This window comes from Ixodes scapularis, unplaced genomic scaffold (genome assembly GCF_016920785.2).
Source record: "Ixodes scapularis isolate PalLabHiFi unplaced genomic scaffold, ASM1692078v2 PGA_scaffold39__5_contigs__length_11793443, whole genome shotgun sequence".
Taxonomy (NCBI): domain Eukaryota; kingdom Metazoa; phylum Arthropoda; class Arachnida; order Ixodida; family Ixodidae; genus Ixodes; species Ixodes scapularis.
Genome location: NW_024609867.1, coordinates 1152342 through 1280807, shown reverse-complemented (window position 1 = coordinate 1280807; position 128466 = coordinate 1152342). Strand labels below are relative to the sequence as shown.

At 47.6% G+C, this 128466-nt stretch overlaps 1 protein-coding gene and 3 pseudogenes across 1 annotated transcript; 2 read left to right on the top strand and 2 right to left on the bottom strand.

Moving 5' to 3' along the window:
- Positions 1-18568: 18568 nt before the first annotated feature.
- On the bottom strand, positions 18569-74607 carry LOC121047906 (annotated as a pseudogene).
- A 6092-nt stretch (positions 74608-80699) lies between these two features.
- LOC115316989 lies at positions 80700-81840 on the top strand (annotated as a pseudogene).
- A 130-nt stretch (positions 81841-81970) lies between these two features.
- Positions 81971-100077, bottom strand: LOC115316988 (annotated as a pseudogene).
- Positions 100078-105928: 5851 nt separating this feature from the next.
- LOC115330970 lies at positions 105929-107128 on the top strand. Its single transcript, XM_029993000.3, has one exon. It carries the CDS (start codon positions 105929-105931, stop codon positions 107126-107128), a length of 1200 nt encoding a protein of 399 aa, XP_029848860.3.
- The last annotated feature ends 21338 nt before the right edge of the window (positions 107129-128466 follow it).

Here is a 128466-nt window from a genome sequence, read left to right as displayed (position 1 = left end):
TTACGGTAGAACTATGCAGAATTGAGCTCAAAGTATAAGAGGTGTTCACTGGGTGCCATATTTGTGGCTGCTGTCTAGAGCGCATGCTCAGAGCGAGCCATAGAGATCATACATACGAACGAGCCCACAATAATAGGGTGCTAAGACCGGCAACCTTGATGGTGCGGAATGCACGTTACAAAAGAACTGTGGAAGCTCGCCATCATCACGCGCTCAGCAGTCGTGCACACAATTATGGCCACCAGTGAATACTTCCTATAGGAGGTATTCACTGGACGCCATATTTGAGGGCGATGTTTAGAGCGCATGCCCAGAACGAGCTCAGATTAATAGCCTGCTAAGACCGGCAACCTTGATGGTGCTAAATGCACGCTCCAAAAGGACTGCGGAAGCTCGCCGTCAGCACGCGCTCAGCAGCCACGCACACAGATATGGCCGCCAGTGAATGCTCCCTATAGACGCTTTACACACGCGCCAAATTACAGCCGCCATTGCTGACCTTCTCTTGTCTTACCGAGATGCCTAGCAACTGAAACGGTAGTTGACGATCCTCTACAAAGGCCGGCGCTTTAGAAAAGGCCACAGTTGAATCTAATATGGCAATAACGTGGCCTGCCATGGCAATGATGAGGTGAAATAAACGGAGTAAGAGGAAACAAAAACTGAAGGTCACCTATGGCGGCGTCCATGCACAGCTGCTGCAAAGCGTCTATAGGTGCACGCCAATCGACAGACAACCTAAAGAATGCGCAGAACAGGTGCTGTTAAGGCAGCAAGGAATCGCGCCGTCACTTGTTGAGATGGAGGAATAACAGCACATGCTTGCATTCGGACAAAATTCGGAGGTAAACAGTTGCACCCAAGGCGCGCAAAAAGAAGACGAGTTTGTTTGTTTTCGCAAACTTATCAGGGTTAAGGGACTGAAGCGCCAGATGTTCACGTAACTTACTCTAAAAATACATTCGAACCTATAAACCCAAGTGCTTTCAGGCATTTTGGTTCCATCACAGGTCAGAAATTGCCCAATGCACAGGTCAGAAATAGCCCAATGCACAGGTCAGAAATAGCCCAATACTAGCCAAATAGCCAACTACCATTCTTTCCCGCCAACTGCAAATAAAACTAGCCCAATTTGGCTATGTAAATCTTCTTAGAGTTTAAGAATTTAAGAAAACAAGATTGTTTTAGTTTTGTCAGACAGGCTCCGAATCGTCAACATGCGTATTTTTAGCTAAATGGGATAGTTTCAAGCAGGAGGCAGAAAACCTAGCAATCGAGAGATCCACAGTTATTGCCAGTGAGAACAAGCAAGAGCAACGTGATTTGTTTCGAAATGTAGTAAAGTTACACGGGCTTTATCGTCTAAACCGAGGTGTACTCGCAACCCCAGCGCGGCGCTCGCCCTCCCGCGGACGAACGGAGAACCAGAGGAGCGAGGACGGCAGCGGTGGCGGCGGCGCAAAAATGGTGGCAGGGGCTGTCGGCCTTGATGCGTGAAGCCGTTGTAACGAAAAAAGTGAGCGCGTTAAAATAGGAATTCTTGTGCTCCGCTTTCCAACCGCGTTGCACAAAGGACCGAGATCTCCAATTTTACTAGGGACTTTTCGCGTATCGCATACGCTGCGGATTTCTGGTCTTGTGCATGGCCGCCAGCTCAATCTGTGCTCAACGTGACGGAAAACGCTTTCGCTATAATGAAGACCTCTATAGCACGGTCTACGAAAAGTCTATTCTTTGCCATAAGTAGGAGAAAACTCGTCGAGCAACGGTATGTCGAGCAATACAAATCGGGAATGGGTTCGCGTTTTAAGGCCGTTACAAGGAACATGACCATTTATTCCAAGCACTTTAAAAATACAGAATACCCGTACTTGCTTTCAGGTAATTACAAGGCAAATAAAGAAATCCTCGAAGTATTTTAAGCGCGTCTGTGCTAGCGAGCCGTTCGTGACTAGGGTGACCACCTTCCTGCTAGCAAAATGCGGGACACGTGGGGCAGGGCAGGGGGGAGTAGAGGAAATATATTAACACGCACGCTACGAACCGAGGCTCCGTTAACATATTTAATATCATCTGCTGTTTATACACCTGCTCATTGTATTAAAGAAATTAAGCTCAAATAAGTTTCCCTCCCAGTGATACATTTCTATGATAAATATGTTATCAAACGTGTTGAAAGTTGAAAACAAACATGGACTGCAGCAGATCTCAATTCATCAGATAAAAATAAGAAACAGTAAATTTTTTTTTTCGTGCTATTGTTTCCTGTCAAGGCTCAAACTTATCAACATGGTCCTACACAATTTTTTAACATTCTGTTATTTTTTGATCGCTGTGAGTTGCAGGCATTTTGCATTGTGTAACTATCTCCCCCTCAAAAAAAAAAAAAAAAAAAAAAAAAAAAAAACGCAGCAACTGTTTGGTGTTTACACAGCTATTAAAAATAATCACAACGCTTTATATATAAACTTTTGGCGAGCCATTTCTTTTTACAATATTTTGCAACAATGGCGCATGCTCCTCGGGCGTCCTGCAAAAACAAAGGTCGCTTCCCGCAATGCTTGGATACAAAATAGGGAGTTTTAGAATAACGTACTCAATTTTAGTGCACGCAAGCGCTAAATTTAGCGCTTGTATTAGCGCACGCGACGCGAGAGAGTTTTAGAATAGCGTTTCTCCGCCGCGACGCAAAAGCCCAAACATCTGGCGCTTGCGACGCCACCAAGATACAGTAAAAAAATTTATTTCACACACGAAATGATGTAACTTTAGAAAAAAAAACTATTTTTTGGTCCAGAGTAGCATTTTAATTTGTTTAAACATGAGAACGCGACGCGAGCGGTTGACCGGTCGTGTCCGCTTGCGTCGCCTCGGCAAGAGGGGTCTCGTGTACTGACCTTCGCACATCGTTCCTTCGCCGTGAAATGTTCGCGCGTCGCAAGCATCAAGTTGCCGGTGATCGCTGCCAAACCGAGTACAATGTCGTCCCGTATTGAAAATCGCAGTCGCGAGGATGCCGCCGACGTCGCACTCACGACGCCGCCAAAGCAGCCGCCAACATAATCCTGGAAGCCGCCATTTTTTTTAACTGTGCTCGTCTTGGATTGAGCTAACTTCTCATCACGAATCCTCCTTGGAGAAGCGCAAGGACTCTTTGCGTACGCACGCTATTTCCGAGAAATAGCGCGCGCTAAAATTGCGCACGCAAAGCGCAAAACCTGGTTTGCGTTCGGAGCATGCGCAGTGGCGACGACGCTATTCTTTGCGCACGCAAAGCTTTAGCGTGCGCTATTCTAAAACTCCCTAATGGCGTACCATTGCAATTCACTCAATTACCAGCAACCTCCGCGTATCCTCTTGCCCCGTTTTTCGGCAGACCCAGAAGTTGCAGAGAGAGTTTTACGACAGTATAAAATGCGGGACATTTTGAAGATTTGGGAATTTCTCGCGGGACGTGGGACACGAGCTTTCAATGCGGGACAGTCCCGCGAGTCTCGGGACGGGTGGTCGCCCTATTCGTGACGAGAACTTAGAACGCGCAGTTTTGGCCAGAGGGACCGCAATGTTGCAAATAACACGGTACAAAAAATGTACGGTATATTAAAATATTTATTTTTGATAGAGCGATAAATAAAACTGCAATAAGGTGAGCTGGCGGGCTAGTTGGTCGTTCATCATTAGTAAAATAGCGCAAAACAACAAGGAAGAAAGGGCGAGATAGACAGGAAGAGCGCTCTTCCTGTCTATCTCGCCCTTACTTCCTTGTTGTTTTGCGCTATTTTACTAACGATAAATAAAACCCCTAAACACGCCGATTATGTTAATAGGCAGGTTTTGCATAGCGTACGATACCCGTAAAACTTCAGTTGGACGTACAGCGCACTGACGTTCAACCGGCGCTACCAACTTTCACGAGCGGCTTGATAGCCGAGTTGTGCAACTTATTAAAATGACCGTAAAAAAAAAAAAAAAAAAAAAAAAAAACTAATTGGGGTTTTCTTGGCTCTATTTGCAAAACCTCGGTGGTTTTTTTTTTTCGGTACTCTTTGATGCGTACTTTAGATGTTTAATATGTTATATTGCGCAGTCATCAAGCCTGACGTAAAAGTTGGGGCCGTCAGTTTGACGTCAGTGGGCTTCATGGCGAACTGAAGTTTTGGAGTGTCGTATATGTAACAGGGAGTGTAAGGACTACACCATTTTTTTTTAAGAGTGATGAGCACTGCAACGCTCCTAACGCGCACTGAAAATTGTGTTTCAAAGGCGCAGCGCGAGCTTGCGGTTGTAATGCTACACCGCACGGTAGTTTGAGGTGACAAACTTTCTATCATTTTTTTTTGTTACGTTTGATTACGTGTTGCAATACACTAAAACCGAGACGGTGAGCAGCGAGTTGTGAGGCTGTGACGCGAAGACACCGATACTGTGAACGCTGCTCTTCCGAACCTTGACGATCAAAGTTCGCGGCTCTCTTTTTAGAGCACTAATGGCCAGGCAAAGCGCAAACATATCTTCATCAGCCTCAAAAATATTCTGTTACAAACGGTAACACGGCCCGTGCCTAAAACGCGCTCGCTCACCTTCGCAATTTGAGGTTTCTGCAACTTTTAAATAAGAGCGTGCTCGTTTTCCTAACGTGCATCGGCATCTCCGTCCCCTGCAACATGATCCCTCCCTAACCGCTTCGCATTTGTAGACAAATAAATCATTTTTAGCGCGCTGAACAGCGTCAGCGATCATGCGCGCGGGATATCCTGGAAAATCTATCTGCGTCTCTTCCGCCATCTTCGAACTACAGCGCAGCCACCTATCGGGCGTTGGAGTTGCGAATACCATATAGCATCTTCGATCAACTCGCACCGGAATCGCCCTGAAACCAGCACAGTGCACAGCGCTCCTCGGTCGTGCAGCGCGATGTCGGTGCAACATCGAGGACAAACTGCGCCGCGCCGGTGCACCGCGGCCACCGCGGCGAGCTCCGCCTTGCGTCACTTCGCGTTTTGTTCGTTTATTTTGTGTAGGTCAGCGCACGGTGCCCGTCCGCTGTCAATTTCTTTTATTTTTTTTACTCGCGGATTTGACGGTCCCACAGAAATAAACATCGTGGACGTGATTGTCGATAGGGTCACGAAGCGTGTGACAATTCCACATGTATTCATCATTATTAGTTCAAGAAAACGAAACACCAGATAATAGCCGTACCTCGCTGTCATCGAAACGCCTCGCGCCGCTTTCCACGAAGTTCGTGCTTTTCGGGCGCTCCTTGCCACAGCAGCAATCGCCAGTAATCGCGGCGATGGTGAGAAGCTCGTCGTCTCGCCGTCAGAAGACCCGAGGAAATCATCTAGTGCAGCTGCAAGGCGTGTTCGTTTTTGCAAGATCGCCATCTCGATAGTCTGCGCGTCTGCTACTCCCGCCATCTTCTCGATTCCCGCTCCTGGCCGCAATGCCTGATGGGACTGCACCCCGGCGCACCGCCGATTTTCTTGGAGCGCGTTGGGGCAACGAAAAGCCGCACCGGGAGGGTGCGCTTCGTTGATCGAGGATGTACGGTGCGCACGGGTGCACTTGATCGAAGATGAAGGGGCGCACCTCAGTGCCCCGGTGCGCACCGGTGCGGATGATCGAGGATACTAATAGTAAAAGCTCAGCTCCAGAAAAAATTTGGGGGACGCTAAAAGGAGCTGTGCAACGATATTCAGTTGGAATGTTTTTCACTATACACGAGCTTACTGGCACTAGTGGGACTCGAGGATACTCGCACGCAACGCCACTGGTTAAGAAACTCTTTTGTTGCGGTGAAATTGCAAGGACAAAAGCAACTTTTTTCGTTCAACCTCTCCTTTGCAAAATTTGATGACGTAACGTGGGGATCGCAGAACACCCAAGTGACGATATTTGAATGCGGTTCATAGATTGGATTCGAGCCCTGCGTGGGCACTCGATTTGGGCTCGTGATAATTACTAGCTCGAGAAACATTCGGGTAGTCGCCCGCGTCCAATCGCTGCAACGACGACAATTCGCAACTCCAACGCCCTATAGGTGGCGGGGCGGTAGTTCCAAGATGTCGGAAGAGACGGGGATAGATTCTCCAGGATATCCCGTGCGCCTGCTCGCGCTGACGCTGTTCAGCGGGCTAAAAATACTTTATTTGTCCACAAATGCGAAGCGGTTAGGGAGGGATCATATTGCAGGTGACGGAAATGCTGATGCACGTTAGGAAAACGAGCATGCTGATATTTAGAAGTTGCAGAAACCTCAAATTGCGAAGCTTTGTGGTGAGCGAGCGTGTTTTAGGCACCGGCCACGTTACTGTTTGTGGCAGAATATTTTTGAGGGTGATGAAAATATCTTTGCGCTTTGCCTGGCCATTAGTGCTCTAAAAGGAGAGCCGCGAACGGTGACCGTCAAGCTTCGGAAGAGCAGCGTTCACTGTATTGGTGTCTTCGCGTCACAGCCTCACAACTCGCTGCTCACCGTCTCGATTTTAGTGTATTGCAACACGTAATCAAACTGCTCTATGGTTATTGACAAAAAGTTTGTTACCGCAGGCTATAGCCTGCGGTAACAAAATGGTACACCGCACGGTATACCGTGTGGTGCATTATTACAACCGCAAGCTCACGCTGCGCCTTTGAAACACTATTTTCAGTGCGCTCCAGGAGCGTTGCCGTGCTCATCACTTTAAAGAAAAAAATGTTGTCGCTTTTACGCCCCTTGTCACATATTCGACACCTCAAAACTTCAGGTCACCGTGCAGCCCACTGACGTCAAACTGACGGCCCCAACTTTTACGAGAGGTTTGACGACGGCGAAATGCAAGATATTAAACAACTAAAGTACGCATCAAAAAGTACAGAAAAAAGAAAAGAAAAAAAGAAACACCGAGGTTCTGCAGTAGGGCAAAAAAAAAAGCCGATTACTTTTTTTTTTTTTTTTTTTTGCGGTCATTTACACTTACTTAAGCTATTTTAATAAGTTGCACAAGTCGGCTTTCAAGCCGCTCGTGAAAGTTGGTAGCGCCGGTTGAACGTCAGTGCGCTGTACGTCCAACTGAAGATTAGGGGTGTCGTACGCTATGCGAAAACTGCCTATTAACATAATCGGCGTGTTTAGAGGTTTTATTTATTGTTCTATCAAAAATAAATATTTTAATTTACCGTACATTTTTTTGTACCGTGTTATTTGCAACATTGCGGTCCCTCTGGCCAAAACTGCGCGTTCTAAGCTCTTGTCGCGAGCGGTTGGCTAACGCAGACGCACTTAAAATGCTTCGAGCATTTCTTTATTTGCTTTGTAATTACCTGAAAGCCAGTACGGGTATTCTGTTTTTTTAAAGTGCTTGGAATAAATAGTCATGTCCCTTGTAATGGCCTTAAAACACGAACCCATTCCCGATTTGTGTTGCTCGACATACCGTTGCGCGACGAGTCTTCTCCTACTTATGGCAAAGAATAGACTTTTCGTAGACCGTACTATAGAGTTCTTCATCATTAGCGGGAGCGTCTTCCGTCAAGTTGAGCACGGATTGAGCTGGCGGCCATGCACAAGACGAGAAATCCGCAGCGTATGCGATACACGAAAAGTCCCTAATGAAATTAGACATCCAGGTCCTTCGTGCAACGCTGTTGCAAGGCGGAGCACAAGAATTCCTTTTTTAGCGGGCTCACTTCTGTTCGTTAAAACGGCTTCGCGCATCAAGGCCGACAGTCCCTGCCAACGTTTCCGTGCCGCCGCCGCCGCTGCCGTCCCCGCTCCTCTGGTTCTCCGTTCGTCCGCGGGAGGGCGAGCGGCGCGCTGGAGTTGCGAATAGCCGAGCCATAACAATGTCTGGAACTCAGCGCGTGTCCTGCGCTTTGCCAACCCCAGCGCGTGGCTATGATCAACATTGGCGGCATATAATCGGCTCCAGAACGCGTGGCCGCTTGTTCTGGCTGCGAGTTGAGGGGGTGAACGCTGCTCGTTTTTCTTTAATTTTTTTCTGGGACTTCTATTGCGTGAAGTGAAAGACGAACGCGTGTTTCATAGGTCATTAACGTCAGGGATCTGTTCTAAGCGGTATTTTCGCAAAGTACAAAAATTGTTGCATCGCCCCTTTAAAGGAGCTATGCAACAATTTTTGTAATTTTAAAATTAAAGACTTGGGCGTCAATCCCAGCGGCGTCGCATCGGGGGACACGGTGCCAATACCGAGCCAAATGATGAGCAGACTCCAGGTGTATCCGATACCGCGAAGCCTTAACCCCATACACGACACGGGGAGACGCGCGGCGCGGGCGGGAACCATTGTGGACAGCTACGCGCAGGACGAGAGAGCCGTGTACGTAGATGCGGCGGAATACCAGGACCGAGGAAAGGCCTACACGGCGGTGGTGGTGAACGCATCGAATGGAGCGACCAGAGCTGCAGCCAGCACCCGAGTTCGCAACTCGCGTCAGGTGGAAGAAGTGGCCATAGCTCTAGCTGTGGCTGACCCAGGCTGCGACACGGTGATCAGTGATTCCAGGACAGCAGCGCAAAGGGTAGGGTGTGTGGTGCGGCGGCTCGCATTTGCGAGCGGCCACAACGACAGGACGTGATCGTGATGGTGCAGTGGTGATCAAGTGGATCCCGGCCCACATGGGCAGTGAAGTGTCGGTGAACGGTAATCCCAACCACAACGAGACGGCCAACGTCGCAGCGCGAGTTCTCACCAACCGGGCGGCGACAAACGGGACAGTCTCACGTGGTGGAGAGTGGTTTAGTACGAAGGACCGCATGACTACGTATAACAAAATTGTGAAGTGGTATAGGTTAGGAAGGAGAGTAGTACCTCCCCCTCATTCCGAGCTAACACGTGAGGAGGCTGTGACTTTTAGACAATTACAGACAGGGTCGCTATTAACACCGGTGCTAGCTAAACACATATATCCCGGACTTTACGCGGAAGACACGTGTGGACTTTGCAAGAAGGCGAGGGCCACCGCGTCGCACCTGTTGTGGGACTGTGAACTCAACCCAAGAGAGGCAAGCGAGAAGACAACGATTCCCCCGCAGTTCGAAGACGCGGCGCGGAGCTGTGAATTAGAGGTTCAGCGTAGGGCCGTCCGGCTGATCACAACCGCTCTAGATAGGCAACGAGCAAGGGATGATGGGGGGAGGTGAGGGAGCTCGCGGAGGTCCGATGGGCTCTCCCTCTCGGCCCCGGATAGAAAAGGGGCGCGCCCGGGGTCGAGGGCTGGTGGAGGGGAAATAGCCGAGGGGGTCGTACCGCGTGGCGCGTAGTCACCACCACCTGCGTGTGGAGGGGCTACCGCCAACTGCTGGTTTTAAACAAAAGTTGTTCACCACCAGCGTTCAGCCCCTCAACTCGCAGCCAGAACAAGCGGCCACGTGATCTGGAGCCGATTATATGCCGCCAGTGTTGATCATAGCCACGCGCTGGGGTTGGCAAAGCGCAGGACACGCGCTGAGTTCCAGACATTGCTATGGCTCGGCTGTTGTCGTCGTTGCAGCGATTGCATACGGGTCACAACCCGAATGCTTCTCCAGCTAGCAATTGTCACGAGCCCAAGTCGAGTGCCCACGCAATGCTCGGGTCCAATCTATGAACCGCTTTCAAATATCGTCACTTGGGTGTACTGCGATCTCGAGTTACATCATCAAATTTTGCAAAGGAGAGATTGAAAGAAAATGATCGATTTTGTCCTTGAAATTACACCGCAACAAAGGAGTTTCTCGGCCAATGGCGTTGCGTGTGAGTATCCTTGAGTCCCAGGTGTGCCAGTAAGCTCGTGTAGAGAGAAAAACATTCCAATTGAATATCATTGCACAGCTTCTTTAAGCTTCGCCTTTCAGAGTGGAACGCGAAAGCGTTATCGGGTCCCGTTCTTACAGCCTTCTCATACAAACCCATGCATGCTCGTTGCCAAGACATGCAAGCGTGTGCGCGTGATCTCAATGCAACGCGCGCAGCCACGTTTAATGTAACGTGAAACGTCACACGTGACCCGACACGTGGCGGTGCGCGTTGTTTTATGGGATTTACGTGCTAAATTTGGGGGAGACATTTTTCGCTCAATTTTGCGGGAAATTTTTAACGCCAAATTTAGCGGATAAATCCCATAATGCATCGCGCGCAGCCACGTGAGACGTCACACGTGGCTGCGCGCGTTGCATTTTGGAATTTTGTACCACCGACGCCGACCCCGGATTTTTTTGTGACAGGAGCTCCTACATGCTATGGCAGCAATAGACAGTTTTAGTATAGCGTTGCTGGCTCTTACGTACTATCATGATCAATATGAGTGCGAACACCGCTCCGCGTGGCCCGCGGTACTATCAGTGTCCCCTGGCGATTGCTCTTTAAAGTATGAGTGCACCTTGCGGTCGAGACATCGTCTCTAGCGATCGCCTCACCACTGTGCACTTCCGGGTCGACTGCTAGCGAAAAACGATCGGCAAAACCGCGAAACTGTTTAGCAATGACGAACAGCATTTTTCGCTAGCAATGTGCGCAGGAGAAATAACATGTATAAGTATCTTCTTGATTAAGATGATTTAGTAGATTATTAACATGACTTCGATAACAATACCCGATACTTCGCCGACGCCTTTAAGCATGCATCGTATTGCTATCGGAGGTATCAAAACTATAAACTGAGGCTGCCTATTATTTACTCCGCGTGAGTTTTGTGAGAGAAAAGGACCACCAATGCGCAGAGGCAAGAAGAAGTTAGTGTGGTGCGAGCTGGGGTGATACCCATCATAATGAAAAACAGCGGGAAAAAAAAAAGAAAAAAGCGACGAGGACGTTGAAGAAACGTGGGACGTCCTCGTCTTTTTTTTTTTTCGCGCTGTTTTTTTATGATGAAGAGTATCACCCACGCTTGCACCGCTCTAACCTCTTGCCTGTGCGCATTGGTGGTCCTTTGTTCTCGCAAAACTCACGCGGAGTAAATAATGGATAGTCTTACTTGATTGTTTTGATATATCCAATAACAATATGATGCATGCTTAAAGGCGTCGGCGAAGTATTGGGTATTCTTTTCGGAGTCATGGGAATAATCTACTAAAACTTCCTAATCAAAACGACGACCCAGAAATGTTTATAAAAGTTATTGTTGCTGGTGCACATTGCTCGCGACAAATGCTCTTCGTCAACGGTGAACACTTTCTCGTTTTCGCCGACCGGTTTTCGCTTGCAGACGACCCGGAAGTGCAGAGTGGTTAGGCGACCGCTAGAGACGATAAGTCTCCAGCTCAAGGTGCACCTATACTTCAAAGAGCAATCGTCGGGCCTATACAGGAACTCTACGGGTGGCCAAGCCGGAACGGTGTTCGCACTCATATAGATTGTGATATTACGCACTACGCAATAGTATAGCGTACACTAAAAACGACCTGCTCGTACCGATTTTAGTCGTGCGCTACGTAAACGACTGAACATCTCGCATTAACTTTTAGAGCGCAGCTCTTAGGGGCCCGTTCCCGGCTTGAGGGGCGTCGCCGTCGCCGTCGGCGTAACCAAGGTCATCCCAAGGTCACGTGACCCCAAGGTCAAGTGACCCCTCCCAAGGTCATCTCAAGGTCACGTGACCCCTCGAGGTCACGTGACCCCTCCCAAGGTCACGTGACCCCAAGACCCCACGTGACCCTTTGAAGGTCACGTGACCCCCAAGGTCACGTGACCCCTCTGAGGTCACGTGACCGCCCCCAAGGTCATCTCAAGGTCACGTGACCCCAAGGTCCCCACGAGACCCCCAGGTCACGTGACCCCTCTGAGTTCACGTGACCCCTCTGAGGTCACGTGACCCCCTGAGGTCATGTGGGGGTCACCTTGGGGGTCACGTGACCTTGAGGTGACCCCCATGTGACACCCAAGGTCACGTGACCCCCAGGTCACGCCTCCCCAAGGTCACGTGACCCCCCCTCCCCGAAGTTACGTGACACCCCCCCCCCCCGCGAGGTCACGTGACCCCCCCGGAGCATATTAAAGAATGAGGGGAGGAGGAGGAGAAGGAGGAGGGGTCTACCCTCCCCTCAGTACCCTTCACTCCTCCTCAAGAGCTGCGCTCCAATTCGGCTTTACAGGGGTTTGTAAACGGCTTTCACTTTTTAGAGCGCAGCTCTTAGGGGCCCGTTTCCGGCTTGAGCGGCGTCGGCGTCGGCGTCGCCGTCGCCGTCGCCGTCGGCGTCGGCGTAACCGCGCGGTGCATCATGGGAAATGTCCCATAATGCACCGCGCGAGCCCCCCACCGGGGTCACGTGACTTCGTGGGGGCACGTGACCCCCCTGAGGTCACGTGACCCCCCGAAGTCACGTGACTCCCCTGAGGTCACGTGACCCCCTCCTCGAGGTCACGTGACTCCCCTGAGGTCACGTGACCCCCTCCTCGAGGTCACGTGACCCCCGAGGTCACGTGACCCCCCGATGACGTCATCGACACCGATGACGTCACCGGCATCCACATCGTCATCGTCATCATCACTGATGACGTCATGACGATGACGATGTGGATGCCGGTGACGTCATCAGTGATGATGACGATGACGATGTGGATGCCGGTGACGTCATCAGTGATGATGACGATGACGATGTGGATGCCGGTGACGTCATCAGTGATGATGGCGATGACGATGTGGATGCCGGTGACGTCATCAGTGATGATGACGATGTGGATGCCGGTGACGTTACCGACATCCACATCGTCATCGTCATCATCACTGATGACGTCATCAGTGACGTCACTGATGTCGTCACCGGCATCCGCATCGTCATCGTCATCATCACTGATGACGTCGTCAGCGACGTCACTGATGACGTCACCGACATTCGCATCGTCATCGTCATCATCACTGGTGAAGTCATCAGTGACGTCACTAATGACGTCATCGGTACCCGCATCGTCATCGTCACTGATGACATCATCAGTGACGTCAGTGATGACATCATCGGCGTTGGGGGTCACGTGACCCCCAAGGTCACGTGACCCCCCAAGGTCACGTGACCCCCCCTGGTTAGTCTAACCCCCCCCCCAGCGCCCTTCCCTACTCCTCCTCAAGAGCTGCGCTCTAATTCGGCGTTACAGGGAGTTGTAAGCGGCTTTCACTTTTTTTACTAAAGTTACCAGAGCCGCAGAATTCCGCGTGCTTATAGGACCACCATATGCTCCTCAAGAGAAATATTTAAAATGAAAACGTTTTCAATAATTTTATTTCAAATTAAACTAGGCCGCACCAGCCTGGTCAAGCGCGCTTTTCTACGGGATACGGAGGCTACGAGTGCGAGTTCGTAGCCAAATCCGTCAATCGTCCCGTCGAAAGGGCACCTTTTATCGATGCTATCGCGGGAAGAAATCTATGACTTACTAATGTCCAGTGCCTAGCCACAACTTCGGCGATTTTTCGAAGAGTCGTTCGTCCGTCGGAGATGAACTACGCGAAGACGCTTAGCGTTGAACAGATCGCATCGTTCACGCACATTGCGAGCGGTAAACATTTTCACTATGCACTCCTTGAGCTGCACGGCGCCCTGATTCGACCGCGGTAGGTCCCGGAAAGAATTTCCCAGCCAAACACCACGTAATATCACGTAACACTGAACTTCGCGAACACCACGTCGCCCTTGCTTCGCCAGTCGAGGTAACCGCCATCTTGAAACTGGTGCTGTCGCTGTGCCCTAGATCTCTCGAGAGCTTCCTACAAAGCCCGCTAGCCGGGAACGCAAAGTTCCCAGCGTTGCGTGTGTACGCCATACGTTAGCCCTTCTATCGCGTTCTGCGCATGCCCATTCTCGATCCGCAATTTCTTTGCGTATGCAAAGCTTTAGTGTATGATCTATTAAAACTGTCTAATACAAAACAGAGAAGTACCGAGGAGCCCTAGCTTGTTCCTTGCGGAAGCGCTTTCTGCTTGGTGAACAACCTACGCGGAGGGCACTTGATGGTGAGCGACGTCATGCATTAGCAAAAGAAATGGGAGAGATAAACCAAGGAGGCTCTACACTGATTGAGCCAACACAATTATGAATTCATTTCAGAAGTTTTATGCAGATATGATTGGAAAATTAATACCTGTAAGTAATGAGTCTTACGTCAAACAGATCATCTGTTAGCATATATGGCAAAGCTTAGCTAGTAATACAGAAAGTTGATTAAGGGCCCCATACCTCTAAATGAGTAACAGCTGCTGTTGACTCGCTGCCAAATGGTAAAACATCTGAACCTGACGGACCTAGTGGAGAATTTTACAAACAGTTTAGATATCAAATATACCCAGTACTGCCGGACATTTTTCAGGAGGTCCAGGTTCAAAAACTTCTCCCCCCCTCCAATTATTGTGGACTTGTTTCTCTAGTGCTGAGAGAAAAAGCCACGAAAATGCTTAAAACATAGAAAATCATAGACTAACATCCCTTTGTAATGTAGATTGTACAAATTTACGTGAAAAATTACAGTTCATAATTGAAAGCCTAATAGGTGAACATAAAAAAATGCGGTATGCGGGGCAGAGCTATCCAAACAAATATTCATGTTACACGTTCCATTCTAAAGTGCATATCTGGCATGGACGAACAGAGCACTTGCGCAAATAAATCTCGCTAAACCCTTCAAAAGGGTCAGCCATTCATTCTCATATCCTGCTTCTGCAGGATATTAGCGTAGGGAATCCGCTTTTAGACGGAGTCCAACTTTGCTCTGCGCAAACTTCAACCAAACTGATATTAAATAACCTGCTTTCAAACAAAAATGACCACAAAATCCTCGGTTAGGCAGGGATGCCCACTGTCCCCGCTACTTTTTGCACAACACTTATCATGCTTAAAAGTGAAAGTGTTCAGGTACATTCCCTGGGTAACGTAGACGCGAAAATTTGTGGCGTACGCGGATGAGGTTGCATTTTTCTGTACCGGCAAGGATAGTGTTGAGGAAGCAACGACATTAACAGAGGGCTGCTGCGCGGTAACAGGAGCATCTGTAAACGGCTTAAAAAGCAATGGCTCCTGGTATTGTTCCTGCGCGACGAAGCCATCTGCCTTCGCATAGGATGGAATTGCGGCCTAGTAACATATATGGGTGCGCCACTATCACAAATCCTCAGTAGTGCGTATTATAGGTCATCAGTGGGAACCGCATTGAAGAAAAAAGCAGATGCGTGGAAACAAAAAGACATCGATATTCAAAAGGGCAAGAGTCTGCAACATACTCCTAGTCTCAAAGCTTATGTATGTGCTGTAGGTGTTTCATTGTGCTCAAACGAACGTACAGAATTTCATTGAATTTTTCAGCTTTTATGTAGTTCTCGACACGGGAACCACAAAAACAAAATAACATTTTCCTCCCACTTGAAGTTGGAGGATTGGGATTAACTTACCTATCCGTCCGCCACTTAGTGTCACGTTGTTGTTGTTTTTTTTACTTCTTAAGAATGTAAAGCATATTTTTTTTTCTAAAAACTGTACTGAAATTGCAACTCGTTGAAAGCCCAAACTATTTAGTTGTTTCTATGGGCCCAACTTTGCACGGTAGGCCTAGAGGCTTTTCAAAAGAGGTGGTTGATGCATTCGACTTTCTTAAGACACACTTTTTATTACTATATTTGTTTAGTGTACCGAAACAAAAACTTTGTCAGCAAGTGTCACAGAATGCACTTTCCATATACCAGTTTATCCTACTGGTATTCGCACTCTTGACCCCGTCAGTGGTGCCTTCAAAAGAGTTAAGAAACTTGGAACGCGTTCATCAACAAATACATTTTTCTTTAAATCACATACCTCCACATTACCTGTCAAAACTTCCATTCAAAAACTTAATGTTTGTACTTTGGACCGTAAATTGTCGACTATATAACATGCCAGAAAAAATTTAACATTGTTTTATATATTGCATTTTTCTTGAGGTATGTACTCCAACAGACGCTACAGAAAGGTGAACAGAACAGCGCACAAAAAGACGACAGAGAAAAGAAACAGGCATAACACACAGCGCTTGTGAGTGTGTTGTGCCCGTTCTTTTTCTCGGTCCTTGTCGTTGTGGAGCCCCACCCCTGCCCGTTTCGATCTGGATGAGCATCGTACCGGCATGCGGTAGTGTATCACTACTGCATGGTGCACGTTAAAGAGCCCAGGCTAGCGGTTGTACTGCACTGGCTAAATTGCTCATCTACAGCGTGTGACTCGCCGCAACTTTAATGGCTGACCAACTACACGCTGTATAAATATCCCCACAACCCCAATTATTACTCGTCGTTGTGTACGCTGTTCTGTTCACCATGTCCACCATACCAACTCGCCCAACTTAAACACTTCTGCTACAAAGAGGCCTCTATCTCACAGATTATAGCCTCCGCTTTGTTCCGTTCTCAGAAAACAAAATTATTCCGTATGGTATGTTCGTGCTAACAGGACTTAATAGCTTATGGAGACGTAGACTGATTAACCGACACGCTCAAAAGCCTCGTACGACGAAATCTTCGTTTTTGGAACAAGTGGCGAAAGTTAGGCGCGTCTATGCTTCCGAATTCATCCAATCAGACTGGTTCTTCGCATTTAATCGATTTTTATGCCTCCCCGATTTCTGAACAAGGGTCATTCTATTTATGTGCGAGTAGAGTATAGTATTAATGACAACTTCAATTATGCCTCAGCACTAATCGTATAATCTGCATCGTCAGCAGAAATCGTGCGCACGACACCTAGTGTATATCCGACGTGTGAGTTTGTAAATAAGATCATCTTTGTGTTTGTCTGTTTGTGTACGATTGAATGAATGTTTCGATGAATGTCTTTCCCTGCCTATCACTCTCACATATGAAAGATAAAGAAGTAAGGAAAAAAAATGAAAGCCGTTTGCAAATCCCTGTAACGCCGAATCGGAGCGCAGCTCTTGAGGAGGAGTAGGGAAGGGAACTGAAGGGGGGTCACGTTACCTGCGGGTAGTCACGTGACCCCGGGGGGGTCACGTCATCTCGGGGAAGGGGGGGTCACGTGACCTCGGGGGGGGGGGGGGGGGGGGGGTCACGTGATCTGGAGGGTTACGTGACCTGGCGGGTCACGTGACCTCGGGGGGAGGGGGGGTCCCCCCCCCCCCCCCCCCCCCCCGAGCGCCGACGCCGACGCCGCTCAGGCTGGAAACGGGCCCCTAAGAGCTGCGCTCTAAAAACGTTGTGACGTTGCTCACGGGTAACGCCTCCGCTTCACACCCAGCGGGCCCGGCTTTGATTCCAGCCGCCGGCGGGCTATTTTTTTCTAGGATTTGGTAACATCCACGACGGACGCCCTACATCGCCCACCACAACATCAAGAACCAAAACTACATCAGTAACTGAAACATCAAAAACGGGCATCATCCCCAGGAGTGGCAAGATCCCATGACAGCTATCGCTGTAAATGCTAGCTCTGATTTGAGACTGCATCCGAAGTCGCCATGTTTGAACCACTCAAACGTATTTCGTGAACACTCTATTGTCTAACGGCGTTGAGCCTGTAATAAGTAGTATCCAAACATGCACGAGATAAAGGTCATAGGTAGAAAAAATCTTTTGACCGCGGTACCTTTTAAGAGCTTGTAGGTACGGCGCTTTGCTCGCGTTCGGAATCGACGAACACGTACGTGATGAGCTGTGCTCAGCCTGCGACCTTCAGAACCCAGCATTTTGTAAGCAAAGAGCTTCTGGCCGGTGTGGTCTTCAGCGTTCACGAAGGTGGCGGGTGCTTAGCTCGCTTTTCGAAGCGACGAAGAAGCCTCTAAACGCAGCAAGCTGCGTTGTGACTTCTAGGGTGTAGTACGTACAACCATTCGTTTTGTCCCTTTTATCTTATAAGTCATTTCAATGTCCAAACTGCCTCAAAATGCGCTCAATACAGTCAAAACGGTAATACTGAAGAGTTTTACTTGTAAAAAATAAAAGAGACGCGTTCAGGAGAATATCTAAGGGCTGTGCGACCTTTATTAAGTCTGCATAACGAACATACAAAAGAATCAATACTCTTGCGCATTCCTGATACTCAAGCTTGACTAGCGAAATTTGCCCATTGAGTGACGAGTGGGTGAATACCCTTAAAGTTCATCTCCCTAAATATTGTTTATTCGCTTTTTATTTTAGTAAAGTAGACGGACCTTTGACGTAACATTCTGTAATATTTATCAAAATATAATACAATTTTTAGGTTCACGTATAATCATTCCTAAATGCACATATGACAGTATTTCTATAGAATGCTTTCTTCAATGTTTCATGACACTGAACTATATCATTCTTCAGCAATCGAAATATTAATCGGGTATTCCGCTTTTACCTCGTAGTAATTGTTATATTATATTCTGCGACGTAATCTTTAGTTCAGCGAAAAGTATCGCGCATTGCAATAAACGCGCGATCGTATGTCAAGCAATTCTCGCGCAGAGGGTTCACTTACGGAATTTGAAATTCGTCGGCGGACATTTTACACAAATTGCGCCCATGATATTATGCAGGGTCGTTTCTAACTAATCAATGGCGCGAAAGAAGACGGGGACGCCTTCGGACGATCAATGTCATGTATTGCACACTGCGCCCCGATCCCGCGTCCCGAGTGCACCAGCTTGGATTACAGCATTCCTGGGAGTATGTCCCCTCGGCCGACGAACGAGCTCTCGAAGAACATGTAATCCTGAAATAGAGGAGGTAGCCACCGTCAAATCCACGCCGAGAACGCTCATACGGAAAAAACATGCGTACACACCATGAGTGAGTTCCTCAAAATGAATGCGTTACTGAGATTGGTTACCGTCCTGCAAAGGTAACGAAGTACCGTTGTCGTTGCTTCGGAAAAGTCAGATATTGCAACACTCGTGGCTGTGTTCCGGGATTTCAGCAGATAAGGACTCTAAGGAGAAGCTGTGGACTGTTGCCTGTGAACATCTGGACTGTTTTCTTATCCAAACAAGAAGTGGGACGGCATGCGTCAGTAACACGTCAATTGTGCTTCATGGAGAATAATTTCAGTTTTTGCATGAACGGATAACGACTGGCTAGCTGTACGTGTTGCTGCTTTGCGTATGTGTATATACTTTGTTTTTTTCGGAGTAAACATTGTTGAAAGGCCGCGCTTGTCCTGGCGATGAAGGCGAGTGAGTTGTCTTGTTGTCTTGTTTACTTCGTGTTTCTCTTTTTTTGCGCTATTTTATAAGTTTAACTAAGGAACGTTGCTTTTTGCGTTATTTTGGATTTCAAGATTTTGCAGCGAGAAGCCACAGTCACGAACTTCGACAGCAGTTCAACTTTCAAGGAGAAATTTGAAAGTATTTTTATCCTTCGTTGGTCATATTTATAGACTGCCGCGTGGTCTCGATGGTGCGTTCACACCTTAAAGGGAACAAAAACGTGAAACATTTTTGTCCAAAGTATTTCGTTGACTATATTGTAAAGTGGTAACAAATATACTTTAGTCGTTAGACGCTTCGTATTCTGAGAAGTACGTCAGTACGTTAGTGAACGAAGTAACGTGCTGCCAGTAACGTCGACACCTGCAGCCCACCACTTCCAACACTGCCGTTGCGTTGCATCGGGCGCTGCCTGTACAGACGCCTCAGCTCGTGACAATCTTCTTTCTACGCATGCGCCTCGCCCACACTTGATGAAGGCAAACGCGAACTCGTTTGCAAGCAGTGTGTTGGTTTATTCGCCAGGGGATCGAACCGTGTCGCCACCGTGCGGCCAAATTTGTAAACATCCACAAGGGAATGCTTTCAATTTCAGCAGACGTCACCGCGGCGTTGTCTGCTGCGGTTTCGACGACGTCTCAACGCAAGGGACAACTCAACCACCAGGACCCCCTTTTCCCCCGACCGGTGTTGCCAGATTGGGCTATATATAATCAAATTGGCCTACATGTTTTTCTAATTGGCGTCGAAATTTCGTGGTTGGCTATGTGGCTATTTTGGGCTATTTCTAAGAATGCGGCGAACTTTTATCGAACCTCATGTTCGACGTCGAACTTTGAGGTTCGACTAGTTGATTTTCGAACTTCTAACCAGTTTCGAAAAAAAAATTGGTTCTGTTTTGGCTGTTCGAGAGGAAAGAGAGGAAGAAGAAAGGCTTCAAACTTCTACAAACCTCGGGGTTTTCACTACGTGTAGTGAAGCAATGCTTGCAGAGTTCAAGCGCAGTGAACCAAACCGAACAGATCGCACTATTACCACAGGCCCGGTAGCACGTCTTCTACCCGGACGCATATGGCTCTGCCCGGGCGAATGACTACCTTCCAGTCGTCGCCCACCCCAAGAAAGGACAACACAATCAGATATAGCTAAACTGGAATGGGGGACACTCATATTTTATACAAAGAAAAATAGACGGGTGGGTTATCGGTAAGAACCTTGGATATTGGAGGTTCTGGTTCGAAACTCCCAGTGTTCTGACTGTCCTGCTTCTGCATTCTGTTCTTTTACTGTATGATCATATCTTCTGTGCTTCACAATAAAGCCGTCTTTGTTTGTTTTGTATTTCTGAAAACCTACAAATAAGGGTCAGTGTTGTAAAAATTTTCAAACTTACAAAGTTTTTTGTTTTTTTTTTTTAAATTTACAAGTGATTTTAAGCCTTTTTTTACAATTTTTCACATACGAACAAAACATTTTACATTCTCCTTTTCAACCCTGAGATGCGCCACATTTTGTGTACGTTAGCTACGTTCGATTTATATACATCTCCAGCACCGACGCAAAAAAGTGTAGGGCGGTGCACTTCAGGTCGTGTCTAAATTAGCGGAAGTATACTGCCCTACACTTTTTTGCAGTGGTGCAATGCAGGAGGTGCAAGCAAATCGAACGCAGCTAACGTACACAAAATGTGGCGCATCTCAGGGTTGAAAAGGAGAATGCAAAATGTTTTGTTCGTATGTGAAAAATTGTAAAAAAAAGGCTTAAAATCACTGTTTTTAGTTTTGGCGATATTTTTTTTTACGGCTTGGCTATATTAGGGCTATGGACCGTTCCATTAGGGTCATAGCAGAGTGGGCCAAAAGAGAAAAAAATGCCCTCCCCTTCTCTCCCGGATGTCGTCTGCTCCGTCGAGTGGGCAGTACCTAGCATCCGGCTTGCGTACAAACTCTGTTTAAAATCGCGTCATTTTGGAAATTTCAAGAGCAGATGCGCAGATTTTGGTATGCCATTTATCGTGTATTACTATGCTAGATAAAAACGACTAACAAAGTCCAATTGCGCTGTTATCTGCGTCCAAATAAAAAAAAAAAGCGAAAACTGTGTCAGACTGGCCGGTCTCTCCGGCGAAAAGTGAATCCGGTGGCTGAACCTTTTTTACTATACAAAGTTCGTACTGGTGTAGGTCTTTAGCGACCATGAGTGGATGTCTGAAATAATAAATTAAAACGTGCTCTCCTGCCGCGATACACGCAGTAGTTGAGGGTAGTACTGCCGGCTGACTCAACTGCTATTTAAGTAACGGAAAAAAGATGTCAGTTGATCATTGACCGAAGTACAACAACAGAGAGCTCTAGGCTGATTTTGGAGTAGCCATAACTATTCTAAGAACGCGAACCACTTCACAACGGCAGCCACGAGCGAGAGTTCGATGTTCCGTATAGCCCGCCGATACAGCCCAAAGATGGAGAATGGCAACCTCCCGTTTTGTCGTCTGCTAGCGGAGTCGGGCGCGTGCCCTCTCTCTCGTTTTACCCCGCCGAACCCGCTGAATTTCCCGGATGTAGGGAGAGGGCGCTGCTGTCGAACAAAATGGTGCCGCCCAGAGAGCGCTAAATGAAATGGTCTACACCTACCAGTCGTTTGGCGAGTTTTTGGTGGGACCATCTGGCAATACTGCCCCGGACACGGGTTAAGCCACGCACAGCCAGGCGTGGGTGGGTGAACCCACATGGTTTGGGTTCGTAGTGACGCCACTCACCAAGCACCTAACACCTAAATTGTTAGATGCTTGACGTTATTCAAGTGATATCGCCCATCTCGGTGGCGATAACACAGTAATTTTCAGAAAGCAGAAGCACTAACCTCTGCACAATATATATTTTTTCGCGAAAGCAAAGAGGTTTGCAAAACAAAAGGCCTAGAACCAACGATACGACAACCGACAGTAGCAATGCTGCGCCAATATGCGGCTTGGGACTTCTCCTTTTGTTGCTTTTTCACGCTAGTGAAACGATACAACTTTTTTAGAATAAAAAATATTCAACATAAGTAGCGCAGTTTACCCGGAAACATGCGTCCGTCGTGGAGATCCATATTTCCCAACTTGTGCCTAGAGCAGATAACGCATCCACACAATCAGTTGTTTAAATATCGCCCCTATGCTCGCATCACGATTCGATCTTCACAGAAGCACAGTATAGTACTGCCCCGTTTTCCGCTGAAATTGTTTTCTCAACGATGTTATTCGAGAAAATAAACGTAAAAAGTCTACAGCGTCTCGCGCGTTAACGTGAAGAGCCATGGTACGCCCATAGTTCTGTTCACACTGCAATGATGATGATAGCGCAACATTAGCGCTACCTGTATACACGCTTGAAAGAAAGGCTCCTGTGCGCTGCCATGTTGAGCGATGCTTGTGCCGCGTAACGTTTCCGCCATGCTGGGGTACGCCAGGGCCACGTCACTGGGGTGCGCGATGACAAGATGACTGCGTCTGGTGTATCGTCGACGGCCAGCGTTAGCGACACACTTACTGTTTCGGAACGCAGGAGGAGACATCCACACAGAATGGTAGCAACAAATATTGTAGGGCGGAGCCTCTTTAAGGGTTCATAACGATCGCAGCTTTTGTTCCAGCACGTCGTGGGAGCCGGAGGTGCCGCAAGCGCAGCCATCGTTGATGCAACGGCCATGCGGCTTCTCGCGCAGTCTGATGAGCGCTTTGACACTTTAGATATCTTTTTGTAATTGTTTGTTTCGTTACTGGTCTAGGTATTTTTTTTAATTGTTTGTGCTCGTTCGCGGTTCAAGACAACACCTGCATGTTTTACAAGTTTTTTTTTTTTTTTTTTAACGCTTAGTGGTGTATGCTTCAGCAAGAGACGCTTGGCAACATTGTACGGCAAGCCGCGAGCGTTTTGGCTGGAGAATAGGTCCGCCTCACCTCGGCGCGCGGTTCGAGGTTAACCCGGATTCGCAGTTTCAAACATGTTTAGAGTAGACGCCGTTGGACGATGATCACCTCTGCGGGAAGCACTTTAGGGTAAATTCTCGGAGACGCGTTGCCGCACTATTCATTTGTCTCGTTCCAACATGAACGCGGGAGAACTGTCAAGTGGTGCGGACAAACCGGACAGCGTTCAGTACGTCTTCACGTTAAAACGACCGTCCGCACGTTTAAAGGAGTGTCTGCACGTTGAAGCGACAAGGGCCCGTAGACGTCGTCAAGGCTATACGCGTCGTCGACACGGTAATTGAGATTCGAAGTAATTGTAGGCCTTTTAAGATTTGTAGACTGGAAGCACGTCTGGGAAAACAATAGGTGCAAGGTTACGTTGACTATTCTAATCGGTGGCAATTTCCTATTTGTTATGCTTGATTCCCATAATCCGATTGGGCTCGCAATTTTTTGATTCCGACATGCAAGTTCGTCTGTTCGTTCCGCACGTCGTGCATTTGTTTACCCTCCATATGAACCCTCGTGCTCACGTTTCCCCTCCCCCTTCCTATTGATCTCAATCAACCAATGGCAGCACGCGCTTGTCTGGCTCCTCATCGCGCATTGCGCGGCCTTAACACTGCTCTTTGACTAGCGTGAGTCTCCGTGCGTTCTCATGCGCCAAAGACGCGCTTTGAAACCCTTGTTCTCCCGATATACGCCTCTTATGAGCCTGAGTGGCGTCGCAACTGAAATTAGCAAGCAGAATTTCATCGCGTGAATCAGGCTTTAGCTTTCATTCTGCTGCGTCCATGCGGAATAGATCGCGCTTCAATCGTCTTTTTTTTTTTTTTTTGCGCCGCTTTTTGCAACGTAATGAGCTTTGTCCTTCTCTAAAGTAACCAAGTAAATAAAACAATAATTCATTGCGAGGAAGATGAAGAATCAACAGGACAATGTCGCATGCTATTTTTTTTTATTATTATGGCTACGGCGGTCTTTTTGCCCATACCCCATAGCGCATGTGCGACGCCGCTAGGAGCGCGCCGGTTTGTTTGGCAAAAGAACTCGAGGACACCTAAGCATTTCTTATGACTTGTGAATTCGAAAGAATTGATGTCCAATTGAACGCCGCCAGAAGCGGCCGCAACGCCAGCAGGGAGTGCGGCGGTGCGCCGCGCAGACCACCCTGGCTCGCTGGTGACTGCTCCGCCGCTGGGTGAGGCAGCGGCGTGAGTGCTAAGCTCGGCGCAGCGCGTGCTGAAATCACGTGTCCTCTCATCATCATCATCGCCCTAACTGCGGGTACCGGTTGCCGACATTAGACCTCAAACCGGAACGTTCGGCCTAAAGTTAGGCCAGTGCATACCTGCGTCATCCCCTCACGTCATACGGCTGCGCGTACCGGTTGACGACGTTGAACCTCAAAGCGTAGCGGTAGGCCTAACGTTATGCCTAACGCAGCGTTACTAAAACACTCAGTTGGGAAACTGCCATAGAGACTGCTCTGAAAAAGTGTCCCCGATCTGTCCTCCAGAACCGAGCTAATGGTGAACACAACGCCGCCATTTCTCCCGCAGCGGCCACTCGAGGAGCGGCACATGGCGTCTATTTTGGCTTCAGTCGGCCATTTTGGAGCCGAAGCAGATACAGCGGAAGAGGTTACAGGGGTGCCACCCACGTCTCCAGCGGACGCGCCGCGTCTTACTACCGAAGTTAAAATGCACCTAGGTCGGGACGCGCTACCTGAAAGCACCGCTGAGGCGTGGTAGTATAAAAACAATATTAATTGTACCGCAAAACCCTGCAAACTAAAGATTTTAAAAACATCACGCACCCATCATTTTGTACTAAACTCCAATAAATTTCGTACAAAAAGAGTCGTTTTCGTTTGTTTTTACGCAAAAACATGCTTTCTAAAAGCTCAATGTGACCATAGTACAGACAAATGATAAAAAGTGGCGCTGTAGTCGTAGTTAGCTCGGTCTCGGTGGGCGCCAGCGGCCCAAGTTTCGACGGCGAGTTTCCAAACTGAGTGTTTTAGTAACGTTGGCCTAACGTCAGGCCATCGCATACACGCGTCCCCCTCCCTCTCCCCCCCTTCCCGCTACGGCGCCAGCAGTTCGGCTGGCTCCTTAGCATAGATGATGCCGTTGCTATGGAGCCTCATGACGCGTCGCAGCTAATGGGAATTTGGGTGCCTTTTTCGCTGCTACAGACAAAGCCGGCTTCGCTCCATGGGACAGTTAATGCTTTCGCATTAATACGAGTATAGCGGTTTGAACTATCAGGTCGAAAAGCAAAGAATTGTGTTCGCGTACGATTAGCATGGTGCACGCCAGTAGAGCGGCCTTGTAGTGAACGTCCAGGTCGAGTGGAAAGGATACGCTGAAGATGTCTGCATCCGTGAAGAGCTCCCGGGAGAAGCCGCCCCACTTCTTCGTGATCATGCCGATGATTACGCCAGCCAGCGTCCGCACCTGGGGACCAAGACAGTGTAAAGGTTTAGTGAGCCGTGTCTACGTCTCCGAAGAGCGCGCTCAAAATAGCTGGCTCCACGATGCACTATCAAAAGGCACATAGACGATGCTGAAAGTCATATTTCTCTGGCATTTCGGAGGAGAACAATAGGCGCGCTGGGCGTTTGACGGTGCTGAAGGTCGCACAGTGTGCCTCAGCATGAGCTGGCTCGACGGAACGCCGCCCGGAGCAGTGGAAATCTCGCATGTGGCGCCCCTGATGCGATGAGCTATTGGAAGCGAGGCTGGAACGAACTGCCGCGATTCCATGCGAGGGGTAGGGGGGTTGTTGCCACTAATAGGCATTGCTAATAAACTTAATTCGAAATTGTAAAACTTAAAGCATGAAGTATGTGACGGTGAGGTGCTATCAGGTTATCTAAGGACATGCACTCAGCGAGTCATTGGCAACTGACCCTAAAGGAAATAATACAAAACGTGCGGCATTTCAATGTGATTCATCGAAGCCACTATCTACATACACTCAAGGCGAAGTAGGAAGTTCTTGACCGATGCACGGCTTACCTGGCAGAAACATGCCCCCCTTCCTCCTAGCATAAAACCGCGACGGTCCCTCGCATCCTGACTCCAGACAGCTTATCTAAAGTCCCTCGACACTTCTTTTACAAGTAACGACAACCAGTACAAATGACAAAGCCCATTCCGTTCGAACAAAATGGCGGAATTTGGTTTAAATCTCTGCCGTGCGCCGCCATTCGCTTTTTAAGACCTGCACCGTCACCCAGTCGGTGCTTCAAAGGAAGTCGCTACTTGTAGGAAGTTCTTATCTAAGGACTTTAAGCTTGTGGCATCGGGGCCCGCGGCGCCCCATGCGGGGTTTTTGCCTTCCTGCCGGCCTTTCGTCGATCCAGAGCTCATTGTAAAGAGTTTTCGAAGATCGTTTCCGCCGTCCGGCAACGCTCTCCGCAACAACCCGCTCGGGAATCCGGGTTTCTTCAGTCAAGGCCAGCGGCACGCAGGCGCAGTAGCAATCTCTTCGTTGCGGACAGCTTAGCGGAAAGCAGTTCATTCCCTGTTGATGCCCACCGTACACGGGTGCACGCATCGCCGTCAACTGCAAACCGAACAGTCGCTCGAGAAAAGCATTCCCTAAAGCCGGGGGCCGGAAATCCGCGCATCCGCGGTAGCTATGCGGGCAAAAGCGGCCCGGCTGTCCGTGTTATCGCCATTGCATTCTATGGCGTGCACTCGTTGACGTTGTAGGGGCGCTGTCACGATCTTTCTCGAACGTGGACGAAGCGGGCCGAAGCACCCGCCGAGAAGAGACAACACGCAGCCTGGTTGTGAGGGTGGACGATGACTGGCCGGAGCGGCGTGCGCTCAACGGCGTTTATTGGGCGCGGTGATCAATGTTGCCCGCAGAGCCTGGTGGCCACAGACGGGTGGACTGGAGGGGGCGCTACCGACTGGTCACATCCCTCCCACCCAGTTTGTTTTTTCTAAAAACAAATTGAAAGAATAAACAACGCGCACGGCCGACACCAACTCGGCGTCTGGTCATGCAAAGTCCTGGCCGGTCGACGATGAAGGTCACCCCGGCGAGTAGCGGTCAGATGGCCTTCGCTGCCGCGTACTCCGCCAGACCACTGGTGTCGACGGGCCAGGTGTGGCAACGCCATTCACTGCCTGTCCCGGTCGCGCTCCATCTGGTGGAGCCGCAGGGACCGGATTTGTGAGTGGCACCGGTGCAACTGGTGCCACTGGAGTGGCGACGCTTGTCGCCTCCGGGGTGGGTGGCGCACCGCTGGCCACGACTGGTGCTGTTGGGCCCCCTGCAGGCTGGTCCTCTGAAGCGACGGCCGAGGGTGAAGCCTCGGCCGTCGCAAGCCAGTCCAGGTACTCGGCGCTAGCGAAAGCGGGACCATTGTCGGACAAAGTAATGTCCGGCAATCCCTGCGCCGCGAAGACTTGCCGCAGCGCCGCAATGGTCGCGCTTGCCGATGGACTGGTGACTGGCAGTGCCTCCACCCACTTGAAGAAGGCGTTTACTACCCCCAGGAAGTAGTGGCCCTTGAAGGGTCCCGCATAATCCACGTGCAAGCGGGACCACGGCCTCTGTGGGAACGGCCAGGGGGTGATCTCCACGTGGCGCGAGGCTCGCTGGTTTTCGTGGCAGACCTGGCAGCCTTGCACCTGGTGCACGATGTCCTGGTCCAAGCCAGGCCACCAAACGTGCGACCGTGCCACCATTTTGGTCTTTTTAATGCCAGGATGCCCCGCATGCAGCAACTGCAGGACCTTGGCCCGGAGACTTTGTGGAATCACCACCCTGGAACCCCACAGCAGGCAGCCCTGCTCCAAGCTTAGCTCGGCGGTCTTGTGGCTGTAGGCCTGGTGACGCAGCTCCTCACGTCGGGCAAACGCCTTGACCACCTGAGACAGGACCGGGTCCCGGCTGGTCGCCTGCGCCACCGAAGTCCTGGTGAGCACCCCCGGGTAGGCCCGCTCCAGCAGGAACACGTCAGCTGGCTCTGGAACGGCAGCAGGCACCTCCGGCAGGGGCAGGCGGCTCAGGGCATCGGCAGGTCCCAGGTTCTTCCCAGGGCGGTAGACCAGCTTGTACCTGTATGCTGCCACCGTCAAGGCTCAGCGTACCACACGAGGCGATGCTTGCACTGGGACTGCCTTGTCAGGTCCCAGCAGCCCCAACAGCGGTTTGTGGTCCGTGACTGCCTCGAATTGCCGGCCCCACAGGTACTGATGGAAGCGCTGGACCCCAAAGATGAGGGCCAAGCCTTCCCTGTCGAGCTGGCTGTAGCGTTGCTCCGCCGCATGAAGTCGACGAAAAGCAAACGCCACAGGGTGTTCCTGACCATCCCGACCCCGGTGCGACAGGACGGCTCCTACCCCGTACGGCGACGCATCTACGGTGAGGATCACAGGCTTGGCCGGTTCAAAGTGCACCAGCACTGGAGCCTTAACGACCAGCTCCTTGCTGTGCTGGAAGGCCAAGTCCTGCTCCTTCTTCCAGGCCCACTGCTGACTGTCACGAAGCAGGCGATGCAGCGGCTCCAGATGCGTCGACAGGTTGGGCAGGAACCTCCTGTAGAAGTTGATGAGGCCGAGGTAGCTCTGAAGCTCCTTCTTGCTCTTGGGCTTCGGCGCCTTGAGCATGGCCTCAATCTTGCGGGGAGCCGGGGCCAGGCCAGCCTGGGAGATGATGTGTCCCAGGTACTCCACGCTGGGAGTCAGGAACACGCACTTGTCCAGCCTCAGCTTGAGACCGGCGTCCTGTAGTCGTGTCAGGACTTTGCGCAGTTTCTGCAGGTGGTCCCCGTCGTCGGTACCGGTAACCAGGATGTCGTCCAAGTACACCGCCACGTGCCTCATGCCCCTGAAGAGGTTATCCATCGCTCTCTGGAAGATGGCTGGGGCTGAGGCCACGCTGAACGGTGGGCGCGTGTACTGGAAGAGTCCCATGGTTGTCGAAATGGTGACATACTTCCGGGCGGCATCCTGGAGCGCCAGCTGCTGGTACGCATCCCGAAGGTCGAGCTTGGAGAACTTCTGTCCCCGGGACAGAGCCGACCAGAGATCTTCTACCCGAGGCAGCGGGTACTTCTCGACGGTAGCGACGGGTTTAATGGTGACCTTGAAGTCCCCGCAGATCCTGACGCGGCCGTCTCGCTTGAGGACTGGAACAATCGGTGCAGCCCACTCGGAGGTCTTGACGGGCACCAGGATCCCTTCTCGCTGAAGTCGTTGCAGCTTCTGGGCGACCCCGTCCTTCAGGGCAAACGGCAGCGGGCGCGGCTTGAAGAACCGAGGCCGGGCTCCCTCGGGAACGTGGAGGCCGACCGTCGTGCCGACGAAGGTGCCCACCCCCGGCTGGAACAGGGAGTGGAAGTCGGTCAGGAGGCTCGGGACGTCTTGCACCACGTGCAGCGCAGCTTCTTGGTACTCCGGCAGCCGAACACCCAGCGAGTGAATCCAGTTCCGGCCCAGCAGCGTCGGCGACGACCCCTTGGTTAAATAAATGGGAAGGATTGCCTCTTTGTCGTCAAGGCAAACGCTGACTTGGGCCCGACCCTGGACCTGGGAAAGCTGCCCGGAGTAGCTGCGCAGCATGACGTCAAACGCCTCGATGGACACGCCGGAGAAGGTCCGCTTGAACAGCTTCCCGGGCATGACCGACACGCTGGCCCCTGTGTCCAGCTCCATGGTGATGGGGTGGCCGCAGATTTCGACAGAAACCAAGTAAGGTGGCACAGACGAAAGTTTATTCATATGCCACACGTCGAAGATCTGCGGCTCGTCGGCCACGACGTGGACCCTGGTTGAAGAGGTACCCAGACCTGGTGCCGCTCGTCCCCGCCGCGTTTTCTTGGGACGGCCACCGTGGGCGCGGGCTTGACTGGAACCCGGGCTTGAACCAGGCTGCTGCTGCTGGCCGCCGCCGGTCCTCCCCCCTCGGCAGACACGTGCGAGGTGCCCAGTTTTCCCGCACGTGAGGCATTGTGCTTGGACGAACTGGCACTGTGAGGGGGAGTGGGCAGCACCGCAGCGGCTGCAGGCACCGCTCCTTGCCGCCATCTTGTTCACCGCCGCTTCCGTCGACGGTGAGCCGGCCGCACGCGCCATCTCGCTGGCGTCCTTAGCTGCTGCTTCCATCGCCAGCGCTGCCTTCACCGCGTCGTCCAGAGAGGGGTCGGGGAGCTCCAGGAGTCGCGTCTGCATGGCGGGGTTGTTGATGCCGCAGACGAACCGGTCCCGGAGTAGCGAGTCCAACTGTTCGCCGAAGGCGCAGGTGTTCGCTAACCCTCGTAGCGCAGCGACGAACTGCCCGAGGGTCTCCCCTTCCTGGCGGCTCCGGATGTTGAAGCGGAACCGCTCCATCAGCGTGGACGGCGCCGGGCTGAAGTGCGAGCGCAGCGTAGCGTAGCGAGTAGCTCACCCAGCGTTTTGACGTGCGGCGTGGCCGGCTTGAGGAGGTCGAGCAGGAGGCTGAAGACGCGGGTCCCGCAGATGGCCAAGATGATGTCCCGTTGTTTCGCCTCCGGCGTGTCGTTGGCCCGGAAGAACACGTGGACTTGTTCTTCGTAGACTGGCCAGGCGGACCCATCTCCCTCGAACGGCTCGAGCCTCCCGTACAGCGGCATGGCGACAGGAGCGGGGGGCGGTGTTGCGACTCTCTCGGCGGCGTGGGCCGAACCGTGCACGTTGGTGGCCTCCAGTGCCACGGTTCCTCGTCGCCAGTGTCACGATCTTTCTCGAACGTGGACGAAGGGGGCCGAAGCACCCGCCGGGAAGAGACGACACGCAGCCTGGTTGTGAGGGTGGACGATGACTGGGAGGAGCGGCGTGCGCTCAACGGCGTTTATTGGGCGCGGTGATCAATGTTGCCCACCGAGCCTGGCGGCCACAGACGGGCGGACTGGAGGGGGCGCTACCGACTGGTCACAGACGCTTGTAGCTTTATTTGTCCGTAGTATTTCCTGACAACGTATATCGTATGCTGTGCCCGACTATTTGAGCTCGCTACCCGAGCCTGAACGGCAGCGGTATCGAAACAAACTGTGCGTGGACGGCGTTGCCTATGAGGATCCGTACGCCGTAAACAAGGCCTGCTGGACTTCCGACGTGAAGTTGTTGCCACCGAAGTCGACGGCTGACGTCGTCGTTTATTTAGTTTTTTCGCCAAGCCATTTCACGGCCGACACAGTGCAGGCGTACAAGTCTCTCGACGCCTACGATTACTTCGAGTCGGTTTCCGCACTGCCGGCGGTATCCGCAGACTGTGGGTCAGCGGAAGTGTATTTATTAATTGATTAAATACACACAGCGTCTTCAAGTCAAGGTATGATATTTTCCTATTCTCATGACCACAAGGCATGACAAGCAGTAAAGCTTTGTCCGTTCTGCAGTCTCGGCGGTAACACGTTGCAAGTAGACGGCGTTGCCGGTAACGCGTTACTTTTTTAAGTAACGTAGTAACCTACTCGTTACGTTTTCGACACAGTAACGGGCAACGTACTTACGTTACTATTTCAAGTAACGTAGTTACGTTTCTCGTTACTACTTCCCAAGTCTTAAAGAAATTACACTTCAATGTTTTCCGTGTTTTAGGCGTCAAGTCATGTTTTTCTTTGTGTTTTTTTTATCGTGAGTATTTAGGTGAAACCGTAAAAAGAGATAAAGTAATTATGTTCAGTTTCTGCATGAACATAATGTTTCTTGATATATGAGCTTATGTATACCTGCATCGTCAAAACCCTAAAATGTGTTAAATCATAATTTCAAAAGTAACGCAGAAGTAACGTGCGTTACTTTTTATCGGTAGCGGTAACGCGTTCATTTTATTTTTAGGTAACGAAGCTCAGTAACGCGTACCTTTTATTTGCAAGTAACAGGTAACGTATTTCGTTACTTTTTTTCGGTAACGCCTACAACACTGCCGTTCTGTCGCCGATCCCCTTCTGCTTTGTAGCACGGGCGTAGCGAGCCTCCGACGAGCGCTTGGCCGATGCTTTCTGCGCGAACACCATGGGAACAAAATCCGGGTGGTCTTGATCAGGCAACGGTTTTCCTGCACATAAGCAAGCCTCGGGACGGAGATTGAAATGGAAGCCGCACTTGCCTTCAAGAAAGTACTTGCCGCACAAACGGTCGTTCACGCGAGGCGACCATTCTTTTCAATCCAAGGATATTATCCACCTTCTATGCTTTTCAGAGTCTGCCGGGAACTTCTGGAAACTCACTCCGCTACTTTTCTTGTACATTTCGGTGCAATTAACGGCAACACAGCCTCGCGGCATGCTGAAATGCTATGACGCCCATGCGAAATGTGCGCCCTTTTGCCCACACGACCCGGCATTGACGCGATTGCAGCGCCGCCGCAGCTCCGTGACGTCAAGCCCGCGTGTCGGTCTATAGGAGGTATTCACTGGACGCCATATTTGAGGGCGATGTTTAGAGCGCATGCTCAGAACGAGCTCACATTAATAGCCTGCTAAGACCGGCAACCTTGATGGTGCTAAATGCACGCTCCAAAAGGACTGCGGAAGTTCGCCGTCAGCACGCGCTCAGCAGCAACGCACACGGATATGGCCGCCAGTGGATACTCTCTATTGGCGACGTGAGCGGTCGAAAGTGTCGCAATGATCGGCATTCCACGATTGGCCCAGTGCTGCCTATGACGTCAGCAAAGAATTTCTCATCAGCGGAAATAAGAGTAATGTAAGAATTTCCGTTTTGACATAGTGTTGGTAGTGCTGATTTAAAAGGGCAATGGTTTCAAGCTTCCACCAAATACTTTACTGGGGGGAATACATTCCACTCTGCTCATTTGCATTCGACAGAACGCCTACAGCGCCGAATCCAGCCCTGACGGAGTGGAGGTCTGCGTCAGTCCACGCGGAAGTGCACGTGGATGTTCGCGTCGGCCGCAGCGGTGTCGTCTCCAATTCCACCTAAAGCCCCTTCATGTTTCAAAAGTAGCGCAAGGTGCGTCGATGCACGAGGCACGTGGAACGTACGACCCTTGGGAAGATCGATCATGGCAGCACAGCGCAGCAAAGTATTTAGCGCAGCACTGAGCTAGAGTTTAGACGTCATGTTATTCTTAGAAGTGGCGCGCGGCACGTGTCTCGCGCATTTCCACAACAATGAATTTCGTATGTAGAACATCAATATCATCGATAGCTGAGACCTCCCCGACGATAGATGGCTCTCGCTAAGCCCAGAAAACCTGTCCGCGCCGAGGCTACCCTATTGAAAATTCACTCTAAGAAAAAACGAGTGTAGTCGGGTGTATCAGCAGCACATGCACCCCTTTCCTGAAAGATGCTCCCTCAGTTGCCCAGCCAGTGTATTTGTGCACCGACAATGAGCATCCTCCTCTCCCTTAAAAACCTCTAGGTGTATCAGTGCACCGCCACGCTAGCCACGCGGCCCGACCAGCCTGTGCTTGGATGCTCTCTTATGGCGCGTTCACACTGGAAGCGGATCCGCGTTCACGAAGCGGATCCGCGCGTTCTCAACCGCAAAGCGGCTAGGATCGAGCGGTTGGAGCGCGTTTTTGCCAACCGCTTCGGGACCGATTTCTCTCAACCGCTTTCACGAACCGCAAAGCGGCAACCAATCACAACGCGACGCTCACGTGACGTCAGTGACTTTCGAAACAAGATGGCGCCTGTCGCTGCTGAGGCGTCCAAGGCGCTGTAGTCCTAGCGCTGTAGTCTTAGCTTTCGACAAATCAACGGAGAAACTTGATGTTCACGTCCGTCACTTGAATCCGCCGCGCAAAGAATTGACTGGTAATTTTAACGGGCTTCGCACCGGTGATTTGGTTCGGGTAAGAGTTTGTTTATTATTCCCGGTGCCACAGCCCAAACTCGCTGCCTTGTTAATCTCTGGCTGTAGAACGTCGGAACCCGCCCCTGATCGACCGAATTGTCGGCTTTTTTACCCACTAGGATAGTCGCGTGAACTATAGAAAGCTTTCGACACCGTGCATGACAACCACGAAGGCCGATAGGGACGTCGTGAGCTTGATTGCGTAGCCAACGCACTTCCGCGGAGGGGGCAGGGTACCTGCGCTAGCTCGACCTGTAACGTTTACTACTAATAAAATAAATAAAGGGAACCTAGTCAAGGCATAAAGTGTACGTACCAGACAATTCAGAGGTAGTCCATACGGCGTTTATTTGAGCTTAATGTCAAACAAACAGTAGACACGATCGACGAGCGAGTGACGAGAGGAGAGTCCACCACCAACAAAGTCACGACCGGCTAGCACCGAACACATTCCACCGCACCACGGTCCACTCCACCGCTCACAATTTCGAAAATGATACAAGCGAACAACGGGATCCCGAAAACAAGGTCAGCTATTCATGCGGAAAGGGTCCACTTCGAAGAAAAAGTCGGGGGCATCCTGTTCTGAGTCAGCAACGCGCCTAGCTGGGCTTTGCGTGTGGGCGAAGCCGAGGGAATCACAGGCCAGTTTGGCGGGTCCATGCTTCTTTTTTCGCTGCCTGAACTCGTGATGCGCGCGAACATCCCGGAGAAAAATATTCCGAGTGCCAAAATAGCAAAAGTTTGGCTTTGCATCTTGAATTAAAGTGGATTGTGAATTGTAAAACAGGGTTGCCAAACGCAAGTCTCAAAAGATCACGCGTGATCGCCGAGAAACCGCCAACCGCCTCTCGGTGGGTCTGAACGGGGTCGCTCGCCAACCGCATCCGCGACCGCTTCGCGAACGCGGATCCGCTTCCAGTGTGAATGCGCCATTATGGCGCATTCACACTGGAAGCGGATCCGCGTTCGCGAAGCGGTCGCGGATGCGGCTCGCGAGCGACCCCGTTCAGACATACCGAGAGGCGGTTGGCGGTTTCTCGGCGATCACGCGTGATCTTGTGAGACTTGCGTTTGGCAACCCTGTTTTACAATTCACAATCCACTTTAATTCAAGATGCAAAGCCAAACTTTTGCTATTTTGGCACTCGAAATATTTTTCTCCGGGATGTTCGCGCGCATCACGAGTTCAGGCAGCGAAAAAAGAAGCATGGACCCGCCAAACTCGCCTGTGATTCCCTCGACTTCGCCCACAAGCAAAGCCCAGCTAGGCGCGCCTTGCTGACTCAGAACAGGATGCCCCCGACCTTTTCTTCGAAGTGGACCCTTCCCGCATGAATAGCTGACCTTGTTTTCGGGATAGAGGGCCAGCTTTTCCCCCTCGTTGTTGTTCGCTCTTATCATTTTCGAAGTTGTGGGCGGTGGGCTGGACCGTGGTGCGGGGGAATGTGTTCGGTGCTAGCCGGCCGTGGCTTCGTTGGTGGCGGACTCTCCTCTCGTCACTCGCTCGTCGATCGAGTCTACTGTTTGTTTGACATAAAGCTCAAATAAACGCCGTATGGATTACCTCTGCATTGTCTGGTACGTACTCTTTATTCCTTGAGTAGGTTCCCTTTATTTATTTTATTAGCAGCAAACGTTACAGGTCGAGCTAGCGCAGGTACCCTGCCCCCTCTGCGGTAGTGCGTTGGCTACGCAGTCAAGCTCACGACGCCCCTATCGGCCTTCGATCGTGGTAGTCATGCACGGTTTCGAAAGCTTTCAATAGTTCACGCGACTATACTAGTGGGTAGAAAAGCTGACATCTTGGTCGATTAGGGGCGGGTTCCGACGTTCTACGGGCAGAGACTAACAAGGCACCGAGCTTGGGCTTGTGGCACCCGGAATAATAAACAAACTCTTACCCGAACCAAATCACCGGTGCGAAGTGCGTTAAATTTACGAGTCAATTCTTTTCGCCGCGGATTCAAGTGACAGACGTGAATATGAAGTTTCTCTGTTGATTTGTCGAAAGCTAAGACTACAGCGCTAGGACTACAGCGCCTTGGACGCCTCACCAGCGACAGGTGCCATCTTGTTTTGAAAGAGACTGACGTCACGTCAGTGTCTCGTGGTGATTGGTTGCCGCTTTGCGGTTCGTGAAAGCGGTTGGGAGAAATCGGTCCCGAAGCGGTTGGCAAAAACGCGCTCCAACCGCTCGATCCTAGCCGCTTTGCGGTTGAGAACGCCCGGATCCGCTTCGCGAACGCGGATCCGCTTCCAGTGTGGACGCGCCATTAGGGGTCACTTTTGGGTTGGTCAGTTTCTTAGGAAGTATGGAACTGTTTTGTTCACTCGGTAGTGACAGTAGAGTAGACGCTATGCTTGTTTTAGGCCAATCGGGTCTCCGGGTAGGATCACGTGACTACAGTCGCCAAGCTAGAGATAAGGCAGAGCACGGCACCTGCCTGAAGGCCAAGGCCACGGGTAGCATCCACTGCACTATCAACTTTGGGTCGAACTTTCAAGAGGATATAGGGGACAAATCCTCTGGCTGCGTTCATTGTTGGGATAACCCTGAAGATAAGCCTTCGCGAGGGCGACCACTTTTGGCCTTGAAGGAGCTGCTATTTTCGTATACTCCTCTCTTTTCTTTCTCTCCCTAAGCTGAAAGCGTGGAACAGGTTACGCAGTCGTCGGACGAAAGCACAGGAGGCTTTTTTTATGCCTTGAGTCCGCTGTCTGGGCGCGGGTAATGGCAGGAGCGTGATCATGTGGCAAAGGTTTCACGGGTGACGTTGTAGCTCTTTCCGATCCGGAAATGTCTGATTCCCGGCCTAGTTTCTTGTGTGCTGTGCTGCGACCAGCGGGGCTGCCAGAGATTTCGTCCGTGACATTGTATTCGAGTGTACCAAGGCTTCCAGTGTTTAAGAAGTCCAACGTACATCGGCAACAAGCGATTTCTTCAAAAAAGCCCAAGGAATTCATGTGATGTGTTTAGTGTTCGGCTTGGCAAATTACTTCTTCTGCCACATCGTGTTGAATCTTCACAGACCCTTTCTTTTCGTGTTTGTGTGGTTCTGCAGTGCCCGTGTCAACATGTATCTCGGATTGCATATTTCAAGTCCGATATTTTCATCGTAAGTGCGCTGCAACCTTCTCTTTTGCAGCAATTGACCGTTCCGTTCCTGATTACGTCTAAAATTAGGCAGTGTCTATGTCCTAGCAGCCGGGAGAATGATTTCCCCGAAATTCTATCGGCAGTCGCCTGCCATTGGCTGTCTACAATCATGTGATAACTGCAGGGGACTTTCTTATCTCCCGGCGTTTTGTGAACACGCGTTTCATGGACACCTTTTCGTTGATACACGCTTTCTAGACTCGTTTCGTCGGCACTAACGTTTCACCGTTACTCGTTACGCGAAATACACGCTGTAGGGACATTTCGTCATGCGTGTGCCCCTGAGGCGCGTGCTCACCGACCCAGCCCACACGTTCACGTCGCTTCGTGGCGACAGTATGCGCGGCTCATTAAAAAAAATGTTCACCCTACCGGAGATACCCGTATATATCACCTCGCGCACATTGACTGGGGCTGCTCATTACAAAAAAAAAAAAAAAAGAAGAGAGATGTTAATTGAGGAATGCTAACCTGAGCTGTCGATGACACGTCGTTCGATGAAGTGATTATACCGCCAATGAGTGACGACGGCCGGCACACTTTCGGGTAAATAATTCTGCCTGCTGCTGAGAGAATAGACTCTACCTAAGAATCACCCCGGTTCTTGTTCGCTCAGTAATCTCCTCAGTTGTGTAACAGCTTCGTTGTATATCTTCACATATCACAGATCGCTTGCACGTTTGTACTTGTTTACGGAATAGGCTGCCTACACTGTTAGAAAAACTCCTGTCAAAATATGGGACACATACATGCTAACCTTGTTGCCACAACATGTACTGTATTACCGGACTACAGAACATGTTCCATACTTCTTTAGTACGGGACATGTTGTTGCTGTATGGGCAGCCACAACAAGTTCCATACACCATCATCACGGAACAAGTACTGTATGCTACAGGAAATGTACCATCGTGGCACACAGCAGCACATGTTCTGTTGCAAGCCATGCCAGAACATGTACCATTTTTACGAAGTACATTACATGTTCCAATGCGTCCAAAACGACACAGGTTACATTTCTTGTACGTACGGAAAAAGTTCAGTCTTGTTTGTGGTGGTACTCGCCCCATTTTATGTTACTGCCGCTATTCATGAGTACATCCGGGCTTTGTATGTCACATGCCAAGCTCCTCCTTGAAAAAGTTGATATGCGACATGCAAAACAGGGATGTCCTGGCAGTTTGCAGGCGCAACTTGATGCACGTCTTTGCAACATAAAATTACCTGCAATGCGCAAATGTTCCCCAAACTTGTATGTATGGAAAATTTGAACTGTCGTATCTAATGCGAGCACTATCCTGAAAACAGAAGAATGAATCTGTGACATATATACTCAATAGAACAGCCAGGAATGCCATGAGAAAGTGTTCACATGCTACGTCAAGTTTAGAGAGCATTGTACATGTAGTGACGGGGATAAAGGCAGATGAACATTTGTAAAAAAAACGTTATCAAATTAAGTTCACGCTTGGTCCTTTTGGTTCCAACCCATAGCAACGGACCCATTGCAAAGAAGACTGAACAGTTTGCTGCTTCAAAAATATTTACATTTATTTTTCTTTTAAATGACTAGAGCAGATACACAATAAAAAAAAAAAAAAAACACAGTTCATGCCGCAAATATTTTGGGGGGCAGCTCAGCCATAAAAAAAAAATATCAAAGTGAGCAGTCTCCTAAAAAAATGTGACCAAAAATTATGCTGACATGCTACATCTTGAAAAGAACCATCTTGGCCTATACAACAAATTGTAATATTAACAATAGAAAAGAAAGATTAATCTAAACAAGCACCGAAGTTTCTTTCCACTTCTTTTGGAACTTCGAGAACTCTTGGAGGGCTCCCTGCGCCTTCAGATGCACCAGAGCAACTTTTCTTGACGACTGCCGGGGCCCCTCCTGCGGGTTCATTGTCACAAGTCGCCTGAAAAAAAAAGATAACATAAATAATGGGTGGGATTTCTCAGAGGAGGATGTATAACAGAAGCTAAGGAGTTCCTGGCTCCTTTAACTTCTCTATCGGTTAGTAATCCAATCTGGACAAATTCAAAACCTCGTCTGTCGTATACTTTCAAGCCGAGACACGCCCTTCATTTGGACTGTCAGTGCACACACCATGAGCCTCCAAGTCTGATCCTTGCATCAAGACGAATTGTGATTGTACACACACACAAAAAAAAAAAAACGATTCAGCTTACTGGCATCAGTTCTCAGTAATAACTGGACACATTTCGGATCTTGTGTCAGCACACAACGCTAAAACATTCTACAACCCGAGACGGAGGCTACAAAGAAGGACGAACACATCCGTCTCAATTGAAACGTATGTCTTCGAAGCCTCCATCTCGGTTTGTAGAATGTCATATTAACCAGCTCGCCTGTCTACTAAAGTTGTAACCAACGATACTTCGGTTAAAAAAAGGATTTCACAGTACCAGTAAATGCAATATTACAAAAAAAACTTGCCTGAAGTGCTTAAGCAGAATATTCTGGTTATTATTAGAGGGAGGTTAACATTTGAGCCCGTTCTCGTTTCGCCCTTCTCACTTGGCCCTTCTCAAAACAACCATTCTCAAAAAGATCCTCTCTCTTGGACCTGGCGCATTTGGTCCTTTCCCGTTTCGTCGTTCGCATTTCAACCCTCCTCATTTGAGTCCGTTCTCGTTTCGCCCTTTTCACCTGGCCCTTTTCAAAACAGCCATTCTCAAAAATATTTCGCTTTGACCCGTCGCACTTGACTCGTTCTATACGAAAATCGTTTTTTTTTTTTTGGGGGGGGGGGGGGGGTTATAATTATAAGTACATTGATATATTTTGTGTGTGCGTGTGTGTGTGTGCCACGCTACAGGCATACTCTCTCTGCCAAGGATTTTAGCAGTGCGTCGAGATCGTCGTGAAAAGCTACTAGCTGACAATAAAACAGACCAAGTACTTATCGCAGCCAGATCATATTCCGAAATGTCACGTTTTTTGGGGTCTCTCGACTTGGGACAATGCCACCACTTCTATACTGCAGTGTTTCTCAAATGGGGGTCGCGAAGGCATCTATTCGCGTCTCCAGCTCGACGCTCGCCCTCCCGCGGCGGAAATGGGAAGCACTCTAGTGAGGGTCTCCCGATTCTCCTGCTCAGCGGGCATGGCGGAACTGCTCGCGATCATGGCTCGCGAAATGTCGTTTCCGAATGCAAACAACACTCTTCACAGTCCCAACGTATAGTGCTGCAGCCGGCATGGGATTGTACCTTACTGGAGAGTTTTAGTATTGCGCATTGAAGCAAACGCAAGCGGTGTGCGTTTGCGTTCGAGTTGCGTGCCCCACGTTTTGCGTGCGCCTCATCACCATGCGCCATCCAAGACCGCAATTTCGGGCTCCTCGCACGCGCAGTGCGGAACACGCAAAGCTAACGCAAACACACAGGGCTTGAGTTCGCTCTTATACGCAATATTAAAACTCACTACTGTTTCACCGGCTTCCAACGCCAACGAAACGTGCTGCAGTGAGCATACGGTGCAAGCAAGTAGGCGTTCCTTCGAACTGGAAAGGCTGAGATTGGCAAAAAGACGGCGAGCAAATACAAAAGTAAATAAATGTTATGAAAAAACTAGTAATTAAAAAAAACTTTTTTTTTTTACTTTTGGGCATTTGGTTTGGAAGTATATTGGCGACGACTTTGGACGTTTCGCCGATTGTCAAAAGTCACGACTTTGATAGCACAATATACTTTACCCACAATTAATGCAATTTTACATAGATTTCTCATATTAGCAAGAATGTTTTAATTTATTTTAGACTATTTTTATTCTATTGGTAATTAAAATGCAGCAATTAGAACCAGTGATGATAAGTAGCACAGTTTTCATTGTCAAGTTTTCTTCGCGCATTTAAAATTAGATCATAAGCAACAAATTATATTAGAGCTTGAAGAATTACTTATTCAAATATGCGAATTCTAATATTATTAATATTAATAGAAACCGCGGCAATGTATGCCTCCAATTAACGCCAAGATCAAGAGAATACGCTATTTAACCATAATAGTCTTTCCAGAAAGGTATAATTCTGTTTTCTTTTTAGCATATGAAAAACTCTGACATAGTTATCAAGATAGACAAACAGTCAAACATTGGATGTAATATAAAGTCCTACGCGTCACGCGGTGCTATAAAACACACACACACTTCAGCTGTCTGACTCGGATTCCGTCTGGATTTTTTTTCTAGTGAGAACAGCGTTTATTAGTTTATTCGTTTGGTGGACATATCGTAAAAATTATAATTATTCTAGTTCGTGTGCTTGGATAATTGTCATTATTTTCCATGACAATTATCTGAGCGAGAAAAAAGCAGCGAGCACGCACATATATCAGCACTGATTTTTTCAACGACTACAAATATCAGCCTGAATCGAACAGTATGTCACAAAATAAACTTTCCGCAAGCAACTTTTCCAACTAAATAATTACCATGTGAGACATATCTTGAGTCATGAAAGAATCCGAAATTACGACCTATATCGAGAAATTAAATCCAAAATAGAGGTAAGTTTCGGTTTCGCTCCAGAATTAAAACGCGCATCCTTCCGTAAATAATACGCTAAACACCGCTCTTGTTTTCAGGTTAAAGAGGTGACCTGCGGTCATAAAACATTAGCTTCCTCGTATACCAGAAATAATTTATGTCGCTCAGTGAAGCCAGCACACTAGACAGGCTCAACAGTGGCACGCATCTCTGACCCTCACTAAACCCGCCATCTTGGAAAATGAGTGGCGCCACCTATAGTTAGTTGGAGTCGCGAATAGGGGTCCGCGAAGCCATGTCTTATCAGTCAAGCACGACAATATTAGTTGTCTTTCTTCACGTCGTTATGAAACGTTCCAATTTTTGGGTGAGTACTCTCGTGCGTGTGTCCATGAGATAAGTTTACTATACACTAGCAATTAGTTATATCCATTTATTAAATCCTTATCATGATAACTTATACCTTTTTATGCCCCTCACCCCGAGCGGGGTCCTCCATCATCTCCGCCTTTCTACAAGGGGTCCGCGAAACATCAATGGTTGAGAACCACTGCTAATATGTATGCTATTTCTGTTCAAACAAAGTTTCCAAATGAAATGTTCATCGCTTTTTTTTTTTCGTTTGCTTAGAGGAAGGGAAAGACGCGTCATTGTACGATTCTCAGTGCGCACCTCTACACATAACATAAACCTAATGGTATGTTGGGGGCCCAAGCAAGGTAAGGCTCATCAACAAAGCCGCGAAGGCATAACAACGTTAGAAGCATGCCGAAGTAAAGCCATTATTCGGTCGTAGGGCGAACGGGCAAAATGAGAATGGGCCCAGGTGCGAAAAACACGATTCGGATCTTATGAGAAGGTTCAAACGAGAAGGACCAAATGAGAATGGGTCGAAATGTGCAAGGCTCAAATGCGAATGGGAGGTTTTGAGATACACCCATTATTAGAATGCTGAACATTCATGTCTTTTGGTTCATATTACTTATTCTAACTGATAAGCATAGCCCTGTCGCAGGTATATTCGTGTGCCCCTGCAGAACAAGGGCTCATGTATTTGAAGCCGATCGATACTAAGGCGGATTAAAATATAAGTTGCATGCTCCGTAGGATGCACAAATTCTAGTATTGGTTCTATATGACAATGTATCTGAATATCAGATTCATACTGATTATTTCATTATATTGCAACATAATAATATGACTTACAGAGAAACGGTCGTCCCAAACAGGTCACGCAGTTACTGCAGCACATCCAATTAACGTGAGCAACGAATATTTTCAAGCGAATTGTGAATAAGGGTGTCTAGAAAGCAGCACGTTAACATCAGGCCTTTGCCTTTCTTAGTTCGAAGTTTCAACAAAAACATGGTACAACATGTTCCAGGTTGCTGTTGAACGTGCCAAACTAACACAAATGCTAGCGCTAATATGCTGCTCTACAAAACATATTTCTTTCCGAATTGCTGCCGAAAGTTAGACACTTTATTTAATGTAATTGACAATGCCTCAGCGAAAGTGTGACCAAGCTGAATGAAACCCTTAATATCTACATGGGAATACTGCAATACGTTTGAGGAATCGTTATGCGTCTGCTACACCGAGCGTTTTTTTTTTTTTTTTTCTTACAGTTTTGTTTTAAAAAAAGCCATGAAAGCTACACTTATCCGATTTGTGCGAGTGAGTTATACGCCCAGGGGGCATTTGGTGGTGGTTCGTCTTCGCGATAAGTCCGCTAATTAATTAAAATTCGTTAATTAACTTTTTAATTACTGAAAATGGTCATATGGTTCCAATTAGAAATTTGCTGAGCGTCGTCCAAAACCCCTAAATCAGTAATTTTTAGAAAGACTTTGAGCGCGTGAAAAAAGCAACAGTGCGCTGAAGTTACTACTCGTGGAGCAGGTACAAGGCTGGGGCTAAATAAGAGACAGAAAAATCGCACAGGCGCCTTACCGCGACAGCTAGCTTTGTATGCGCTCCACGAGTTGTAACTTAAATGCACTACTACGCTTCTCACGCGCTGAAAGTCTTTCTAAAAATGACTGATTTAGGGGTTTTCGATAACGCTCAGCAAGCTTCTAATCGGAACCATATGTCTATTTTCACTAATTAAAAAGTTATTTAACAAATTTTAATTAATTAGCCGACTAATCGCAAAGATTAGCCACCCACATAATGTCCCCATTGGCGTATAACTCACTCGCAGAAACCGAATAAGTGTAGCTTTCATGGCTTTCTTTAAACAAATCTGTAAGAATAACAAAAAAAAAACGCCCTGTATATGTACAGTGCTCACCAAAGGAACACCCTACTGTATTACCTCTGGAGATTACATCAATCCATGACGTAGCGCACAAAATTGTTGCATTAAGCAACATGTTATAGTTGTCGTTCGGCCACCGACAAGTTAGCACTTTTATGGGGTAATGAACAGTTGGTGTGTTCCTATAAGTTTCGGAAACATTGCACATTGCCAAATGAAAACAGAATTTGAACTTTTTTGACTTGTACCATATTATATAATGTAAACGAAATATGTTTCGAGGGCTCAATATTTCCCGATCGAGGTCAAAGTTGAAGTTTTGGAATAATTTGCGGGTTCTAATTTTCACGATGCGGTGGGATCTCAATATAGTTTCCAATGTGTTTACATTTTACCAGAATTGTTCGCGGGACCTTTTTTTTTTTCAAATTGTAGGCGATTTGCAAAAATTAGGTTCTTGCGAAAAATAAGTCGATTACAGTCTTCGAAATTTCTAATTTTGAGCCAAATTGGCTTTGCCGGAAATACGTTGAAGAGCACACCATAATTCAAAAGTATGCCAAACTGCTTAGCATGTTGGCAAGGACACGAAACAGATTAGCTACATAATTTATTGCTAACGGCCTATTATGTCATTAACGCTGTCAAAAAGTATTTAGCAGCTATTGCTGCTTCCCAGACAAAGAAATCGCCTATTTATTTCTTCATGAAATGCAATATCCACTAGACAATTCTACCACCTGAATGAAATAGCACTGTCCATACGATACATTTTTCCGAAGCAAATTCACAGCGCACATTTTCATAACTGAAAGGCACATCTATAGTCACCTCTAAACGAACTTCAACGCTGCTAGCAGCTCAGCAGGGTACTTTAGGTATGTGGCGTACATCAGCTCCATGGCAGAGAGGAAGCTGACTCCTTCGAAGCACCTGGTGCCATCCAGTGGCAGACGAAGATGCTTCTGCCTGAAAAAAAGGTCATTTTTTTAGTCATAAAGGAACGCTGAACCGACCGTTTATGATTTTAACTGTGTTTGAGAGCATTAATACCTAGGACTTCGGGAGTTATATTGTTTTGAAACATGGCACACCTTTTCAGTTCTTATCTGGGGAGGAGACTCTCAGTTTCTTCCGGTGTTGCGTATGGCCCGCGGCAGGGTTAAACGCCGTTATAAGTGCGCCCCCCCCCCCCCCCCCCCCCGAACCATTTTCTGCAATGTCTGCACCTGGCCGTTTGTTTTCGTCGAGCGCCTCTCGCGGGTCAAGGTCATCTGACTCAGCGAGCCGGGCGTCATCGTCGCTTCGGAAGCACGCCGGCCCAGCGAACGAACCAGACGGGCGCCGTAATATAACATCCGAGCGACGTAAACAACGGCTAAGGTTTCACGACCGAACCACCAGGGCACGATCCGAGGCGATGAGATCATCCGGACGCCTTCATTCAACGCGAAGACACGAAGGGCCGAAAGTCAGCACGTCACGTCTCGGCCCCGGACGGTGTTTTGACCAGCTGCGTGAATTCCAACGAGCCGGTGTTTTGGTGAGACTCTCGGCGCCGTCTAGACCGACAGTGAAGTGTTTACGGCGGCTGAGTGTGCGTAACAATGGAATGTGGGGCGGGATTTGAACGGGACACCTGTCTGTGATTGGCCGACCATCCGCCGATGTGGGGGTCCCTACCTAGGGACCTAGGGAGAACCAAGTGTTTAAAACCAGCGAACTTCGACCAGCAAAGTCTCCTCTGTTCTTGAACCAACTGTACATCATGTAAATAAACAGTGTACTTTTTCGCTTCTTCTACTTCGCGGCTCATCGTTGTTCCCGCTGAGCTCTAGCCCGGTGCCTGGCTCGAGTCGCCCCTCCACCACCACGGACACCGCTCGGTCCCAACACCGGTTAACATATATATCCATGAGTTTTATTGCTTTATTCCGGTGATATATACAGTATTTTCCTTTAATTCACAAGGAGAAATCGCACTCCGTTGAGGTGAATGAACTTGAGAAGCGATAAAAACAAGTCAAATCCCATCCTAAAAAAAAAAGAAGTGAACTTGACATTTAAAACCCAATTACAATTCACGAGCATGCTCCTGAATGTGTGAGGCTGCATGCATAATGCGCGACTCTGGTCGCATATTCACGAGCAAGCTCGTGAATTGCGAGGTTGGTTAGGTCATGATGGGGCGAAAATATTTGTTTGAGGGGTTCTGCAGTAATTTTTATAGCCAGAGCGAAGCTCTGCTGCGACTATGGCCAGGATTCGGGTCGTCCAATCAAAGAACATCAACGCGCGTCGTGCGTACAGCCACTTCCGGTTGAGCTGCACGACGTCGTGCATGTAGCATTACTCTACATAAAAAGGGTGTCCTCAGGCCATAAGCGGGAGTTCACTCTGAGCATGCGCAGCGTTCAGAGAGCTCCGATGTGGCGTCCAGTGAATACCGCCTATTACAATAAAGGTTTCAACTCGACCGGGGTAATTTCAAAGTAAATTTCTTTATCAGAAGCTCAAGTTATTTAGGAAATATCAGTCCTGAAAAAATGGCATTAATTTAGTACGCAAAACGCGCGGAGTATCCGCGGCACGCACACGAGTATTACCACGACGATGATTGATTACTGGCTCAGCGCGGATAAGTTTACTGGGCGACTCAAAATATTGCACGATAATGCGTTACTATTCCTAAGATGCAAAAGCCTGCACTATTTCTCTGTATCAAGCAGGTGCCACCCTTATTTCACCGCATATTTAGCAAGCTGCCAAGATCGCTCACACGGTCGAGTAGCAGAGGAACATCGCCGCAAGGTACGAAGTCAGAGTGTCACTATCTGCCCCTTTCAGGCTCAAAGGATTATGCAGGAAGGTCAACAATGAAGTGGACGAGACTAACAGCAAGGCACTGTGTCAAGTGAAACACAGGAGCAAATTTGTTGAATGTGTCGAAGGTGTGGTATACAAAATACCACTGTCGTGTGGAAGATCCTACGTCGGGCAGACTGGGAGATGCCTTAACGAGAGACTAAGGGAGCACAACCATGCATGCGGACAACTGCAAGCACCTGGCAACCTTGCAGCGCATTGTTCAAAATGCAACTGCAAAGCTCTCCTTGACACTACTTCCATCTTGGCCAGGTCAAAGGACAGAACAAAGCGTGAAATAATCGAGGCTTTTCACATGGCCTCGGGTAGACACGGAGCGTGCGTCAGTGAGCCATCACTAGCTTTGCGACAAGAAGAAATAGATCTACTCAATAAGATACCAAACTTGTCGGAGCAAACATCAGGCCCCAGGTAAACGCTACAAAAACACACCATCCAGTTCGTATATCAAAGAGGCAGCTAGAGCAAACACCATCAAGTTCAGAAGCCAACAAATTCAAGACATCAACCATTCGTTTTCTTAGCCGCAATTTTGGAAAATACGGGTCGGGGGAGAAAAAAGAGAAAGAAATTAAACAGTTGTTAGTCTGCGCCAATTCATGCATGTTTTTGTCTGTCCTTCTGCATTAACTTCATTTCTCCAGTTTTCTTCCGCGTAACTACGCAGCGCAGCATACCATCAATACTAAGAGGGTCGGGCAGTATGCCGCCCCGAATTAGGAACTATAAAAGGCCTAGCTTTATGCAGCTGGGAAGACGAGACGCTACACGCTGGGCATCCCGAACTTGGAATATACGACACCCTTAGAGATAGTAAAATAACACTGCGTTAGGAACAACTTAACGTATACGTACCTTGGAAAACAAAGCCGTCTACGCACCGCTGAACGCCTCTGACGACGCGATGACAACGTCAAACTCGCCTTCCGAGCGGGCAGCAGCACTCCGCAGCTCGGGGGCCCACGCCGGCCGGCAGCGGCTTGCGCATGCGCGGGTGAGAGATGTCTTCCTGCGCGCGGCGTAACACGGCTCACGGGCACTGTACTTCCGCGGTCTGATAGAGTTCCATTAAAATTGCTGGATATCCGGCACTTTTGGGCGCGTTCAATTCGCTTATACCAGTTGAACCGACTATAAACTGTAGTCTTGTAAGGCTTTTTTTATTTATACGGATAAGCTCATACTTATTGCCTAAATAGCACATTTCAATGCATATGGTACAGTTCCCGTTTTTGAAAGCAAACAGCACATTGTATGCATTTCCAGAAAACGGGACATGTTCTATTCGGTTTTTCCACGTAGATTGATGGAATTTTCTAACAGTGTAATAAACTTATAGGAGATTCGAAAACCACCCGTTGTGTCTGTTTACCTGCCTTTTTGCAACCATCTGGGCGCGTACATTTTTTACTGGTTTCCTTGAGGTGGGTACACAAAGAGGTGTAATGGTACATCATTGAATGAGGTGTATATATGTTCCATATGAGCAGGGTGGGTGTAAAAACGGTGTAATAGTAAACCCTGTTGGCGGGTGTATCTCCGTTCCCTATGGGCGGGGTCGGTGTAAACAACGGTGTAATAGCAAACCCTGTTGGTGGGTGTAGAGAAGGGTATACTTGTACACCTTAAATTGGGGTGTACCTGCACACCGAAACGACAGTGAGGGTGTAATAAAGGAGTAGTGACACACCCCATTATGGGGTGTATATGTGCACCCCCGAATGGCTGAAGGTGTGTAAAAGGGTGCACATATGCACCCCTAAAGAGGGTGTATGTATGCACCTCGTTTTGAAGTGTACTTGTACACCTTTATGGGTGTAGTATATGTGGCAGCACTTACACTCCCTGTGGGTGTACCCACTACACCCTTTTTTTTAGAGTGTTCCATCATGATACGTAATTTGAAACACTCACTGCCACTCAGCAGCCTTGGTGGAACGTGCCCTGATGGTCCATCAGATGACGTCTGACAGCGACTGCCAAGGGAATTTCATCAACAAGGGCAGCATTTATATGAGTAAAGCTATAGGCACTCATAAATATCACCAAATGCCTAGACAAAACAAAATGTTCGTAAAAAAAAAAAAGAAAAGCAGGTCCACCGCGGATCGAACCCGCGTCCACTTGCGTACAAAGCGGACACGTTAACCCCTATGCTGTACCATCGCTTAGGAAACTCGATTTGACCATTCGTTCTATACGAGTTTAGCGGAGTGCGTATAGCTTTCTCCGTCCGAAGTGCACTCGGGAGTGCGTATAGCTTTACTCTTTATATAAAGCTCAAATTCCGAGGTGGCAATCTTGAATGGCTATGAAACGGTTCACAAGCCGAGGTGGCCATCTTGCATGGCTGTGAAACGGCTCACAAATCCTTAAAATGAATGTAATTTATGACATCGAAAATCAGGAAAAATGTGTACCCGTCCTTTTTTTTTCCCCCTTTTGAAATTTGCGTTTTTCGGGCAAAAGGGACATTCGTTTACAAACGGGACCACATGCACCGTAACCATGTTTCAAAGAAACGCCCTCGATGTCTGAACCTTTCGGGACGACCGCATACACGTTAATTCACAAAACCTATGCGACTCCGCTGAATCTAGAGAGCAAGCATGCATGCTACGACAGACAGCCCTGGCTTCCACGGACGAACGCGAGCAGCCCCGACACAGCGGTAAGGCCAATAGCCCATGCCAGATAGAAAGGTATAAACTTTCTAGCCCATACCTCTCGGACCCAGTCAGGAGAATTTTAGTATTGCAGCGCGAGATTCTGACAATGAGCGCATCGCTCTAAAGAATGCTTCGGCTGCATATGCAATTAAGCCTTCAGTATGTTATGCAAAGCACTCGTACATCACTCGCCGTACTTCAGTTCTACTCACCTGCCATGTAGAGTACTTTCGCGTCGTAGAACGATCCTTTTGTTCGAGCGTCTCCGGCCCAGTAGACCTGGTACACATTGTCGTCTTCAACTACAGCGCTAAAGTCCCTTACATCGCTGGAACTCACAACAGGCTGGGTCTTGTCGAGTAGAAATTCTACTGAAACATAAGACATTGTAGAGCCCGGGCAGGATCGACAGGTTGGAGCAAGCGGGCAAACAAAACGAGTCGAGAGCGATCTTTCATGGAAGCTCGGCCAAGCCATGGGCGAACCGAAAGTGGCGTGTTCGGCGTTTCGGCGGGCTTCTGATCAATATTGTCGGTCGGTTGCGTGTCATATCTCTAACATCAGCGGTTTTATGGGCTCACGTCCCGAAATCGTTTTCTCGTGCATAGACTATTTTTCGTATTCATAGATTTGACGAAATAGTGGTATCCGAATGAACTTTACGTCCTTTGACCGTCAAAGCTTTCTGACTGCACGCAAAAGATTTTTGACGTACAGTCGAAGACAGTCGATGTACAATCAGAATCGCCATCAAGACATCTTGATGGCATTTCGCGGCGGCCGACTGCCACCAGGAAACCATCAGAAAGCCGACAAGAGGAGTCTGACTGGAGTTTGACTCGGTCAGAGTAACTTGTTGGCCAATCAGACATTCTTGACGTACAGTCAGGCACAGTCAGCGGTCCACTAGGAAACATTGACTGCCAAACAGGGTTACAGTGATGGATTTTTCATTCGAGTTTTGCATTTGAGAGGAGTGGAATGTATTCCCCCTAGTAAAGTATTTGCTTCCACCACGCTCATTACAAACACCACCAAACTTGTTGTTCGCAAGGCAATGACGTCACGACAGGGAACCATAGGAGGGCGCCACCAGAACATCTCGCCGCCAATACATCATACAAAAGACAGTCTGCGTACAAATTCGAACGCAAGTCACCGCAGGACGCTCATTATCTGCCCAAATGGAACCCTAGAGGTCCGAACGAGATGCCAAAGTTTCAGACTAACCGTTGCGTTACTGAAAAGTTATCAGCTATTATCTGAAATTTTCAATGGGGAACTGGAAGTTGACAGACTTTTCGAATACAGAAATTTGAATGGCGCCATGTTGTCGAAAACGGGCGAAAACGGGCCTCATTTTCCCATTGAAATTTTCAGCAAATAACTCGTAACGTTTCACTGAGAAAACGGTTTGTTCTCAAACTTTGGCGTCTGGTTTGGACCTCTATCGCTACATTCAGGCGGAGAATGAGCGTTCGGTGATGCATAGTTTAGTTTTGCAATAAAATAAACACCACTTTCTTTTCTTTTTTTTTTAAGAGGCAACGTTGTAGGGTTTTCACTGAAGTCTCACGAGCAAGAAGTTTCTTGAACCTTCGTACATTCTGTGTGCCACTTAGGCATCTGTAACTCCGTTTGCTTCTTTATTTTTTGATAACAAAAGCTCCGTTTAAAGCAGCTGTGTGCAAGCAGATGAAACGACAACCGACGGCCTCAGTGTACCGCCGCCACCTTATGTCGTCACGCCCTTCGCGTGTCCTCCAAGAATGACACTCGCTTCTTCTCCAGCAATACTAGACGTACACAATTTGAGACTTTTGCGCTACTCTGCTTCTCCATTACGCTTCTCTGCTTCGCAAGCGAATTATCTACAGTTACTCTATTAAAGAAAAAGAGAAGAAAAAAAGAGAAACAGGGGTAAGGTGGTGTAATGCGCGCCGTTAAAGTAACGAATAGTCCGAGAAATGTGTGAGCGGTCACCTCAAACTGCACGTCCCAGCAGTAGATGCAGCTCTGGGTGCAGAACGGCCCCTGAACGGCGAGGATCGGGTTGCAGCGTCGGTCGTAGATGGTGTACGACGGGAGAAAGACGGACCAGTCCTGGTAGATGTAGGCTATCGTCTCCCCGGGAGGCGCCTGAACTTCGATGTACTGCGACAGAAGAACGGGAAAATTGGTGAGTAGGCAGAGATCGTTGTACGTAATGGAACATCCTTTTGCGCGTCATGCGACGTCCACCCTCTGCATCATTGCCTTGTGGCTAATGCTGCAATATCATTACCTGTGGAGCGATAAGAGAGACTCGTTCCGCCTCCTTTAAAGGGGAAGTTAATTTCTTTGCTTCAACATGCCGTAAGTAGCGGCAGAACCTAAGAAACATTAATATTTGGTAGGAAAACGCACGAAAAAATATTTTAAACTGAATTAGACGATAAAAAAAAAACCACCTGGTTGTTGGTCGTGAAGCTGCAATGAAATGTCGTGGTGACATCGGCACTCTAAGCGGCAGCGACAGATTACCTGTAGTCTGTTGCAACTAAAAAATGTATAGGGCGAGAAAACGGAAGGCCGGGGATGATAAAGAAGGCGGAACGCTAGAGGGAGGAAGAGCTTTTTCCCTCTCCTCTCCAGCGTTCTGTCTGTTTCCTCCTCTCCGGTTTGAGTTGCAACGGACTATGGGCCAGAACGTAATACCGAAGGTTTGGTGACAGAAGCCAAAGCGCAGTAGGACACCTTAGATTCACTCCGCCAGACAATCGCTTCCACTCATTCTTCGACGTCACTGACGTCAGGGGTTGATGAACTATGTTTTCCAAGATGGTGCGCGCTGCTTTCAACCTGGTTCTCGCCGAGAGACGCTGACCTCTCGAAGTGACCCGGGTTTACGTCGCAGAGCTGCGCCAATACCCGCTTTTGGTCGCGATAGTTTCTGTGCAACGATATGAGAATTCAGCGATCGTTTCGCCATCCAACTCAGTCACCGTGGACGTGCTGAGGCCTGGACGATCGCGTAAGCCTAGTTGGACGAGAAAGACGAAAGCGGCGCCGATCGCCTCTCGTCATTCGCTTAGTGTTTACCATTGAGACGAGTCGCGTTGCAAAACCGTGGCGATGCGAGTGTTTTTTCGTGAAAGTCTTTTTCTGTGACGATATGAGAATTGTGCAGTCGTGTTCTCTGCGCCTTCGCTTGGAAAATCGCGTCCCGTCGAGCATAGGCGTGCGCAGGATTTTTCATTAGGGGGGGCGAGGTTTCCCCAAAGCGCGCCCCCCCCCCCCCCCCCCCCCCCGCGCTTTCTATCAACGCACTCCCACTGATGTCCTTACGCTCATATTGTAGTGCTGAGACGAGATACGGTTATAAAACGTCTATTTCAACAATATTGAATTGTAACATATACAAATTATTATTAAGCAGTAGGTTTCACTTTCTTGTGAAACGTCCGCAAAGAAAGGCAGTCCCTGCGCAGCTAAGGCGTCAGCAGAGTGTCGAACCAAAATTTTTATCGGTTCGGTTCCGGTTCAGGTTCACGGCTTTCGTTTCGGTTCCGGTTCAGTTCTGGGGAGCAAAAAATAACGGTTCAAACCGGTTCGAACCGGTTTGAACCGCTAAATTGAGAATATATTTTCTACGTTGGTTCTGGCCATATATACTTTTTACGCCATGAAACGATTAACTATATAGCTTCTTCGATCGTCCGTGCAATTTACGTTTGTTTTTAGATACCAAAATATGAAATTCATGAAATTCAGTTATTTAATTTTGACGCAAGAGTAGAAGAAAATCTACATTAACGCACATAACGTCGTGTTCATACGACTCAACATCCCTTTGTTTACAGTAGCGCATATATTACCTGAATCAAAATGTTTAAGTGCAAGAGTGAAGAGGTGAGCTTGTTGGTACATCTGTAAATAGATCAGCTTGAAATTTAGAACTATACGGCATTTCCCTGTCCGTTCTTCGTGCTTAAGTAAAATTCTAAAGTTCAAGCTGATTTATTTACACGGTATAAAATATTGTCGCGAAGTGTGGTAGGTCGCCTAAACTACCCGTGATTGATACAACTTTGTGTCGCAGTATTAAAAGTTACATCGTGATTGTGTCTTTGAACCAAGGAATTAAATACATCACATTAAATTATAAAATGGGCACATCGTGGCCATATATATTACCAGATATTGTTTACGAAATACACTTTACAATATATATGTATAAGATGACGACACAACTTAGCTAAAAGCAATGAAATTTTCAAAAAGTCACAAAAGTTTTAGAATAATTCCTTTCGGACTATTTTTTATAGGAACACCAAGCGGAAATCAAAATGCTTGTTGTTCTAACTAAACGTTGTTTACACTCAGTACCGCATGCATGCGACTAATCATGCAGCAAGAAGTAATCACAATTGTTCACCCTAATTTATACGCACCTTCGCACTCCGATCGAATCTGCCCCAAAATAGCGCTTGTCCAGGTGAACATTTTCTTATACAGGAGAAGCTGGCATAGCCTGGTTGTTGAGGTTTGTTCTTGACAAGATGCCGGCCAATTTAATTTGCAAATGAGCATCACCCTTGCTAATTGATGATTTTAACGCGATAGTGTTAAGGAGCTCATGTCGCAGAAAACCCGATGTCGGTGGCGTGACTAGGAAATCTTGGTTGGTCGATAGGGTGATGACGTCAGAGCTACATGCCCTCGCGCAAGAATTTCAAACATCCCACAATGCTCATGTGAAACGTAACATCACGCGTGGAATGAGAGTGAATAAAACATGACATGTAATGCGAATTAAAGTTCGCCGTGTGTCTCAAATGAATTCACTTTTTAAAGTAATTCCTTTTTCTTGAAAGAAAAAAATTAAGAATTTTAGGTGGGATTTGAACCTATGACCCTTCGGTTGCGAGTCAGACGCTTTTGACTAGGCCACGCGAGGCACGCTTTCTCCAAGATTCTTTTTTGTTAAGTAAAACGAAGTAGTATTTCACGTTCTACTCGACATGGCAGGTAATTAATTGGACACTTTTTGACGGTTTGCGTGCGTAATCGTCATAGTTCCGAAGCGCGCCCTTGTTTGCTTTGTTTGTGTCCAGCCCACAGACGCATAAAAGTAAGGTTCCCCACATAAAAGAGGCAATAACAGACTTCTATATGCTTGAGAAATTATATGTGTGAAGAACACATTGTTATTTAAATTAGCTTCAAAATCAGGAATGTGTGTTAGGCTGTCCCATATCACTTACAACGTGGCTGCCGAGGATAAAAACGCCGGAAAAGATTGGCAAAACATTTTTCAGATAATTTGGGGGGGGGGGGGGGGGGGCATTGCTTTAGGGTGGTCGGCCACTTAATCATGTTGTAAAATATTCAGTTAGTAATTTTATATATTTTTATAACGATCAACACATTTTACTTTATAATGTTCCCATAACTGCTTGATACCGACGCAGAAGGACGATACTCGAAACTACGCGAGCTGTGGAGTCTGCGTAAAAGTGTTTTTCTGTTTGCTGATTGGCAGTTCGAAACATCGTATTGCAGGGTACGCCAAAAAGGGCTCTGTGCTCACATAATAGATTGGAAGTCAAATACATGAAATGTTCAAAAATAAAGAGATAATTAATGTTATTTTTCTAAACAATCTCTTACAGAACGCCTTACTGCAAAAAGATATGTGTAAAAATGCAGGCAATGAAATTTATAATTTTACATAAATAGGGCGAAGGAAAGACAAAGATTCTTAAAATCTTAGTATAAATCACATTTTATGAGCTGTTATGCGCTCGAAACTTCGCGAAATACTGCCTCGGGAGGCAAATGTTATATTCGGTTTTACCTGCACTTTGTTTTGGCCCTCACTTTAGAACCTTATGCTTGAATTGTCATGCACGCTAACATTTCTCTAGGCTGCCATATATCATCGCGAGACCCCTACAAAAATTGCACAACTTTACAATTAGGACATCTATTGCTAGTGTTGCAAACATCATAATTTACCAGAAAGCTGGTTAGAAAATTTTATTTACAACAGTGGTGTCATACGTAGGACGAAACCAAAAACCGAAAACGCGCTTAACTGTTTAACATAGTATGCACGTGACATCATCACACTATAGGCTGGTGGTCATTGTTATTGCTCCTTGCTGAGAAAATCGAATTCGGTGGTGCAAAATGCGTGCTGAGGAGGTTCAAGCTCAGTGAAAGCCAAGTCTTTTAAAAGCACGTATTACTATTCTTAGTGCATCGTCGAGCGTCTGGAACGACAAAAACGTGCTATTTGGCAAGAGCCTTTTGCACACAAAGTAGTTTCCGGGGTCACGCTTTTTGGTCTGCGCCAAAGATGCGGGGAAGAGGGACCTTTACAACACAGTAGGTTTTTAAAATTAACCTCCCTCTCCGCCCCCACACGCACACGCACGCACGCACACACACACACACACACACACGCACACAAACACACACACTTCTTTTTACAGCGGAGCTATTAAGGGCTAGTTGCCCCAGTATCGTGTCCGTCAGCAAACAAATGACGGCACTAAACTCTGGACAGCTACCGACATCTATAAGTGACGACGGCAACCAGACAACCGACTTGCTGGTTGTCTGGTTTTCACCGTCGTTCATAGATGGCGGCAACCTTTCCAGCATTTCTACTCTGGCTTGCCAACTTGCGGCCGGCCATTACTTCATTCCCACCATAGTACAGCTTCGCTGGTCTTCCTTCTTCACCCGAGTGGAAAGGCTGATAGTATTCCTGAGAAATTGCCTCCTCCGGTTCGTGTGTTCTAATTCGACTATTTTAGTGTTCACTTGTTAACAGCAACCCTTCACTGCTTTCATTTTGCACCCCGTGAAGTTTAAAGGGGTGATAAAATTGATATCGGTTTGGAATGTTCATGACTTTTCCGAGGCGTACTGGTCCTAGTCTGACCCAAGTATACTCGCACAGGCCGCCACTGATTCAGAAGCTTCTTTGTCTGGGTGAAATTGCGAGGATTAAATGAGACTCTTTCTTTGAGTCTTGCCTTCGCAAAGATTGATGTATTTGTGGGATCAAACCCACCCGCCTGACGACAGTCGAGCGCGGCTCATGGATTGGACACGAGAACTGCGTGAGCACTGTACATCGGATCGTAACAAGCAATGCCTCGGTGGACACTTGGGTAGCGGCACATGTCCAACCACTGTGGTAATGAGAATAACCAAACTCTAACAATGCCTGGAGCTCCAGCACGCGTTTTCTTCCTTTCCAACCCCAGCGCGAGGGTATGATTAACGTTGGGGGCATAAGACAGGCACCAGGCCAAGTGGCCGCTTCTGGCTCCGAGTTGAGGGAATGAACGATGCTCATATTTCTCTAACTTTTTGGCGACTGCCATTGCCTAGAAAAAATAAAAAAGCCAAGTTCAATCAGTTATTAACGTTAGGGAGTGATCCTGAGTAGAATTTTGTGATGTATAGAAATCTTTTTATAGCTTCTTTAAGCGAAAAACAGAGGGGGTCGAAACTTGGGCAATAATTTGAGAACGACGCTCGTGTGAGACTTACAGCGACTGCCATTGTTCGCCTGTACGTCTGAGGTCACTAAATTTTTTTTTCCTTTAAGTATTTTTTCCATGCACAGATGTAGTTCTATAGAACGTTATATTAATAAGTCGCATTTAGTCATTTCAATACTTGTATTCTCGGGGACATCTTTCGGATGCAGTTCAGCAGCAACGAAACAATGTTTGGGTGCCTCAATGATGTAAAACTGGTCTTGCAACATTTTTCTTTTTTGTACTTTCAACGAATACTGCTAAGAAGTAACCCCTGACGTTTATAGCTTGCGAAAATATGCATTAGTTTTACCCTCTGCGCAATAGCAGATGCAGAAAAAGTAAAGGAAAGAGACAGCTGTCGGTCCCCTCCTCAACTCGCAATTTGAATAAGCGGCCGCGTGATCTGACGCTATTTATATACCATCAGTGTATATCATAGTCATGCCCTAGGCGGCATGACTATGACTATGGCTAGTGTTTGGAAAGCAAAAGCTTAAGTTGGAGCTTAATATATTTTTAGAGTTGGGCTATTATCATATTTAATTGACATGAGCCGTTACCCGAATGTTTGACGATGCTGATTGCCATGAACCCGAGCACTCGACTAGCTGTTTTGAAAATCGCTTACGTCACGGTGTCACGTCACTCGGTGCAAAATGGTGATGTCATGTTACGTTACGCTGTCAACAAGGCTAATACATTTAGTGACTTCTTTAAATCAAATCGAGTTGACGCAGTGAGTCACGTGACGTCACGAGGTCACGTGACATGACTTGACAACTTGTATTGACAATATGACGTCGCGTCACAACGTGACAAATGGTTAATCATAGTGCCAATACAAAAACGCCACGAAAACCCACAATTTACCATACGTTGCAATTCTGTATATGACAATTTGATCAATAGAAATACAGCCGCCAATTTTATATTCCCAAATGTTCATTTTGTGATACTAACAAAAAAAAATTACCTTGAACCGTTTTGAACCGGTTACCGTTATATTTTTTTCGGTTCGGTTCCGGTTCAGTCACAAGATGGCGGCGAAGCTTTCGGTTCGGTTCAGTTCCGGTTCGGCTAAAAATAACGGTTTTGTTCCGGTTTTCAGTTCCGGTTCGGTTCCGGTTCGACACCCTTGGCGTCAGTGACACAATGCGCATACAAAATGTTTTTATTCTTTCTAAACCAGAGAAAGATACGAGGCATATGCCATCTTTAACAGCACAGAATATTTAAAAATATTGCCTCAACGTGACTCCGCTAGTATGGAAAATATAGTATACATACAGGGCAAACGCATGGGTGCACCTGGCGAAAGCTGTCATATGGCGTCTGCAACGTTCATGCAGAGGCCGAAAAACGCCATCTAATACACAACGTAATAGCAAAGCTTAAAAGCACGAGAATATATCGCAGATTAAAAATACGAGAAACAGCAAGTTACAATATTTAGTAAACGCTATGACATGCTATTTGTTTTTCTTCTGAGCATCCAAATGTACAGTTGATAATCTTACTTTCTGGCGCTTAATAAAACATGTAATATAAGCAACAAGATAACACTCACGCATTATGTCATGCTCAACAAGCATTATACAAACTAATGGATATGTTATGTGGTGGTAAAAATATTTTATGACTTTATTTTATACAGTCATATTTTGTGAAAGCAAAATTCTACGCGATTTTGTCGCGAACTGTTCGATGACTGACTGCGTCGCGGCGTGTTTTTATGGTTGTTTTTTTTTCGTTGCGCGCACTAGAGGGAGGGAACGTTGGCGTCGGTGTTTTATGCCGTCGAAAAAGAAACCATGGGCCTCCTGCGCTGCCCAGAGGGTGCTGCGAATAAGTCTTGTCAGGACGTGTTTTGGGTAGTACAAATTTTAGCGTCTCATACTGTCACGCATGCAGAAGCGTGCCTGTTCTGGTGCGGAGCGCGAGATCACGATGAAAATACAAAGACAGAACAAAAATTCGAACGCCGTCAAAGCTAAGACGCTGAGAGCGTGAGCCAAAAGATGCCGTTTCACGCGTGTCAAAGTGACATCAAAAAGAAAAAAAAAATTAAAGCGTCGCGACACAGGTGTTGTGACGTCACCACCCAGAGATAAGATACGCGTGCCCTAGCGGTGGTGTCATGAATTTGGCACTTTCGATTCTCTTGCAACGTTGAGTTTGGCCGATTTCTGGCGTCCAAAGCTGTTTTTTCGCTCTTTAGCACCACATAGAATTGAAAAAAAAAAACTCGACCAACGTGCCATAAGTAGGGATATGCTCAATCAGGTGTGCTTGTACTACCCAAAATGAGGGCGCTACAGTTTGTTCAAAGCTTCAGCGCAGGAGGCCTATGCCGTCGCGCCTCGAGTCGTGCCAACTTTGCGCCCCCCCCCCCCCCCCCCCCTAGATGATTAGAGGGGGCGGCCGCCCCCCCTGCCCCCCCTATGCGCACGCCTATGCCGTCGAGACCAGGGCAAGGTTCCTCAACGCCGGTACCTTCCCTTCGTTCGTTTAGTGTTCGCTCTTGTGCCAAGGAATGGCGCAAAGTCGTCGTGGTTTACGCGTTTCTTTGCGGTAGCGTGATAATGCTGCTGTCACACCACTATCGATGCGATATGCTGCGTGAAATACTCGAGTAATGCCACCGCCGCGTTGCCTGACCGGACTCGCCCTGCTTCCTTGTTGGCTTTGATAAATGAAGGATACCAACTTGTATGGCGCCCTTCAAAGCGATATTTATTTCTCTGTGAAACTGGTGCACTTGCCGGGTCTGGTCGTCGTGATCTGTCGGTGATAAATCAGGATGATCGGGGTCGTCCCGTTCAAAGAGCAGCGAGCTCGCACTCCAAACCGACGTTGCCGATTTCGCCAGATCTGCCGATTCGCGGAGCAGACGACGCACGCACGGCTCCACCGGCTACGCCATCTCCCGGTGACATGTTACATCCTCTGGTCACTCTAAGGGAGGTAATAACGCGTTGACGCCACCAAGTGTCAACGCTCATAACTATGGTACGCTTGGGCCTATGGAGGCCAATGACGTCGCAATATGATTGATAACGCTATAGCCACCATGCTGGGATATTTTCTACGGAATTTTGCGAAAGCACCCTCATCTCTAAAGCTCCTACTTTACACAGCACTGATTCGTGTAAAACTCGAATATGCCACTTTAATCTGGCATCCTTGTCGTGAAAATCTAATTCACTCACTCGAAATAGTCCAAAATAAGTCTGTTTATGTTTTTTTTTTTTTTTTGTCGGACTATGACAGAACTGCGAGCATAAGCACAATGAAATTCAGCCTTGACTTAACGTCTTTGGCATCCCGTCGTAAAATCTTTCGTCTTTGCCTCTTTCATAAGTTGTTTTAATACCTCCATCTCCGCGAAAAACTTATTTTACCTCCCCAGTGTGTTTCATTTCGATTAGATTACGTTCATAAGGTTGGTATCCGATGGTGCAGGACTGCTTTTTTTTCATTCACTTCTCCCACGCACAACGGAAGAGTGGAATCGCCTTCCCGTACGAACAGTTCTGATAGAAGATCTCCAACTGTTCAAGAACGCCTTAGCTAATATTGTATAGATAGACGCCATTTTTTTTGTACTTCTACTAACTGGTTCTTTTTACTTCATCGTCATTTATTTGTTTGACCACACCCGTCTTTATTGACTAAGGTTCTGAGGGTACATGTAATAAATAAATAAATAAGTAAACCACTCGAACTATTCAGAGACCTTTTTCTCTACCTGTGCTTTGTGTCGAAGGAAGCTAGGCGTGTAGTTCCTTGAGCTGGAAACAAACTGGAAACGTTCGGCAAGAATGCCAGCCTGTTCTTCGAGGCTCTCAAAACATATTTCATTTCATGTTAAAGAGGAATGAAAAATGAAAGACGTTTACAATCCCCTGTAGCGCCGAATTAGAGCGGAGCTCTTGAGGAGGAGGAGGGAAGGGTGCTGTGGGGAGGCTATGGCCCTCCTGCTCTCCTGCTCGCCTCCCATTTAGGGGAAAATTTTCCGCTACGTTTGGCATCCCGTCGTAAAACTTTTCCGCTAAATTTAGCGGGAAAATTTTTCTGGTAAATGTAGCGGGAAAGTTTACTCATAATGCAACGCGTGGTTACGCCGACGCCGACGGCTACGCCGACGCCGACGGCAACGCCGACGCTGCTCAAGCCGGAAACGGGCGCCTAAGAGCTGTGCTCTAAAAGCACAGTAAAAGCCGTTTATTTTGTGAACTCGATCCTATACCTCCTTTGGTGTTTCTGGCTATTTAATGATAATGAGTACCTCCCCAGCAACTACCTTTAGACAGCCTGCGAGCAAATCGTGCAGGAGCCTTAATTTCTTGAATGCATAAGGTAGATCTGTGTAGCGTACCGCCTAAAAATGCCCCATGCTTTTGTTTTGGCCACTCGGCAGTCTTTATTTTACCATGGCTTTGGTCGTTTGGGATGATGAGTGGACGTCATGGGTATCGCGAGCATAACAGCTTTCGATCTGTGCTTCGTGATATGCCCTGCGGCCTCTTCAACAGAGAGTTGTTGGAGAGATGTAATAGCTAAAACAGACATTGCTTAAAAAGAGCCCAGATAGATTTGTTAAACTTCCACCGAGGTGGCCGAGTCGGAAGTGTGACAGGATGATTGTGGTAGCCTAAAATAATGGGAAAATGATCGCTACAGTAAGGATTACAGACGACCGTCCATGACAACAGTGAAAGTAGTGTCGGTTGCATAAGTGAAATGTCAACTGATGTGAATGTAGTGTTGCTGAGGAAAAGTGTGTAGCTTCTTTCAAGTTGAGAAAACACAAACCTGATGAAAGTAAAAAAAAAATGCTTAATAATGCTCCTGGTGTGTCCCTTCGTCCACCTTCCCGGAGAAGGTTATGAGCATTAAAATCACCTACGAACACAAAAGGAGCAGGCAGTTGATCAGAAGGAGCTCTCGGTTCTTTGTATTAAGTTGGTAGCTCGGAGGTATATACAGAACAAATGGATATTAATCAGTTAATCAGTGTACGGACAGCAATAGCATTTCGTTAATATTAGCTGTCACTTATCCGATACAAAACCAATTAAATCTGGAGTACCATAAGGCAGTATACTGGGGCCACTACTGTTTAATATATACATCAATGATATCGTTAACACAGCAGAAAATGTAAACTTTATAATTTACGCTGATGACACCAGCCTCTTTTTTTCAGCTAAAGATTGCAATGAAATTGCTTGTGCTGCCAATAGAACCATAGAAAGTCTAGAAACCTGGGCTAGTTCGAATAATCTTATCATAAATAAGAAAAAAAAACAACAAAGGTGACCTTTTCAGCCCCAGAAATAGAAAAATATCACCCTAACAACGACATTTTCTTAGACTCCTCTCCAATCGATATAGTAAACACATTTAAAACTTTGGGGGTAATTTTCTCAAAGCACATGTCTTAGACCGAACATGTGGACTATTTAATTTCAAAACTTGCCAGAATAACTGGTATGTTACATAGACAACGTCATATTCTTTCTATTCGAGTTAAGCTGATTTTATATAACTCAATATTTTTATCTCACCTGATATACTGTCATCTAGTTTAGGGTACCACCACAAAAACTAATCTGCAAAAACTATTTTTACTGCAGAAAAGAGTGGTAAGGATAATATGAAACGTGCCATATAATTGTCACACTAACGATATTTTTGTTGGGCTGGGTGTTCTGAATGTATTTCAATACTATGATTTTAGAGTGTGTGTAAAATATAAACAGGAATATAGAGATATAAACAGCTTTTTGATACGCTTAGCATCTCTCGGAAACAAACGTATAACATATTGAACTCGCCATTTCAATTTCTGGGTAGTAAATGCATCTCGTGCTGACTATGGTTTACAGATTATTAAACAAACACTGCCAACGTTTCTGAACAAAAGGATCCGGTCTAACTTACGATATAGAATCCTGTAGCATGTGTGATATTAGCAGACATTTTCTATCAAAGTAATTGTCATTACACTGTATCCGTCGTAAGTGTTTTTCTTTTTTGTTTGCTCTTTGCTTTGAAATTGAGATAGTTTTTTTTATCGAAGTAATTATCTGATTACACTGATTCTTTCGTAGGTGTTTTTTGTTTGCTCTCTGCCTTTGTTTTCTTTTGTTGTTTCTTGCTTTCTATAATTTGTTGTTTATGCTTTTGCAACCGCTGTGCCCACTATTTTAACAATATCAAGCGAGCGTCGACCGCCGGGACGGCCAGCGTTGTGCCGCGGAAAAATGCGGCGTCACGGGAGAGATTAAGCGCGTGCGCACAAAGCTCTTTCTCTTGCGAGCGTCATATGCTAGGCTATTCCGTAGACCGCTCACAGCCCCTGCTCCGAGGCAAAGGAGGGCAAGGCGCTTGCTATGTCGAAGTGCATCACCAATACGCCCCTCCTCTTGAAATGCGTTGTCATCGCGCGACGCAGCAGAGGTTGGTTGCACTATCTATCCACGGGGCGCGGTGCCGCCGGGGCCGAGGTGCGCTCCGATAGCAAACCGAAACTTAAATACCGGTCGAATTTGAGCTGTTTTTCAGAAAGCCGTAAAATGCTTCGAGTGCCTTCTATCGTTCTGCAATTTGTTGATTTAGTGTTTTTCGATGATGCTGAGCAATTTTCTAATTTAAGCTATGTCCTTAAACACAATATTAAAAAGTTAATTACGCAAAAATAATTAACAACTTAATTACCCCCGGACTTTAATAATTTTCCTAAATGGGCCCCTGGACCAGGACCCAAACGCCACAACCCTTTTTTCGTTGCGATGAGTAGTTTTCGTTGGAGCGATTTAGCCTGCGTTCTCTGAAACTCCCTGTATATATCTATATATATATATATATATATATATATATATATATATATATATATATATATATATATATATGTGTGTGTGTGTGTGCGTGTGCGTGTGCGTGTGTGTGTGTGTGTGTGTGTGTGTGTGTGTGTGTGTGTGTGTGTGTGTGTGTGTGTGTGTGTGTGTGTGTGTGTGTGTCCAGACTATTTGTGTAGGTAAAGGAAAACGATATATAAATATGTTTCTCACTATTTGGCTACGTTGGCGGAAACTGAACGGCACAACTGTCTTGCAAGTAGCGTCCAATGTGCCAGTGCACGAGGCCCGTGTGTCGAACGGTCCTTGGAAACAAATGGTGGCCCAGCACTAAAATGAGCGGCCCGTGGAAGCGAATAGCGGCGGAGCAACCGCTCGTGGCACGTGTCTCTCGCGTCTTTACAACGATGGTTGGCGATACTTGAAAGCCTGAATTTTATCAAGGGACTTTATACTCTGTTTCATGCTTAGTGTGCAACGCTATCAAAGCTACTGGCGCGAGCATGGGGCTTGATCTCGTTGGTCATTTGCATGCGTTCTCGCGCAAACCAAACCACAGATGAATCAACGCCCTCGCGCCAGTAGCTTTGACAGCGTTGCACGCTAAGTAGGAAACAGAGTATAGGAAGATCCAAGCGCGGGCGTTTTGCCTGGCGTCACGGGGCGGTGCACGCGCGAGCATGCATGAAACTGAGTTTTCTGCCTCGCACAACGTCGACGCCGCGAATGTAGCCGAGGAGTCCTTATAATAGCCGAGTGGCGCTAGAGCGAAAAAACAGAAACAGCCGGCACCGACAAGCAGCATGCATGTGATGGCATACCTTTGGCACGACTTTCGGTCTCTCGGTTTTCGTGAATTAAACACAAGTGATTGCAAGCACGTCAAAGCTACATTCGCGTGCAAAGGTACAATCACGTGTTTGTGATTTGTCGGCGTCGGTTGTTTCTGTTGGTCGCTCGAGCGGGACTCGAGTATAACAGCTATTGTTGCATAGCAGATAAATAGAGATTGCCACTTTCCATTCATTTTAGAGTAGACTACGACTCGCCTGCAAACAGCAGAAGCAGATGCAGCTGCAGCACCTCAGCGGTCGGACGAAGCGCATGACTTGCACTTTTCGGTAGTCGAGAACTACCATTTCGAAGCAACGGCAATTGCCCAAAAAGTTCCTTGCGCAGCATCCACTTTCTGGGAGTGAATAAAACGGGGGATTATATTTCATATCAGAAACACGCACACACACACCTTGGAAATTATGACGAAATTCTGAATGATATTGAAATTAGTTCAAGGGTATCTCCGGTCAGAAGTCGAACCAAAGAAAATGACTGGTATTGATATACGGAGAATAAATACGAGCACTGCCAAAATATCACACTAATGGAAAACCGCGATTTACTCTTAAACCGATATTAAGAATACTATCACCAGCAGGGCATTCAACCGGCTGGCTGTTTCTCGGGCAACCTTGTGCACCGACGTCGTGTTCGTTTCCAATTAGTTATCTTGCTCGTACTGCCACTTCTTTCGCCGTGGTTTTCTGTTGCGTTCTTAACGCCCCAGCGGACGATTTCTGCTTGGTATATGTCATGTTTTAGCGGCCGTAGTTAATAAGTTCTCTTCGGCGATCGAGCACGAAGATTACTGATTACCAGCTCGCTCAAGCGCGTCGTGGTGCCAAGGTGGCATTCGCTGGCGGCCATAGTTTAGTCTATTCCTGCTCAGCGCCATCTTACGATTAGCTTGCGCAACGCTTCTGCAACGTCCATTGTACACCACCAAGATTGTAGTTCTCACAAGTGGGGGCTCATTCTGAGCCTGCGTTCATCCTGGTAAACTCATTTTTCGAGCGGCAACTATATTAATGTGTATTATTTGCTAGACGTTTGATATCTCCAAAGCAAAGCCTGACTGATCGGAACTGTTTTTGCGACTAGGTCATTCGTATGTTTTGCGGTACCACAACAGAGTTTGTGTCACACGATGGCTGGATGGACAGATGCAGACTTGCACGTAACCCGTTACAAGTATCGAAATTACTTGTAATCCCTTACATTTATCGGTAATTTAGTAACGGAACAATTACATATTTCCTTCAGTAATTTTAAAGTAATCCCCTTATATTTTTTACATAACGGATTCGTTGTAATCCGTTACATTTTTGCAGGACCAGAGCCCCCCCCCCCCCCCCTTTCTAAAGGAAAGGTCGTTTTTGTATTGGTAAAGTTAGGCGCAATGGACACTGTCACGCCCATTGACCAGCGCAAAGGGAGGCTTGGCTCTCTTGAGTTCTGCAAAGCCTTTTTTTGCAACACCAAGACCCTGAATCTATTTTCTTTTTACACCCTAACAACAATGTCATAAAATCCAAATAAGCCTTTCTACAAAAAATCAAGAAAAAAAAAAGGGAGGGGGGATATCCGCTTTTTTAGCGTCTTTGTTTTTTTTCTTTGCGATCAAAGGCGGGGAGAGGAGAAAACCAAGTGATTGTATGCCTCTTCGAGAGGCTCGAGCCGGTAAGTGCACAGAAAAGAATTAACAATGTCGTTCTCGGTTATAGTGACTACGACCATCTTCAAAATGTCACAACACGAGACAACGCTCTGTCTGCTTTAAAATCTACTGAAAGGGAAGTGATAATATGTGAAGGTGTTATTGCCACAAGCATCCTCGTTCGTTGCTGCACACTTATCATCTTCTCTTAGAAAACAGAAAGTATTTTTTTTTCTTCTTTCACATTATTTGAACCTGTTTTGAAAGCTACTTACTTTTTGTGGTCAAATTTCTAGGGTTGCCCCAGTTTATTTGTGAATTTCAGCCAGGTTACCTGCATCTCAGTCATCCTTTTTGTGAGTCATCTTTTTTATGTATTCCAGCACGACGCATCTTTACAAATAAAATATAAGAGATCTTTACAAATAAAACATAATGGTGGCTGACGTAGACTTGAGATTCTGGGCTTGAGGAGAGAGTGAAACTCATGTGTGGGGCCATAGTGTGGCTCAGTTCCCTGCCCTTCGCTGCTCGTGGCATCAGCGGAACTCTATCTGGAGAAAACCGGAGTGAACTGCAATCGGTCCGTGCTTCGAGCGTTTTTGAACGGCATCAAAAAAGGTACACACGGCAAACGTGCGTTTACATTTACTTGTTTTAACCGACGTTCTGATTATTTTTTTTTTATTACTTATATTCACATATTAAAAACGTTTTCTTATTCACCAACGCGCCTCAACCGAGGCTCGACCTGTTCAGAACCAAAGGAAGAAGAATATCGAGCCAAACCTTAAGTGTTATTTTTTTTTTTTTTATTTTTCATCATCATCATTGTCATCATTTATTAAACCTTAAAGGCCCTTACGGGCATTGCACAAGGGGGGGAGGTACTCACTGAAAAAACATTATATAAAAGAACCTTTCCAAAAAAACGCTCCTGGGCCGCCTCCATGTTGCTGATGCTGATGCGGCTGGTGCGACTCTCGCGCCCTCTATCAGCTAGAAATTTGCTGCCACTCTCTTGAACTGTGAAGAACCGCTCAGCGCGGTTCTCTACCTACGTTTTTGCGGTTTTGCATTCGACGTTTTCTGGTCAATCTTGAAAGTTTCCACTTAATTTTTTTATGCGTTCTGCGTACCCTTTGTGTGTTATCTTCCACTGTGAGAAATAGGGCTGGTAAGTGCCTGCCATTTGAGCTTTTCTGCTCGACATTCACGGGAAACGAAAGAGCTGAAGGACCTCGAACGGCCCTCGACGCGATTTTGCGAACATGGTTCTCCCCCCTTTCAGAGATAATCCGCGAAGAATCCTCAGTCAACTCCAAATATAGTTGTCCGAGTTGGGGTGGGAAACGGGTCACTCGCATTCGTTCCTTTGCCTTGGTGCTGTTGTGAAAAAAGGAAGCTCTCCTCAAAACGTGTCCCAAAACGAAGTCATCTCGGATTCCGTCCGATCGTGAAGATGTGACTGTCGTCGACTGTGACCGTGTTATTTGGGATCTTTCTCCAATAAATTATTTTCAGATAGCGCTGCATCGTGTGGTACGTACGATATATTGCTCGAATGTCAACACTTGCTAAATTGCAGGGTTGGGCAGAAATACTCAAAAATGTATTCGGAAATACAAATATTTAGCTAATATTCAGTATTTTAGCTACATTAAAATAGTAGCTAAAATACTGATACTGAAATATATCTGTAAAAGTGTATCGCGATACGTATCGGAAATACATTTTAAATAGAGGCAAAAAGTATTTGGAAATACAAATACAGGAATACATTTTACGTAGGGCAGATATACAAATACAGAAATACTATTCTGATGTTAGCCTGAGACTGAGGCAGGAAAAGAGGAAGTTTCAAAGTAGAAGAAAAAGGAACAGTCGAGGATACGTCTCTAACACAGCTAAAGACAAGTTTATTCGGTCACCCTCTTATATACACTCCACAATCTTCACCACAGAACCTTCGCGACCTCCAAAGCCAAAAGATAACAAAGAACTCATCTCTTTCCACCACAATAATCAAACGACCTTGACAATCCTACAAAGCCCCCTCACCAACACAACCTATCTCCTCTCTCCCGGAAGACGATCGACCTTCGCGTGGCTTTGGAGGTCGCGAAGGTTCTGTGGTGAAGATTGTGGAAAGTATATAAGAGGGTGACCGAATAAACTTGTCTTTAGCTGTGTTAGAGACGTATCCTCGACTGTTCCTTTTTCTTCTACTTTGAAACTTCCTCTTTTCCTGCCTCAGTCTCAGGCTAACATCAGAATGGTTAATTTCCACCAGCTCGCCTGCGCACTCACTACAATATCACAGAAATACTGATGATGCAGTACATTTGTCAAATTTGTTTGCGGCGCCAAATGAGATGAAGCTTGAAGTGGAGGTTATTTTATCCCGAAATTGCTTTCCCGTAGGTTTGGGACTTTTCCTTGAAAGTAGTGGTTTCGGACGACGAGAAGTCTTCAAAAGGCTTAAAAAAAAAACGTTCCATCAACGACTGACCGCGCACCCTTCCCTGACATTCTGTCTGTCTGACGAAAGATGCGAAAAGACTTCGATTTCTAAATAAATTCTATGTCATCCTAAATCCCATCAAAACGTCAAAGGACGGCTCCGTCAAAATTGATCACATGAGTTCACGGTGGAATGAACTAATATTCTTGATCTGTAGGTGTGGCCTTAATCATAAAACCTTACCACGCTGCTGTATGAGAGGAAAGGACAATACGTACTTTCGTTGTAGGTTACCTCGTTGAAGATCGTGCAGGCACTGTCAATTGGAATTTTCGAGAATAGTGAACCACCTGAAGCATCTGGAACACATGTGTCTTATCTTCTGTTACGGTTGAAAAAGCTATACGGTGGCATCCCTATTGCGAAGGTCCTTCCTGCCGATGCATGGATTGCAGTCCACAAGTTTCGCCTAGCATCTTCCAAACAGAGACTTCGCGGATTGCGACAGCTGATATGCTGATATTGCCGGCACAGGTGGGAGCTCTCCGAGAAACAGCGCGCTCGAGACGAGTCGCAGGTGCATGAACTTGAAGTCTGGGTTGGCACAACGAGGCCGCGTCTGGCCTCCTTCCTGGGTTTTGAATCACCAGAGCAGCGGGTCACGTTCACGTCGGCTGATAATGTACCCTTGAGCCGTGCAATATTACGGGCGCAGCCGCAGACGCGTTCGAATGTGTGTTGAACTTCACTGCGTGAGTCATCCTACTATTTCAAGTCAACCGCCGCCGGGCTCGTGCTGCAACGGACTGTGACTCAGCTTTGCCGGCTGGGTGTACTGTGTACGCTAAAGCAAGAGAGACGGTTAGCCGCGGGCATTGGATGCCAGCAAAGAATGACTCAAGAAATCCCTGCCTAAGGACCTGCGGCATCCACTCCTGGCACGCCACCTGGTTCGAGCCCCCGACTACGCAACACTTCTCAGAAGAGAGAAGAGCTCGCATAAAAAAAATGGTTTGGAGAATCAGAAGGAAACCTGGTCATCACAGTAACAACGCCCCAGCATCTCCTTGACCCTAATGCCCTCAGAAAAAAAAAAAAAAAAAAAAAAGAATTGTGCTTGGATTTGTATTTTTTTTTTTTTCGTGGAAGGGGGGGGGGGGGGGAGTATTTCTCAAGAAATGTAACGAAATACATTTCACCCTGGCTGTATCGCGATATAAAGAAACGTCCAAAATGTATTTCGATACAGGAATGCAGATACTGGTGAAAAAAAATGTATCGCGATACAGAAATACAAACAGAAAATGTATTTCTGAAATACTATCGCGATACAAATGTATCGCGATACTGCCTAAACCTGCTAAATTGTATGTCCGCGTCCTGTCCATCGGTAAACGCGTTATTTGTGAGCGTGAAAAATGCCTTCCTTTCGGCTATCTTCTGTTGTAAATTATTTTCGACAGCTAAGCGTTTTGTCGTTTGACATGCGGCTAATCGCGCGGTGCCGTCAAAACTTATCGTAAAAAAACTGCACAAACGCGTACTATACATTCCTGTCGCATTCGTTCTGTCGTGCGCGTACGCAACAAAAATGGTTTATAGGTTTTTATTGCTTTTTTTTTTTAGATGTGGTACAATACTTTCTTAAAGACCTCGGGGAAATGCATTCACCATGAAACACAAAATACAGCGGGAAAACTCAAGAATTTAGCCGTCAGCACTGTTTGAAACTGCGCCTATCGAAATCACATTTCATTCGGTTAGGATTAGCAGGAACGCCGGTGAGAGTCTAGCCTCAAACCCAGTGACTGGGCTCGAAAACGGTTTGCTGCCCCTGGGGTCGAGTGTTTCTTGGAAAAATGTATAGAGTGTCTATTTCCTGGAATTGACCACAAGGATTGATTACCAGGGTTGCCATTATTCTCGAGTCGGTAGTTTCGGTTTCACCGTGGATTCCCGAAACAAACTTTAGGCATGTGATTTACAAAGCTACACAAGGCATAGAAAAAAATACTGACACCTCGTAGTTCAGAAACAATTCCTCAACTAAAAGCCGTGGTTAACCTAAAATCGAAAAAATGTACCGGAGTTACCCTTGAATAAGAACTCTTCATGTCTACACAAAATTTGTTCTCCTTGATTTTATTCCAGTAAAAGCCTTGCGAATCTACAGCCATGTTATCAAGGACGTATTGTGCGGGAAACCTTACCTTCAGCCATGAAGTACACGAACTGCCCGATGGTGTTTTTGGCCACGTAGGTGTTCGCGCGTTCAAAGCCAGTAAATGCTGCAAAATGCGAGCATAAAGTTATGCCTTCGTAATATTTTTTGATGCGATACTGTTTTTGAACAAACCCTACGCATTTTCGCGTCGGTGCCTCGGTTGGTAACCAAATAAGCAAGCGGCATGCGTCTGTTATACCACGGGCATTTAGCAGCGGCAGAAGCAATATAACCTCGCGCTAACGCTGCGTTTTTACGCTATACGGGTTGGTGCATTCCTTCTTTAAACTTTCAATCTGAGATTACTCACCCTGCTGCTGCTGCTGCTGCTATTGCCGCAGCCACAGATGGTCTATTGCGTTGAGGCTCAATGTCCGATGAGGAAAGTGATCCCATTTGTATCGAATGTAATGAAACGCTTCCGGATAACATCACAGCCAGATGTTGTTCTGTTTGTGACTTTAGTTATCATTCGGAAACATGCGCACGTATGTCTCAAAATACTTCGAAAAAGAAAAGTGCCGAACCTAAAAGAAAAACGTGGAAGTGTCCGACGTGTGAAAAGGGGGAGGCAGGAAGTAACCCAGAAAAAGGAGAACGGAAACCAAGCAACGTACAGGATGCCGGAAGTACGCTCGAAGAATTTAACAAGAAGCTGTCTGCCATAATGGCAGTTCACAACAACGTTGACACATTCATGGAAATAAAAAAAATGAAAGCCGTTTACAACTCCCTGTAACACCGAATTAGAGCGCAGCTCTTGAGGAGGAGGAGGGAAGGATACTGGGGGTGAAGTGACCTGCGGGGGGGTCACGTGACCTTGGGGGGTCACGTGACGATGCCGATGATGTCATCAGTGATAATGACGATGACGATGCGGATGCCGGTGAGGTCATCAGTGGCGTCACTGATGACGTCATCAGTGACGATGACGATGCGGACTCCGATGACGTCGTCAGCGATGATGACGATGCGGATGTCGATGACGTCATCAGTGGCGTCACTGATGACGTAATCCGCGATGATGACGATGACGATGCGGATGCCGGTGACGTAATCAGTGACGTAACTGATGACGTCATCAGTGATGATGACGATGACGATGCGGATGCCGGTGAGGTCATCAGTGACGTCACTGATGACGTCATCAGTGATGATGACGATGACGTCATCGGGGAGGTCACGTGACCTCGGCGAGGGGGTCACGTGACCCTGGGGGGTTGTCACGTGACCTCGGGGGGGGGGGGGTCACGTGACCTCGGGTGTCACGTGACTCTGGGTGTCACGTGACCTCGGGTGTCACGTGACTTTGGGTGTCACGTGACCTTGGGGGCCACGTGACCCTGGGGGAGGGGTCACGTGACCTCGGGGGCCACGTGACCTTGGGATGACCTTGGGGGTCGCGTGACCTTGGGGTGACCTTGGTTACGCCGACGCCAACGGCGACGGCGACGCCGACGGCGACGCCAACGGCGACGCCGACGCCGCTCAAGCCGGGAACGGGCCCCTAAGAGCTGCGCTCTAAAACTACAGCTGAATCTATCGAGCACTCCGTCAAGGTCATGTCGTGCCAATACGACGAGCTGCTCTCCCAGATCAACCGACAGGAAAAAGGAATACCAGAGTTGAAAAACGGAAAGGGGAAGATGTAAATGACTTGAACTTACAACCAATAAAATTTGTTATTGACTTGTTAGGAGCACCGTTGACGTTTTCATTCACTCTTTCAATGTCTTCAGAAGAATTTCCTATGTTGATGCAAGTTGCAAAGGTTGTATTACTTCTTTAGAGTGAGGACAAAGCTGTGTTGGGAAGCTATAGGCCTATATCAATAGTATCCGATTTTTCTAATAGTTTTGTTTTAAACTCTTCGCGTTAAACTATCAGCATATTTGGAACGTTACTCGCTATTAGCAGATTACCATCACGGCTTTAGGAAAAGAAGACCTACATAATCGGCTGTACTGTCTCAGAAAAAAAAAATATCGAAAGCAAGCTCCTTACGTTAGCATATACGTGGATTTTTCTAAAGCCTTTGGTTTAGTTAATCACGAAATTCTTCTGAGGCAGCTACAACGCTACGGTATAAAGGGACCTACATTTAATTTTTTTGTGTTATATCGCTGAACGCGGGCAATATGTTAAAATCAATAGTTCAATATCATGCATCAAGCCGGTAAACGCAGGAGTACCTCAAGAAAGTGTGTTAGGCCAGCAATTGTTTATTTTATTACAATTAAAATTGAGCGTTGTGTTTCTGATTGCAAAGTTATAGCTTAGGCTGAAGACACTACACTTTTCTTGAGGGGTCATGTACATGTAACGAGATGGAACTGGCAGAAAATTGTATGCTTTCCAATCTTAGCCTTTGGGCCGAAGTAAATAAATTTCTAACTAACACGAGCAAAGCTAAATGCTTACTATTCCGTGCAAAAAAAAAAAAAGAATCAGTTCATCCTAATTTAAATATTAATATAGCTGACGAAGATATTGATATTGTGTAAATGTTTAAAATATTCGGCGTACTCTTTTCCGATACTGTATCATGGAATGACGGCGTAAACTATATTAACCAGAAAGTCAGAAAAGGCCGTAGGATTGTTTTCTAGATATCGCTCTATTTTCACCCCGTCTGCTAAGCAGATAATCTACCACGGTCTTGTTCGGTCATATTTTCTGTATTGCCATCTGGTATCGGGCACCACTACCTTACAAAATGTTAATACACTCCTAACCCTACCAAAAAAAAAAAAAAAAAAAAGCCTTAAGAGTGGTCGCGAATGTATAGTATTTTTTTCACACAGATCCGCTTTTCACGCGACTTAAGATTGTTAGGACAACGAACATGTATAACTTCCGCCTCCTAGCTTCATACAATTTTGCAGTAAAGAGTGAACGTAGCCGTATTCTCGAAATATCCAACTTACTTAGGCATACAAACATATATCGCACGCGTTTAAATGAATAGCGGTATACGTCCACCCCCGAACGAACTATGGGCTAGGTTCAATGAGGTACACTCTACCATACTTACTAAACACGTTTCTTCATAGGGGACAATTTACTCACAATTTTCCATTTGAAGCAATGATTCATATTCTTTCTACCCTGCGAATGTCAGTTGTATGCTATTGCTTTTCAGGCGTGCATTGTTAACTGGCGTACTAAGTAACAAGATCGTTTGCTATTTGGCTAATTTTTGCTTTGTATTGTACTTTGAGCTAAAAGTATGCCTCTGTGTACATATATACTTGCTTGTATTGCTGTTCATTACTGCGCGTTTAACTGATGTCGAATGCTAACTGCCACCTTAGAGCTGGGGCATCGTCAAGCTGCACCTGTTGCCTCTTTTTGTCCAAGCTGCCATCCTTCTTGTGAAAAAAGTTGTTGATTGATTGGTTGATATCTATACTTCTAGTTTTACGCCCCTACTTAAACCTTTTTGCAGTACGAGATGGTGAATATTGCAATTCCATTTTAACGGTAATGTGCACAGTGAATTTGACGACAATTTTGTTTCGTGTGTTCTACGCAGACCTTCCAAAAGGTGCACTTGTTGGTGAATCAGCACTTGGTCGATGCAGGTCAGGTACTCGAGGCCGGGCGGACACCGGTACTCCCGGGCCATTCGAGATTCCAAGGAAGCTGGAAGAAATTAAAACGGGCATGCCACACGTCAGTGTGTTGTGCCCGTTATCCAAACCAAGTAACGAAATGGGGTTAATCGTTTGGTGTCAGAGTTACGCGTTGCTGAGATTTATTACCATCCTATAAATGTAACTCTTTGCAGTTACAATGACTTCCAATTAGTAACGACCGTCACTTGTGCTGAGCTTTATATCTCATTACCATTCGGCACCGATAAGTTACGAATAAGGACTTTGAGATCAATTGACCTTTAACAGCGTGATTTTATAGTGTTGATTATATTTTTATCCAGATTGCCGAACATTTTTTTTTTCGACAAATGATGCCGCGGCAAAGAAAAAAATTTTTTTTTCAGCACAGTTTACAGAACTTGAGCTCATATGTTTTTCAGCTAAAACAAATCAAAATATAAAACTGAAGTAACGAGCAACGTGATTCGATGGATGCTACCGTAGAATAGTATAGAAAATACCTTACTTGTTAGTCATTTAGAAATCAAACAATTATGTTATTGCGTTAGTGAAAAACGCTACACGTTGCCCCTAACGTCGTTGATAGAACACGTTACTTCAAACATCGCTACACGTCGACCGTGTCCGTGTATGGCGACCGTGTACATTTGGGCCCGTTTCCGGACGTTCTCGAAAGTTTGTTTCAAGCGTCCAGGATTTTAGGGAGCGCGCATTCGCCTCTGTATCATGCTCATGACGTAGGCCGTGTCCTTTGTTGCAGCTTTTCTTTTCTGCGTGTCTGACCTCACAGACACCGGAACATGCAAAAGGATGTGAGGGAGCTTCCGCAAGCGGATCATATGCCCGGCGATTGTTTTTAGCTACCCCAACTTGTTATATTTTCGAAATCACCGGCTTTTACCCTTTCCGATATCCTATTTAGTTTTTTGAAATTCAAAATAGTTATTGCAAAATCAGCGAGTGAAAAAGATTCCAAAGCCAACATATCAAAATACCCGCGCTTTTCAGTTTCATGGCGTCACGGGAAGGCAGGTTTGCAGGTCGAGCGGGCACCCTAAAAAGGGACTGTGCCGAACGTTGGTTTCGTGCTGCTGCGCGGGTGCTGGCGCAAGCTTCCGAAGCGTTCACTGGACACTATGAAAATACACGTAGTCCGTTGGCAACGAAGCTTACAGTTTAAAGAGTGAACTCTTCCCTTCTCCTAACATGACTTTTTCAATGTTGCCAGTGAAGACTTCCACGTTAAAAAACAAGGTGAAGACCACAATTGTAAATGCAAGGACTTCGCCAACTTTCTTTATTTAGGCCTAATATTGGGGTTACCACTTCAGAAATGTTTCTTTTCGTGAGTTTAGTGAATTTTCAGGCATATCGGGGACTATAAAGAAAATGCCGAAGCATATGCCATGGGAAAAAGTATTGAAAAGCCTGGATGGGAAAAGGATATCATAAAATGAATTTACAACGAAAAACAAATTTACAACGGCGCGAATAGAATTTGTATCAAAGGCGTGGGTCATCGGAGGCACAAACTCAATATTAAAAATATGGCTTTTCTAGTAAACTGCAAGAGGAAAAAAGAAAACAGAAAGTTGCCCAGTAGCGAAAGCACATGCACTCCGTAATTCTCCACATGGCTGTCGTATCGCGGGAGTCGCGGGTTGGACGGCTGGACTAAGCGGACTAAGCGATGACAGTGAACCACCGGGCGTCGGACCTCTACTTCACAACTCTGGTTCGCGGTACCGGCGAATCGTTCTAGCTTCGAAAGAAAAAAAAATTACCGAACAAAACAGTTAAGATTTATTCCGTACGACACGCCCGACAACCAAGCTTATTCGCACGAAGACGTCGCCGAGTCGTCGCCCCCTAAAGTAACCACACCCTGGGAGACTAGCGTCATTGCCTTCCCTGCCTGCTAGACGGACACAAACAGATACTAGCATACAGACGACTAAAACTTCTCATGGTGATCAGTCGACGTAGGGAAAAGTAATGCCACTGTAAACTTTAAGACATAAATCACATCGGAAAGCGGAGCAAGCAGTTCTGTACTGTTTTTTCCCTCCTCCCTTTCTTCTTGTGTGAAGAGAGATCAATACACTTTAAATGGGAGCATGCACGCTACATAGATCAAGGGGCGAAAGTAACAAACAAACATAACTTCGTAAACCAAACATGGCCGCACCTTACATCTCATCAGCACACTGAACGATGGTTGTCTCCTTTACCTAATAAATGACAATCTCAGCCAGGTATAGCGTTCGGCTGGCCAACATCCAATTCCCCCCTCCTCCTTGAAAAGTTTCTGGCAATGTTATCAATCGCCTGACGTTGTACTCACCGAGCCGTGGCTTTCCTCTACAATGCGGAGCAGTGAGATATTCGATTGTCAAAAGCGGTTTAACGTGTATCGTTCCGATAGGCAGTTTGGATCTGGGGTGGTGTACTAATTACAGTAGCTGACTATATTGTATCCTATTGTGTGAACTTGGCGTTAATATTGAGTTTCTTTGCGTTTGTTTTGATGTGAATTATAAAAAAAAATATATTATTTGTGTTAGCTATCGTCCGCCGAAGTGTACCTCTAGTTTTGTAAACGAACTTCATGATGCTATCAATATGGTTGTAACAAGGTTTCCAAACAGTCCAATATTTCTTCTAGGTGATTTTAATTACCCAAACATGTCTTGGGGGCACGAGAGCCCGTTTCCTGATCCATTTTCGTCGGAGTGTTTTGATTTCTTGAACACGTGTTCCTATATCAACTTATCGCAGCTAGTTACAGAACCCACAAGAATTGCAGCCACATCAGCAAATGTTCTTGACCTTGTTCTATCCGCCACACCTGACTTTGTATCCCTAATATCTCATTTACCAGGACTAAGTGATCACTGCTCGTTACTTGTCTCTCTAAGCATACCAAAATGTAATAGTAGAAAAAAGATAAGACTTATTTGAGACTACCGAAAAGCTCATTTCGACGCTATAAACGATGCCCTGAGTCAGTTCGTAGATTACTATTTTGTTTACTGCTCCGAGCATTCCGTTGAGCCGAACTGGAATATTTTTAAGGTTCAGGTCGCCGTCATCACCGACAAGTACTTTCCACTACGATCTGTAACGTCTCACCTTCAATCACCGTGGTATAACCCATCACTGAGGAGGCTATCGATCAAGAAAAAGAGATTGTTTCGTGCCGCTAAATCTTCCAGTACCTGTAACCGGTGGGAATCTTATCACAACGCCAATGCAGTTTACAAAAGTGCTATTCAAGATGCAAAAAAACGAGTATTTTCACGTTAAGCTACCGTCTATGTTAGCCACTAACCCAAACCAGTTTTGGAATGTAGTTAGTAAAAAATAAACATTCGTAATTTCACTCAAGGCCGCCGAACGGAGATATCATTTCTAATTTTCTAGCGATGAATATGCTCGCGTTTTGAATGATGTTTCTAATGAGTCCTTTCAAACTCTCATTAACACGCCTACTTGCAGATTCGACGCGAGTGATTTTTTGCTTATGGTGCCCGTTCTTGTCGATCCGATTGGTATTGTTAGAATAATCGATAACTTAAAACTTTCTTCCTCTGCTGGCACTGACACAATTAACTCAAAGTTCCTAAACAACACAAAAATGTATTGCTCTTTGATATTATCTCAATCTTTTTCCCAGTCGCTTTCGATTGGAGAGTTGCCTGCTGATTGGAAGATAGGGAAGGTGGTACCACTCCACAAAGGTGGTGATAAATATTGCCCGGGTAACTAACTATCGACCAATTTCGCTTACTAGCATTCCATGCAACATACTAGAACATATCATCTACTCACAACTAGTTCAATTTTTAGAATATAACCTTTTCTTCAGCACCGCTCAGCATGGCTTTCGTAAATCCTTCTCTTGCGAAACGCAACTTTTGTCATTCACCCATTATTTGCACCTAGCGGGTCCCAGTATGACTCCTTTTTTTTTAACTTTTCCAAAGCATTCGATAAAGTTTCACACAAGCTGCTGCAATTAAAGCTTAACAGTCTTAACATTGACGCAAATGTTCTGTCCTGGATAACTCTTTCTTTCCTAATCGTTCTGAGGTTTGGAACCGTTAACGATGAAGCATCACCACTCGCCTCCGTCGATTCTGGAGTACCACAAGGCTTTGTATTAGGTCCGCTATTGTTTCTTATCTATATTAACGATTTGCCGAATTCTGTATCTTCTTCAATTAGTTTATTCGCTGATGATTGTGTTATTTACAGAGAAGTTACTAACGCCCTGGATGTTCTGAATTTACAAGCTGACATTAACCATGTTTCAAAATGGTGTGAATTATGGGGGATGGAACTTAACACTACTAAATGCAAGGCCATGAGAGTATCGCGTAAATGTAATGTTCCTTCTTATTTCCTCGAAAATGTCCCCTTACTTTCTGTCTCTTCTTATAAATACTTATGTGTTTATATAACCTCAGTTATTTCCTGGCAAATGCATGTTGAGTATGTTATTAATAATGCTAATCGTATGCTGGGTTATCTAAAACGAAACTTTTTACTTGCCCCTTTATCTCTGAATCTAACCCTGTACAAAACGCTTGTACGCACTAAATTACAATATGCTTCTTCTATCTGGAACGCCGCTCTTTTCAAACTAACTAACGCTCTGGAATCATTAAGAATAAACGAGCAGAGCGATTCTGAACTAACTTTCATCGCACCGCAAACGTGAGCTCCATAAAAACTAGCCTATCGTTGCCTAACCTCACTTTACATCGCCAAATAGCTCGCTTATGTCTCTTTCATAAGATATACCATACTAACTCATTACTTGAAAACCGACTGCTGAATCATCCGCCTTATATTTCGTCACGCATTGATCATATGTATAAATTAGACATTCTTAAATGTAACACTAATGCACTCCGAGAGTCATTCATTTCGAAAACTTCAGTGGATTGGAACCACCTTCCCGCATGTATCGCAACAATTATTCCTGACTACTTATTTAGAACTGCCATAAATAATCTATACTGGGCAGATTGAGCTACAAAGTGTACTACTGCCACTAACCCCCACTCCCATTTGTAATGCAGGTGGCCTTGAGCTCAAGTTCGCGGCAGTATGGCTCTCTCATGTAGTTACTTATGCCCCTGTCAGACGGGCTATTTTAGTGTCACTACAAGCGAGTGCACTTCATCCCGTCGTAACACACGCCAAGTGTGTTGGTGCTACACGGGAAAACTTATTGTCACTTCAAAATGATGGCAATGACGATGGGCAAAGTAATGGGCACGCGAAATATTGAAGTGCATGCGCATATTTTCATAAATAATTTCGTCGTCTTATTAAAAACACGTTACCACATATGGTTGCGCTAAGTCACGAGCTTTAGTTCAAAGTTAAATCCAATTTCATAATTATGATCAACCATTACAAGCCAGTGATACACGTCCGCACGCCGGTACGATGTTCATCGAGATAGAAACGAGCAGGGGTGGGGATTGAACCCAGGACCCCTGGGTTCTGCAGCGCGAGCTTTTACTCCGCGTGCTCCGAGCTGGTGTGCGCGAGTTCACTGGGCCACTCGCCATAACGAAACATCATGGAGTGTGTGGAGGACGAGCTGGAGGGCGGTATCCGCGATGTTGGACAGTGAAAGCGCCTGGTTGGGGCACTTTTCTCCGTGAGAACCCAACGCCTTTCAGATGAGAGGCAGCTGGACCTGGATGCCGACGCAGAGGCAAGAATTTCAAGTGAAATCGATCAGCAGCTGCAGGCCAATGCCTTCACCATAGCCGCTCCCATGACCGACAACCTACCCGTGATCAGACGAGAACGGTGGAGTTTCCAGAGGAATGAACGGTGGTTCGAAGACACCTTGCCCCATTTGGGCGAGTTCCATTTCAAGCAAGTCTTTCACGTCTCTCCTGCCACCTTGAGATTCCTAGTGGGATCATGCAAGTGCCTCCTGGAGCGAGAGAGAACCAATATGAGGGAGCCAATCTCCCTTGAGAAGCGAGTGGCAGTAGGGTTGTACCGTTTGTGCTCGAGCGCCGAAGACAGGACAATCGCGCACTTGTTCGGAATCGGTCGCTCAACCGTAAACATGCTGTACAAAGACTTCTGCGATGCCGTGATTCAGAAGCCGGGAAACGTCTGGCTCCGGATGGTGCGTTCGGACGAGATGACGGCACACATGCGCGAGTTCTTCGCTGTTTTTGGATTCCCGCACGCTGACGGCGCCCTGGACGGCTGCCACTTTCCAGTGTCGCCACCTAAAGAGCATGTAACGGATTACCACAACTACAAGGGGTGGTAGGTGTCTCTTTATGCTTTTCCCGCATTACTTGTTTGCTAGGATAAATATTGGTCTACAGACTGCAATTTGCGATATGTTTACGAATTTGGAAGAGAGATGAGAGGCCCTTGCTATAAAGTGCTTACTGACATCATCCAATTGAATTTAAAAAAAAGGGTTTAGGTGTAGTGCTCCTGAGTCATTGTAATTATTTTGAATTTGATGTAAAAACTCTGCTTCTTTTTTCTACAGGAATTAATAATTTTAAACTCTATTCATTACTTCTGAAACATGCCATCTTTATGCTTATTGGTCTTTTTTTTTTCTTTCTTAACACAGGTATAGTATCATCCTTCTGGCGTTGGCTGACCACCGGTACCGTTTCCGGTACAAAAACTTGGGAAGCCCCGGCAGGTGCCATGACGCTAACGTGTACGGACGTTCAAGACTGTGCACACTTGTTGACGGTGATATCTTCTGGTCTCCTGTGCTAGTGATTGAAGGTACTGTTGTAGAGCCAGTTATCTTGTGCGACCAAGCATTCCCTTTAACTGCGCACCTGCTAAAGCCGTACCCAAATGCCTCAAGCGACACGCGGGAAGCTTCCTTCAACTACAACCTCTCAAAGACGAGAAGGATAGCCGAAAATGCCTTGGGCAGACTGAAAGCTCGCTTCCAGTTTATTATGAAAAGAATGGAATGCCACCTGCAAAGCGCAAAGGCAGCAATTAGGGCCGCATGTGTACTTCATAACATCTGCGAGGAATTCAGAGACAAAGTTGAACAGCAGTGGGAGCAAGAAGTCCGTGAGCTTGACTCTTTATATGCACAGCCAGCTCGCAACACTAACGTGTGTAATGGGAGAGGCGAAGAAGTCAGGGAAGCACTGGCAGACTAGTTTTGGAAGCGGGATCAGCGTACATCGGGAGCAGTTACAGCAGCCAGTTAACAACGCATCTGGAAGTGGCTCACCCTACACTAGGCACAAGTAGAGAGGCCAGTTGACAACACAGACCATCGACATATATGCAACCGAACAAATAAATGCCACGGTGGTGTGAAGCTCTGAGGCTTTTGCTTTATTTCGTTAGAAGTTGAGTGAGGACGTCGATCAAGCGATCTTCCCTCTCTGCTGCACGCTCTAGTAGCTTTAGCTGCCGTTCGCGTATAGCCAGTTCTTTTTCGCGAAATTTTTCCTGCGAATAACGCAGCTGCCGCTGTTCTTCGAGCAGCTGCGCCAAGAAGGTTGCGTGTAAAGCCTGATGCTTCTTTGGCTTTGCTGGTAGAGGGTAGAGGTAGAGGGCGATGAGTTTGGCAACTCTTCAGCTGGGGCTTGCGATCCAGGTGAAGCAGGCTCACTGGTGAGGCTATCTTGAGGGGACCGCTCTCCGTCCTCGCTTGAGTTCCCGCTGACCATTTCATGAAAAACCTAGAAGAATACATATGTGCATCAAAGCAGGGAAAATATGTCTATCAATATTAACGCTTAACAGGAACCTGTTTTTCAATTTCAAAAAGTAAAGTTGAACGATGTGCTAAATGCGGCGCAGTACAAGATTTACATGATGCCCCTCCCCACTGGGAAAAACTCGTCCAGATGAAGTGCAGTACAAAGCGGCTCCACTAGACCAATGGGTTTGGAGCCATCTGCCTGCAAGCAATTTTTAGCTGTCAGCTAGCGTCCGTCCTGTATGCTCCTACTTTTGTCCGGTCCTTTTGTGGTGTTTTTTAATCATGTCGTTGAACAACCAACTAGCCAACAATCTACCCTTATATTCACAGTAAGTTGATATTTCTGTGGGTTCGTGTGCTCCTAGAAAAGTGATTGCTGCAGGAATGTACTCACATGCTCAACGGAGTCACCTTCGCTACATACGGACTCCTCCATGAGACTGGCACCGTTTGCAGGTAAGGAGCCCAGGAAACGGTGCAGGGTCCCAGTAGAATCTCCACGTTATCCCCCCTGCACCTGTTGTCTTCTTCCAGCTAAGAAGCCTATAAGCAAAGTAGACAATATAACTCATCATTATGTCTTTACTTCTGTGCCAATAAGCAGCCTGTAATGTGGCACAAGTAAAAATAGCAATACATACATAAAACTTGCTCAACTATAGACAATCAATATGCAAATGAAAATAATACTAAAAAAACATGCACAACTAAAGATGTTGAATCATCTCGAGCAGTTTGCATTTGAAATTAGCATATAGTTTTAAAAAAAAACATCGAGATTTCTATGGCTGAAATTATTCATGCATGTCTGCATTTTAATTGTTACGACCAGGTAGATTTACGACCAGGGCCGGTTTTCTCGAAGCAATGGTAAACCCGTTTTGGTAAACCACGGTGCCTAGGAAGGAAAAAGTACTTAGGTACTGTAATAAACGGCTAGATATTGAACAACAAAAATTATTTTTGATTGGGCAGTAAGATACGCCATCTATCGGTGAAACAAGCCAGTCATTTTGTTTATCCTCTTTTTCCCGCTTGTTGTTATCGATCTAGTATGGTATTTTAAGTCAAAATATAGTAATGTTGTACTTGAAGACCAATTTATTTCCTTCATATGGTACGAAAAGTTTTAGCTACTAGGCTAAAGTTTGTCGACGAATATTCGAAAATGTAAGAAACATTTCCTTCAATATGTTTCGCCATAAACAACGCATAACTTTCCCGTGTGCCTTCCACTCTGGCAACGCCGATGCTGTAGTGTAGTTTTTGTTCCTTGCGACGCACGTTTCTTCGATTCCTGCTGATCTCAAGTGTTTGCCCAACCGATCCACCGGTGACGAGAAGCTAAGCTTCTCGTCACCGTTGAATTGGTGGCCACCGGGGATATGTAGAAACCTCGATGCTGTCGGCATACAGTCGGCGCACTGCGAACAAAAATACAGCACACTGTCCCAGCTGTTCACCCGAAATGAAGACTTCATCGAGGATAACCCCTTTTCTCTGCAAAGTAATCGCTGCTCACGAGTTGGCGTGCATAGTGTAACAAATTAAACGTATTAGTATAAATATATACCAACACTCGTTCGCAAAACATTTCTTTACTCAACATAAAAACACTTGCAAGACTTATGTACCGCCATATGTCTTGAATCTGGGACTGCTGAAGACTGATGCGTTCGCAGAATGCTGCCGTCGGTTATTTTAGTAGTCCCTCTAAACTACCGCTTTGCTTTACGTGCTAATAGGTTGATAGTGCGTCATTAATATAACAGCCAGATCGAAATGAATGTTCAGTAGAACCAAGCAGAACTATTAGTCCTCATTAAGCGACGTCGCGGCCATTTTGCTTGTAGGTACTGCTCCTCCCTCGGCGCCCCTGCATGCTCTTCCAATCACGTGACCTAGAATTCCCCTTTCTAAGGACAATAGTTAACCCATGGTTCGCGTTCGAGAAAACGGGCCCAGAAAGATTTTCAGTCGCTCACCAGTCACCTAGCTATGTTTGGAGATTTATGTTTGTCCTTTGTTTCTCTTGTTCCCCTTCTCCAGGGATTGTTTTCGTCATTCTTGTCCAGCTCGCTTGCACCTTTGCATTTAATTGCATTATAATTAAATCTCAGTACATAAAAGTTGTAGTAGTGCGGCACCGTAGGCCTCAGGTATCGGCCAATCGCCTTTTCGTGGTGCCGCAGACCTCCAGGGTTAAATAAAGATAACATTATTGTTTGTTGCTGTGAAGAGGGCGGTGCGAGCGTAGACATGGCCGACACGGGTCGCACAGCAGCAAATCTTCGAGAAACCTTTATTATCTGCCTAAGAGTATACTGATCTTGAAAATGGTACCTATTAATAACTAATCTACTGAATAGAGTTATTGGTGAATTAACCAAGCCTTAAGGAGAAAGCAGGGAATGGTGTGCCACGCGCCGCACGTGCCGGCGTCTGCAGCAGTAACTGTTCTAAAGCAAAAGCCTAAAACAAATGGCATCATGCACGCGCGCTCGTCAACGACGTATGCTGGTTATTTGCTTCGAATTTTTTGAACGGCGAAGGGCTTGCGCGTGCGGCGGTGCGAACGTACAGTGTTCGGTCACTCATAAGAAAACTCCACGGAACCCTAGCCACAAAACGGCTTCGCTGTAAAAAGCAAATTAAGCAAACGGGACTCACGAAGTGTCTGTTTAAACGTGTTATTTTTCCTAGCATTCCAACTGCAGAATAAACAATGGAGTGGCATGGCAGCTAAACGAAAAATAGCTATCAAAGTACACTCACGGGTCACGAAGCATTGACAGTAGCAATAGAAGGTAACATCGTGTTCAAGCGATGCATCGTTTCCCACGGAATAGGGTTGCTCTGTGATGATCTGAATGATCTGAATTTTGACATAACGAAACGGGCGTCATATTACTGTTACGTGAGATTAAAAAGAGAGGAAAACTTTCATAGAAAAAGCAACACCAACCTGTACTTGTTGCCGAGGTTCTCGATCTTTTTTTTTTACTTCTTTTGTGCTCCTTTTCAAGCTTATCGCACACAAATGTTCAGCATTGGTGGCGTACACCTTAGCATTCCGCTTTGTGCGATGCAGATTTCCCAGGTGGTCCTCCCACAGCCTAATCAATTCAAAAGGCTCCTGCTCCGTCCATGGTGCTCGTTGTACGTTCTTTTTTTCAGGCTTCATGTCGCAGCACACGTCACAGTCGCAGTCACGAGCTCGCAGACAGGTTCAAAGAAGAAAGGAGCCGTTAATGCGTTCACCGTTCGCTTCTTTAGGAAAAAAAAACAACAATAAAAAAGCATGGACGTCGCTGGCCGTCGCGAAGGGGCCAAGGCTGGAAACTAGATTAGCCGTTTTTCTTTTCTACAATGCACTACATTCTTGCCAACAGAAAACAAGTGCGCATCTAATATTACTCCTATCGAAATATTACTAATTTTACGTAGCGTTAGTTTCTTCTAGTATTTTTACTCCTTGAGCGCTGCTATCGAGATTACACACACGGTCTAACGGAGCGAGCGTAGTGTGCTCCCCGATCGTACTTCATCGAAAGTGTGTTCTTCGGGGGGGATTGAACACAGGATCCCTGGGTTCTGCAGCCCGAGCTTTCGCTCCACGTGCTCCGAGCTGGTGTGCGCTAGCCCACTCGGCCACCGATATTCCTTAATAAATACACGTTAAAAAAAATTAAAGACGTTTACAATTCTCTGTAATGCAGAATTGGAACGCAGCCCTTGAGGAGGAGGAGAGCAGGGTACGGAGGGGAGGGTATGCCCCTCCTCTTTCTCCCTACCTTCCCATGCTCCTCTCCTGCTCCCCTCCCATTAAGAGGAGACTTTTCGCTAAATTTCTCGATAAATTGAGAGAACATTTTCCCGCTAAATTTAGTGGAGAAAATTTCCGCTAAATTTAGCCGGGAAATTTTCCCGCTAAATTGGCGCGTGACGTGCGTGAAATTTCTCGTGTGACGTCACGTGTGACGTCACGAGGGTAAATTTTGCCGCTAAGTTTAGCAAAATAATTTCCCGCCAAACTTAGCAAAAAATTTTCCCGACAAATATAGCGGGACAATTTTGTCCTCGTGACGTCACACGTGGCGATACACGTGATGTCCCATGCGACGTCACAGGTCAATTTTACGCGTGACGTCACGTGTGACGTCACTATGGGAAACTTCCCTCTAAATTTAGCAAAAAAATTTCCCGCTGAATTTAGCGAAAAATTCTCCCGTCAAATAAAGCGCGAAAATTTTACTCTCGCTACGTCACACATGACATCACGTGTGATGTTATTATGGGAAACGTCCCATAATGCAGCGCGTGGTTTCGCCGACGCCGCTCACCCTGGAAACGGGCGCCAAAGAGCTGCGCTCTGAAACAAAGTCACATTAATGAACAATTTTTACGCCATTTGGATGGTTCTGATCGATCACCGCAAGCCAAGATAAAGAATGAAGCATATTTGGCGTTCCGCTTCGTCCCACGGAAGTCTACGAGGAGGCCCTGACGCTGCCTAATTAGATCATAATCATCGTGTTGTCTCGAAGAGCTGTATGCTGAAACAAAAGTAGGCTCCTTCTCTGCTAACAAAGATAGCCTTGGAATGACTGATTTTGTCGTCGTCTTTTATCAATTCACAGCGGCGCTAATCTTGCTTCAGATCAGCCCAGACTTAACGTCCACCCCACTATTTGTTTTGCAATGCCACTCTTCTACACGTCCTATTTTTCAAGATTTTCTTATTCTTTGCAGAATAAAATTTACTCCACGTTTTTGTTTCTGTGTTGTTATGTTGTACTGTTTAAAAACTCCTATCGCTGCCACGCACTCGATCGAGCCAAGTGAGTTCGTGGAACTCACTCCAAGCCAAGTGTGCTCCTCAGGAAGGAGCCGTGTGGCACACTACAGAAATGACAGTAAGGCCGAAGTGCACTATTTTTTTGTAACACTAAACTATACTCTGTTTCATACTTAGCGTGCAACGCTGTCAAAGCTATTGGCGTGAGCGCGTGGCTTTATCTATGGTTTTGTTTGCGCGAGAACGCGTGCAAATGATCAACGAGATCAAGCGCCACGCGCGCGCCAGTAGCTTTGACAGCGTTGCACGCTAAGTATGAAACAGAGTATAGCTAGCCGTCTAACAGGAGTATTAGCTTGTGAGTGTTCTCCGCCAAGTCACATGCAGGACTGAGAGTGGAGCCAAAGGTACAAGCGCGAGCTAGCCCACGCTCCAGGCTTTGAGGCATGCATTTCTAGCGCGAGCGCTCGATCGTTCTGCGGAACAACGCTTCAAAGCAGCGAGCTCGAGCTCTCGTGCTTGTGGCAGCGGCTGCAGACTCAGCTCCACGGTGCTTCTGCGACGTGTATTCCACACCATTGAGATCTCCTCACTTTGAAAACGTTATGTAGGAGCTTTATCTCAGGATCACGGTGTAAGATACACTCTTTAGTTGAGGACACGGCGGGGCTAAACGCGCGGCGCGAGGAATCAGATAGTGTTCGTTCGACGGGCATCCGAAAGGCTGCATCATTCCGCGGCCACCGTGCCCGCGGCTGACAGTGTCGCCGGCGGCAAAGCGGCGAAACTGTGTGAGAACGAAAAAAATTATCCCGTTGCCATGACACACCGGTACACCGTGGTCTTTCTGCACGAGCGACAACCTCGCTGGAGCTCTGCGCGTGTGGAGCATGAGGCGGCACGAGTTTTCTTTGCCGTGCCCACGGGTCGACGGGTCACCTGCCGGCGCCGCTTGAAACCATAGTGAGAGCGAGAAAGAGAGAGAGTTAAAAGCGAACATTGTCTGCACTGCGCGAGGAGCGCGCTGTCCTCACCTGAAGAGTATTATCTTACACCGTGCTCAGGATGCGGGACCTCTGTCAGGCCAATTAGAGCCGTGTATTGGGGTATCCACACGAAGGAGAAATCCGCCCCTTTCCTCCGCGGATCGTGCATCACGTGAGACATACGTCATCTCTTTTTGACGCCTCGCGGCGCGTTCTCATCCGTGGCGGAGGCGCGGAGGCTTTGTGCTGTCAGCACAAAGCCTCCGCGCCTCCGCCACGGAGGAGAAAGCGCCGCGAGGCGTCAAAAAGGGATGACGTATGTCCCACGTGATGCACGATCCGCGGAGGAAAGGGGCGGATTTCTCCTTCGTGGACGGATGTCGTGACGTCAACATCCCGGGAGAACTCCGCGGACGTATGTCGTGACGTCAACATCCCGGGAAACTCCGTCCCCGGCTCCGCCGCGTGCACTTGCGGAGCTTTCGTGCTGTCAGCACAAAGCCTCCGCGCCTCCGCCACGGAGGAGAACGCGCCGCGAGGCGTCAAAAAGGTATGACGTAGGTCTCACGTGATGCGCGATCCGCGGAGGAAAGGGGCGGATTTCTCCTTCGTGTGGATACCCCTTAAGGGGTATCCACACGAAGGAGAACTCCGCGGACGGATTTCGTGACGTCAACAACCCATTAAACTCCGTCCCCGGCTCCGCCGCGTGCACCTGCGGAGCTCTCATGCTAAAAGTACGAGGCCTCCGCGCCTCCGCCACGGAGGAGAACGGCGGCGCGAGGCCGCGAGGCGTCAAAAAGAGATGACGTATGTCTCACGTGATGCGCGCTCCGCGGAGGAAAGGGGCGGATTTCTCCTTCGTGTGGATACCCCTTTAGCGGTGGTATCGAGAAACAGTATTAATCATAGATGTGTGGTTTTAATAAGCGCGTAAGAGTTAAATGTAGTAACCCTTCATGGTTGAAAATAGGATGCACGTGACGTTTCGATTATGATCATGCAGAAAGATGTAAGAATAGAATGTGCCGCTCGAACTCTGTTTTGCTTAGACAGAGTGTTACCGCTCGGACGGCAGATTCCCGGCCCTTGGTGCCTGGCGTAGGGATTATGTCGATCGTTCCGTTAGTCCCGGGCGCTCCTCCACCATGGTGCTGGATGACAGTGATTCAAACGGGTGGTCCCCGTTTCGCCCCATGCCCATTTCAACCTTCCCGTTTCGACCCGGCCCAAAACGACCTTGTCGTTTCATCTTTTCCCAAAGTTGAGGCTTGGGCGAGTTGGTACGACATACTTCGGGATTGAAAACATCGCGAAAGATGAAGGACCAGACGAAGAAGTAACACAGATGCCGCGTTGACTTGCAACTGAGATTATTTATTGCAAAATCGCAGTTTATAATGCCTTGTCACGAACAAAAAATAAAAAAAATAAAGGAGGAATTCAGCCGATGTGATACATCACCAACAAAAAAAGGCGGTATGACACAACCGTACAGAGCGCGTGTTAAAAAAACAAGCAAGTCAAGAAACTTGAAAATTCATCCCTTTGCCTGCTAGGGCCACAAAAAGACTGCTTACACATGCAGCGCCCAACCTCGCCATCTGCCATCTGAACAGCCTCATGAATTTCACGAGTAAGCTGGTGCCTATGACGCTTGACAGCCTCACACCGTTGGCAGTCTGGCAGGCAACTACAGTCGCGGCAATGAATGCCAAGATGGCCAGGCGCGCTTGTGGAGACATTGTAGACGCGTACGCACGCAGTCAGACGTTGCGTGCGGGTCCCGCGGGCCACTGCGGGACGGTCTCGCGAGATCTCGGCCGAACGAGAGGGCATTTCAAGATGGCCGCTGCCATGGGAAACGGCTGTGGAAACGACGCCGCTCCTTGTGCATATTGCAGTCGTCGATGAGGTGTCCGAAGGTGGTTATGACACGACTTATTAGCTTGCTGACAGCACTCGACATCACGGACAAATGCCGTCCAAAAATCTGCTCGAGGTCGCACCAACGGTTCGGGTAGCCAAGCCTACGCAGCGTCAAACACAGTGCTTCCTTCCCAGTTATCCTTACACCTTGCGCAGTGGTGATAGTCTACGGAATCAGGAGAGCACTGGAGAGCTAATCAAAATCCAGCTTTTCGAATCTAAATTGCTGCTTGAAAAGCGTGCCTTCCACGTTGCCGATGTCCAGCAAACAGTGCCGAGAGCGGTACCTGAGGAGTTCGGACACCCTGCTGCACCTCATCTTGTATTCCAACTCGTCCAGCGTGAAATAACTGCGTAACTGCGGTCGCACGTTTAGCGTCACAAGATCGTCGACCTCCGCCCACGTCAGCACGGAGGCAACTTGGGGGTTTGACAAGATACTTCTTGGAGGCATTGCGATAAATCACCGTACAACAGAACGAAGGAACCGGCTAAGCCTACGGCTTGGCTTGGCTACTTTCGGTCAATACTTGAAAGATTGAAAAAACAGTTCTTTCCTATAGCGCTAGATGGCGCTAAAATACACTATAAAGAGAATGGGAAAAGGTGGAACGAAGAGTCCCTAGTGGCACGTCGACAGGCACAGTTGGTATCCCAATCAAGCTGGTGAAGAATTTGGGTCCTAAATAAAAGGAAATAGTCCAAATGAATGGAGGCTTAGTAGGATGAGTATGATATATAAGGGAAAGGGAGATAAGTCTGATATTAGGAATTATCATCCCATAACCGTGACACCGGTTATTTACAGGTTGGTAATGCAGATTATAAAGAACAGACTGGAGGAATGGGTAGATTGCGAGGGCATACTGGGTGAGTTACAGAACGGGTTTCGGAAACAAAGAAGGTTGGAGGACAATTTATTTTCTTTGACACAGTGTATAGAAATAGCGCAAAAAGAAAACAGACAGCTCTGGCTGGCATTTCTGGATATCAAGGGTGCCTATGACAATGTGAACCAAAGGAACCTATGGGACATAATGGAGAGTTTAAACCTAGATAGTGGACTAACAGCACTATTAAGGAACATTTACAGAGATAACAAGGTGATTATAACATGGGAAGGAAATGCGACAGGGAAAATAGAGATAAGACGAGGCCTTAGGCAGGGGTGCCCGTTATCGCCTTTGCTGTTTATGCTGTATCTGAGAGGATTGGAGGATAGACTAGAGAAGAGCGGGCTTGGATTCAACCTTTCTTACAGTAAGCTGGGCCAAAAAATTCAGCAATCCTTACCGGGATTGATGTATGCGGATGATGTCGTACTAATGGCTAACAACAGGACAGAGTTGCAGGAATTAATGAGCATCTGTGGTAGAGAACGAGAGGAATTAGGTTTAGAATTCAGTAGCGAAAAATCAGCGGTCATGATTTTTAACGAGGATGAAGTTGAGAGGCTGAAGATACAGAATATTACAGTTGAGAGAGCAAGTAAATACAAGTATCTAGGAGTATGGATATGTGATGGTGCAGAATATCTCAGAGAGCATGAAAAGTATATAATAGGTAAGGGCAACAGAAATGCAGCTGTAATGAAAAATAGAGCACTTTGGAATTACAACAGGTATGAGGTGGTGAGAGAGATTTGGAAAGGGGTCAAGGTGCCTGGCTTGACTTTTGGAAACGCAGTGCTATGCATGAAATCCGAAGTGCATGCGGGACTAGAAATAAATAGCGCGGAGTAGGTAGACTGGCTTTGGAGGCACATTGCAAAACGCCAAACCAGGGAGTAGAAGGAGACATGGGATGGGCGTCATTTGAAAGCAGGGAAGCGGTGAGCAAGATAGAATTTGAGGATAGATTGAGGCAAATGGATGGGGAGCAATGGGCACGAAAGGTTTTCAGCTATTTATACATGAGGAGTAGAGACACAAAGTGGAGACAGCGCACTAGGAAATTAAGAGGAAAGTTTTTGGGCTATAGCGAAGATACGGAAGAGCAAGTCTCAGTTAAGAAGAAAGTTAAGGCCACAGAAAGAGATCGGTGGCTAGACGAAATGCAGACAAAGACGGCTTTGGAAAGCTATAGATTAAACAAAACAGTTATTTCCAAAGAAAGCATTTATGGCAATTCTAGGGGAAGCTCACTGTTGTTTGAGGTAAGGACGGGTGTTCTGCGAACCAGAACATACAGAGCGAGGTACCAGGAAATGGATACAGTGTACACTGCTTGTGGAAAGGAGGACGAGACGGCTGAGCACTTGATAATCTACTGTAAAGGGCTTCACCCTATGCCTATTGAAGACAACATAGATTTAATAAAGTCATTGGGTTTTAGAGACAGGGAAGTGAGAGTGGATTTCAAGACTGTAGAGGTTACCAAGCAAAGATTAAGTGAATGGTGGCAGAAATCGAAAGAAAACTAGGTATTTTCTTATTCACTGATGGCAAGGGGGTATCATAGCCTCACTTTCTTTGCACTGCGGAGTGAATATAGATTTCACATTTAAATATTCTAAGCTTAAATGGTAAAACAAAATGGCTAGGTGGCGTAAGCTACCGCCCGATCCAAAGGGCTCACTCAGCCAGATTCATCCATCCATCCATCCATCCAAGCATCTGCGGGTCTGTTTTATATATCCAGTTGGAAGAACGCTAACGCACGTCAAACGCGTCGAACTAAAAGTGTCGTGGACGCGCCACTTGCTGCGTTCGCAACGCACCGAAGGTTGCGTACGCAAGCTTCCTGCGTACGCCCAACTAAAAGTTTCTATTGAGACAGCGGCCCGTCTGGCCAACGTAACGCTTGCCACACATCAGAGGGAGAGAATGAACAACCCCCTCAGAATTCGCGACGAAGCGATCCCGATACCTCGTGTTGCAAGCCGTGACCTCCCTCGAAGAGGGGCTAACGGCTCTGCACAGCCTTGACAACTTGTCCGAAGCAGAGAATAACACGTCGACGTCACACCTGCCCGCAATGCGTTTTAGGTTGTGGGCCAAGCCGTACCCAACACGCTGTTTACAAACATTAGGTGTGGGCACTGCGCATGCGCAGAAACCAAATTCGGAAGGAGTGAAGCATCTGCGCATGCGCAGTGCCGTCGACAGCGCCACCGCAGCTGCGTGACGTCAGGGCCGCGTGTTGGTCTATATAGGGAATGACACCAACCTTCTTCGTTCCCTTTCCTTTTTGTTGTTGGCGTCTTTTTTTACTTGTCACGGGCCTAAATCCAGCATCTGAGAGGCGTTCAGTTCGCCTGTCGAAGCTATATTGAATTTTGTGATAACAAGACCCCCGCAGAGCATGTGCTTAGCAAGTCCTCGCGATCGCCCGCTTAACAATCTTCGAGTGAGCGGACTCGAATGGCAACAGCAGCTTTCCAACACGCCGTTCATAGCCCAACAAACATGGTCTGGACAAATAGCTAAAATCAATTCCAAAAATCGGATGCATCCTGCCTCAGGCACCTCATGAGTCAAGACAAGTGGCGAAAGGCAATAACTAAAAGTCAATGACGAAAGAAAGGACAATGCATCGGCATCTAACAAAACCTGAAAATCATCTGCATACCGGAAGACCTTTGCAACTTAGGTTCTCACAAGCCGTTCAAACATGGTGCGGTCAAGGCTCGCTATAGACAAGTCGCTAAGCACAGGGGCAATGCAAGAACCAATGTATACCTCTTGCCGTTGCAAATAAATATAACCCTCCCAAGTCACAAATGTTGACCACAAAGCTCTGTGAAGCCTTCAACTGGAAGTCCCGCAGCATTTTGGAAGGTCATTGCACCAAACACATCGTTGCTGTTACGAATGCAGATAAGGAGTCCATTGTGTGGCAAGGAGTAATATAAATCCTTAATATCGAACGAACCGGCCATAAAGCCAGTACACTGGTTGTCTTAAATAAAATAAATGATATTATCAGAACTCTTCACCAGAAAAGGATTCTTAATCTAAAACAGCTTCAATTTTTTTTTTTTTTTGCAGAAACAAGACAAAATTTTTTTGCCAAGTACCAGCCTCCAAGACAATGACACGCAAAGTGCAATCTACCTTGTGCGTCTTTGCTGCAAATAAAAGCTCCAAACTAAGCTGTTTCCCTGCGTCAATATTTCTGACAAGCTGTTTGAGGTTAAGCCTCTTACAAAGTTTTTTCGCCTCAGATTTTTGCTTAGTTACGGAGATGCTATCCTTAGGCAGGAACACAGACGAAATACCCAAAAGTGCCTTGAATTTATAGAGGTCAGCTGTAAGGACAAGGAACCCTTCTTCTTTATGTGAATCTAATAAAGACGAACAGTTCTCTTTTAAAAAGGGATGCTACTTCCTTAACCTGCACCTGCCACGCGTGCGTTTGGTAAACGCGTTCAGTCCCTCCGAGACGCACCACTCGGCCTCCGCTTCCAGAACCTTCCTGGCAACATCCCGGACAAGACTCGGAAATTCCGTGTTACTTCCGTCTCGTTCTTCGTCTTTCGCGCTGCTTTTAATCCCGAAGCATATTTTCATTTCGCCCTATCTCGAAACAACCACTTCGATCATCGTTCGTCATCAGTTGGATCAGATTGAAATTCCAATCTCTGTCCTCCTTGCTGACCTCATTTCACCCACTCCCGAAACAACCTTAAAGATTTGATCACCAGCAGTCACTCTTTACACGCTTTCCCGGAGCTTATGGTACCTGCAGTGCTGCAAACGAGCATAGCAGTTATCGCCGCCACCACCGCATGATATCTTCGTTCGTCATCTTAGAAAAACATAAAAGGAAGCAGTGGTTATACTTACATGAGTATTAAGGCCGGTTCAGACACTTGAGTTTGAGTGCGTTTGACTGCGTTGCGTCGAGAACCGAATGCGAGTCACTGGCACATCTGTGCTTCGTATGAAGCATGGAATTCAATTCAAGGAATCCTCTTGGCACGCGATACAGGCAGCAAGGATGTCCTGGTTTCTCGCTGCCGCAACGCAGTCAAACGCAGTCAAACGCAACTGTCTGAACCAGGCTTTAGTTTCATAAGAAATGTTCGAATGCGAACAGAACTGTCGCGTGGCGCTGCGCCAACCATGGTTCATCATGCTGCCCCGCATCCATCCTCACAACAGCTCGTGGCGCAGCGCCCACGTCGTGTTCGAGGCAACACTGTTGCGCAATGTACATACTATCCGCTTAGTGTTGCTCGTGATAAAAGTAATCTAAAAAAAGTTTTAAGTTGTTGAACCCGGAATATATCACGCTAAAGCTTGTCTGAAATGTATATCTTGACACGGCGACATGCAAAAATATTTCAGAGCATACTTTTCAGAAGAAACGGTGCGTAGGCCAGGATTAGAGCAGTGGAAACTTTTCGCTAAGACGTTGAGACATGCAAGGGCCTTGTACCGATGGGTTGAAACGGGACGGGCGCAAATGGAAATGGCTTTTGGGGAATAGGTCGAAACGGGACGGGTTCAAACGGGGAGGTCGTATCGGGAATGGATCGAAATGGGATGGGTTAAAACGGGAATGGGTTGTTTTGTGCTACCTACATTAAAACATCAAGTGCACCATATTTTCAGTCACTAAGAGTTACTCCGACGCACTTATTAAGTATGTTTGTCGCGACCACCGCCAGGGTATTATTTCGGGCTTCTGGTTGGTCAGATTCGAATTTGTGAAGACACATTGGAACACGCCCAGCCCGATTTCGGCCAATAACGCCTCGTCATTTAACTCCTATACCTCCCAATGAATGGGCAATCTCTCTGCATATACGGCTCTGACGCCAACCATACGCCATTGCTGGGTACTGGCGGATATTTCTACTTATTGGTTCCCTCAAGTCACTACTTCTGCGGTGTGAAACTAACACGGGGAAGCAAAGGCTGGTGGCACATAAAATACCGGCATGACCGTAAGTGATGTTGTGGGCAAGCTATGTATACACCTTTTCCACAAGGGCGCAGCCATCTTGAATATCGTCACTTCTGGTATGCGGTAAAAAATCGTTTTGATTTCTCCACTCCGCTGGAGTGTGTTAACGAAAAATCCGTGATTGTCACCATTCTTGTTTTGCCTCACCTGTACTTTCTCGCATCTTCTAGGTTGAAATGGTTTATTATTTTTTCGTCCCGCAAAGCAGTCTGTGTATGCTGGTGAAACCTATAAACTAAGTTCATCGTGACGTGGCTATGGGGGAGGAGCCAAAAGTTCACAACCACTCAACTTCATCGGGCGGCATCTTCACAGCGACGTCACGGTTCGGGGCACTTGTTAACTTGAAACTTCACAGACTTTTAGGAGCGAGGAAGTCCCGAAAGGGAAATCTGGGGAGCACGCGCTCCATCGACTGCGGTGCTATTTTTTCCGAAAGAAAACAAATCAAAGATACACATTAAATTAAGAGAACTCTATATTTCAAATAGATAAATACCCCACATTATTTTATCACAAATAGTTTGCGTTTATTTATAAATCAGGAACGGCGCCCGAGGTTCGCGCCGCTCCTGCTCCGTTTTTTTTCTCTTACGAAAATGGCGGATGCCGGCGGCTGTGCGTTGACTCCGGAGGCAAAGCGTAGGAAGCACGGCTTTCGCCGCTCGGACCTACAGTTCGACATGCTCATTGATTACATGTTCGCAAATCGAGTGTTGGTTCGGGCAGCGACGGAGTCAATGCTTACCACAGCGGAGAGGACGGCCCTGTGGGATGTAATTACGGGCCGTCTCAACGCGGAAGGGCCTGCTTTTAAGGAAAGGGTCGAGAGGAAAAATGTTTAGAATACACGAGTCTGTTCCGCAAATAAACACGACGGCCTGCTGGCGGTGGAAGCGGCGCGGACGGGCGCTGGTCCCAACCCAGAGGGTCCCCTCAACGAGGTCGAGAGCAGGGTGTAAGATAGACAGGTGGGGAAACGAGAACCAAATGAGCGACCAGATTGTGTCCCCCTCGGGTTTCTCTTTTTCTGTGGCGCCATCTATGCGGAGCACCGCGAACTCTCACTCCGGTTGGGCGACCGGTGGCGACCGGCTAAACTGACGGAGATGGTTTCTCGTGGACTTTTAATGGAGGACTGTCGTGCTCTCGCTTTATTTGGTGCAGTCTCCTATAGAGTTCCACGCAAATCCGATTTCAATTTTTTTCTTCTCGCCGCAGCGCCATCTGTCGCAAATCGGGGGTACCCGCAAGCAGACGAGTACATAATCCGGTCACGGCGCTGCGGTAGGCTTCTATGGGCCGTTTCCCCACCTGTCTATCTTACACCCTGGTCGAGAGCCGGATCCTGGCCATCGCCGGGAGGGACTCGTCGAGGGGCTGCGGTGGTGTGCGTCCCAGGCAGTCCCTTCCTCCGTCTTCCGAGACCTCGGAAAGAAACCCACTTTGTGTTTGTGTAAAATTGTCGTGCAGTACTATTAACGCGAACGAGTGATCACAGGTTTTCTTTCTGGTTTTCTCTTAGAATATAAAGGCTCTCTTGAAAACTAGTGTGATAGAAAGTGCTCATTTTGCGCCCTAATAATCCGATGTCGTGTTCGCGCTTACCGTGTCGCACATTGTACATAAATCTCGACAGCGTTGGAGCCTCTGAACCCCAACATTTTGTTTGATCGAACTCCAGTCTGCTGCAAACCAGAATGTGCACAAATTGTTTGATCAAAAAAACTGCTTCGACTTTACTCAACAAGATGAACAATTTAATCAAGCGTTTCGTCTCCCAAGCAGGAAACATCGTCAGTGAAACCTACAAGCAGGAATGAGGGAAAAAACTTCAACAGTCCTATTTAAGCGAGTCCGCGTACACATCGGGGAGGGGGCCGCGGTTGGTATTGCAAGCTGATGAGCCACTTCGGATGAACCATGATTCCACGAGCCTGCGTGGACCCCACCTTTGTTCGCGCGCCAGAGTGAACGCATTCTCAAAGTCGAAACAGTGACCCGTATTCCAACAATGGTCTACGAGTTCCGTCTTCGCTCTTGTCGCATTCGTGGCCTTCGCCACGTCCCTTTTGTGTTCGTTTAAGCGAGTGCAGCGCTTCCGGCCTGTCTCCCCAATGTAGGATGCGTCACAGTCTAGAGTCTAGACAATTCACTTTATACACAACACCGCACTGGGACTCGGGGGGGGGGGGGGGGGGGGGGGGGTGTAATCTTTAGGTTTAGAAATGAGGTCACGTAGTTTACGATGGGGTTTGAAAGCAGTGCGGATTTTCAGAGGGGCGAGAGCCCTGCGAATAGGCTCAGAAACTCCTCTCAAATAGGGTATTGTTACTTGCCCTGTCCTAAGTCGTCCATTATCCTGACTTCTTTGCCCCATCTGTTTGCGCGTGTTATCAATAAAACGTTTCGGATAATTCCGCTTCATCAACAGGTCAACAATAACAGCATCTTCAGAAGCGCGCAATTGAGGATTAGAAGAAATGCGTTCGGACCGATGTAATAAGGTTTTTACGACAGCCCTTTTATGTTCAACAGAATGGTGCGAGTTAAAGTTTAAGAGGTTGCCTGTATCGCAAGCTTTGCGGTACACTGTTGTATCTAAGCGACCGTTACTATTTCGGAACACATTAACATCCAGAAAAGGCAGCGCACCGTTCTGTTCAACTTCATGTGTGAATTGGATTGATGATTCAACGTTGTTTAAAGCTAAATGAAAGTCAGCAACATGGTCCTTGTTTAAAATTACAAAAGTGTCGTCCACATAACGTTTGTAAAACCCTATCGGGAGCATACTCTGTTCAAGGACAGTTTCCTCCACATACTCCATAACCAGATTTGCCATTGTAACAGAAATTGGGCTACCCAATGGACATCCTTCAATTTGGTGATGAATTTTTCCGCGAAACGTAAAATGCGATTGTTTAAGACAAAAACGCAGCAAAATTACAATATCATCCACCGTTAACGATGTGCGTGATGGGAGGCTGTCATCCCTACGTAGGCGTGTTTCGGCTATCTCAACAGCCCGAGAGGTGGGGACATTCGTGAACAAGGACACAACATCAAATGAAACCATTATACATTTTTGAAAACCGGAGACGACGGACGAAGAGGGGGACAACACACAAAACGTCTCAAACGCAGCTCTGTGTAACATCAACCAGCTCGCCTGCCTACTTACTTTATCTTGAAACCATTATGTCGTCTTCGTCTAGGACGTGATCCCGAACCAGGCCCACGAATTCCGTACTGTTAAACCATTTTTACCTGTGACCGGAGTGATGAGTTCAACCAGATATTTTGACAGATTGTACGTCGGAGACCCAATAAATGAAACAATAGGACGCAACGCGCACTCGGGCTTGTGAATTTTGGGGAGACCGTACAATTTAGGTGTAGACCCGTCAGAAGAAAAAAGACGACGGTACATGGCATCGTCTAGGCGTTTCTTCTTTTTTAGATCGCGGAGGTGATCAACAAGGGATCTCTCAGATTTAGGAGTGGGGTCCCGCGGTAACGTCACAAAATGCGCTGTGTCGTCAAGAATTACCTGCATTTTTTCATAGTAACTTTCTTTATCGAGGATAACAGTGCCTTTCCCCTTGTCAGCTGTAAGAATAATAATTGATTGATCCGATTTAAGATCCCGTAGTGCCGACTACTCCACCTTGCTCAGATTCGATGGCGTTACTTTAGCATTTTTAAGCATAGTCGATATGCGGCTGCGGGCAAGATTGATCCCGGTCGTATCCTGTAGGTGACGAAGTGCCTTCTCAATTTCAATTATAAAGTCTCTTTTGGGAACTACACGTGGGGCTAGAGCGAAATCAAGTCGTTTCGAAAAAAGACTTACATGACCAGCGGAGAACTCTTTCGATGACAAATTGTAGGCCGCTGATGCCGGTGGTGCGGGGACCTTTGGAATTAGTTGGGACAGTTTCTTGTCATGGGTATCCGTGCATTTGACCCTTTCCATTTCTTCTGCTTGCTTCCGTGCACCGAACACGTGGTGCATGTCGTCAGGTTGGAGAGTCCGTCGTAGGAACTTCTCAGCGGTAACTAGCCGGTGCCGACAGTCGACGAGTTTCTGCTTGTTGTCCAGCATCCGTGCCTTGAGGCAGTCACGGCTGAAGTCCTGGGCCAGTTTTCTTCCGTAGGGTGTGTCGACCCAGGGGCGACATCGTAGACCATGTGGAATCACGTTGTGGTTCAGGCACTCACGGTTGAAGCGTTGATGGCATTCCAGGCGGACGATCTTTGTGGACTGGTTGAAGTATTCTCTCAAGTTGCCCAAGGCAGCAGAGCCGTACAAGGTGCGAATGAATGCAAAAATATTCCAAAAGCCGGGAATCATAATGATAAAAAAACTGCTCCGACTTTACTCAACAAGATTAACAATTTAATCAAACGTTTCGTCTCCCATGCAGGAAACATCGTCAGTGAAACCTACAAGCAGGAATGAGGGAAAAAACTTCAACAGTCCTATTTAAGCAAGTCCGGGTATACATCGGGGAGGGGGCCTCGGTTGGTATTGCAAGCTGATGAGTCACTTCGGATGAACCATGATTCCACGAACTTGCGTGGACCCCACCTTTGTTCGCGCGCCAGAGTAGACGCATTCTCAAAGTCGAAACAGTGACCCGTATTCCACAATGGTCTACGAGTTCCGTCTTCGCTCTTGTCGCATGCGTGGCCTTCGCCACGTCCCTTTTGTGTTCGTTTAAGCGAGTGCAGCGCTTCCGGCCTGTCTCCCCAATGTAGGATGCGTCACAGTCTAGACAATTCACTTTATATACAACACCGCACTGGGACTCTGGGGAGGGTGTAATCTTTAGGTTTAGAAATGAGGTCACGTAGTTTACGATGGGGTTTGAAAGCAGTGCGGATTTTCAGAGGAGTGAGAGCCCTGCGAATAGACTTAGAAACACCTCTCAAATAGGGTATTGTTACTTGGCCTGTCCTAAGTCGTCCATCGGCACTACGGGATCTTAAATCGGATCAATCAATTATTATTCTTACAGCTGACAAGGGGAAAGGCACTGTTATCCTCGATAAAGAAAGTTACTATGAAAAAATGCAGGTAATTCTTGACGACACAGCGCATTTTGTGCCGTTACCCCGGGACCCCCACTCCTAAATCTGAGAGATCCCTTGTTGATCACCTCCGCGATCTAAAAAAGAAGAAACGCCTAGACGATGCCATGTACCGTCGTCTTTTTTCTTCTGACGGGTCTACACCTAAATTGTACGGTCTCCCCAAAATTCACAAGCCCGAGTGCCCGTTGCGTCCTATTGTTTCATTTATTGGGTCTCCGACGTACAATCTGTCAAAATATCTGGTCGAACTCATCACTCCGGTCACAGGTAAAAATGGTTTAACAGTACGGAATTCGTGGGCCTGGTTCGGGATCACGTCCTAGACGAAGACGACATAATGGTTTCATTTGATGTTGTGTCCTTGTTCACGAATGTCCCCACCTCTCGGGCTGTTGAGATAGCCGAAACACGCCTACGTAGGGATGACAGCCTCCCATCACGCACATCGTTAACGGTGGATGATATTGTGATTTTGCTGCGTTTTTGTCTTAAACAATCGCATTTTACGTTTCGCGGACAAATTTATCACCAAATTGAAGGATGTCCAATGGGTAGCCCAATTTCTGTTACAATGGCAAATCTGGTTATGGAGTATGTGGAGGAAACTGTCCTTGAACAGAGTATGCTCCCGATAGGGTTTTACAAACGTTATGTAGACGACACTTTTGTAATTTTCAACAAGGACCATGTTGCTGACTTTCATTTAGCTTTAAACAACGTTGAATCATCAATCCAATTCACACATGAAGTTGAACAGAACGGTGCGCTGCCTTTTTTGGATGTTAATGTGTTCCGAAATAGTAACGGTCGCTTAGATACAACAGTGTACCGCAAAGCTTGCGATACAGGCAACCTCTTAAACTTTAACTCGCACCATTCTGTTGAACATAAAAGGGCTGTCGTAAAAACCTTATTACATCGGTCCGAACGCATTTCTTCTAATCCTCAATTGCGCGCTTCTGAAGATGCTGTTATTGTTGACCTGTTGATGAAGCGGAATTATCCGAAACGTTTTATTGATAACACGCGCAAACAGATGGGGCAAAGAAGACGTCAGGATAATGGACGGCTTAGGACAGGGCAAGTAACAATACCCTATTTGAGAGGTGTTTCTGAGTCTATTCGCAGGGCTCTCGCCCCTCTGAAAATCCGCACTGCTTTCAAACCCCATCGTAAACTACGTGACCTCATTTCTAAACCTAAAGATTACACCCCCCCAGAGTCCCAGTGCGGTGTTGTGTATAAAGTGAATTGTCTAGACTCTAGACTGTGACGCATCCTACATTGGGGAGACAGGCCGGAAGCGCTGCACTCGCTTAAACGAACACAAAAGGGACGTGGCGAAGGCCACGAATGCGACAAGAGCGAAGACGGAACTCGTAGACCATTGTTGGAATACGGGTCACTGTTTCGACTTTGAGAATGCGTTCACTCTGGCGCGCGAACAAAGGTGGGGTCCACGCAGGTTCGTCGAATCATGGTTCATCCGAAGTGACTCATCAGCTTGCAATATCAACCGCGGCCCCCTCCCCGATGTGTACGCGGACTTGCTTAAATAGGACTGTTGACGTTTTTTCCCTCATTCCTGCTTGTAGGTTTCACTGACGATGTTTCCTGCATGGGAGACGAAACGTTTGATTAAATTGTTAATCTTGTTGAGTAAAGTCGGAGCAGTTTTTTTGATCATTATGATTCCCGGCTTTTGGAATATTTTTGCACAAATTGTTTGCTCGACCAGAAATATAAGCGTTTTATATTGAAATATTTCTGCCTAGCCAGCAAGAAAGAACAAACGCTGTTTCATGTTTAGGAGGAACTACGTGTTTTGTTGCAATGCAGTAGAGGGGCAGCAGTGATTACAGTGAATTTGCTTCGCAACCCCCACAGCCAGCAGAGCTGCTCCAACTCGAGGAGAGTCTGGGGGCGCCTCCAGAAGAGCCTCTTCAGCCGGCCAGCGAGCCAGCTGCTTCAGGAGGTGGACCGCCGGCTGTCGATTGTGGTGAATAGAGACTCACTCCCGTGTTCACAAGAAACATACGAGTTCAGTAATTCTTGCATGCATCGAGAAAAGCTATCAATTGCTTTTACATCTCACTCCAATCAAATGGCATGCCACTTGAGTGACAGCACCATTATCATGGCCGTGCAGGTGGTCACTAGTGGTCCATGATCACAGCTTTGATATACTACTGCTCTCAAATGAAATAATTTATTTATTTCTAAACTTCGCAATTTGAGCAATTCATATTAGATTTGTTTGGGGCTTGGCAGTTATACAAATGCTCTAAAGATATAAAATTTATGAACAGCAATGTAAATGAATCTGCCAGCTGAATCGAGTTGACAGAAGTGATGCTTTCACACGCTAGAGCAGTTTGTGACGTGCATGAAGGTAAAGTTTTATCATGCCCAATTTATACAGACTTGACTCATTGTTTCTACATTGATATTGTGTGTTGCTTATGGCCCGTTCGCACTGGGAGCTGACCCGCAAAGCAGTTCAGAGTGTGAAGTTAAAGGGGTACTGGATCGAAACTTAAGAAATACATTTTACGTTCAGAAATAAGTTAACCATGATCAACTAACTTGTTAGTGAGCGCGTTGGTATGATGTAGGTTTAGAAAGAGTTATATACGTAAAGACAGGGGACGGGACAACACATCTTTCAACTTTCAACAAACAAATGATTTATTGCCGAACCTTCCCTCTCCTAGAGTGGACTCTAGGAGAGGGAAGGGGGGGGGGGTGTCACGTGACTTCGGGGGGTCACGTTACCTCCGAGGGGGGGGGGGGGGGTCATGTGACCCCCCAAGGTCACATGAAGATCACGTGACCCCCTCCCCGAGGTCACGTGACCCCCCTCCACGAGGTCACGTGACCCCCCTCCACGAGGTCACGTGACCCCCCCCCCCCCGGAGCATATTAAAGAATGAGGGGAGGAGGAGGAGGGGTCTACCCTCCACTCAGTACCCTTCCCTCCTCCTCCCCAAGAGCTGCGCTCCCATTCGGCGTTACAGGGAGTTGTAAACGGCTTTCTTTTTTTTTCACCAACGCTTGATCCTGCTGTTACGCCATGAAAATTTGGTGAGGCAACGAAAACTGGAACTAAAAGTTTAATGGGGCGAGCTTGTGATCAAAACACGGTAGAAAAAGGCTAGCATTGCAGGCGTTAATCGCGCCGTTTCAGCAGGATCGAGCGCTGGGGCAAGACTGACTCCGACTCGCCATGCAGAGCCTTTTAGGCACACGCGTGGGCTTCTGGTATAATCGCCGTAGAAGGTTCGGCACATAGAACATTCAGACCTCAAACAAGCGGCAAGGTTCTCGAATTTACCGAAATGTGACATTTACAGAAATAGCAAAAAGCTGCATTGCTCCCAGGAATGGAACCTGGGGTATCCGCGTATGAAAGCTAAGCACGGTAACCATTCGGCCACGCCCGCGCTCGCTCGGTCGAGCACGTGGCAATGTTACTTGTACACCGGTGCGAAGATAGGAGCTTGACTGGGTGGACTCTACACCCTCTTCATGGAGTTGTTTTCAGCTTTCTTTTTATTTTTGCTGCAGGCGAAAGCACAATTTATCCAGCACAAAAAAAAAAAAAAACGCATCTCCACGTGGTGAATGATGTTGATTGGGGCGAAGCTCTGGTGGTGCTTGTCTGCGTAGACGCTGAGCCGCAGCATGCCGAGCCTTTCGTTCGTTTTCATCCATGTCACGCTGCGGTCAAATGCTCAAATGCGTATATAACCACGTTCTATACCACACATTCTCTTTCTGACATGGATGAAAACGAACGAAAGGCCCGGCATGCTGCGGCTCAGCGTCTACGCAGACAAGCACCACCAGAGCTTCGCCCCAATCAACATCATTCACCACATGGAGATGCGTTTTTTTTTTTTTTTTTTCAGCGGTCCACTAGAAAACAGTCAATGTTTTCTAGTGGACCGCTGACTGTGCCTGACTGTACGTCAAGCTTGTCTGATTGGCCAACAAGTTACTCTGACCGACAGTCAAACTCCAGTCAGACTCCACTTGTCGGCTTTCTGATGGTTTCCTGGTGGCAGTCGGCCGCCGCGAAATGCCATCAAAATGTCTTGGTGGCGATTCTGATTGTACATCGATTGGCTCTGACTGTACGTCAAAAAGCTTTGACGTGCAGACAGACGTACGGTCAAAAGACGTAAAGTTCGTTCGGATCCCACTATTTCGTCAAATCTATGAATACGAAAAATAATCTATGCGCAAGAAAACGATTTCGGGACGTGAGCCCATAAAACCGCTGATGTTAGAGATATGACACGCAGCCGACCGACAACCTTGACCAGAAGCCCGCCGAAACGCCGAACAGTATGTATGATCTCTGTGCGCCGAACACGCCACTTCGCTTCGCCCATAGAGGCTTCGCCGAGCTTTCATGAACGATCGCTCTCGACTCGTTTTGTTTGCCCGCTTGCTCCAACCTGTCGATCCTGCCCGGGCTCTACAATGTCTTATGTTTTAGTAGAATTTCTACTCGACAAGACCCAGCCTGTTGTGAGTTCCGACGATGTAAGGGACTTTAGCGGTGTAGTTGAAGACGACAAGGTGTACCAGGTCTACTGGGCCGGAGACGCGCGAACAAAAGGATCGTTCTACGGCGTGAAAGTACTCTATATGGCAGGTGAGTGGAACTGAAGTACGGCGAGTGATGTACGAGTGCTTTGCATAACATGCTGATGGCTTAACTGCATTTGCAGCCGAAGAATCTCGTTTAAAACGAATGGTCAAATCGAGTTTCCTAATCGGCGGCATAGCATAGTCAGTTTCCACACGTGCTTTCGGGGCTCTCCCTGTTTCCCCTCCCTGCATTCGGAGCCATGGCCAACGGAGCGGCTGTCCCCGGTGAGAGCGCGGATCATGCCCTGATCGACGCAGGAGTTGTGGGCTACCGGATGTTGCTGCCGGCACTGCCGAAGGGCAAGCGACTTGAAACTACTGTCTTCCTCCACGGAGATCCCAGAGGACGACCATACCGGACACAGGACTTTGCGGAGGCGCTGGAGGCAACCGTCGGTATGGGGCACGTGGTTGGACTGGGCGTTTTCCAGTTTAACCACGTGTTCGTGTGCATGCTGGATACAACTGACATGAAGGACACATTGGCGGCAATGAAGGAGCTGAAAGTCAAAGGCAAACGCTGCGTGGTCGTGGACCCCAACGTCGTGGAGGCCGAAATCAGGGTCTACTGGCTCCCGGCTTATGTCACAGACGAGGAAGTGCGGGCCGCCCTCAAGGAGTTTAGGAATGTGACCCAAGTGACAAGAGAGAAACGGAAGTCGTCGGACGGCGGTTACGAAATCGAGACCACAACGCGAGGCGTCAGGATCATCCTCAAAGAAGGGCTCCGCAAGGAGGAGCTCCCGCATCAGGGCGCCATCGCTGGATATCCCGTGCTCGTCTCCGTACCCGGACGACCACCGATGTGCCTCCGCTGCAACCAGTTGGGGCACATGCGGAGGCAATGCAGGGCTCCCTGGTGCCGGCGGTGTCGAGGCTACAGCCACATCGAGGCGGAGTGCGTCCCCACGTACGCCGCCAAAACCAGGCACCAACCGGAGAGTGTTCAACGGAACGGGCTGCTTGACGACGGCGACACGCTGGAAAACAAAGCCAGCAGGGTGACGGCGGCTCAACCAACACCGCAAGCCCTGACCACGTCCAACAACATGGACACAGCGGATACAAAGGCACCTAACAACGGAGCTACAGAGGACACCGAGATCGGCCGCCTCCCCGAGGTCGAGGAACAGACCACCGTACCGCCGGGGGAGGCCAACGCAGCACCATCCGAACCCGCACTCACGCCAACGGCAGAACCGGCGCTTCCGACCCCACTGCCAGCGCCGACGGCCGCTCCGGTGAAGGGTCCCCTGCCGGAGCCCGATGCAGGTGTTCCTCTCAAGGACACCAAAGCCACGCGTCAGAGCGTACGGAATAGGAAGAACAGGGAACTTGCTCCCACTTTGCCAGTGATGCGTCCTGTGGAAGCGGGTCGTTCGTCGCCAAGCGCGTTGTAAGGTCTTCCCTTCTCCTCGCAACGGGTAAGGGTTCTTCTCTTGGAACTTTACATTTCTTGTTTTTGGTTTTTTGTTTGATATTGGTGAATTTTCGCCCTCTTTCTGGTTTTTATTCTCTTTTTATTTGTGGGTTACCGCGGTTTTTTTTTTTTCTTTCTTTTCTTGTGCTCTGTTCGTTCTTTCTAATATGTCGCGCATCAAAATAGCTACTTTTAACTGCATAAGCATCACAGCGAGGAAGAGGAAAGCGTTTTTAATGGACCTTTTGCGTGAGGAGCGAGCTGACATTATCTTTCTCCAAGAGACAAAAATATGCTCTCCAGAAAAGGCGAAGACGTTCGTGGGGTTTTTTGGCCACATTTTCTCGTGCGCCCACACGAGCGAATCACGCCGGCGGCATCGCCGTCCTTATTAAGGACACCGGCATCCGGATGATCGACCACCAGTTGTGTGCCGACGGACGCTTCGTGCTCGTTGACTGCATCGTCGGGAATCGGCTAACCCGGCTTGTCTCCGTCTATGCACCGAACAACCCGGCCGAGCGCAAAGATTTCTTCCTAATGGTACGTTTACACTTGCGGATCCGCCAGCGAATCCGCCCAGCTTTCGCCGCTGGGGCGAAACGCTGGGCGGAAAACGCGGCGACGAGCCGTTTAGGTCCGGGATCTATTTCTGCCGCCGAACGAGGCGTTTCGCTGACCGGAAGTGGCATTCTTGCGCGGCGCGACGCTGCCTACGTCACGAGTACGCGTTCTTCCGGGAGCAGCAACGCCCGGGAGAGAGAGAGCCGAGGCGGGAACTCTCGCGCCTTCTCGTCATATTTGACGAGACGTTACGGGAACCGCTGCCACAGCCGGCGCTGCCGCAACTGCTCGAAGGAAACAGATGTAGTAAACGCAACCCGCTCGTCGCCGCCGCCGCCGGGAGCGGATCCGCTCCCGCGGCAGCGGATTTTTTCTCAGGTGTACGTACCATAAGGCTGCGTCCTCTCCTGGACTAGGGTGCCTACATGTTTCCGCTCCGCTTTAGGGTGGCGCCAACTTCTTGTTACCCTTTCCCAGATCCTCTCCCACCGCCATTTTGACCCACTTGTTATTTGGCTAAACGTACACAACGTTGAGTTTTCGTAGTTTCGACACACCGGCAACACAGTGAGGCCACTTCCGTTTCCGTTCATAAGAGGAGTCGGACGAGTCGGAGGCTCAGCGGGACGGCGGTCGTCGTGGCTGTCGCTCTCTTTATTCGGGTGGGTGTTTCATACTTTGAAGTTGCGAGCAGTAAGTATGCGTTGCGTTTATCGAAACGTGAGTCCCCTCGACAAAATGGAACGCAACAGACCGGCATCGCATGCCGGAACCTCGTCGTCGGAACGAGAGTGGTGGGCGCTCCCTAGCCCTAACGAGGATTAGCGGAGTAGCGCGAGCGCACGACTGGCGAGTGTGACAAAATGGTCGACGAAACAGCCGAGGCTGCCATGGTAACGAGGTAGGCAACACTGGTTTGTCGGCAACAGGTATCACAAACGTTGTCGCCACCCTAAACAGCGGAGCGGCGGGAACATGTAGGCACCCTATCCTGGACACTCCGGCGGCGCTCGGGGTTGGCGGGGACTTTAACTGCGTCCTCGACGGCCGTGACAGGGTGCGAGGATCGGCGGTCCCTAGAGCTGACATGGGAGCGGGTGCGCTGCGCGACGCTGTGCGCGACTTCGACCTCGTGGACGTGACGGAGATGCTCGACACCTTTTCTCCGCAGTTCACGAGGTGGACGGGAACGTCGCTCGCAAGGCTAGACCGTGTCTACGTCTCCGGAGAGCTGTACGGGGGGGTTGCGACGTACGACGCCAAAAGTGTGGCCTTTTCCAATCATGGCTTCGTTTCCACTGTGATGAAATTCGGCGGACTGGGGGGGTGACCAAGCACGGCGCGACGCACCGTGGAAAATGAAAGTCGGCCTACTGGACAGCGAGGAGTTCATCGAGGAGACGCGGCGTGTTCTCCAGAACCTGGAGGAGGGCGGCTCGGACGCGGTCTCGTGGGAGGAGTTCAAGATCAAACTCCGGGATGCCGCGTGCGCGCTCGGCCGCCGCAGGGGCGCAGAGGAACGTCAAGCTCGGATTCACCTCACGAACACTCTCAAGGCACTGCTGGAGGAGGAGGAGAGCAGTCCAGGATCCTTCATTGACGACATCAAGCTCTGCAAAGAGCACCTGCTGGCCATGCTTGAGGAACGCTACAAGGGAGCCCAGGTGAGGAGCAGAGTCGAGACACTCGAGGGAGAGACGCAGCCCTCAAAGATCTTCCGTACACACGAGCGGCAAAGGGCGACAGAGAACACTATCAAGGAGCTGCGGCAAGGAGCTCGTGTTTTCACCTCAAGGGAAGACATCGCGGGCGTCTTCGAGACGTCATTCGGGGAGCTCTTCCGGGAGGAGAGGCTTGACGATGTCCCCTTCGAGCCCTTTCTCCGGGGATCTCCTGCGGTTCCTGAAGGAGCAATTGACATTTTGAACTGCCCAATCCGGGAGGACGAGATCCTACATGCAATCAAGCACCTGTCCCGTAACAAGGCTCCCGGCCCGGACGGCATCGGGTCAGAGTTTTACAAAATCTTTTCTGACGCTCTGTGCCCCATCTTGGCTCGAGTCTTCAATGACATCCGCAGACGAAAGCTACTTCCTCCGACCATGCGGCAAAGCTTCACGGTACTGATCCCGAAGAAATCTAAAAAGGGCAATATTTCCGAGGTCGGGGACTTTCGGCCCATCAGTCTTCTTTGCTCTGATTATAAAATCCTGGCCAAGATCCTCGCAAGCCGACTTGACACAGGGCTCAAGTCCATCATAGGGCCCCATCAGACCTACGGCCTTCGCGGGAGGAAAATATTCAGGAACCTCCACATCATGCGGGCGATCGGCGAGGCGACGGCGGATGGTCACCAGCCCCTGGCGGTCCTGCAGCTGGACCTGCGGCAGGCCTTCGATCGGGTGTCCCACAGGTTCCTCCTGGCGGCGCTGGATCGATTCGGCGTGGGGGAGGACCTGCGGGAGTGGATCGCGCTCTGCTACCGAGACATCTCCACGTGCCTTCTCATCGGCGATCAGAAGGGAGGTCCCATCTCCATCGGGAGGTCAGTTCGGCAGGGCTGCCCCCTCTCGCCCATCCTCTTCGCGCTGCAGTTGGAGCCACTCTGCCGGGCAGTCAATGCGGACCCATCCATCTCAGGTCTACGGCTTGGGGACGAAGACGTCCGCGTGCTGGCCTTCGCAGACGACGTCTCGTTTATCTGCTCGTCCAAGGTGCAGGTGCAGACCATCCTGCGACACGTGGACCGGTTCTGCGCTGCCTCAGGGGCCATGATCAACCGACAGAAGTCGGCGGGGGCGTGGCTCGGTGCATGGGCGACTACGCCAAGAACTTTCGGAGTTATAGGATGGAGCACTTCGCTCGACGGCTACCTGGGTGTGCCGTTGGACTTTTCAGCGATCAATGGCCGCAGTGTGGAGACCGACCGCCAACTCCGTTGCCGCCAAGCTGTCGCCCTGGCGGTGCAGAAACTTGTCTTTCTTCAGCCGGGCTCACGTGTACAACACAGTCAGCTACCCCGCCGTGCTGTACAAGGCTCAGGCCGTCTGCTGCCCGGGCAGCCAGGCCGGAAAGGTACACCGGAGCTGGGCCATGTTCGTGTGGAAGACCGCCATGGAAAGCACACGAAGGAACAACCTCTTTCTGCACCAAGAGAGCGGCGGTCTGGGCCTCGTTAACATCGTGCTCAAGCTGCACGTGCAGCGTTTTCTGCTCTTCCGGGATGCAAGGGACCCGACCTTTATCGCCGTGCTGCACCACCTTGGATTCCCACATCTCGGGAATTGGATTGTGAGCACGAGTGGCCGCACGACCAAGGGAGCCGCCCTGCGGTTCTACAGGGAAATCGCCAGCTCCATCGAATTTCTGCAGGCCCAATTTTCCTGGGAGAACCTGGCGACCGTCGGAAAGAGGCGGCTGTACTGGGATGCCGTTTCCGCATCCTTCCCGCCACCGCTCTACAGACAACCACCGACGCCCGACGACGCGGCGCGACTTTACAAACTCGTGCGAATCCTTCCCGTCCCTGTGGCGACAAGGGACTTCTTCGTCCGGATACACATGGAGGTCCTTCCAGTTAAAACCTGGCTCCATCACAAGGGGTTCTTCGTGCCGTGGTCCCTAAACTGCGATCTTTTCGGAGCGCCCGAGACCATCCAGCACGTTCTAGTAGAGTGTAGTAACGCCTTCCTCTTCTGGGACGAGATGAGGACGACGTTTGAGCTCAGGGACTCCTTCGAAGTGGAGTGGAGCGCTTTCAAGTATCTGCAACTCGAGGAGAGGGATAAGACGGAGGTGGCGCACCTGATGATGCTGCTGGGCCTGCACGCCATCTGGCAGTCGCGTACCGCAATGGTGCAACGCCATCTCGACGCGCGTCCAACCTGGAGCTACTTCGTGTCCACGTTGGGGTGGGTGCTCTCGGTGACGTCGCGGCAGGCGAACGCGGGTGATTGGGAATGCATCGAGCGACAACTCGAGAAAGGGCGTCGCCGCTGCGTGCAACGACGTACGTCAGGCGTGGGAAACTGGCGAGTTCCTGTGAACTGTAGGCGCGTTGGCGTTGGCTGAGCTGCGCGGTGCGCGAAAGTGGACCGTGGCTCTTCCCCCTTGGAATTGCGCGTCTATATTGCTCGATCTATTGATTTTTTTTTCGTACACATTGCACAACCGCTGACGCGGTCTCGTACTGTATCGTTCGCGTTTCCTCTCAATCGTTTCCGCCCAGTCTGGTCTGAGCACTTCAGGTTTGTGTGACAGCTATTTACCGCACGGCGATAGTGTATTATTTCTTTTTTTTTTTCTGATTTCAGAGTATCTGTTATCTCATTCGTCTACAGTCTGTATAACGTTTCTATACGAGCTATCCAGCTGTCGTTTTCTGATTTATTTTTCAATTTGACCTTGTATAATGTTTGCGGAACCTACCTCAAGGATGTCTGTAAATAACATGTAAATAAACTTGTTTCGTTTTGCCAAAAAAAAAAAGAAAAAAGGTGGCATAGCATAGGGGTTAAGGTGTCCATTCTACGCAAGTGGTCGCGGGTTCGATCCGCAGTGGTCCTGCTTTTTTTTTTTTTCTTTTTTTTCCGAACATTTTGTTTTATCGAGGCATTTGGCGATATTTATGAGTGCGTATAGCTTTACTCTTATATAAATGCTACCCTTGTTTGATGAAATTCCCTTGGCAGTGGCAGTCAGACGTCATCTGATGGGCCATCAGATGACGTCTGATGGTCCATCACGTTCCACCAAGGCTGCTGACTGGCAGTCAGTGTCCCAAATTACGTACCTTGATGGAATTTTCAATAGGGCTGTTAATAGTTTCGTGTGCTGTGTTTCTGCTGCTCCTGAGGGGAGCAACTGTTCTGTTGCTTTTTTCTCTGTTTTTACTTTTCAAATTGAGAAAAATAAAAAAAAATTGATTTAACTTGAACTTTCAAGTTGGGTGCGGTGCAGCTATGAATATAGCTCCAAGCTACGAATGTGCTGATGTCATAAACCCCAGAATATTCAGGACTTGCATTGATCGACACAAGTACTGACATATCTCTGTATCGATTAAGTTACATGCGGATTGGAGAAACTCGGTACTCACAATCATTGCGTTCAGCGCATAGTAGTTTTTACTACACCAGTAGGTAACCTTGATGAACCGTGGGTCGTTCTCAGACGGGCCCTTGATGGCGATCAGGGTGCCGTCCACGCATCCTGTGACATGATAGGGTTGTTAGATTCAGCTAAAGGCAAATCTACTGCTCACAAAAAGAGAGAGTTCAATGACGCAACAGGAGCGACGCAAAAAGAACTCTTGTCCTGAGCACGTCCGGAACACTCCGCGAGCCGTCATCTTTAGACGATCGCTCGGGAATGCACACGTATCTTTTTCTGAAAGCTCTCAGACACGTTGGATGTACAAAATCGCCCATTACGTACCGACAACACCGCTGATTCGGGCGACTCTCCGGTAGTCCTCCTTTGCTCTCGCTTTCTCCTCCTCCGTTGTCGGAAAGCGCATCCAGCGATCCGCAAGGCACCGACGATCACGGTCGTGACGGCGTGGAGCGCACGAGACACGGTACTTTGGTGTACCGCCAAGTGTTCGTCGCTAGCCACTGTTCCTTGAAATCCGCCGGCCGCGTAGATACGCAGGGCGCACAACACCTGCCGCTCGACGGTGATCACTCGAACGGTCGTGCGGTCCGGTTGTAGGTCGGGGCGGAGCTGCTCGCACAGCCACCTCTTCGCTCCCTTCGTAAGTCGGTAATTCGCTACAAACCTATCGTCCGAGAGCAGAAAGGCGTCGCGGTGCTCCCGAAACACTTTGTCGGCACGCTGGGAGACCAGCAGCGCACAACAAAGTTCCGCCATTTTTACCGATAAACTCGCAACTTCAAGCTCCCAAACTCTCGAAGTTTTCTTGACAGGAACAACTTCATCATTCTGATGTTAGCCTGAGACTGAGGCAGGAAAAGAGGAAGTTTCAAAGTAGAAGAAAAAGAAACAGTCGAGGATACGTCTCTAACACAGCTAAAGACAAGTTTATTCGGTCACCCTCTTATATACACTCCACAATCTTCACCACAGAACCTTCGCGACCTCCAAAGCCAAAAGATAACAAAGAACTCATCTCTTTCCACACCAATAATCAAACGACCTTGACAATCCTAGAAAGCCCCCTCACCAACACAACCTATCTCCTCTCTCCCGGAAGACGATCGACCTTCGCGTACATAGCACACCCTCCTCCTCTCCTCCCCGGCCCACAAACCCGAAACAACCCGGCAACAAAAGATACCAATCCACCTGATCAAACCAAAGACACAAAGGAGGAAACCACTTACACCCTTTCACATTCAACAACCACTTAACAAAACTCTCAAATCCGCAAGAAGGTTTTTGCACTGCTGCTAAGCTGTAACGACACTTGACTAATGCAGTTGCCCATTGATTTCATTCTTATTGTTTCCTTTACAACCCTTTTGATGTCGTTTACTTCCCTGTGTATTATTTCTGTTTCGGACCAGCGTGGTATACAATTATTACATTCTTGAACATGTTTCGCTATTTCCGAATCAGTCGCGTTGTTTTTTACATTTCTTTTGTGTTCAGTCAATCTATCATTTATACACCTCGACGTTTGACCCACATACTTAAAACCACATTCTAGGGGAATTTCGTATACCACTCCATTATCACACGGAATAGACTTTTCTCGATGCATTTTTGTGCATTCCCTTACACTCCTGTGGAAGGGCGTGAGCTTACTCAATTTATAGTCGGAACTAAAAACCAGATCAACATCGAACTTTTTTGCACAAGCCTTCAAGTTGTGAGAAATTTTGTGATAGTACGGAATTACAGTAGTTCTATGTTTTTGCCTTTGCTTTGGTTCTGCTCTACATTTGTCTGCGAATTTTACGGATAACTGTTTCCCTACGAATTCATCCTGATAACCAGCACTGTTTAGCCTTCTCCACTGCCTTTTCACTGATTCAGCCAAGAAATGAGTACATGATCTGTCCATTGCATTTGTGATTAAAGACCTGACAATACCTGCTTTGACTGTTTTTGAATGACAACTGTTTTTTGATAAAAGCGGTTTTGCGTTTTCTTTTCCATATTCCCAACATAGCCCTTTTTCATTGTGAATCATAAGCTCTAAAAACTGCAGTTTACCATTCATGGGTCGTTCGACCGTAAACCTCAGTTCCGGGGCAGCCGATCTGATCAATGCTTCCAGAGTGTCAGACAATCCCTCCCGAAAAGAACAGATCAAAATGTCATCGACATATCTTTTCACAAAACAGGATTCGGACGTCAGAATGGTTAATTTCCACCAGCTCGCCTGCGCACTCACTACAATATCAACAACTTCATCGTGACGACATTCTGACGTCACGGCAAACTTCAGAATTTGGACGAGCATGCACCAAACTTTATTGCCAGAACTTTACTGTGACGTCAGGGATCGTCCACAGGAGCAGCAGTCAATGGGCCACTGATGAAGTTTTCTTTACAATGAAGTTTGTGCCACCAGTATAGACAGACAGATACGGAAACACCATGACTGAAAACGACAGAAAAAGTCTATAGGCCATGGTGCGTACAGCCCTCGGATGTTACTGCTAGGCGAGATTGTCACGCGTTGACGCCACCAAGTGGCAAGGCTCGCAGCTACGGCACACTTGATTGTGCAAGAGCTATTGACGTCACGAGCGCGATAGGCATTGCGGTTCTCGCTGGCCGACTTGGAAGCGAGGGGTAGAGAGCTCGTGCTCAAGTCACTCCTTTAATGTGAGCTCGTTTTGAGCATGCGTTCTGAACAACGCACCCAAGAATGGCGTCCAATTAATGCCTCTTATATCATAGCTAGAGCCACTAAATGAGCGGCGCTTAGAGTATCGGCACTCTTTTCGCCCGATATTGTTGTGGGCGCCACCATTTTGGTGCTCTTGCAGAGCAAACGCAACTGGCGATCGTCATGATTCAAAGGTGCGACTTCCTCAGCATTAAATTTGGTGTTAGGAAGCTTACGTAATATTGATTTCCTCTGTCGCGAACTGTTTATTATTTGTGGAGTGCGAAAAAGCGTTTCCTATGATTTCCGATAAAGCTTCAGATAATTGGCAACCTTGATTTTAAGCGCCAATATGGACAAGTGTCGTTACCCTGAAACGTAGCTTATTTAGTGGCCCTTGTAATAGCTTCCCTCATAGTGACAATGGCTCCCCAAGTTTTGGCTCCCCCATGCTTTGGCGCCGTTGCGCCTGCTTCACATAATCACCGCCAGGGACGTCACCTCCCCATACAATGATGACGATGCTTGTCCGCTTTGCTCTGCTACTACCGCAACGTAGGTGATTCCAATACATTCGGAGCGTATATTTCATAGGAGATGAGCAGCAGCGTGTGTGAATAGTGAATAATGAATAAATGTAGCAAACTGTGGGTATGATCCAACTTGAATTCCAGCCAAATGGCCGAGCTGGTAAAAGTTCCCAATGTCGAAACAGCGAACACTGAACGTTTTTGTTGCAGAGGCCAAGAACCAGTCGAAAAGAAGAAGGTGAAAAAAAAACTCCAACGGCCAGAGTCCTCTGGGATTACAACTGCTACGAAGTCTCCTAAGCAGTGTGCAAGGTGTTAAGTGGTATGCAAATTCGTGGCCTGGTCCGTGAACGGCTCACCGCTCAGTCAAAAAAGCGTGATTCACTTTCCGTTTTTTTGTTTGAACACGACAGCGAGCCTGGACAAGCCGTAGTGGTCGGAGAGGGGGAAGCGATGTGACTAGCCCACCCCAACAACGGATATATCTCTGTCCACGTGCTCCGTGCGTTTCGCTGAATCTGGGAGTCGGACAACACCGCAACGCCCAACTCCACGCAAGCCCAGCCTTGACCTCCTCTCCACCCCGCTTATGAATGTGATTAGTAGCATCCAGTGGTCACGTCACGAGGCGGGACGCCGCAGCTGGCCGCATCGTGTCGTGGGAAGGAGTGAAGTCTCCCCGGCTATTACCGTGACCTTTCTCCGGCTCGCCACGGCCACAGCGCCAGATTGCATACCGCTTAAACGGTCACTGATGAGGTATTCATGCCCGGCAAATTTGTTGTTTCTGTTGTTGTTTTATTTTTATTATTATTTTTTTTTTTTTGTACATGACATATGAGAGCCCTACTACCCAGAACACAATTTGGGGCTCGAAATTCGTTTTCTTTCCACCCGAAAGTGGTTACACGAGAACTGTCCGGTTTGAGTCAGGCTCACTCTCTTCTTCGTGGCCACGTGCCGTTTTCCCTGGTTTAAACACAACCCCCAAAGATAATCAAAGTCGTCGTTCGTCGAAGGCACACACTCAATGCTAAAAATGGACAAAAATTATGACACCCAATTGTGTAGCTTCTAAAAAACTGGAAATGCATTGATTAAAAAAAATTCGCAGCCACGTCATTTTTGGTATTTTTCTTTTCTATATTTCTTCTTCCTCCCCAGTACAGTCTCGGTTCCGGTTTCAAGTAGTTGCGTTTTTTTTTTTACTTTATTAAAAATATACGTGACACTGTAGAAAAGTATTCATTCGGTAGTTTTCTGATACCATAATAAATCGCCTGGCAGAAAAGTAAAAAACAAAACAAAATATATATATATATTTTTATTTTTTTTGGGGGGGGTGGTGGTATGTATTTTCTTAAGCTATTGGTTGGTTGGTTGTTTAGGTTTTTGTGGCGCAAAAGCAGCTAAGGCTATAGAGCGCCAAGAACTAGTCTATTTATTACTAATGGTTAAAAGAAAAGAGAAGAAAGGGGCCTTAGTAGCCGGTGGTTGAATAAAACATGTGTATGATATACAAAACGTCAAACGATGGCCATGAGATAATGATTAAAACACTTAGTAGTCGGTTTAGAATGCCGATGGAGTCCAAAAATTTAAAAACACTTTTATATACCACAAGGGCTCATCACTTAACATCAGTGCTGGGTGAAGTGGCATATGTTTTTTATAAAGTGGAGAGAAATGAATAAGACGCTCTCTGTCATACACAGGACACTTAATAAGAATATGTAAAATGCTTAGGACTTTGTCACAACGTTCGTACAAGGGGGCTTCATCCTCGCGCAGGAGGTAGCCATGGGTCAGGTGCGTGTGACCGATTCGCAGTCGGCACAGGACAACCTCGAAGAAACGTTCTCTGTGTCGTGCGCTCTTTCATTCACCTAGTAGTGGTTTTACATCACTGCTTGTTATATATCGCTGCATTCCATTCATCTTGCCAGCATCGTCTCATGGATTTCTTCACTGATGAGCGGTAGTCTGTATGAGGGATCTTTGAGAAATCAATTTATCTTTGGATGCAGGTGTGTGCCAAACGGTCAGCTTCTTCGTTTCCTCGGATACTGATGTGACTGGGAACCCAACAAAAAACTATCCTCAAATGATATTTTAATGCAAGAATTATTTTGTTCTGAAGTGCTACAATAAGAGGGTTTTTTGTGACTTTTGAAGAGGTGAGTGATCTTAACGCACTGAGAGAGTCGCAGTAAACTACTGCGAAGGCAACCCTATTTTCAATAATATGTTCTGCTGCGAGAAGGAGAGCCTACAGTTCGGCAGTCAGTATGGTTGCCGAGTTATTAATCCTTCTAACCTCTTCAACAGAGGGTCCCACCAGTGAACAGCCGACATACAAGTCTGTCTTTGTGCCATCAATGCAGAAGCTGTTGAAACGATAGTATTTAATTTGCAGTTCAGAAAATTCTTCTTTGAGCACCTCACATGGTGTTTCCCTTTTATTAAATTTTGTCGGTGAGAGGTCAGAGTCAATGAGGGCATATTCCCAGGGGGCAATCTTGTTGAGATACTGGGCTACGCTGAGGTTCTCATCAAGGCTTATTGACTCTGCTATTTTTTTATTTCTTATTGAAAGTGGGGAAATGGTGTTCGGCTTGTTCTCGAACGTCTTTTCAAAACGAGGCCGCTCAATAGCCTCCCTAGATGGATGTTCTGGAACCGAACAGATCTTCAACGAGTACCTGAGGCTCAAAGTTGCCCTTCTTTTTTTCCAAGGAAAATTCATTTGCTTCAACATAGAGACTATGAATAGGAGACGTACCGCAGGCTCCCGAGGCAAGCCGTATGCCTGCGTGGTGAAGAGGATCAAACATTTTCAGGGCAGGCACCCTTGCCGATCCATAAACAATGCATCCATAGTCAAGGCGGGACCGAACAAGTGAGCGGTAGATGCGCAACAAGCACAAGCGGTCAGATCCCCATGACTTGTGAGACAGAACCTTCAGGACGTTTAATGCCTTTTGGCCACACTCCTTCAATTTCTTTATATGACAGATGAAGGCCAATTTTTGGTCAAACATAAGGCCTAAAAACTTATGAGTCGTTTTGTTCTGGACTGGTTGGCTATAAATGGTCAACGATGGTTCCAGTATGACTCCCTGCTTCCGTGAAAAAGTAACACAAGCTGTCTTTTCAGTGGAAAATTTGAATCCATTTCTGTCTGCCCAATTAACCATGTTATTAATCACCAGCTGCACCCGACGTTCACAAATAGAGAAATTACAAGATGACACGGAAATCTGAATGTCATCTACATACAAGGAATACTGGACCGATTTTGGAATAACACAGGCGAGAGAATTAATTTTGACTATAAAGAGGGCAACACTAAGCACACCACCCTGAAAGTCACCATTCTCTTACAGGAATTCTCTACAGAGCGTAGTTCCTAGTTTAACTTGAAAGGTACGGTGTTTTAAATAGTCTTTAATAGCAGCGAGCATTTGAGCACGAATGCCAAAGGCATATAAATCAAAGAGAATTGCATGACGCCAGGCAGTGTCATAAGCCTTCTCCAAGTCAAAGCAAACAGACATACAAAACTGTCTATTTACAAAGGCTTCACGGACGGTGGTTTCAAGTCGTACAAGATGGTCTGTGGTTGACCTGGAAGATCGAAAGCCACATTGAAACCGATCAAGCAAGCCGTGTTTTTCTAATATATAGATTAACCTCTTATTGACCATCCTTTCAAAAGTATTTCCAAGACAGCTAGTCAAGGCAATGGGCCTGTAGCTAGATACTTTAGAAGGAAGGATCTTTGCCAGGCTTTAAGATAGAAGTAATATGAGCATTTTTCCATGCAACGGGCAGCAAAAATTCTTGCCATACACGGTTAAAAAGAAATAGAACAATCTCCAAAGTAGAGGGGTGGAGGTGCATAGGCATGTGGTAGTTAATGCCATCTGGTCCCGCTGCTGAAGGCTTGAAATTAAGGAGAACCATTTGAAGTTCAAGTAGTGTGAAATCGGTGTTATATGGCTCCCTTTCGCCTCCCGTTGTTTTGATGGCCTTCTTTTCAGCCTGTACCTTATACTGCTGGAAAGTAGCTGAATAGTGTTCCGAACTCGATACAAATTCAAAATACTCCCCCAAGATGTATGCCTGCTCATTTAGGCTTTCTGGGTATAGCCAATTTTTTGTTAACAGAGGAACACAGAATGCTCGATATATGCCATTTACTTTATGAATTCTATCCCACAGTTCTTTTGTCGTTATGCTGCTATTTATTGAGGAGGCATATGCTTGAAAACTGGTGCGCTTGGATTGCCTTCGTACGTATCTAGCCCGGGCTTTCGTTTTTTTGAACTCTATAAGGTTAATCTACGTAGGGTAGCGGCGAAACCTACCCCATGCCTGGTTTTGCTTTTTCCGCGTTTCACTACATTCGTTGTTCCACCAAGGTTTCGGTCGTTTTGGAAGACGAGCCGATGTCATTGGTATAGAGAAAATTGCTGCAGCAAGGATGTGCTTGCTTAGAAGTTCATACATCAGCAGCAGCGCACACGGATATGGCCGCCAGTGAATACTCCCTATAGACAATTACACGCCTAGCGCCTCACTGGTGCTCTTGCGTGCAAGCGTGTGCAGTGTGCGCGTGAACGTAGCTTTGGCCATATACACCTATACAAAACATGCCTCGCAGATCGCCATGAAAATCAGCCACCAAACTGGAAAAGATGGAGCGACAGACAACGTATGAGAAGAGTCACGTGACTGGCGCCCCGCTGCGGCGAGACGCCGAAACGCAGTACCTCGTCGCTGCCTCGAGACGCTGCGGCGGGACGCGAGGACCCAGAAGTTTGTTTCGAGTCCTCGTCGCTGCAAAAGCTGTGTACTGACGTCCATTTTCCGCGAGAAATGGCTTTTTGATGCTCTCTGCTACCAGGTCATTACCCTCCAAATCTGCGACCGAGTACTCTCTGGCTCCGTCGTCGAACTGCCAGGCTTTGCGAGTATCGAGGAGGCTATACTTTGGCAAACTTGTAATCGCACACACTTGCCCGCACGAGCAGAGATATGGCAACGGCCAGATGCCCTACCTGCAATCACCTATACAACGCTGTCGAAGCTACAGGCGCGAGCAGGTGGCTTCCTCTGTTGTTTCGTTTGCGCGAGAACGCGTGCAAATGTTCGGCGAGATCACTCGTGCCAGCAACTTTTCCAACGTTGTACACCAAAAGCTGGAGTCCATAGGGCGGATCTGCTGCGAAAGATTGACAAACTTTGCCCGGTGGCTTTTGCTCTGCGCCTGGCATCAGCACAATGGCAGCTACTTCGCGCGCAAGGCGAGCGTGCAGTCGGGCGAAGTTCGTCAGTTATTCGTCGCATAATTCGCTCCATAGAAATCAGCCTTTAGTATGGGACAAAAGTATAAGTACAACCTATATAGGGTGACCAGACGTATCCGCTTTGGACGAGACAGTCCCGTCTTAGAAATACATATCTGCCCTCCCGCCGTTCTTTCAGACTGAAGCACCACGTCCCGTTTTTTTGTGGGAATGTGCTTGCATACTCGCAAAATAAGTGCCTCGAAAGTAAAAGAAATCTAAAAAATTACAAAATGCATTTTATAAAACAAACAAAACATAAAAATGTCACCTCCCATAGAGTGATTTTAGCGCTATTAGTGTGGTTTCGTCTGTCCATGCGTTCTGTTGGCACAGACGTTTTTTTCGGGTCACTTTTCCAAATTATATATTTGGCACGCTTCGGCTTTGTTACAAAAACTAAAATGAAACGCTCTTGCGTACTAAAATCAACAAAAAAACTTCAGAAAAAGATAGATCTGTTCAGTCAACTGAATAGTATGAGAGCTTGCTTTTTCTAAAGGCCCCCCCCCCCCCCTCCTGTTTTCTACGCTGTCGATTATGATCGCCCTAGACCCCCGACAAATGTCCAAACTAGAACCAAGAATGTAAGAACACACGAGAGGGGCCTAATTATGTCGTTCACGTTTTCAGTCCGAAACCGGCGGACCCTTGTGGTGATAACTGGCGATCGGCGACTGGTCAGGCACTATCAGTCTCACGACCTACTGTAACCCTGGTGTCCTCGCAGAATGGCTTTCTATGGGAGACGCTATCGCCGTTGAAGTGCCTCGCTTTGCCGTTAGAGGTGCTCAGCAGCTTTTTTACGACCCAAACTTGGTTCACAGCCTGCCTGTCTAGCGCGGGGTGGTTCCCGTTTCGACCCATTCCCAAAACAACCTTCCCGTCTGTACCTTCCCGTTTCGACCCGTCTCAAAACGACCTTCCCGTTTCGGTCATCGTTCGGGTCGTTTGTATTCTTGGTTAACAGTTGATTAGGTTCAAGTGTCCAGTGTCTGTTCTCCTTGCTCACGTCACTTCTCCCTCTCCCGAAACAACCTCAGAGACATGGCACCGTAAGATAAACGCTGTGTCAGGGAGGGCTCACCCGAACATTTACAACTTCATCAACCTGCAAACGGGATGAGGCCTTCACAAGGATATCGCTGCAGCAACTTGCAAATGCTGGTGCCGTGCGGGCCAGGCGACCGCCGCGAACTATCACAATTGGAGTGTCGCTTTTCTGATGGCGCGATTTTCTTTCTCGACTTCCTCAACCAAGGCGACAGCATTTTGTGGTTTATGATTTTTTCCTGTGTACGCGACGGTTCTGTGTTTGAACTTGTAAGAAAATGAAGTCGCAACCATGTGCCCGTCAGCCTGTCTGATTTATCACTTTTAAAAACATCCCGTCCACTTTCAGGAAGTTTTAGAACAACGTACGTAAGCGCTTTGGGTAACCTAAAAGTAGCATCGCGATATAAAAACTTAGGCAACGCTAATTTTTGCTTACTCAAAGTGCTTGCCCACGTTACTCTAATGGCGCATTCACACTGGAAGCGGATCCGCGTTCGCGAAGCGGTCGCGGATGCGGTTCGCGAGCGATCCCGTTCAGACACACCGAGAGGCGGTTGGCGGTTTCTCGGTGATCACGCGTGATCTTTTGAGACTTGCGTTTGGCAACCCTGTTTTACAATCCAAAATCCACTTTAATTCAAGATCCAAAGCCAAACTTTTGCTATTTTGGCTCTCGGAATATTTTTCTCCGGGGTGTTCGCACGCATCACGAGTTCAGGCAGGGAAAAAAGAAGCATGGACCCGCCAAACTCACCTGTGATTTCCTTGACTTCGCCCACAAGCAAAGCCCAGCTAGGCGCGCCTTGCTGACTCAGAACAGGATGCCCCCGACTACCCCCGACCTTTTCTTCGAAGTGGACCCTTCCCGGATGAATAGCTGACCTTGTTTTCGGGACAGAGAGCCAGTTTTCCTCCTCCTTGTTGTTCGCTCTAATCATTTTCGAAGTTGTGAGCGGTGGGGTGGACCGTGGTGCGGGGGAATGTGTTCGGTGCTATAGCCGGTCGTGGCTTCGTTGGTGGCGGACTCTCCTCTCGTCACTCGCTCGTCGATCGAGTCTACTGTTTGTTTGACATTAAGCTCAGATAAACGCCGTATGGATCACCTCTGCATTGTCTGGTATGTACACTTTATTCCTTGAGTAGGTTCCCTTTATTTATTTTATTATTAGTGAACGAAGAGGACGACGACGACGAGCCTGGTCAGAGGCCTGATTTCTCGCCTGTGCAAGGTTTCAGCCCAGAATCGTGAAAAAAACGGTTTCTTCGAAGAAAGGAGACTACGATCTGAGAGACAACGTCACCGCTACCACGGGGACACGAACATCCCAACTGTGAGTCGACTTTTCACAATTATATAACCGTTTGAACTCCTGAAGCGGCGGCCGCCACGCTAAGCCTAGCGCCAAGCTTGGCGCGGCTTCGAGATGCCACTACCAGATACGAACTCGCGCGCTTCGCTTGATGAAAGATCCACGTCGCCGAGCCGGAACAATAACATGGATTTCCAAGATTTGGAGCACGAAGACTCAGACGGGGTGGACACCCAAGGGGACTGGATTGATGTCGTCAGTAAACACTCAAAGAAGAAGAACAAGGGGATGTACGAGGGCAATGACAAAGTCAAGCCTACCCCCCTCTCTGTCGATACGAAAACCACGGCCGTCAAGCCAGTGTCACTTCCAAGACCGCCAGCACTTCCGATGGACGACTATAAGATGGTTATCCGGCCCAAGGAATGTCTAGACTTGAAAAAGTACCACGTATCAACTCTTTCGGACAGCATTCTCGCTGCAGCAAAACTGATGTGGAAACAAGCTGAACTACGAATCCGAGTCGACGAAGAACAAAACATCATCACCATTAGCACATCACGTGAGGAAGCTGCAAGAGCACTTTCCACGGTCACCCAAATTGACATCCAAGGAAAAAAGTATGGAATTAACCTTTACGGGCTCTCGCCACACGACTCCTGTAAAGGCGTCATTCATGAAATTCCAGCTCACCACACCTCAAAGGACATCCTCGAAAGCCATTGGCTGCCAGGATACGAATTCATCGCATGTAGGAGACTCGGAAAGACTAACTCTGTAGCAATCACGGTACTCGGAACGAAGGTACCGTTTTACATATATTACAGGGGAGCCGAAATTCGCTGCTACATTTACAAAAAAACGGTTCCATACTGCCACACTTGCCACAAGCTAGGACATCGCGCGGACGTGTGTCCCACCCCAACCGTGGTGACTTGTGGCAAGTGCGGAACACACAATCCCCAACAAGAACACTCATGCAATCCTGCATGTGCTTTGTGTCAAGGCAGCCACCTGACTGCTTCTAAGGACTGCAAGCAATGGTACAAAGAGCCCTACATTCTCAGAAAAAAGAAATGGGAGAAAGAGAACAATCAACAACAGTACGAAGATACCACCCGAAGACCTAGGAGCAGAGGGAGACACGAGGACGACTACTACAGGCCCCGTTCCAGATCCCAATCTTTCCCGCGCCTCCGCGGCGGCACTAGCCGGAGCCACTCGAGGCCTAGGGTTTCTGTGGATCGGAGGGACTGCGACTCGGGCCGGGCTCGCTCGGGACCCGGTGCATCTGCGGACCGGGACGTCAGAGCAGAAAACTACGCAGAATGCACTGTCAACCAGGTGAACTGGGCTAAAGTTCTTTCCTCCAGTGCTCCACTCCCCAACGCACCTTGTAGGGAATGTCAGGCACTTCAACAGGAAATTAAGACATTACGAAGCGAACTACAAGCCATAAAGACTTTACTGACACAGCACCAAACTCCAAGCCCAGAAAGACCGGAAACATCAGCCAATGAGAAAAAACGGAAACTACAGTCAATTTCCACAGAGGATGTACCCTCTCCAAGCCCAAACGCACAAGGCAGGTCTCAATACGTAACCAAAGTCGAGCTCCAACAAACTCTAAGTCTCTTTGCTAGCCAAATGAACGAGCAATTCGCCAGCCTAACTGCACAACTCACACAAATTTCCACGCAGCAACAACAGACTTTCACAATATTACAGGTCCGAATGGACGAAATTGAAACTAGCCAACAGACAACAATCCCCGGTCGCCTAAGCAGGAATGAGAAACCTTACCAGCGCCCTGAACTAGTTCCAGTAATTCAAGACATAGAACATGCAGCTAGCAATGACTAAACCAACTCAGCAATGCTTAGATACGCTCCGCATCTGGCAATGGAATTGCAGAGGATACAAACATAAACAAGGAACCTTACAACAATACATCACCTCAATCGACCAACCGCCAGATACTATCACCCTCCAAGAAACTAACGCCTTAGCTAGATTGCCCGGCTATACTACACATAGAACACATGAAGGACGCGACGTCTGCACCTTAATCAGGAAAGACATCGTTGCAATTCAACATACTCTCCCAGCACCCGAGCACGACCACATCCTTACAGAGTTGATTCCCCCCAAAACCTCTAAGGCCACAACTGTTTTATACTCAATATCTACTGCCGCCCGAAAAACCGACACAGTGAACTGGCCACACTGCTCCACCAGGCCACAAAAAAATCGGGGGCCAGTCGAATCCTCATTGCAGGCGACTTTAATGCAGCACACCCTGCCTGGGGGTACCCCTACTATAACAAACGGGGCAAAGAACTAATGGAATGCATCGACAACGAAACGCTCACGCTCCTCATCGACCCGGCCAAACCAACCAGAGTAGGAAACAGCGTTTCGCGAGACACCTGCCTCGACCTCACTCTTGCCAAGAATGCCCCCCACACTTCATGGATGAACTTGGAAGAAAACTTTTCGAGCGACCACATGCTCGTACAGACCGAAATACAAGGGACCACCTATCGAAGGCAACTTGGCGAAGCCCGAATCACAGATTGGCAAACTTTAAGGAAAAACCGGGAAACCGCTCCAGATGATCCCATCATGAATATAGAGCTCTGGGTAAAAGAACTGAGCCGTGATGTCCAACGCCACACTAGAACTCTTCAAACCACAACGCAAATCCCGGCCATAGACAATTATCTTCTACACCTGTGGGAAGCCCGGCGCAGCCTCACGAAGAGGTGGAGAAAACAAAAGCTCAACCGTAAATTGAAACTCAGAATAACCAAATTAGCTGCAGAGGCAGATGTGTATGCAGCGGTACTCTGCCGACAAAACTGGCTTGGCCAATGCGATGACCTCAGAGGCACTCTGAGCCTTACAAAAACCTGGAACCTGCTCAGGTACCTAATAGACCCGATGCAAAGCAGAGGAGAAACCAACAAAACCCTCAAACGGATACTACACCAATATCCAGGCACTACAGAAGATCTCTTCAAAGTCCTTCAAGCCAAATACATAGCCAGCACACAACCCCTCCAGCCAACACCCTACACCGGCCCACATAACTCACCGCTGGACCAGCCTTTCATTGAGGCAGAGTTCAGAGCAGCGTTAACAAAAATTAGGAAAAACACTTCCCCGGGCATGGATCAAATCACCAACAGCGCCCTTGCGAACCTTGACGACAAATCAGTCACTTTGCTCACGGCATACATGAATCAATACTGGGAAAAGGGCAGCATACCTCCAGCGTGGAAAGCAGCAGAGATCAGACTGATCCCCAAGCCTGGCAAGGAGCCAAGCATAGAGAACCTCAGACCGATCTCTCTTACCTCTTGCGTCGGCAAACTGATGGAACATATGGTCCTAAACAGACTCCAAAATTACTTAGAGGATTCCCAACTCATGCCGCACACAATGTTTGGATTCCGTCCTCACCTCTCAACACAAGACATACTACTTCAGCTGAGAGAGGACATCGTTAGCCAAGCCAGCAAGCACACACCGAAGGCCATCCTTGCCCTCGACCTCAAGGGTGCTTTCGACAACGTTAACCACGAAACAATCCTCCAGAATCTTAATAACCTTGGATGTGGAGAACGGATGTATTCATATATCCGTGACTTCCTCACAGATCGAACAGCGGTCATCAAGATTGAAGATAAAAGATCACAGCCCATCAACATTGGAAGCAAAGGAACGCCACAGGGAGCAGTACTCTCTCCGCTTCTCTTTAACATAGCCCTTATCAACCTCCCAAAAGAGCTGAATCAAATACCGGGACTGCACCATGGACTCTACGCGGATGACATTACAATTTGGATAAGAGAGGGATTTGAGGGAGAGATGCAAGACAAACTACAACAGGCCACCGACATCGTCCGAACATACGCCGAGAGCTGCGGACTGAAGTGCGCACCACAGAAGTCGGAACTTCTTCTTGTGCGGAAAAGGTCCCACCTTAAAAACACCGCTGCATCCATCGAGATAGAACTGGACGGGGTCTGCATCAGGCCCTCCCCCTCCATCAAAGTTCTAGGCATGACCTTACAGGAAGACTGCAGCAACAACCAAATGGTACGAAAACTAGATACCACAGTGGGTCAGATCACTCACATGATAAGGCGCATCACGAACAAGAAGCACGGAATGAAAGAACAAGATACTTTACGCCTCGTGCAAGCCTTTGTCATTTCCAGGATAACTTATGCCACACCGTACGCGACGCTCAAGTCATGCGAACACAAGAAATTAGACGTGCTAATCAGGAAATCATACAAACAAGCATTAGGCCTACCGCCCAACACATCCAACGAGAAGCTGCTAGCCCTGGGACTACACAACACCTTGGACGAACTCATAGAAGTCCATCTCACGTCCCAACAACAAAGGCTTGCAATCACCCAAACCGGTCGCAAACTCGTACATCACCTTGAGTACCCGCCCCGGCAACCCGAAACCTCCACAGAAGATATCCCCAAGGAAATTAGAAGTGACATGGAAGTAGCCCCAATCCCTCGCAACATGCACCCAGAACATCATGAGGGACGGAGAACAGCCAGAGTTCGATGGCTGGAGAAAATATACGGCCAAAATGACGAAACAGTCTACACTGACGCGGCCGACTATGCTCAGGGACCCGCTATGACAGCGGTGGTCACTAACTCCTCGAAGATCCT

Coding starts and splice junctions, on each gene's coding strand:
- LOC115330970 (XM_029993000.3), top strand. CDS start 105,929: ATGGCCAACGGAGCGGCTGTCCCCGGTGAGAGCGCGGATCATGCCCTG.